Source organism: Ictidomys tridecemlineatus, unplaced genomic scaffold, assembly GCF_052094955.1.
Source record: "Ictidomys tridecemlineatus isolate mIctTri1 unplaced genomic scaffold, mIctTri1.hap1 Scaffold_154, whole genome shotgun sequence".
NCBI lineage: Eukaryota > Metazoa > Chordata > Mammalia > Rodentia > Sciuridae > Ictidomys > Ictidomys tridecemlineatus.
In genome coordinates this window covers 480,476-620,177 of record NW_027521353.1, presented here as the reverse complement: position 1 = coordinate 620,177, position 139,702 = coordinate 480,476, and the positions used below count along the sequence as shown (strand labels likewise).

At 39.7% G+C, this 139,702-nt stretch overlaps 1 long non-coding RNA gene across 2 annotated transcripts; it reads right to left on the bottom strand.

Annotated features, from left to right (window-relative positions):
- Positions 1–18,615: 18,615 nt before the first annotated feature.
- LOC144372733 (uncharacterized) lies at positions 18,616–82,045 on the bottom strand. Of its 2 annotated transcripts, none has more exons than XR_013432638.1 (3): positions 81,916–82,045; positions 68,269–68,368; positions 18,616–24,385 (listed from the first exon to the last, which is right to left on the bottom strand). It is a non-coding gene; the product is annotated as an uncharacterized LOC144372733 (long non-coding RNA). The 2 variants fall into 2 exon arrangements; XR_013432637.1 differs by having other exon boundaries at positions 68,274–68,368.
- Positions 82,046–139,702: the final 57,657 nt, after the last annotated feature.

Below are 139,702 nucleotides of genomic sequence, written 5' to 3'. Positions count from 1 at the left end.
ATATAAACATACATATTACACACTCATATTAGTTGTAGATGGACACTATACCTTTATTTTATGGGTTTATTTTTATGTGGTGCTGGGGATAAAACCCATTGCCTCATATATGCTAGACAAGTGCTTTTCCACTGAGCCACAACCTGGCAGAGGACCCTCTCTTTTTGTCTGTGGGTATGGAGTCCATTCCTCTTTACCTATCAAATGCATCTATTATGCTGCCATTACCCAGGATTAGGTATTTTCCTTTCTGTGTTCCTATTATTTCCACATCATGTACTGCATGCACTACTGTGCCCCTCTCTCACAGAAATATGGTCTGAATCAGATCTGCATGAGCTAAAATCCTTTAGAGTCCACAGGCCAACTTGTACGGTTCCTCCTCTTTCCCATAGGCCCTGACAGGAAGAATTTCTCAGAACTCAGGGCTGAGCATTGCCAAGCTATTGCTACCAGTGAGAGGAGGGAGGCCTGATTCTTCCTTCTCATCTCAGAATAAAAAGGACCAGTCAGAGTGCAGACTGGGACCTTGGGAGTTCACTTTCCTGTCCTCCTTGCTCACACAGCTGCCCCATGTCTCTCTGTCCATTCTGCCCACAGCACCTGTCAGGAAGGTCTAGAGGCCTAGGTGGATGAAGCAGGTGAGGATCCAGAGCAGGACCCAGTGAATAAGGGTGCTGGCTGCAGACTCCTGGAAGACTCTGTCTATGATGGCACTTGAAGGTCCTGAAGTGGAAACACAAGAGATTTAGCCCTAGTTCAGAGCAAAATCTGTGGAGATGCCTGCTCAGCTCCTGCTGCCCCATGTCACTCAGGCAGGCACATAGTTCCTAGACTTCTGCTATGTGGCAGCTGCTGTGACAGGTCATGAGGAGGAGGGAGACAGGAGAAGGGCCATGTGCTTAAGGAGCTCATATAGCTAATGGGAGAATCCTCGATGACCACCCAACTCATCCTTCCTGGTGGCAGAATATGAGGTGACCCATGAGGGTTATGGTGGAGAAGGGTCTCAGGAAATGTCATGTGAAGTGATTCACAAGAATTTCCAAAAAGAGACGAGCAAATGCCAGATGCATGTGCATTGAGGAAGAGGCATTAGGAGGTGAGAAGGGAAAAGATGGGAAGACTATACCTTTGGCTGTTAACCTAGGTGTGACTTTCTCTCTCTCTCTCTCTCTCTCTCTCTCTCTCTCTCTCTCTCTCTCTCTCTCACACACACACACACACACACACACACACACACACACACACACACACGTAGCAGCATCTCATGTGAAGGCAGCTCCCACTCCCCCCCCCCTCCTGACAGTTACCTGTTGGCTCCGGCTCCCATTGCACCAAGAACTTCTGAAGCCAGGTTCTACAGTCACCTATTGAGTACCTGTGTAAGAACTCTGTCACCTCCTTGTCATTTTCCCACATTTCTTTCATCCAGTTGGACCCAGAATGCATCTCTCTCCACCTTCTGTTGTCTGAGTCAAAGTGGAGCCACATTTGTCCATTGAAGCCAAAATGCCAGGAGCTGTTGGATTTATGCTGACAACACATCCTGCCCTCCAGGGTGTGCAGACCTGCTCCCATCAGAGAGAAATCAGCCTCTTTTCTTAACAAATATTTTGTCCCACAAAATACTACCTTCCCCGGTTTCCTAATCTGGCTGTGTTCTGTCTGCCAGTCCAGCCCTATCTGGGCTTTCTGGAGGGACCAATATCTAATTTTTTAAAAAACATGCACACAATCAATTTCCCTCAACCCACTATCAGCTCTCCTGCCCCTGGGTCATCCTTACTTACTCCTGGCCATGCCATTTTCTGTTTTAATGTCAGCCAGTTGCTGTTTTAGCATATCCCCCATTTCTCTCAGCATGGTGTTTTGCTCTTCCCAGGTGACTGTGGCACTCACTTTCCCTCCCAGGGCACTCAAGGATTTGACCTTGTCCAGCCCACAGTCATAGGAGAGAAAATTCTGGTCCACCTGGGCGTGGACTGTACACCATTGCTGTCCAGGTGCTGCCTTAGAATTGACGGTGAAGTCATAGCAAAGGGAGTGAGTGCCTGTGAGGGAAAGGGGAAAGTAAGGGTTGGGCTGGTGAGAAAGGACCTTTAGGCACCCCCTCCTCATCCTTCTGAAGGGCTGAGCTTGCAGAGCAAGAATGGCCCTTCCCAAGCTGTCTGCTCCACCTGTTTAAGGTGGGCATGTTCCCCTTCTTTGAGGAGGAGGGGACAGCAACCTCATGTCCCAGGACATGGCCCACTTTCCCTCTGCCCTTTGAACAATGCCTACACCCAGCAGCACATCACCTTGCAATGGCCCTGCCAGGCTGTGAGGGGAAGGCCTGCCTGGCAGAGGATGATCAGAAGCAGGAGAAGGGAGTGCACATGCTGGGTTATGGTGGGGCAGTGAGGATGGGATCACAGCTACATGAAGGAGAGTTCATAATTATGGTTCATAGCTTTTAGCTTGAGTGTTAGATGGCACTAGTGCCTCAGGGGATTGCGTTCTTTTGGGTTGGAAAGTGATATCCTACACTGAGTGAAATGGAAAATCTGTAAGTTCAAAGAAAAGTAGTAGAGGAAGGAATCAAAAGTATCCACTTTGAGAATCATAAAAAGGTATATGCCATGTTGCATGTTATACTATAGCCAGAAAAATGCCTAGTCCACTGGGCTTTGTAAGAAAGCCTGGCAGATTCTTGTTATCAATTGTATTTGAAAGTGTCTGGTACCTGAGTCAGACATGGTGGTGCACACCCATAATCCCAGTGGCTTAGGAGGCTAATACAGGAGAATTGCAAGATCAAAGCCAGCCTTAGCAACTGTGAGGAGCTAAGCAACTCAGTGAGACCCTGTCTCTAAATAAAATTCAAAATAGAGCTGGGTATGTGGCTCATTGGTCAAGTGCCCCTGAATTCAATCCCTGGTACCAAATAAAAAGAAAATATCTGTTACGCTAAACCAGAACCAAAATTAGTAGAAAGGAAGAAATAATAAGATCAGAGCAGAGAACAAATAAATGAATTAGACATGAAAAGGCAGCACAAACGATTAATGAAAAAAGGAGCTGCTTCTTCTGAGAACTAAACAGAAATGATAAACCTTATCTGGACTAACTAGGCAAAGGAGAGAGAAGACTCAAATTCAGACAAGAAAAGGGAGACATTGACTCCATAGAAATACAAAGGGTCATTCGAGATTATTAGGAACAAAGATATTCATGTTTGTTATTATTTGCAAAAATTTGGAAGCTAGAATAAATAAACAAATTCCAGATCACTTACACACATATACCTTAACCAAGTTGAATCATGAAGAAATAAATAAAAAAAAACCTGAGCACACCAATAAGACATAACAAGATTGAATCAGTAGTAATAGCCTTCCAGCAAAGAAAATCCCAATAAAGAGAGCTTTATTGCTAAGTTCTGCCAAATATTTAAAGAAGAACAGTTTTCAGTTTTCCTTAATTTATTTCCAAAAATATAAGAGAAAAAAATTATTCTAACTACATTTGATAAGATCAGCATTGCCATGATATCAAAACCTAACAACACACAGAGAAACTAATCAAGTAAGTAGGATGCCATCAATTAAAAAGTATCTACACAGCAAGGGACACAGGAGCATAAAGAAAAAGTCTGCACAATGAAAAAATTCTTTGCCACAGTTCCTTTGACAGAAGATTAACATCCAGAATATATAAATATCTCAAAAAACTTATCACCCCAAACTCAAATAACTCAATCTGTAAATGGGCAAAAGAACGAAATAGATATTTCTCTCTCTCTCTCACACACACACACACAAAAAAAAACCCCACAAATGGCCAAAAAAATATTTAAATAAAATTTTCAATATTTCTAGTATCAGAGAATTATATGGGAGAAATGCAAAATTACACCAAGATTTCATCTCATTCCACTCAGAAGGACAATTATCAAGAATACAGATAATAATAACAAATACTAGTGAGGATGTGGAGAGAAAGGTACACTCACACACTGTTGTTGGGACTGCAGAGTAGTACAACCACTCCAAAGAGCAGTACAGAGATTCCTCCAAAAACTTGAAATAGAACCTCCATACAACTCAGCTATCCCACTCCTTGATCTTTATTTAAAAGAACTAAAATCAGCTTACTGTAGTGTCACAACCACTTTAATGTTTATAGCAGCACAATTCAAAATAGCCAAATTATGAAATCAGTCCAGATACCCATCAAGAGAAGAATGAATCAAGAAAATGTGGTATATAGACACAATGAAGTTTTACCAGCCATAAAGAATAACAAAATTATGGTATTTTTCAGTAAATGCATGAAAGTGGAAAACATCCTGCTAAGTGAAATAAGCCAGACTCACGGGTCAAATATTTGTTTTCCATTATATTTGTAAGCTACAGAGAAATAAGGGAAAGAAGGTTTTTGGGACAATCAGATATCATAACGATACAGGGAAGATCAGTGGAGTAGGAGATAGGGAGGGGGAAAGACAGACAAGGTAGGAAATGCAGAATGAATTTAACAAAATGATGTTATGTGCATATGTAAATATACCATAGAGAACTTCCCCTTTATGTGCGTGTGGACAGCTTCAATCAAGGATGGCTAAATAATGAGTGAGGGGAAGTTCAATGGAGGGGGAAGAAGAACAGGTACTGGAATGGAGTGGGTCAGATTACACGCATGTGTGGTTGTGTTGGGATGATCCAGCTACCATGAATAACTATAATGCTCCAATAAAAATAAAAAAGAGAGGATTTTGAAATTTGCAGAGATATATGTTTAAACTGCTTTGAATAGTATATAATGTACACATGTATCAAAACTTCACATGGCACCCCTTAATATGTGTAATTGTGATGTTTTTTATGTATCAGTTAATAACATAAAACAAGTCTGCTCACAAGGGCACCAGCATTGTCTAGAAGGACACTGATGATGATTGTTAAAGGCTGGGGTCTGTGGTGGAAGTTAGAGTTCAGAACTGGGATTCTAAAAGTAAAGGAGAAGAAAAATACTGATAGACCCCAAATGGAGGCCATGAAAAGGTAGAAGGAAAATGTGTGCCATGATGCATACAGTCAGAAAGGAGGAAGCCAAGCAGGGGCCTGATCCTCAGGGAGCTAACCTGGGGTTGGGCAGGCAACTCAGATTCTGCTGGAATTCAAGAAGTAAAGCAAAATCCAAGGATGGATGTTTAGAAGGCTGAAAGCTGACACCCACCAAAAGTCTGGTTGTTTGCCCAGTTTCCAGACCTGGGTCATGTCTCAGAGCCTGAACTCATTCCTAGGAGGAGAGACCAGGATCCTATCAGGAGAGACCCTTCAATCCCAGAGTCAGTTCAGTGTCCCCTTTCAGATTATCCCACGGAGCCATCCCCCATTCACGTGGGTCTCTGTGCACAGAGAAACAGAAAACATGCAGACATTCATCCTGGAGGCAGTGTGCGATGACCTCATATCTAGGCATCTGAAGCATCACCAGGGCCCTGTGGTGTTGATAAAGGTACATATGGGGCCAGGAATGAATTGACCTATCCCACTTCCTGCTGAAATAGGAGTCATTTCAAATTCCCTGAATTTGTAATAGAAATGAACAATCATGGGCTTAGTGAGTCACTGGTTGGCGATGGAGCCACCCTAGTAGGGAAAGCGAAGTACAATCTTCTGACACTGTCTCCCCTATTCCCCAGACACTGCTTTTAAAGTAAGATCTCATCCTAGAGAAAATATGGAGATTTGTGCCAAGGATGCACATAGGTCAACTTTGTCCTTTCCTGTTATTCCTAGCCTAGGCCCTGGAATTTTCTGTAAAGGGTTTACTATTATATATTTTAGTCTTTGTTACAATCACTCAATTTTGTTCTTGTAGCACATAAGCAGCAATATTGACCTACATTTCTTTCTTTTTTATTTTTATTATTTTTTTAAAATTTAGTTGTTGATGTACCTTTATTTCATTAATTTATATGTGGTGTTGAGACTCAAACCCAGTGCCTCACACATGCTAGGCCTTGACCATTGAGCCACACCTCAACACTTGACCTACATTTCTACAAATTTTGCATGTTTTCCCCTCTCCTGTCCCTGCAAATCCTTACTGGCTTTAATTGTAAAGCCTTGATACTTGCCATTGTAGTTGGAGATTAAATTTTAGTGTAGTTTTTCATGTATTTGTTGCCTATCTGTACTTCTTTAGAGAAATATGTTTAGTTTATTTTCCCTCTTATCGATTGGGTTATTTGTACAATTACTTTTAAAAATAAGATATTTGGGAAATTAGGAATGAAACTACCATATGATCCAGCTGTCCTACTATTTGGTATTTATCCAAAACAATTGAAGTCAGCATACTATATAGATAAAGGTATAGCCATGTTTATAGCTGCACAATTGACCATAACCAAGCTATAGACCCAGCCTAGTTGTCTGTTGACAAATAGGTAAAGTAAATGTATATTCACACAATGGAGTTTTATTCAGCCCTAAAGAAGAATAAAATTATATTGTTTGCAGAAAAATGGATGAAGCTGGAAAGGATCATGTTAAGTGAAGTAAACCAGACTCAGAAAGTTAAGGGTCATATATTTTTTTCTCATATGTGGAGGCCAAGGCGGGGCGGGGATATGAAAATAGAAGGGAGACCACTTGTAGAGTAGATAAATAGGATCAAGGGGTAGGAGGGAGGGAGGAAAGGAGAGGTTCTAGTAAATGAAATTGTGCAAATTATGTTATACATATGCACGTTGAATAAACATGTCATAATGAATTTCACTATTATTTTAAAATTTTATTTAATTTTTTTAGCCATGCTGGGGCTCAAACCCAGGGCTTTGAAAATGCTGGGCATGCACTCTACCACCCATTTTGCTCCCAGCCTACTATGTATAATTATAAGGCAGAAATTTAAAAAGAGAAAATAAACAAATATTTATGAAGTATTTGCAATTCATTATAATTTTACATAGTAGTGAGATGTACATCATATTCAACCATACACATAGTACAATTTGGTAGACTTTGTTGCCCAGTACTCACCAATACTCTCCCTTCATTCCTCCCTCTCCAGCCCCTTTCTTTATTGTTTTCTCTTTCCCTCTGTTTTCATGAGATCTTTCCTTTATTTTTAAATTCTATTTCTTTTTTAGCTATTTTCTAGGCAGAAAATAATCAACCTTTAACTTTCTCAGTCTGTCTTATTTCACTTAGCATAATGTTCTCCAGTTCCATCTATTTAGCAGCAAATGATGTAATTTCATTCTTCTTTATGCCCGAATTAAACTCCATTGTGTAAATAGAGCACATTTTCTTTATCCATTCAATGTTGATGAGCACCTAGACTGGTTCCACAACTTAATTATTGTGAATTGCACTGCTATAAACACCAGTATGCACATATCATCATAGTACCTTGTTTTTGGTTCTTTTGGATAAATACCAAGTAGTGGAATAGCTGGGTCAGTTCCATTCCTAGTTTTTTGAGGAATCTTCACACTGCTTTCCAAAGTGGTTATACAAATTTGCAGAACAATGGATGAAAGTACCTTCTCCTACATTCTCATCAGAAATTGTTGATATTTGTAATTTTGGTGATTGTTATTCTAACTAAGGTGAGAGAAAGTCTCAATGCACTTTTATTTTGCACTTTCTTGATTGCTAACAATGTTAAACATTTTTCATATATTTGTTGGCCATTTGTGTTTCCTTTGAGAAATGTCTGTTCTTTGGTCCATTTGTTGATTGGGTTATTTATTTATTTATTTTTGGTGATAATTTCTTTTGAGTTCTTTATATATTGTGGATAATAGGCTCTTGTCAGAGAAACAGCTAGCAAAGGTTTGCTCCCATCACATAGGCTCTCTCTTCATGTTCTTAATTGTTGTCCTTGTTGTGCAGAAGCTTTTAATTTGATGCATCACACTTATTCATTCTTGGTCTTATTTCTTGTACATTGGGTGTCTTATGAAGGAAGTTGGTGCCTGCACCTATGTGCTGGAGTGTTGACCCTCTGTTTTCCTTTAGCAGTTTCAAGATTTCTGATTGTTTTGGCTATTCTGGTTCTTTTATACTTCCAGATGAATTTTATGACTGCTTTCTACTCCTGTAGTTTTGTGAAAGTTGTCAACCACATGTCAATGGGGATTGCATCAAATCTGTAGATCACTTTTGATTAAATGGCCATTTTAACAATATTAATTCTGTCAAACATTCCTTGAACACAGGGTCAATACTACCTAATGTTAAATCTGGTGTTTGGGGCACTGTGTTTTGGCAAGATTCCCACTCTTTGGCCAGTTTTGCAGTATTCTACTGTGTATTTTGAATTCTTTATAGGAGCCTTTAGCATTATTGTAGAACAATGCAAACAGTTTCCCAAAATATGGCACTACTTTTGAAAGGTTTGTGGACATTGAATGACATAATGAGAAAAGAACCTGGCATGGTGTGGTTGTGTGATTCTGAAAAGACACAAATTTCATTGTGAGGTCACAAATGGCGTTCTTACTTTAATATCCTTCCATTTGTTCTTTAGCATACTTCAACTCATCCTCCAATACCTACTTTAATGTGAAGAATTCATACTCTCAGCCAATACCTATACCCAGCCAACCAGAACCCTTCTCTGAAGACTAAGAATCTGAGCGGCACCAAAGCAACAGCAGAAAGGCTTCCAGTGTGCTCATATATCTGTGGGGTCCAGGAAATACTATAAAGGGGTTTTGGGCACTGAGATCCCCTGGCAAAACCCAGCTCCTGGTTTTATTGAATTTTGCCATCAGGTTCTCTTGACCTCCCCAGTGTCATCTAGAGTATTTTTTTAAAAGCACCCAGTTCAGTTTCTGCACCTTGAAACCCAAGTCCCCAAATGCTGCCCTATCTCTACAGCATTGAGTCAGGCTGTCAGAATAATCAATAGTTATACATAAGTCATTATAAAGAGGCTTTTCTTCTGAGACTCAACCTTGAGAAAGATGGCCATGGTCAGACACTTATGCTCTCTCAATCTGAAATGCCCCAGCTGGCTGGAGAAGAGATCACAGATGACTCTTGTTTGCCAAGTAGCTGTGCTGAAAGGGTAAGAGAAGGTGCTTAAGGCCATAGAGCTAAAGAGAAGCAGAAGGCCATATCCTTTGCAAACATGCTTTTTAAATTCTGGCCGGCTCTTTCACATATAGGGTATGGACCTTGCTAGTTGTTTGCCAGTGCCTTTTCTCTATCCATAATACACAGAGAGTGTTGAAAACATGCTCACATTTATGCAAATAAAGTATTATCATCAGCTGAATTTTGTAAATGGAGATACTCTGACTTAGGTTAGCAGAGTTGTTCAAGGTCAAACATTAAAGATGTGGGGTTCAAAGGTGACCAGAGCCCAAAGGTAATTGTCCCTTAGACTCAGTGATGTCACAACCATGGGCATCTCTGCAAGATCCCGTTTTTTCGTTTCATATAGAGTTTTCAAGGAGCAGTAGAGAGGCCAGGTGACACAGGGAGGCTGGCGTAGGAGTGAACTTGATGGAAAAGTATGGCTAATGAAGAAGAGCAGAGCCATTTTTTTATGTTAGTGGATGTTGCTGGAATTGGGCCAAGCCAGACTGCAAATATTCTAGAGCTGGAAGGAAAAACCTGCAATCCAAGAGTGTTAAATATGTCACTGGAGGCTGAGCCACCCACGTGAGGATGGAATGAAGAGGATCAAGTGGATGGAGTGGGTGTGGCTCTACATAAGAGAGCAGGTAAGAGGCAAGATTTTGGGTGGAGCCCATTTAAATAAAGTGGAGAGGACCTAGTGGGGCTTGAATGTTGGGCAGAGCTGGTGAGGCAGAGTCAGGCTGAGTGAGTGGAGCCCACCCAACAGTGGGTGGGGAGGAGACAGGGGAAGCTTGTGGGAGGTAACACCCCATCCAGCACTCCTTAGGTTAGCGCAGCCTAGGAACCAGGAGGCACAGTGGTGCAGGAGCAGAGGGCATGGTAGGTGTGTCCATAGGAGGCAATTGGAGTCAGGTGAGGCATCTGGAAATTCTGTCAGGAGACACTGTGGAGCCAGTGTGGAAGCAGGATCTTTGGGCTCTGAGATAGAAATGTGACCTCAGGGTCTGCTCCATTGGGGGTCTCAGTTTTCCCTCTTACACACTGAGGCAATAGAGGGAGACTGAAGAAGCCACAGCACAGCCTTTCTTGGTTCCTCCCTCTCATGGCATGCTGTGCACTTTCCATATTTCAGGTTGATTGGGTTCCATGGGGTTTCTGGAAGAGGTCCTGTGGATATCACCTGAGAAACTTTGTTTTTTGGGGAACAAAAATTTTACTGGCATGTTCACAGAGACTTCTCTTAGTGCCTGCTGTGTACATACTGAGACCTGGAGGTCCAGAGAGGGTAAGCCTGTGATGCAGTCATAACTTGATGGAGCCTAGTTTTGATAGCACGGCCCACTTCACTCACTCACTCAGGCATAGGAAGTGTTTTCTAGCACCTAGGCAGTGAAAAAAACATAGATGGGAGAGGAGGCCTTAACCCTTTCCTGGGGCGACTTTGGGGAACTCCCTAAATCTATAAAGTAGAACACGATGTGATGCCTGCCTCTCAGGCTGGTCCAGCTTCATGATTCTTTGAAAGGCAGTTTGGCATGGATGGGGCAGGGCATCTATTTTGACAGTATTATCATTTAGGTTTTTTTTCTTTTAAACATTTATTTGTTAGTTGTAGGTGGACACAATACATTTATTTTATTTTTATGTGATGGTGAGGCTTGAACCCAATGCCTCATATGTAATAGGGGAACACTCTACATCTATGAAAAACCACAGCCTTCATTTAGTTTTATATATGGAAACATAACCCCTTGCATTTTAAAATAAAACTAAAGTACCAGGCTCTGTTCAAGGCAAAGAGAACACAGAAATGTGCAAAACAGCAAGGAATCTCTGCTCTCATTCTTGTAGGGGCTACTATTACCCTGGTCTGAAGCAAGAATTCAGGCACTAAAGGGACATGAAGTACTGACACCCTTTAGGCATCTGATCTAATGTTACCATCAATGGAAATGTTTTACCTTCTCAATTATTCTAATACACACACCTCACCATGTCACTTAGCTGCCCCAATTCTTTTCTACCTGTGAGATAAAGGCTTCCTTAAGGATCCCTCCCTTGCTGGCTTCTTCAGTTGCATCTCCCCACCCGTCTCTGAGGTTTCAAGAATTTCTGTCTCATCCCTACTTGTACTTACTGTTTTTCTTAATGTGGGTATTTTCCCATTGTTAGAAGTGCTAACTCCTAATTAGACACTAGATGGCGTCAGAATTCTACTTTTGACTTTTTTTCTAGCGTCCACCAAAGTATCTGCCTACTTATTGGCTGGCTTGGTTAAGAAATATTTTAGAAAGCCCTTCAGTATTTGTTTTATAAGCATCTTTTAAATTTTTTTCATATGAATATTTATTAATTGTATGTATGAAATTAATCATCCAGCTATGAAAGGGAGTAGTACACTAACTATCCAGTGTATGTATGTATGAGAATGTGTGTGTGTATGAGTGTGTGTGTGTGTGTGTGTGTGTGTGTGTGTGCATGTGTGTGTGTGTATAAACATATATTTTTTTTCAAAATTTACTCAGAAGTGGAATAACGATCTCAATTCAGTCATGGCCTCTTTCTACACCTGTTGTTCCTGGGATGTTTCAGGAGTCCTTAGTAATATTGCAGGTATTTTTTTCTCTTTTCTATGCTGTGGATATTATAGGCCATTAAATAGAATAAATATATCTCAGAGATGCCAAATGTTATCTCACTTGTAGTTGTCCATTGGGCATCTCTAGGCCTAAGTAAATATTCAGTGCTTTTTGCCAAAAGCAGCTTTTAAGTCCCTCAATATGAAGAGGATTTGTGGCTATTTAGCAGAACTTGTCCCCATGGATATGATTATCAATAGAATATGTATTATATGACATGATGGCGTGACTTGGTAACAGGAATAAAAGTGGCTTAAACTGATTTATTTATTTATAATTATATATATTTAAAAACATTTAATGTACATATAATTATATACTTATAAAGCAATAATTTGGAATACATGTATCTCTCTTTCACACATATATGTTTATAATATTGTCTTTAGGATAAGCAGGTTTGGGGATGGATTGGTGTGAGTGTAATGGTGAAAAGATCAAGGACAATTGCTAAATTTTTGACTTGAGCACTCTAAGTTAGTTGCTGATACCCTATCATGTATGGAGCAGAAAAAGCACATGAGGCTAGTCTCAAAAAAGACTTTTGTGTTGATGTTTGTGATTTCTCCTTGATTTCCACATGAACATGTCTGAACATGAGAGGAGAGGACTGGAAAGAAAATAAATATTTAAAAGGTGGGGGAATGTGCAAAATACTGCAATGAGGTTGAGCATGACCCTAGGTGTGGGTGAAGATATAGAAGTAGAGGGAGCATTTATCTGAGCTGGGGACACTCCTATATTTAACATTGGTGAAGAAAATTATATGAAGGAGACAAAGAGTGAAGGCATCCAGTTAAGGAGAGAGAAAACCAGGGAAATGTAATGACATGGATTTCTGGAAGAGATGATTTTAAAAATAAAGGCAGAACCTTTTGTTCTAAAAGCCAATAAAAAGTGAACTACAGGGTGAAAAAGGAGGGACCTTGAGATTTTTGTGCCATAGTGGTTTCTGATGATCTCAGTGGAGCCCCTGTCCTCAGGTGGTGGGAACTGAAGCCAAATGGAAGATTTTTGGAAAAATTAAGGTCAGCAGAGTGAAGGCAATAGCTGGAGATCTTCACTATTTGTTGCAATCAAGTCACTGAATCTGCCCACCCATTAAATGACAAGAATACTAAACTCCACATGCAGGAGGGGATGCTATTCTCCTGCACTGTTTTGAACTCTTCTATATGAAATATTTGTCTGTTCCCATCACTTATTATCAATGAAGTCAATTACGTTTTATAAGTAAATATATATCCATTTGTTGCTTTCACTTATAATTTACTGATAATTGTTTTTATTTTATTGCTCATATTTTTCCAGCTTTCACTCTTTCAGGATCTTTTACTTTAGTTCTCATGTCATTTGTCAGGAGTCCACATGGGATATCTTGGGAGACTCTCCTCTTACTCTTCCTCCTTTTTCTCCTACTATATTTAGGTTTATTTTTTAATTTATCTTACCAGATCCTAGAATCATCATTTTCTCCAGGGAAATATACACATTTTTTACTGGTATTTTTAGGGAAACTTGTGTAATTTGTCAGGTCCAATGCAAAATGAAAACTTTGACTCCCTGTATAAAAGCAGGTGACTTCAACAATTGTCATCATGCCACAGAAATCTATTTCTTTCTTCTGTGATCTCTTCACATGTCATGGTAAATTTTGTCTTTCTTTTAATTGTATTTATTACAGAATTTTAATTTATATCAAGACTTATAACATTCATCTTTATGTATGCCATATCAATTCTAAATGCAAACTTATGAGCAAGTCACATTGGAGAGCTTACATATCCATGTTGTGTTCATTAATACCAAAGAAGTGAATGTTACACAGAACCAGTACAATTGTTTTTACTATACCTTGATAACTGTGAACAATTTCTCCAGCTGGTTTGTTAATGAGTTTGAAATAACTACAAGAAAAATGACTGTGGATCACCCTACTTTTTTTTTCCCTTCATATTCTCAGCTGGAGAGGTGGGTTAACACAGTGAAGTACCTTGAGTGTCAAAGCTGTCTTCTTTCTGTATTTGAATCTAATTCTGGTTGAACATTAAGGTATGGCCTCCCCGGGTTTCATCATGCTCCCTGTTGTTTTGCTCTTCTTTTTCTAGGCTTTTAAGTTGAAGTGTGAGATAATTTATTTGTTGTTGTTTTTTTTTCTTTTTTAAGGAATGAACTCCAAGCAATGAATTTTCCTCTTAGAACTGCATTCATTGTGTTTCATAGATTCTGATAGTTTGTGTCTGTGTTTTCATTTATCTCTAAGAATTTTTTAATTTCCTCCTTGATGTCTTCTGTTACCCATTGATTATTCAGTAACCTATTGGTCATTCTCCAAGTTATGCATTATTTTTCCTTTCTTCTTTTATCATTGATTTCCAGTTTCATTCCATTATGATCAGATTGGATGCATGGTATTATCTTTACTCCTTTATAATTTCTAAGAGTTGCCCTGTGACACAATATATGATCTATTTTTGAGAAAGATCCATGTGCTGCTGAGAAAAGAGTGTAACTGCTTGATGTTGGGTGGTATATTCTATATATGTCAATTAAGTTTAGGTTATTAATTGTGTTATTGAGTTCTATAGTTTCTTTATTCAACTTTTGTTTGGAAGATCTGACCAGTGGTGAGAGAGGTGTGTTGAAGTCTCCCATAATTATTGTATGGTGGTCTATTAGACTCTTGAACTTGACAAGAGTTTGTTTGATGGACATAGCTGCACCTTTGTTTGGGGCATATATATATTTATGATTGTTATGTCTTGTTGGTGTATGGTTCCCTTGAGCAGTATGTAGTGTCCTTCTTTATCCCTTTTGATTAACTTTGGCTTAAAGTCTATTTTATTTGATATGAGTATGGACACTCCTGCTTGTTTCTGAGGTCCATATGAGTGATATGATTGTTCCCAATCTTTCACCTTCAGTCTATGTATGTCTTTTTCTATCAAATCCATCTCCTGTAGGCAGCATATTGTTGGGTCTTTTTTTTTTTTGATCCATTCTACTAGCCTTTGTCTCTTGATTGGTGAGTTTAAGCCATTAATATTAAGGGTTATTATTGAGATATGGATTGCACTTTCAGCTATATTTGTTTATTTGTGTTACTTAACATGATTTGTTTTTCCTCTTTGATTATTTTTTCCTTTACTGTACTACCTCCAACTATTGGTTTTCATTGTTATTTTCCATTTCCTCTTCCTGTAATGTTTTGCTGAGGATGTTTTGAAGAGCTGGTTTTCTAGCTGTAAGTTCTTTTAACTTTTATCATGGAAGGTTTTAATTTCATATTCCATCCTGAAGCTTAATTTCGCTGGATACACAATTCTTTGTTGGAACCCATTTTCTTTCAGCATTTGAAATATGTTGTTGCAGGATCTTCTAGCTTTCAGAGTCTGTGTTGAAAGATCAGCTGTTATCCTGATTGGTTTACCCCTAAATATAGTCTGCTTCCTTTCTCTTGTAGCTTTTAAAATTCTCTCTTTATTCTGTATGTTAGGCATCTTCATTATAATGTGTCTGGGTGTGGACCTCTTATGATTTCACACATTTGGCATCCTGTAGGCTTCTAGGATTTGGGATTCTGTTTCTTTCTTCAAGTCTGGGAAGTTTTCTCATATTATTTCATTAAAGAGATTTTTCATTCCTTTGGTTTGGACCTCTATACCTTCCTGTATCCCAATAACTCTTAAGTTTGGTCTCTTTATGTTATCCCATATTTCTTGGATGTTCTTCTCATGGTTTCTTAATAGTCTTGCTGAGCTGTCTTTGTTCTTTTCAAGTTGAAATACTTTGTCTTCATTGTCTGATGTTCTATCTACGTGTTCTACTCTGCTGGTAGTACTCTCATTTGTGTTTTTAATTTGGTTCATTGCTTCCTGCATTTCTAGAATTTCTGTTTGTTTGTTTTTTATAACCTGAACTTCCCTGTATAGTTGATCTTTTGCTTCTTGGATTTGTTTATGTAACTCATTGTCAAAGTGATCTTTCATTGTCTGATTTTGCTGTCTAATGTCTTCCTTGAATCTCCATATCATCTGAAGCATGTATATCCTGAATTCTCAATCTGTCATTCCATCTGCTGCAGATATTACCTCTTCTAAAGTTGAGTTGACCTGCATTGCTTGTGGTCCTTTCTTTCCTTGTCTTTTCATACTGGTCACGTTTCTTTCTGATTTGTGAAAATGTTGTGTTATTGAATACCCCCTCTATATATTTATATTGCCTTTGTATTGTTGCAAACTCTCCCTTTTGTGGAGAAAGACAATGTTAACTGTTCTCAATATCAATAGTACATCATGTAAGCACACGTTTTCCTTATTACTACATTTATAGCTAGACTCTATGTCTACAAATGTTGTTTTAATTATAGTTTACAAATATAGTCATTAGTTTCATGAAAGGCATACCGTTTCTGGTAGCTTGAAGAAAACTGAATTTCAGGTGTAGGATGTTATGTTTAGGGGGAAAGGAGTGAAGGTATGGGGTTAATCTAACTTAGTAATTTTGGAAAGCTCTGACCAATAGATGGGTAATTTATGGAAGAATGTATAAATTCAAATTCCTATCTGTATTTATAAGATTACCCTACTTATGAATAGTCAAATTTAGGGGGCAAGTGGGATAGAGGGAGTAAGAGGGAGGAAAACAAATAACAAGGAAAAGAAAAGAAAAAAGAGAGTGGGAAAAAGAAAATAAGAAAAAAAAGAAAAGAAATAAAAAGGGGGGAGGGAGGTGGGGCATATGTAATTCTTCTATAGTATATTATTCTGGTGATTTAGTTGTTAAAAACCTTTTTCATGCACAATTTTTGGTTTCACATATGCTGAGGTTGTGAGGACCAGAGGGGGAAGGGTAGAGAAGACTGGATGAATGGATGAAAAGAGAGAGAGAAGAGAAAAAAAGAAAGAAAAAAATGTCTCTCAGAACTCTGTTTTCATTTCTTCCAGTTGGTGGCATTGTCTATTCCTAACTTGAGTCTCTGGGTTCAGGATGGTGGTGGTAGTCAGTGTGAGAGGACTTGAGCTTCCACCTGTGGCCTCTCTACTCTTATTCTCTGAGATTTAAATCAGGTGCCTGATCCACTGCAGAACAGCGCTGGTAGCCACACAAACTGGTTGGTGGGTTTTAAGGGTTGTGGGATTTTCCAAGATGAGTTTCATCAGTTTTTCTCATAAGGTGTTTGATGAGGTGAGGGTGTTGGGGAAACCTTATGTTTGTCAAGAGCTTGGTCAGGTGACCGCACGGGTGGGCGACAGGGCCCTTCCTCCAGTTGGGGTGGTCTGTCTATCGCACAGGTGAGAGGCTGGGCTCCTCCAACTGGAGAGGTCTGTCTACCATGCAGGTGGGCCACTGAGCCCCTTCTCTGGGTCACGTTGTCTGCCTACCGTGCAGGCAGGAGGTGGGAGGCTGGGCTCCTCCTCCAGTTGGGGTGGTGTCTACCTTGCAGGTGGGCTGCTGGGCCCCTTCTCTGGGTCATGTGGTCTGCCTACCACGCAGGAAGTGGCTGGACTCTTCCTCCACTTGGGGTGGTCTGTCTACCATGCTAGTGGGCCCCTTCTCCAGGTCGCATGGTTTTGCTATTTTCTATTTCATAAAATGATTTTAGAAGAATTGGTGTTCATTCTTTTTTCAATTTCCTGTAGAACTGGGCTGAGAATTCTTCTGATAATGGTTTTTTTCTTAGTTGTTAGGCTTGTGATAAACCCTTCCTTGGAAGAATTAATGTAGTATACTCAAGATTTCATGTTTTACAGGAGAAATGCCTACCTTAACATTAGCCTGCTTTGACAAATTTTAGTCCTCAAATGACAATATTTTTGAACATTTTTTGTTTTCCCCAGGAGAAGACTGACACCTCCAAGATTCCTTTCTTTAAACACTGAGATTTTTTTAAAGTCCACCTCACTTCCAATATGCTACCTATAAAATGAGATTACTTTTTTTTTTCTTACCCAACAAATCTTTGGTTGAAATAAATGAAGACAGTCCAAATAAAGAGGTGTGCTGATACACATTAAGGGGCAGATAAGTTGTGGGTGATATTATTTAGAAACACAGTCCTATTGATCAGATAAATGTATATGGCTCCCATAGAGCATTATTTTCCAAACGACTAGTTTGTGAGAAGTAAATATGATGAGTAAACTGAGACATCTTCTCTTAGAAAGAAATCAAAGAAGGGATGGAGAGTGAGAGATAAGAAGGAAATAACCAATAAAATGAGAAAGGAAGAAAGTAGAGAAGAGAGAAAGGAAGGAACACATTTGACTAATGGTTATTCTCATTTGGGAATGAAGACAGGTTAAAGCACCTTATTTCTGAGGGAGCCAGTTTTTCTTCCAATTACCCCTTCCCATTATAGTCCATCTTCTGATTCTCTCGACCTCATCAAATTGAATATTTAGCAGATATACATTGTCATTATGAACCAATCTGTGCTTGAAGATATTCTCTTCAGCTACTGTGCAGTTCAGCTTAGCCATGAGCAGGTAGCTTAAGAACTGTAAAAAAAATGAACTTTAGATGCCAGTCATGCAGGATTTTCTCTTTCCCATTCTAGGAACCAAAATGAGAAACTCTTTTCTGTTAACTTTGGCTGAGAAATGAAAAAGAAGGTCCTGAATGGCCCTGGTCATGTCCAACTCTACTAAATATTGTCGTGAGCATAATGCAACTTAATCTGGACAGAAATGACTCATGGATCCTGTTATCTGTTTCTGGTAGGATAGTGTTAGGAACTACCATAGCTCAGAAATGAAAGATCGACATGGAAGGATTAAGTTATAAAGAAAATATGAATAAAAAATATGCAATTTTCAGTCTCATCTAATGCCTGGAATTATACAAATATGATATTTCAGAAAATATATTATTTCTTGCAGTATATATTTATGATGTCTCCATGTTTGATAGTAAATTTTATTTTTTGAAAAATTTTGAATAACCCACCAATGTATACATTTATCACAGTGTTTACATTAATAACAGGTAAATAGCTACTGAAGTCTCTCTTAGCTGCTTCCTGTTCTTGACAATCATGAATGAAGGAGCTGTGGATATTTGTATGTGGGTTTTGTGTGGACATAACTTTCAATTCTGTTGAATTAACACTGAGAAATACAATTAGTGGGCCATATTAAGTGTACACTGAACTGTCTTCCAGAGTGGCTGTCCAATTTTGTTTTCCAAACAGCAATGTATGAGAGTTCTTCTTATTCCCCATCTTTTCCAGCTCTTGATATTGTCCAGTTTGAAATTTTGTAAACTTTTATAGGTGTGTTTAATTTGTAATTACTTAATAACATATAATATTCAGCATCTTTTTCTATGCTTTCTAAATATATACTTGGTATTTTAGAGGAATATATTTTTTTCTTTCACTCAAATTTAAAACAATTTTATTAGGATAATACTAAAAGACAATAAACTATACATACATAAGTCATAATTTGTCATGTTGGATATACCTTTTTACACTGTAACAATGACCACAATCAAGTTTTTAATATCGATAGTTTATGCAGATGGTTCTTGGTGCCCTGTTGTAATATCTACCTCTTGCTTCCTCCTCCCACCAGGGAAAAAATACAAACAAAAAAAAAAACAAAACAACAACAACAACACTGACTGACTTTGTATTGTGATACATGATACAGTAATTGAAAATCACACAAATTAATTTTCAGAGCCTTAGTCTGCATAGATGGTGACCTTGGAACAATCAGTCATGCCTCAAACATGCTGTACTCATCTGTTAGATAAGAGATCTTCTAATCAGGACCCAAGATAGTGTAAAGATAAGAACAAAGTAAATAATAAATCAAGAATACTACAGGACACAGAGAAGGCTCTTGATTTCTGGTATCCAGTGTTACTATCAATGCTTTTGTTTGGTGATGCAGAGTACATGTTGGAGACTATAACTCCATAGTTTCTTTCTTTTTATTTTATTTTATTTGTGTTTTTTAAGATATGCATGATGAAAGGAAATATTTGGGCATATTATAAATACATGGAGTATAACTCATTGATTGTATTTAGGATTCTATTTTTGTGGTTATAATGCAGTCACTTTGGTCATGTGTTCAAATACAAAGATAAGGAAGTTATGTCCAATTCCATAGTTCATTTCTGTCACTTCTACCTATAATTGCATAGACTTTAGTGTTTTCAATTTTTTTTCTTATTGGTTTTATTGAGGTTGAATTCTATAAAAGTGCCTATCAAAAAATAATTTAAGTAGTGACATTTACAATGTTGTGGTATAATTACCACAATTACCTTGTTTTAAGCATTTTAATCACTAAAAATAAACCATGTAATCTGTTCATCAACCACTCACTTACATACCTTCCAAGCCCTGGCAATCAACTCTCTTCTTTCTAACTCTATGATTTCCAATTTTTGGATATTTAATATAAATGTAGTAATAGCACAGGTGAAATTTCATGTTTGATTTTGTTTACTTTTCTTAATATTTTTGAGATTTGTCTACATGGTCACCTGTATCAGTACTTCATTTTTATGGCAGAGTAATATTGAAACATATATATCAGTATATCTATATGTCAATCAATATACACATATAGATATATGTATATATTTATATCAATATATATATATATGTATATGTGCTTACTCAGACATGGATACATATAAATACATAGACTCATTTGTTTATCATTGTTTATGGAAATTTGGATTTTCATATATTTCCTAGTGGACATGATGATGCCATTGATATTCATGCTCAAGTGTTTGAATATCTGTTTTCAGTTTACACCAGTTTCCACGCTTCTCTCGACTTCAAATCCAAGTTCAGTAAAGACCAACTTCCAGTGGTGGTAGCCTTCCCTTTGACTGAGGCCATCGGTCAGGACTCTGCTGCAACTCTGATGGACATGAGTGACTCCTTGGCTCATCTCTATTGTTTCATCATAAAGTCTGCAAATGAGGTGACACAGATGAGCAGTGTTGCAGTTCCTTCTCATTTGCATTTTATTAGCTTTATGACAGTTTCCTTCTTGCATGATATTACCTAATTACATCTTTCAAAGAAGCACTCACATATCCCTCTCCACTTTCAAATATTCACTCCAACGAAGGGAATCATGAAATATCCACCCCTTACCGAAGCCCACCCAGCAGCGGGGTGGCTGTGGGTGGGCGCTGGTGTGAAGTGGGACCACCATTCCTAGCAGGAGGCCCTAAGGAGAAGCCTAGCTTTGGCCTCCTCCCCCCGAGCCTCTGTCTAGCTACAGAATGGCCCACGTCTCAGATCCAATATGCCACATGACCTCACCCAACTTTATTGCCCAGGGGCTTCACTGAAGGGGTCACAAAGCCAACTTATTCCAGATAACTTTGGGATATTTACAAAAACCATTCATTTATTTAAAAAAAACCATATTTTCCCAATATTTCTGCAAAACATTGTAGTCTCTGAAAACCTCCAAAAGAAGAAATTCAGACTGATTTTGAGCACTGTTGCACTTGTTATGTAACTTCCTAAGGTGTCTGCTGCATCTTTCAAATACGGATGGTCGGCTCCAAGTAACACTGCAAAATGGGCCCTTTGGTGCCCCATTTTCATTCTTTGACCCTTCATCTTGATGGCACCTGACCTTTATTCTCAGCATCTGGCTTGGGAGCCTGATGATCCTGGAATTTCTTTTTGTTCTATTTCATTTATACCTATTCAGTTAGTGTAGCTTGGTTTTTGCAAGAAAGCATTTGTGGTTGAACTCTTCATCAAGCTGTCTGCTCCATTTAATTCTGTCTGCCTCCACTTCCTTTAAATATTGCTTGGTTTGGGGTTACAAGAGTACAGTTGTCTACACTAAGTCCAGAGGTTGAGCAGAAGATGTGGCTCTGTTATTTGATGCTCGTAACACCCATTAATTTAACTTCTTTATACAGCAGTTTCCTTATTTGTAAATTGTGACAAATAATGCCTAGTCTGTCTTCTTTACAGGGGTTCTGCAGGCCACCAATCTTAGATGAATTTATAATTGCCTTATCCACACATTCCCTTCATGATTCAGTAGCTTTAGTCATGTCTCTTTCTTAGTCTTTTGAATAGTTTCAGTTGTCTATTTGACTCTCCCTGGTCATCTTTCTTTTTCTTTGTTTATTCCATTTCCTATGATGGTGATGAATTAGAGCTTCAAACATTGCTCCAGGTGCTGCTGTCTCTAAGAGTACTGTATTTCATTTCCAATTTCCTTTTTACTGATGACAATATTTGTTTACATTGTACATGGAATGAAACTTTAGAGAAGAACTGCCAATTCCTTTTAGAAACTTTTCTCAGACTACACCTGATATTAGAGACCTGTTTATACAGAGTAATATGCTGCTGACTTACTTACACACTGTCAAGAACCTGTGAATGTTCCTAGAGTCTATCTTAATATCTTGGCTATTTATTTTTTTGGGGGGACAGGGGGAACTGGGGATCAAACTCAAGGAACTCAACCACTGAGCTCCATACCCAGCCCTATTTTGTATTTTATTCAGCAATAGGGTCTCATTGAGTTGCTTAAAACCATGCTTTTGCTGAGGCTGGCTTTGAACTTGTGATCGTCCAGCCTCAGCCTCCCGAGCTTCTGGGATTACAGGCATGCACCACTATGCCCAGATATTTATTGATTAATTGATAGAGTTTCATGCCAATGTCAGACTTAGAGTTTTAACTGTGCACCATTTATTGTATTGCAAAATAAATCTAAAGATGCTGCATTAGCTCAAGCACAGGTCCTTGACACATCCGCAGTCAAGGTTTCTCCACTCAGAAATGTACATAATTACATATTCCTTGGCAATATAAAGTCACAAAGTATTTCAAATTTTAATAATCTTTTCCTAAACAAAAATCTGTTAAGGCTTGTATTCTCCTAGGTACATCCATCCAACGGTGTCCGTAACTCTGTACAGGGAGTGAGAACTCAGAGCAAGTGACATGTTCTAGATGGGTCTGACTAATACAGCTGACACTTTAAGTCAGAGGGTCTCTTGAAGTAAACATCTTCGGAAGGTATCTGCTCTCTAAGCCAGGAAGGTCTGCTATGGACAGGGCATACAGATTCCGTGGGGCAGGGTGGCTGACATTAGCATGACTTTGGCACTGGACTCCAACTCAGATGTCCAACTCCTGAACAAGCCCTCACTCCACAAAACACAACAGAAAATTCATTTTCTAAAAGTTTTTTTTTTTCTCTTCTCAGAGTGTTTGTGGGGAGGGGGGTTGTCTGGTTGATTGAGGTGTTTCTTGTTTTGGTTTTGGTTTTCTTCACCCATTTAACAGAAAAAAAATAGACACACAATGAAATTTACAGTCCTCCAGATGCCACTTTAAAGCCCAGAGTGATTGGTACAAAGACTTAAGATGACATCAGGATTCTCAGGGGGTAAAGGAGGAAATTAAAAATGACCTGCCAACAACTGAGAACACCTGGACACTGACCCAGACCTAGAACCCCTCCTAATCCTCAGCAGAAGATGAGACAGCTTCTGGGTAGGCAAGGCTCCCCAAGGACACAAATGTGGTCACCACATTAGAAAACTGAAGATTTTCTCCCTCCATCCAGAGGAACTCCAAGTGCACAGATCAGCACAGAAAACAGCAAAAATGGTGAGCAATCGAAGAGGGCAGTCATCAACTTTTAATTTCAGTGCTGGGAGAGTTAACAGGCCATGTGCTCTTACATTTGCTATAACACGGTACAGAGGGGAGAGGTAAAGTCTCTTGTGGAAATATAAATGACTGGATATAAGAACAAGAACACAATTTATGCCAGAATTTTTTTTAAAAAAAAGTCTTTGGATGCATCAGTGTTTTTTTTGATGTTTTCAAGTATATTTATACTATGTATTAGGTCAGTCTGACTGAAGCTGACAAAAAGTACTTTGCTGTTAGTGAGTTCCACATATGACAACACATAGAGGAAATACCAATGAGTGCAGACCCATCTGGCAGAAATGAACTACAAACAAGGTACAGACTCCACAACCCGACCCACGCAGGATGACACACTGAGCGCAGCCGGAAACAGCACCCAGCGCACAGTGCTGACTCTGCTGTCAGAGTGACTGCTGACCACACAGAAACTGGCCTGTCCTTGCTTGTTCCCACTGTGCGGTCCCTTGAGCACCTCCTCCTCCTGCTGTTTCTCAGAGTGAGAAAAGTCTTCCAAGACCGAGGTGGTGAGCTGCAGGAAGTGACCGTTCTCCTCCCTTGTCTGACTTTTTCTAGGGGCCTGTGTGTCTCAGGAGTTTGTGACCAGTTTGTGCTGCTTCTCATCTGATGTGTGGGAGCTGGTTATTGGGCACGTCCTTGGCAAAAATCCACTTCACATCAAACTTGGCCTTCCATCTGTCCTGAGACCAGACGGCAGCACTCCACAAGGGACTTCATCTGGGTCACCCGCAGATATGCCCTGTTGGCGCTGAAGAGCAGGAAGATGGGCCTGGGCTGCTCTTGTGTGGAAGGCACTGCCGGGCACTTGTGGCCATATTTGGTGCTGTACCAGGTGGGGGACTTGATGGAGCCATGGCTGTTGTCCTCAGAATAGCTCTTCCTGATGACCACAGTCAGCCCTTAAGGGCTGACTCTTAGGGTTGTAGCTGTGGGTGGCTCAGCTCAGTGTCCATCTACAACTAAAATAAATATAGACATTATTATCACTGTGTGTGTATATGTGAATGCATGACCAATGTGATTCTGCAACCTGTACACTCAGAAAAATGAGATATCCCATCTGATCCAAGTGTATGATACGTCAAGATCTTTGTCATATGTGACTAATTAAAACAAATTTTTAAAAGTATGCAAAGATTTTCTAACACTTTAAAAAAATTACAAACACATTCAATAAAAATTATCAATAAAATAAAAAAATAAAAATAAAAATAAAATAAAATAAATACATACATAAAGACTTTGACCAGAGACACTGAGGAACATGGCTTGAGGGCATCTCAGGGTTAGGAAGACCACACTTGTCTCAGGCCCAAGGGTAAAAGTAAAGATTCCTTTGAGGAGAGACCAGAGGGGCCCTTGAAGTCGTCTCACCTGCCAGTCACTCAGGCTCTCAGAGGCCGCTGTAGCCATGGTCTCTGGGTGGCAGCAGACCTCAGCAGCAACCATGTGGTGCTGGTTTTGCAGGAATGCAGGATGCTGGAGCCAGAGGGTCATGAAGGCTTCCACCAAAATGTCCAAGAAAGCCCCGGGAGGCCAGGGAAATGGCAGCAGGGTCAGGTTCCTGCAGCTGCCCCTGAAAGGACTCCTCGTGGAGGTGTGAGGAGGAAGCCTCAGTCCCCCAGGATGAAGAAGTGCCAGTGTGGGCACCATGCTGAGAAAGGCTGCAGGGACCAAGCCCAGGCCAGCCAACAGGGGGCAACTGCAAAGCCCTGGGCAGAGCTGCACAAGCCCCCGTGTGTCCAGCTGCTGGACATGCAGCTACAGCACTTATCTGTCCAGCTGGATTCAGTCTTGCTATGGTCCCATCCCTTCTTTCCATGCCCCTCTCTCTTCACATGGAAATATCTACTCTGTGCTTTTGTATATTGGCTGTGTGGAACTTGCTTTTGAATTTTACAGGAGCTCACCCTGGGGGTTTGTCTCGGTTTTCAAAGGCCATCTTATGCTTGGACTTTTGGGCAATGCTAAAATTGTTAAGACCCTGAGAATTCTTGAAAATGGACTAAATGTGTCTTGACTGAGTGATCGGCATGAGCTTTGGGGGGCCAGAGATGAAATGTTATGGTTTGGATATGTGTCCTCCAAAAGGTCGTGTGTAACACAACGCAAGAAAGCTTAGAGGAGAAATGGCTGGGTCATGACAACCTTGACCAATCAGCAAATTAGTCCTCGGTAGGAATTAAGTGAGTAGTAACTGTTGGCAGGTGGGGTGTGGCTGGAAGAGGCAGACCCCTGGGGGCAGGCGAACCTGTGGGATGTACACTTTGTCCTGCTGAGCAGACTCTCCTCTGCTCCTGGGAGCCCTGGCTTAAGCTGCTTCCCACTAGGACACCAGGATGTTCTGCCTCACTCGACCCCAAAGATGGAGTCTGATATCTACAGACCAAGTCCTCTGAAATCATGAGCCCCAAATAATTTTCCTCCTCTAAGATTGTTCTTGTCAGGTCTTTTGGTCATAGCATCGAAAATAAGCAGACTAACACATTATGAAAGCGGTTCTAAGAGGAAAGTGTATAAGTGCCTACATTAAAACAAAACAAAACAAACAAACCAAAAACCCACAAAATTTCTACATAAATAATCTAATGTTACAACTCAAAGCCCTAGAAAAGCAAGAACAAACTAATTCAAAAACCAGTAGAAGACAGGAAATAATTAATACTGAGCAAAAATTCAGGAAATTGAGAATAAATGATACAAAGAAAATACAAAGAATCAATGCAACAAAGAATAGTCTCTTTGAAGAGGTAAACAAGATTGATAAACCCTTAAAGGGAAGACCCAATCAACAAAATTACAGATGAAAAAGAAGATATTACCACAGACATTTCTGAAATCCAAAGGATCATTAGGAATTATTTTGAAAACTTACATTTCAATATATTTGAAAATCATGAAGATCATGACAAATTTCCGGAAATGTATGACTATGTCCAGCCAAAACTGAACTAAGAGGTTATAGAAAAACCTAAGCAAACTATTTTCAATCAACAATATTGAAGCAATAATTAAAAGTTTTCCAACAAAGGACAAGATGAATTTTTAGCTGAGTTCTACCAGAAATTTAAAGAAAAATTGATGCCAATTCTCCTCAAGTTATTCCATGAAATAGAAAGGGAGTATTCTACGATGCTTTCATCACTCTGATACCAAAACTAGATAAACACATCAAGGGAAAAATAACTACAGATCGATATTCCTTATGAAAATAAATGTGAAGATTCTTAATAAAATATTAACAATCTTATTTGCAAACACATTAAAAAGATTGTACAACATGATCAAATTTGCTTCATCCCAGGGATGCAAGATCTGTTCGACATTAACAAATCAATAAATGTGACAGCACATCAATAGAATTAAGGACAAAAATCATATGATCATTTCAATAGATTCAGAGAAAGTGCCAATTTATGATAAAAACACAGAAGAAACCATGGGTAAAAGGCACTCACCTTTACCTCATAAACACAATATGACAAACCCAAATCCAACACATTATTAAGTGGAGAAAAACTGAAGCTTTTCCTCTCAAATCAGGGATGAGACGAGGATGTCCCCACCACTCCTATTCCATAGATTCTTGAAAATCTCACCAGGACAATCAGACGGAGAAGAAAGGGATATGAATAGGAACAGGAATCAAATTATCTATGCTTGCCAATGGCATTATCCTATACTTAGAAGACCCCAAAACTCCACCAGAAGGCTAATAGAACTGATAAATGGAATTCAGCCAAGTAACAGGATAAAAGATCAACATGCAAAAATCTATAGCTTCCCTGAATTCCAACAATAAACATTCTATGAAAGGAAAAAAATATATTCACAATAGTCTAAAAAATAAAATATGTAGGACTCAGCCTACAAGGAGGTGAAAGGCCTCTACAATGAAGTTACTGAACTCTGGAGAAAGAAGCTGAAGAAGTGCTCAGAAGATGGAATGGTCTGCCATGCTCTTGGACAGATAGAATTAACATTTATCAATTTGGCCTTATTACCAAACTTTACAGATTCAATGTGCTCCCCATCCAAATACCAATGGTGTTCTCCACAGGACCAGAAAAAACAGTTATGGAAGAAAAAAATGCCCAGAATATCCAAAACAATACTGAGCAATGAGTGAGGCTGGTGGCCTCAGACACCTGATCTCAGGTTATGCTACAGAACTGTAGAGACCTACATGGTATTAACATAGAGATACACACCAAGGCCAGGGGGTCAAAATGAAGACAACAGACAAATGCACACACGAACAGTCATCTGACCCTTGACAGAGTGCCAAAAATATCCTGGAGAAAATAGCCTTTTAAATAAATGTAGCTGGGAAAACTGGGTATCCTCAGGTACAAACAGATTCCTGTGTCTAATGCTGTACAAAAGTCAGATCAAAGTGGATGGAAGATGCTGGAATTGGACTAGAAACCATGAAACTGTGAGCAGAAAACACAGGGTCAGCACTCCAACATACTGGTACAGGCATCAATCTCCTTAAGGGCTTCTGAAGCACAAGCAAGAAACCAAGAAGAAAGAAGTAGGAGGACTTCAAATTAAAGAGCTTCTGCACACAAAGTGAGCAATGTAGGGCCTGCAGAGCCTTCAGAGTGGAACAGCTACTCTTCCCATAGGAAGTTAATCCAGATTACATAAGAGCTCAGAGGACACCAACACCACACACACACACACACACACACACACACACAGAGAGAGAGAGAGAGAGAGAGAGAGAGAGAGAGAGAGAGACATCAAAAATCAAAGAGCTTCTGCACACAAAGGGAGCAATGTAGGGCCTGCAGAGAGAGCCTACAGAGTGGAACAGAGTCTCTGCCAGCTACTCTTCCCATAGGAAGTTAATCCAGATTACATAAGAGCTCAAAGGACACCAACACACACACACACACACACACACACACACACACACACACCAATAAATGGGCAAAGGAGCTAAATAAACATTTCTCAAAAGAAGAAATTCAAATGGCCAACAAAAATATGAAAAAGGTTCAAAATCCTTAGCAATCAGGAAAATGCAAATCAAAATTGCACTGTGGCACAGTGGTGGGGCGCTTGCCTTGAATGTGTGAGGCCCTGGGTTCTATCCTCAGCACCACCTAAACACAATGTGTCCATCTACAGCTAAAAAAATTTTTTTAAAACTACACTGAGATTTCATCTGACTCCAGTTAGAACCACAATCATCAAGAATACAAATAACAATAAAGACTGGCAAGTATGTGGGGAAAATTACACTTATGCATTGTTTTTTAATGTTTATTTTTTAGTTTTTTAGGTGGACACAATATATTTATTTTATTTTTATGTGATGCTGAGGATCGAACCCAGTGCCTCATGCATGCCAGGCGAGCATGCTACCACTTGAGCCACATCCCGAGCCCTATGCATTGTTTTTGAGACTGAAGATCAGTACAACTACTTTGGAAAGTAGTACAGAGATTCCCTCAAAATACTAGGAATGAACTCAACATATTACCTGGCTATCCCTCTCCCTGGAACTTATCCAAAAGAAGTGAACTCAGTGTACTATAGTGAAATGTGCATACTACTGTTTATGGCAGTGCGATTCACAGTGATCAAGCTGTGGAATGAGCCTAGGTGCCCATCAGTAGATAAATCAACAAAGATGGTATATATATATATATATATATATATATATATATATATATATATATATATATATATATATATATACACACACACACACACACACACACACACACACACACACACAATGAAGTTAAACTCATATAACCTTAAAGAAGAATGAAATCATGTCACTTGATGGTAAATAGATGGAACTGGAGAAAATCACACTAAGTGAAATAAGCCCAACTCAGAAAGTTAAGGTTCAAATGTTTTCTCTCATTTGCAAAACTGACAGAGAAAAAGAAATTTTTTAAAAGGGGGATCTCATGAAAATTCAAGAGAGAACGGTGCAGTAAGGAGATCCAGACTGAGGGAGGAACGGCAGCTGGAGATGAACCAGATCACCATGTGCACCATGTATGTACCACAATGAATCCCACTTTTATGTGTAACTATAAAGCACAAATTTAAAAGATAAATTGACACATGGAAGACCAACAGAGAGGAGGAAGAGGATGGGGGAAGAAGGAGGGAAGAGGGTAGGTCTGTGGGTTCAAAGGAAGCAGATTATGATCATCACAATCATCATATCTATAAATCTGTGACAGTGGTCCCCATGGCCATGTAGAACTGTAAGGCACTGATTATAAAAGGAAAAATATCTTACTCCTTCCTGAGTGAAGCCTTTGTTTGGTGGTACTGGGAATTGAATCCAGGGCCTCAGTCATGCTAGGCAGGCATTCTTTCACTGGGCTTTTTGTTTTATTTTCGGACAGGGTCTTACCAACTTTCCCAGTTGGCCTCAGCCTGTTGAACACCTAGGACATGGGCATGCACCTCCATGCTTGGCTCAGCATTAGTTAGAATATTTTTTGCTTTTCTAGAGATTTGACTACTTTGTCTAAGTTGTTTAATTTGTTGGCATAAAGTTTATATTATTTCCTTATCCTTCTTATAACTTTAATTTTGTGTGTGTGTGTGTGTGTGTGTGTGTGTGTGTGTGTGTGTGTGTGTTGGTGCTGTTGCTGCTGCTGCAGATCAAACCCAGGACTGAGCACAAAATAAACAGGCACACTTCCAATTTAGGCACTAAAGCCATGAACTTTTCCTATTACTGTTGCTTTAGATGTATTCCATATGTTTTGATGTGTGATGTTTCATATTAATTCACTTAAAGTATTTTCTAATTTATTTTGTGATTTTTCTTTGATCTGAAGTATTCATAAATACATTGCTTAATTTCCAAATATTTGCAGAGTTTTCAGATTTCATTCTACTGTTGTTTTTAAATTTAATTCCATGTGGTCCAGTAACATACTTCGTATCATTCAAGCCCTTTAAAATAGATTATTGGTTTTATTGTCTAGAATGTGGTCTATCCTAGAGAACATTTCATGTGTCTCTGAAAGGAATGTGTCTTCTGACGTTGTTGGGGCATTTTCTGGATGTCTGTTAAGTCGCGTTGGTTCCTACTGTTGGTAAACTCTTCTGTATCTTTGCTGGCTTTCTGTCTGGGTGTTCCAGACATGCTGGTAGTGGAGTGTTGAAGTTTCTAACTATCATCATATTGTCTATTTCTCCTTTCAATTTTGCTGATTTTTTGTTTCACATATTTTGGATCTTTGTTCTTTTTTAATATTTTATTTTTTAGTTATAGGTGGACACAATATATTCATTTTATTTTTATGTGGTGTTGAGGATCAAACCCAGTGCCCCATGCATGCTAGGTGAGTGCTCCACCTCTGAGCCACAACCCAGGATCTCTGTTTTTAAATACATATATATTTATAATCATTAAAGATTCCTTCTGAATTAATTAATTTGTATCATTATAGGATATTATTCTTTGTTTCAAATAAGCTCTTTTTAAACTGTGGTATAAATACACAATGGAATATTCCTCAGCATTAAAAGAGAATAAAAATTATGGCATCTGCAGGTAAATGGATGGAGTTGGAGAATATCATGCTAAGCAAAGTAAGCCAATCCCCCAAACCAAAGGCCGAATATTCTCTCTGATAAGTGGATGTGATCCATAATGGGTGGGGAGACATGGGGAAAATGAAGGAAATTCAACTGGACAAAGGGGAGGGAGGGTGGGGAGGAGGCATGGGGAGAGGAGAGATGGTGGAATGAGATGGACATCATTACCCAAGGTACATGAATGACTGCACGTAAGGTGCAAGGCCACATGGTGTACCACCAGAGAAATGAAAAGTCGTGCTGCAACTGTGTGCAATGAATAAAGTTCATTCTGCTGTCATATAGACCTAATTAGAATAGATACATAAAGTAAAAAGTAAGCCTTTTGTCCTAAAGTCCATTTTCCTGATATTAATGAGTCATTTGGTCTCTTTTTCTGCTTGCACGGTGTATATCTTCCCCATGTTTTTGCTGTTAACCTATTTGCACTATTGAATCTAAAGTGTGTCTCTTATGTACATTTTGTACATAATTAGATCTTGCTTTTAAACCCAATCACAATCCCAGTCTTTTGTACGTCATTCACTCTTATTTAATGTAACTATTGAAATGGTATCATATCTGTTCTTTTGAGTTTTGTTTTCTATATTTTATTTACTTTTGTTCTTCCCTTACGACCATCTTTTGGGTTAAATAAATATTTTTAAAAGTATCATTTAAGTTTCTTTTGTCTTTTGGTGACTTACTTTTTTAATAGGTTATTTTAGTGTAGTTTTAAGTTCACAGAATCGAGCAGAAAATACAGTTTGTTATATATTCTTTTTACTTTATATTTTTAAGTTATTTCCTTAGTGTTTGCTATGAGCATCACAATCTGTATCTCAATTTAAACTAAACAAATTCATATTAATAGGAACCTAATTCCAATAGTGGACAGAAGCTTGGTGCATTAAATTTCCTTCTCTTCTGATTATAAGCTAATTGACATATTTGTACAATAGTCTTTTGAGTCAGAAGAAAAGGTAACAAAATGTGTTTTTATAAAGTCTTTTATATATACCTACTTAATCACTGTCTAATTATTTTACAGTTTTTTCTTCAAACAAGTACCTTTGAGTTACTCTCTAGTGTCCTTTCTCCTAAGCCTCAGTGTTTCCCAGGGGGGAGGACTGCAGGATTGCCTTGTCTGATAATGCCTTTCTTTCTCCTTCATTGAGTTTTTAAACATGAGATGGGGGCCTCTTGGGAGGGGGAAGGAGATACCTACCTGAGGGAGGCCTGGACCTGTGACCATGACCAGCTGAGCCTGTCTGCAGTGGGATGAACAAACCCCAGTGTGTGCTAGTACAGACCAGTTACAACAAAGCACAATTGATTTACAGATCATCAGATCCAAAGAACTGCACAGTGCACCCACATCTGACTCAGGCTAGGTTGCTTCATTAGAAGGAAACATTCTGAACCCCAAACATCAGTTGATTGGCATGGATCTGATTTTCATAAAGGTTTGCTTGGGAACCACTGTGGTCAGACAGCTCAACCCCGTCTTATTTATTTATTTATTTATTTTAGTCGTACAGAGACACAATACTTTTATTTATTTGTTTGCTTGTTTAGGTGGTGCTGAGAATCCAACCCGGGGCCTCCCACATGCCAGGTGAGTGCTCGACTGCTCATCCCCGCCCAGGCCTGGGGGTGTCTCTCATCTTTTCTCCTCTGAGAGTCAAAGGCAATCTGCATCTGCCTTTGGGAGATGTGGACCCTTGCTTTGCTGTTTTTTATCTTTACTTTATTTATTTATTTTATGCGGTGCTGAGGACGGAACCCAGCGCCTCTCCATGCCAGGAGAGCGCTGGACCACTGAGCCGCAGCCCCAGCTGCTTGGCTCTCCTTTAACAAATCTTTGCTTTGATGGTTTTTTCTTTTACAAATCAGGTTTTTATCTGGAAAGTCTTCACCAGTTCATAGATCCCAAAGCTGTTCTCCAATGCTTTCTAAACTTTTTATCGTTTTATGTTTGAAATTTAAATATACGGCGCATTTCGTTAATTTTTTAATAAGGTATAAGGTTTAGGTCAAGGTTCAATTTTTCTTTTCCCTTTGAGTAGCTAAAAGTTTCTATTCACAAGACTGTCCTTCTCTCACTAAACTACTTTTGCAGTTTTGTCATAGATCAGTTACTTGTATTAGTGTGAGTATATTTCTGGGTTCATTATTCTATTCCATTGATGTATGTGTCCATCCTTATACCAATACTACAATAGTCTTCTTATAGGACACTTATATTTTCTTTAACCTTTCTCATTTTATCCCAGTTTATTTAAAATAAAAACTATTTCAGATATTCTTTTACCTGTCTATTTAAATTTTAGAATAATATTTTCTATATCTACAAAAAACTTATGCTGACATTTTCTATCTTTGATAGAAAATGCACAAAACCTATACATATCAATTTGGGGAGAATTAATATTTTCACAATGCTGAATCATCTCATCCATTAATGTAACATGTACTTCTATTTCTTTAGCTTTTAAAAATTTATTTCATGAGCATTTTTTAGTTTTCAGCATAGAAGTACTATACATATTTCATTAGATTTAAACCTAAGCAATTTTTAAAACAATTGTAAAAGGTATCATATTTTGAATTTTGGTTTTCACATGCTCATTAATATTATACAAATATACAGTTGGCTTTTTGGTGTGTTCATCTGAGACCTGCTGATCTTGTATATTAGTTCTAGGGTTTTTTTAATTTATTTATATTTTTTTAGACTTAGGATTTTTGACATCAACTATAATATCATTGTAAAAAGAAACCCTTATTTCTTCATTCTTGACTTGTATTTCCTTTTTTTACCTTATTCCATTCCTTTCAGCATTATATTGAATAAGAGTAGTGAGAGTACACATCCTTATTGTGTTTCTGGTATTGAGAAAATTTTTCTTTCTTTCTTTCTTTCTTTCTTTCTTTCTTTCTTTCTTTCTTTCTTTCTTTCTTTCTCTCTCTCTCTCTCTCTCTCTCTCTCTCTCTCTCTCTCTCTCTCTTTCTTTCTTTCTTTCTTTCTTTCTTTCTTTGTAGTTGTACACAATTACTTTATTCTATTTATTTATTTATTTATTTTTATGTGGTGCTGAGGATCAAACCCAGGGCCTTGCAAGTGTGAGGTGAGCTCTACTGCTGAGCCATAACCCCAGCCCTGAAAAATTTTTTCTACCTTTTACTACTAAATATGCTAGATGTAACTTTTCTGTAGATTCTTTTTATGAAGTTAAGGGAATCTCCCTCTTTTTACATTTTTTTTTCCTGAGAGTCTTTACCATGAATATATGTTAGGTTTTGCCAAATTCTTTTTCTGCATGGATCATGTGAGTTTTCTTCTTTGGCTTGTAAATATGGTGGATCACATTGCTTAATTTTTAATAGTGAACTAGCTTTGCATCCCTGGAATAAAACCTACTTGGTAGTATTGCATAATTCATTTTATGTAATGCTGAATATATAATAGTAAGTTGGTGTTAAGAATCATTGCACTTATATTTATTACAAATGCTTATAGTTTTCTTTCCTTTGGATGTCTCTAACATTGGTATCAGGGTAATACATTATAAAATTAATTGGAAATGTTTCTTCCTCTTGTGTTTTCTGAAAACTATTTTGTAAAATTAGCCTTAATTTTACAAGTTGGTTTGTAAAATTAAAATTTAGTAGAATTCTCCAGCAGACCCATTTGAGCATGGAAGTTTCTTATATTGAATTTTTTAAATCAAACATTTAATTTTCTTAATATTTCTGACCAGGTTATTCAAATTATATATTTAATATCAGGTAAGTTGTGAAACTGTGCTTTCATTTAAGCTATTAAATTTATATATGGAATTATCTGCCATATCTCCTTGTTATCCAGTTGATATCTGTAGTCTGTCTTCTTTCTTTATTAGTCTTAGAATTAAAATAAAATTTATCATTTTTTTATTTTTTCAAAAAAGCAGATTCTAAAAATAGATTTTCTCAACCTCACTGATTTTTGCTCTTAAGTAGACCATCCCTTCTTCTTGCTTGGGGGGTTTTAAGTAGCTGCATGTGCCTGTGGGTGCCCTTTCTGTTTGGATTCTCATTCTCCATCGGGTTTGGAGTGCTCCACAGTCTTTAGGCTTATTCATTTTCCTCACTCCTCATTCTTCCTGTCCCTCTGGCTGCATCGTCTCTGTTGGCCCATCTTCAAGTTTCCCGGTTCTTTCTTCCACTTACTAAAATTGCTTTCTAACTTAGGTAGTAAAATTTTTATCTCAGCTATTTATTTCTCAACAGATCTCCCAAAATTCTACTTAGTGCTTCTACAATTTGTATTCTTATATTCTTTATTTAATGAGACATGGTTTTCATGCTTTCTTTTAACTATTTAGTTTTCTCTAGTTCTTTGAACCTACTTGCAAAAGCTATTTTAAAGTATTTGTCTGCTAAATCTAAATCTTTAGTTATTAAAATGGGGGCATCTATTTGCAGTTATTCCAACAAGACTGGAACATAAGAAACCAGTTTTTCAAATTCACAAATAAAATGTCATTGTAGGTTTCAATGACAGGGAAGAAAAAAAGAATTAGGAATTTGTTGATATTTAAATTAAAGAAGAATTTAACTCTCAATCCAAATATAATGTTCAGAAGCTAAAATGTTAGGAGATGATTTATAATTTATTTTCTCTGTATATTACAATTATAAGATGCATGATTTCATAAGTAGTTTTAGTAACCAATGACAAAATTGTTTTTCTAGAGTTGTTTTCCCAATGGTCACAACTCCTAAGTTAAAGCAACACTTTTCCCTAAGAATATGTGATGCAAGAAAAGGGGGCACCAGATGTCATTTAAAATGCAGTTTAATATTTCTTAGGGGTCAATCATTACTCTTTTAATATAATAGTGGATAATATTAAGACATAACAATATGTTCATTCATTGGTGGTGGATTTTTTTAATACATGATTACTGCAGGGAGATATCTCTGCTCAAAGAAAAGTGGGGAACATCCACATCACTTTGCCTCATTCCACTGTCTCAACACCTGACATCTCTCACTGTTAGTGAATGGTCTCTGAAAGTTTCTCTCACATGCTCATGATGTTATTCTCAGAATTGATATGTTTAGGCCTAAATGGTGTCTCCTATTAGGGAATGAGCACATGGTGGTTATTATCATGATGAAATGAAACAGCATTTGTGAGTGCCTGCATGACAAGTGGCACAGTGATGGCAGAGGAGTGTATTTGAATCGGGAAGTTGAATGCATTTTTAAGAGAGGAGACTTGTGAGAGCAACCCTTTAACTGGCATTTAAACATCAAGGGCTGTGGACATCATAAAGATCTGCAGTTGAGGGCAATCAGGGCATCAGCTATAAACGTGATGGATCTTTCAGAAGTAAAGTTACTGCCACAGAGCTTTCCAGCAAGGTGTTAATTTTATGGAAAATACATTGGGCCCATTGGTGAAAAGGGCATTCAAAATTCATTCTCAACCATACCAAAAAAAAAAAAACTTTTCCATGGTGACACACCTAATTCTGTCCCCACATATTGGGATGTTAGTTCTGCCGAATCTCCATGCTACTGTTTATATAAACATGGATGAGAATACCTCAGAGGACCCCTCACAGAGATGACGAGTTTGATATGAATTTCCTCAGTATCACAATGCAGTCTGGAGTGTTGACCCTGGGAAAATAATGTCAACTTTTATTTGACTTGAAGCCTGGCACTGCAATTGGGTATTTAATTCTCCAGTCTTTCCCAAGGTATCTTATGCCCCTCACTATCAGATTACCTTGAGGCAATTAAATATCTCATTAAAGGCTTCTGAGGTTCTGTCTCATAGATATTATATTATCAACCACTGACTCTATTAAATTCAATGACCAGTGCTGAAAATATTAAATATATATTAGTTACAAAATACATAATACAAAGTATATGCAAATAGAATGTGCTTTTATAAAAATATCCAGAATATGCTTAACCTCAGCAAGAATAGTTAGTAAAAACTATTTTCTCATTTGGTTCTCCTGGAGATCATACAAAATCATATCTATTATAATCCCTTATCATGATGTAAAAATTGAGTTTCAGAAGTTACCCCTTCTGGGCACACAATTCTTGGGTGCAAGGGCCATTACAAAATTTACTTTACAATGAAGATACATTATAAATTGTAGCCCCATGAGTTCATTTAAAGATTTTGGGCCAGTGAGCTTTGTAAACACAAGGATCTAAAGAGTAGTTTAAGCAGGGGAGTAATATGATTAGATTTGTGCTCTTAAAACATTACTCTAGTGATAATATGAGCCACTCAACATTTTTTTAGAGAATTAGGCTTGCTTCAAAACTTCTTATGAGGGAGGGGTGAGACTCTTATTCCAAAGATAGGCTAACAGATTTCAAAATACAAGTACTAACAAATTAGAAAATGAAAGGGAAATTTTATTATATGCAGTAAAAATAATAGTTTTATTTGGTGCAGGAGTAACCTATCACACAATAAAACTTTATGACACATGGGATTCTCTGAGACACCCAACTCCATTCTGTCACTTAGGGGTCTTTCACATATGATTTTTCATTTATTGAAATAACAAAGGTTTCTTGTTACAGGTACTTCTTTATGTACATTAGATTCAAAGAAGAAAAAATGGACAAAAGTTTTCTGCTGTCTGAAAACTTACATTTATATGAGATACAGATTTTTTTTTCAATATAATAAGTTACATAAAATGTTTGGAAATAAGTGTTATTGAAGTAAAACAATAAAGTAAGAGAAATTTGGAATATCCACTCATAGCAGAAATCAAATGATGCTAACAAATCAAGAAAAAATAATTTCAACAAGAAATGAAAAAAACTGAAATGTCCTCTGCAGTGCAAAATTTATGAGAAACTTTATGGTGAGTACAAAGTTCCATTGTAACACACTGTTTTCAACTGACATAAATGTTACTCAAAAAATCTGTGTTTATATTTATACATTCTTACAAATGTGTGTGTATTTGTATATTTGTATATTTTAGAGCTTTATGTTATTGTTGTTGTTGTTGGTGATGGTATGTGTCTAATTTCAGCAACATCCCCTGCTTGTAACAAAGTGGGCTTGAGTCATGGTCTTCCAGTACCTGTTCTAAAAACACCCCAATCTCCTAAATGTTGAAGTCTGCTGGAGCAGTGGTTTCCTAAGTGTGGTCCCAATGCCTGCAGCTTCAGACTTATATGATGGCTATAAATTCCCATGCACAAAATTATCTAGAATTGTGATGGTAGTGGTTTTCTGGTTTGCCAGATTCCTCATTAGCCTAGAAGTTAAGACAGACTCTGACAAATGACACCATAGAAGTCACTGGCCTTTACCAGAATGGGAGGGGTCCTTCCAGGGAGGTGCTTAAAATCCTGTGATTGGAAAAGTCCAGGTAAAACCTGGTGGATGTTCTAGAACAGAATTCATAAAAGTAGCACCTGATAGCTGTATCCACACCATTCTATTTTTATTTATTTATTTAACGAAAATTTATATTAGAACACAGTTACCACAATGTATTTGTGGCAAGGTGCTAGATTTCAACTCCAAATAGTTCATATTATCCATAATATTTGCCCCTGGTGATTTATAGAACATCACTCTTCAATATTGCTTGCTATTAGGTAAATGTCCTGTGTCTATCCTGTCTAATCCAGTAGATTCAAGCACATGATATTTTGTAATATAGATACTGTGACATAAAAACTGAGTTTGTCAATTTCATGGATTATATGGCCAATGGCAACAACATTGGAACGCATCATTCTAGGACACCATGGCAGAAAATAGAAGCATTTTCTCTAAAAACTGGAGAAAGACAGGGATGCCCTCTTTCATTACTTCTATTTAACATAATTCTTGCAACACTGGCCAGAGCAATTAGACAGATGAAAGAAATTAAAGGGATATGGATAGGTAAAGAAGAACTCAAATTAGCATTTTTTCTCTGACAATATAATTCTATACCTAGAAGACTCAACACATTCCACCAGAAAACTGCTAGAACTAGTAAATGAAGTCAGTAAAGTAGCAGGATACAAAATCAATACCCATATATCAAAGGCATTTCTGTATATCAATGAAAAATCCTCTGCAAAGGAAATGAGAAAAACTATTCATTTAGAATAGTATCAAAATTATAAAATCCTTGGGAATCAACCTAACAAGTGCTGAAAGATCTCTACAATGAAACCTACAGAACCCTGAGAAAAATAATCAAAGAAGACACTAGAATATGGAAAGATCTAATTTTTTTCTTGAATAGGCACAATTAATATTGTCTAAATGACCACACTACCGAAAGCACTATACAGATTCAATGCAATTTCAATCAAAATCCCAATGACAGTCCTCATAGAAATAGAAAAAGCAGTCATGAAATTTATCTGGCAAAATAAAATACCCAGGATATCTAAAGCAATTTTTAGCAAGAAGAGTGAAGTAGGTGGCATCACTATACTAGACCTTAAACTATGCTACAGATTAATAATAACAAAAAAAACCAGTATGGTATTGGCAACAAAATAGACTTGTAGACTAATGAGTATACAATAGATAACATAGAGCTATCTTATATTTGACAAAAGACCTCAAAAATGTACATTGGAGAAAAGATATCCTCTTCAAAAAATAATGAAGGAAAAATTGGGAATTTATATACAATAAAATAAATTTAAACTCCTATCTCTCACCATGCAAAAAACTCAACTCAAATTGAATCAAGGATATAAAACTTAAACCAGAGACACTGTGTCTATTAAAAGAAAAAGTAGGCCCAAATCTATCCCGTTGGTGCCTGAGTTTCTTAATAAACTTCAGAGCACCATGATTTAAATTAAGCAACAATAAATAGTATGGATTTCAATTAAAATGGTTCTTTTTAGCAAAAGAAATAATCAGTGAAGTAAGTAGAGAGCATACTAATTGGGAACAAATTCTTACCACATGCTCTTCAGATATAGAACTAATTTATAGAATATATAAAGAACTCAAAAATCTGAAAACCAAAAGAAAAAAATAACCCAATCAATGAATGAGCCAAAGATCTGAACAGACACATCTCAGAAGTAGATATACAATCAATTGACACACATATAAAAAATTGATCAATATTTCTAGCAATTAGATAAATGCAAATCACAACTACTCTATGATTTCATCTTACTCCAGTAATTTGAGAACAAAAACAACAATAATTGTTGGTGAGAATGTGGGTAAAAGGCATATTTATACAATGCTGGTGGGACTTCAAATTGGTGCAGCCAATCTGGAAAGCAGTATGGAGATTCCTTGGAAAACGTGGAATAAAACCATTCTTGACCCAACTATACCACTCTTCATTCTGTACCCAAAGGACTTAAAAACATCATACTACAGGGACACAGTCACATCAATATTTATAGCAGCACAGTTCACAATAGCTAAACTGTGGAACCAACATAAATGCCCTTCAGTAGATTAATGTAAAAAGAATATGTGGTATATATACACAATGGAATATTATTCAGCATTAAAAGTAAGTAAAATCATGACTTTTGCAGAAAAAATTAATGGAGCTAAAGAATATAATGCTATGTAAAATTTGAAAATCCCCCCAAAACTAATGCCAAATGATTTCTCTGATTTAAGGATGCTAATTCATAACACTATTTGGGAAGGTACAGAATGGGAGAATTACATAAACTTCAGAAAGGAAAAGGAGAAAAGGGGAGAGAAGGGAAGGAAGGGGGTATAAAGGTAAAAAAGACAGTGGAGTATAATTGTTATTATTACCCTATGTACATGTATGAAGCCACAAAAGATATGATTCTACTTTGTGTACAACCAGAGATGTAAAAAATTGTGCTCAATACATGTAATAAATGAGGAAACTTGAGGTGATATTCTATTTTTCTAAAATTTAGAAGATGCAGAACATGAAGGGGATAATGAGAGGTGCTTGGTTCCATGTTGACTGGGTGGTGGATGAGGTCATTAGTTAAGTCTAATGTGAATTGCTTTGCAACATGAGAAAATGTTAAAAGGGTAACTGTTACATTAATTCAAATTTCTGAGCATTTTTTATTTATAGATTTGCAATGCTTATCTTTTAGAACATGGTTTATTATTTAACTTTCATTAGCATTTGAATCATTTCCAATCAGTGTCTGTAACTGCAACCTGCTCTGTAATTTACAATTAGCACTGCATGGAATAATGATCTAATATTTCAGTTATAAAATGTTTGGGAAACACTTTAGTCTTATTTTATGTATTCATTTAAATTTTAAAATATATGTTCAGTTGTTTTACTTTAAAATGCTCCAAGATGTAATTCATGAACTCTTTACCCTGGTCTGATAGCTATGTTGATATCTAAGTCTTGTTTGCTGTTGTAAATCTTGACATGTTCTCCTGATAATGTTCTAGATCTATATTGAAAGTGATGTCTGGGTGAAGTGACCATCATCCAGTGTGTGTTAATTAATTCTGCTGTAAAAAATTGCCTGTGGGAAATTCAACTGAAATTGTCAATTGGGTTATTTTTTTACATTTTAAGGCTTATCTAAAAAAAAAAACCACAAAAACAAACAAGCAAACAAACAAACAGAACTCTTGCAACCATAGTTGCTTATGCTTAAAATGTTAAAATGTGAATGAAATAATGTATTTTAACTTGATAAATGAATTAACATTTTGAAACAATAAAATTAATTATTATAATTAATTATTAATAAAATTAATTATTAATTATTATGCTCTAGGGCTAAGGATGTGGCTCAAGTGGTAATGTGCTCACCTGGCAGGCACGGGGTGCTGGGTTTGATCCTCAGCACCACATAAAAATAAAATAAAGATGTTGTGTCCACCAAAAATATTAAAAAAATATTTTAAAAAATATTTTCTCTCTCTCTAAAAAAATTTATGCTCTAATAATAATATTAGAGCATATCAAATTTTAATTCTTAATAAAAGTTAAGAATAATTTTTAATTTTATAAATTTGTTTAAAAAGTGATTATTAGTTTTGAATGCTGAGTCCCCTACATTAAAACAATTATAATTTCTACAGTAAAAATTCTCAAGTCAAAGATCTGAATGGTGATATCATTGTATTGTTTTTTTCTCTTTGTTTACAATTTATTGTTTATTAGTGACATTATTCTTACTGACGTTTTACCAGTGTGATAGTTTTATATATTAAACTGACTTGAATCATGAGATGTCCAGATAGCTGATTAAATGTTATTTACTGGTATATCCATGAGAGTATTTCTGGAGGGGATAAACATTTGAATCAGTAGCTTGAATGAAGCAGATTGCCTTCCTCTATGTGAGTGGGTATCATCTAAACTGTTAAGGGCCTGAATGGAACAAAAATGTGGAGGAGGGAGGATTCACTGTCTCTATGCTTGACTGCATGAGATAGATCTTTCTTCCATCCACAGCACTCCTGAATCTTTGGCCTTCAGATTCAGATTGAAATCTGTAACATTTGCTCTTCAACCTTCCAACATGCCACTTTTTTTCCAAATTATTGTACAGTTTTGAAATGAGTGATGAATTTATCACTCTTTGTGACTTGATGGCTGTCTCATGTCATTATGTGGTTAAAAGTCTAACAAAAAGAGAAAAAAAAATTGAGACATGTTTAGATGATTGATTAGAAGTGAGAAAACTTAGTACCTAAAAAAATGTCTTCAGTGAATCATTTGGATGTCTGAATTCCATTACACTTCTGATCCTTCTGTTCAGAGAGTGGTAACCCTTATTTTTAGCAGGTAAATCTTGTTCCTTAGAGGACCAAATATAGCTCACACATGGCATATGAATATAAAGTCTTTCTTCCATTCAATTTAAATTGTCACTAACATGTTATAATTTATGAAGTGTCAAAAAAAGAGGTATATAATATCAAGACATATATGTGTTCATATCTATGAGGCTTGCAGGGAGGATATCCCTGTTCATTTTACAATTTTTTTGCAGTTTTGATTTCTTTATCTAGGAAAAGTTCAGATAAGAAACATCGAAGTGATAGCACAAGCAGCTCAATAGAAAGTGTCTAGTCTGCTGAGAAGAATTGATCTAGTTTTGACAGACATTTTCAAGTGTCGTAATTTTAATATAAAACCTGTTTTTATATATCTGGTTGCTTGTGTGTGGCATCTGAAAATGAAATGTATGTATTGACAAAATGATTTTTAAAAATATAAATACATTTTGTTGTTGTCATTTGCATGATAGTTTACCATTTGAAGAATTTACGGATTGAACTCAAGGACAATTTACAACTGGGTCACATCCCCCAAATTTTATTTATTTATTTATTTTAATTTTCAGAAAGGGTATCACAAAGTTGTGTGGGGTTTTGCTAAGTTTCTAATCCTGTTTTTTTTATTATCCTCTCCCTTTTACCTCTCAATCCGGTGGTATGACAGGCATGCTCCTGCGGTTTTAGCAATTTTGGGGGGCGGTAGGTAGTAGAGATTAAACTCAGAGGCACTAAACAACGGAGGTACATTTCCATCCCTATTTTGTATTTTATTTATGACAGTTTCAATGAGTTGCATAGTGTCCTGCCATCGCTGATGCTTGCTTTGAATGTGTGATCCTCCTGTTTCAACCTCCAAATCCACTGAGATTGCAGGCATGCACCACCATGACTACCCAGTTTACCATATTTTTAAAACAAAAATTACCTTAGAATTTTTTTCCAATATAAAATTCATTTTTATGAATTGATCTATGCACAACCACCAAAAAGTCATGAATCTTAAGAATAGTATATAATTACATAGTAAATTGTTATTTTTAAGCTAATAAAAGAATATACCCTGAACCAAGTATATCCTCTACTTTTGTAAGACAAAGAATCATAATTCTGTCAGAAGAACCCTGGAATTTTTGGTGCTGGTATAAGTGTAAATCAAACCTCTCCTGAGAAGTCAGTGTTATTAAATATTTGCTAATAAATAAATAGTCTCATTTTCTTTAGATTTGTGTCATGAAGTTTTTTTAAATAGAACTTTATTTATTTATATATAGTGCAAAAAATCAAACCCATTTCCTCATACATGTTACATGAGTGATATTCCTCTGAGCCACAACCCCCGCTCCTTCATGTAATTGTTTATAAAAAGATGTAAATCTAAAATATTATTGTCTGAGTAAAGATCAGTGAGTTATTTTTAACATTAACTATTAAGTTGTAGGTGGACACAAAACATATATTATTTATTTATTTATTTATTTATTTATTTATTTTTGTATAGAACTGAACATTGAACTGAGTTCCTCGTACATACTAGGTGAGTGCTCTTCCTCTGAGCCACAACCCCCAACTCCAAGTATAGTTAAAGTTACCTTTAGCCCTTTGATTTTTGGTATAAAGAATATAAGAAATGACATAATCCAAATTTTGACATTTTGTAGTCATAAAAAGATGAACTCAGAGAAATAACTGAATCATTTTGAGTTGCATATCACATTAGTGGAAGATTAAGTTCAAATAAAAATAAATAATAGGACCAAAAATAAAACAGCATTATTTCTACAATTTAAATATGTTCTCTTCCATATGATTCTAGCTGGAAGATGGGACTTTAATCAGCATTTGACCCTTTTTGTACATCTGAAAAAAGTAATATCTAATCACTATGCACACAAATAATCATTTACATTAGGATTCAATGAAAAAAAATTATATTTTATAAGCACTTTTACAGCGGAGTATTCGTCATTCTTCTTTGATTCATTCTCATGCTTCATAGGTATCACTTTCAAAGATTTCCTTACCATGAGGTAGTTTAGATACTTGTGAGGCATCAATTTAATGGGTGTCTCTGACCCCTATAAAATTATGTGCCAGATTTAGTTGGAAAGTTCTCAAAAATCAATTCCTCGAGGTAAAAATGTATTTTTATTCTACTGTTTCCTCTCATTATTTTTTTCTTATCTTTCTTGGAAGATGCTTAATTTTCTCCATAAGATAGTGCTGGTGCTACCTTCATTCACAATTTATTATTTATCCAAATAAAATGTCAGATTGTTTTAACTTTTTTATAGATTTTTTCTTCACATTTTATACCATTTATAACTATCTGTTGAACATTTTTCAAGTTCTTCATGAACTTGAACACCAAGAAATCAAAATGAGAAACTGTGTATTAAAGACTATCTAATTTAAGATCTTGGATCTGCTGACTATGGTGTCAAAATGTGAAAAGAAGAACATCTAAAACCGCTGAGTACAGCAATGAGCACTTGATGTCAAACAAAAAAGCAGGTAAGAATCTTGTGAAACTAACAAGGTAGGAGAGGCAGAAGGGTCAAAATTTGAAAGTCAGCCTCAGTAAAAGTGAGGCGCTAAGCAACTCACTGAAAGCCTGTATCTAAATAAAATGCAAATGAAGGCTTGTGATGTTGTTCGGGGATTCAGTGCCCATGAGTTCAATACCTGATACCAAAATAATAATAATAATAACAACAACAACAATAATATAATATTCAAAATAAACTAATCTCCAGTAATGGTCATTAATGTGTCAGTGGTGTCAAATTTTTGATCTTTGATAGACAAATAAAATTGCATGCATGCTTTGGTAAATCTGAGATAAAACAGTCATACAAAAATTATATCAGTTCTTGTAATGTACAGTATGTGTATAAAAAAATACCTCATTAAATGTCAGGCATACACTCTAAGAAATGCACTTAAAGTGACTTTGTTGTTTTTGCAAATATCATACTGTGTACTGACATTTAGATTGTATACTACTACAATCCTAGGCTATATTTTGTAGCTGTTGTTGTATACAAATTCCATCACTGACTAAAAGATCACTATGCAACACATTATTGTATGTTACAAATTTTTAGAGATCAGTGTACCAAAAAGAGAATTTTCATTTTTTTTAGTTGGCAGAGGACACAATATCTTTTTATTATTATTATTATTATTATTATTATTATTATTATTATTTTATTTTAATATGGTGCTGAGTATCAAACCTAATGCCTCTCATGTACTAAGTGAGCACCCTACATTGAGCCATAATCCCATCCCTAAAAACAGAATCTTTAAAATATTCTTTATAATTAGACAATAAAAAATGAAAGTTTCCACTGCTGAGGAGTAGAAAATTGCTATCCTTTCTAAAGAAAGTTCCTCTATTTATGAGATATCTATGTCACACACACATACAAACACACACACACAAAGTGATTATAATCTTGCTTAATACAGCATAATAAGTCTTTCAAAGATAGTCAATATGTAACTACAAAACATTCAATAGTTACTATTTGAAAAAAAAAGTTGTATTGTGAATGTGTCAGTACATGCTCATATTATCAACTGCTTGAAAAGTTATGACAAAACCAATCCCCCCCAAAACAAATGCTGAATATTTTCTTTAATACAAGGAGATTGATTCATAGTGGTGTGGGGAAGGGCATGAGAGGGATAGACAAACTTTAGATTGGGTAGAGGGGTGGGAGAGAAGAGAGGTGGCAGAGGGTTTGCAATTATGTATGTATAAATGTATCTAAAGTACATTTATGAATACACAAATTGGTGTAAATATACTTTGTATACAGCAAGAGATATAAAAATGTGCCCTACATGTGTAATAAAAATTATAATGCATTCCACTCTCTCATATAAATAATAACAATAATAATAAAAGAAATTTCACAGAGATGATGAACAACTTACTGAGACTCTGAATCATATAATATTAAGACTAGAGTCTAGTTTTGAATGGAAAGGCACCCTTGATTTCAGTCATAAGAACCACACAGCAATGGGAAACATTTCTTTTCAAAGTTGCACAAAACAAAATGTTACAAAATTCATAAATTGGGCATTAAAACAATGAATAAATGAAGTCATACCATTAAAGGGTACAAAGTAACAGGTAAGATAAATTACCTGATGCATGAATAAATTTATTCAGTAAGAAAAAGACAAGGACACTAATAGAAGAACAAGCAAGTGACTTGAATATTCTTTTTGTACAGGTGATATCTAAGAATTCAGTACTCATAAAAATTTTAGCATCTTAAAAAATTTTAAAACGAGAAAATAAAATATAACCAAATACATAAAATTAAACAGTATTCATGAAGATGTGGAGTGAAAAGTTCTCATGAAGTACAGATGAATCATAAGTGGCTATATTTTTGTAAAAAATGTGTGCCTATTGAAGGACATGATACTTCCCCACAAGTAGCATTAACTTATAAATATGACTGCTATTAAAAACCATAATAATATATAAAAGAAGAGCTGCATGCTCCATACAGTTGAAATCTGTAAGGTGAAAGAAAATATAATGTGCACATAGGAAATATAAAAATAATAAAGTGTGAGTAAAGTGGTTTCTACTGTCAAGATATATTTTTTGCCACACTACATTCAGCCTAAAAAACAGTGAAAAACACCACATCAGTATTATATAAAGGTCACATTTGGATACTACTTCACACATTAATATACACTCTAAAGGGAAATATGTAGAATTTACTGGTAAATAAAAACTTGAATTATGACATAAAAGACCCAATTATACACATGTGTTTAGATATTACACATCATTACAAAGAAAACATTTTTCCTTGAATGTAATCTGTAACATTTTCATCAATATTTTAGCATGTAGGACTGGGGTTATGGTAGAGTGCTTACCTAGCACATGTGAGGCACTGGGTTCAATCATCAGGACCATGTAAAAATAAATAAATAAAATAAAGGTATTACAATTACAACTAAGAAAAAAATCATTAACAAAGAAATTTCAGCATGCTTCTCTATTAAAAGAAAGAGACTAAAGAAAAAAAATTACATGGAATGAAAAGTATATAAAAAATACCTCCAAAACCTATGCTTCAGAGAACCAAATGAACTATTAGTATTATTAAGAGACACTGATGTATATAATAAATGCATAATACAATATTAAAGTCCAAGGAGTCATAGTATGAACCAAACACAAAGATGAATCCATGTGCATGTAATTTTTTGTATTGTTAAGAGCAATAGAATGGTCTAAGCCTATTCATATTAAAAATAACACTAGAAATAAATGGATAATACAATACAATCTAAAGTTAGATGGGGTCACAGTTTCCTGAGAGTTGGTGTGCAGAATATGTAAGGTACTGGGTTCAAACTCATCACAAAGAGCAGACATAATGAGAGATCAAGTTAAAAGTTGTTTCAGTTGCCTTTTTCAGCAATGTGACTAACAAATTGACCATAGAAATTGTAGAGGAATAAAAGTTTATTTACAGGCTTAGGGTTTCAAAAGCCTTAGTCTATAGAAGATTGCTCCATTTCTCAGGGCTCAAGTTGAGGCAGAACATTATGGCAAAAGGGTGTGGTAGAGGGAATCAACTGATACAGTGATCACAGTAAAGAGACAGATTAATTTTTGGGTGAATATACAAATTTAGATTTCAAAGCCCCAATTCTCACTTTCTTCAGCCACACACTATCAATTCAGGTACCACACAGTTAATTAATTTATTCAAAGATTAATTCACTGATGATGTTAAGGCTATGACCCAATCATTTGTCCTCCAAACCTTCCTGCATTGTCTCACATATGAGTTTTGGGTAACACCTCAAAGCTGGACCATAACAGAAATATAGCAAAATAGAAAGCTTCTAACCAACCTTTATCTACTGATATATTAACACACATCTACTCATGTTATGTGTGTTACTTTGACAAAGTCATAAATGAGTTCTGAGATTTAGATACATTGGACAAGTGAAAAACTACCTACAATCAAATGAGTATAAAAACCTAGGGTACATGTGGGTATTTGTGTTGTTTACCAAAGTGTCACATATTTGAGAAATATTCCTAAAAATGTGAGGGCACCTTAAATAAGGGGAGATTGGGGTTAATATATAAACTGACTTTAAAATTTTCTGTGAATATTATCTTAATTTATTCATTGGTTAAAGAAGGAGTGAAATATAAGTATGAAAATGACAAAGTGGTTTTCTTCTATGACCAAGTAAGTCTTTTGATTTTTTTTCACAACCTGAAGTCAGGACAGAAAAATTACATCTCAAAGGTGTCAGTTATACAAAAAAAAAGGGATTTTTCCAGGGTTTTGCTAACTTCTCTTGCTGGAAGAATTACTTCTCTCTTGATTCAATTAAGGTACAAAGGGGGAAAATAAATCAATCTCCTGATAGACTCAGTAAGATTTGAGCACTTTCTGATCCCTGACCTAACCTTGTTCACCCCAGTAATAATTCCAGGCCTACCAATAGGTTTACAGAAGAAGTTTCTCCATGCACTGAATGTCTAACATTAGAAACTTCTGTTCAAGAGAGTGTATCCTAAACTTTCAATTTCTATGAGCAACAGAGATTGAGCATGGGTAAATCTTTATATATTTCAAACCATTGGATTTGCATTGTTTATAACTATTTCCAAATCAAAAATTTTCAGCAGTAGTTTTAACAAAGTTTAAGAAATCACAGATTACTGTTTCATCACAGAAAATATTTACAGGATACTATTCCTTTGGCTACTTGAAATCCTGGAATCTAACATCAGTAATTTAATGTATCAGTCAAATTAAAAATATCCTGCACCTTGTGCAGTGTTGTCAGAATGCCTGTGCTAAAAATCTCAAAGATTGGGGCTGGAGTTCTGGCGTAGTTGTAGAGTTCTTGCTCAGCATATTGGAGGCACTGTATTTAAGCCTCAGTACCACATAAAAATGAATAAATAAAATAAAAGTTATTTGTCTATGGCTAATAAAAAATAAATAAAATATTTAGAAGTAAAAAATAAAAAATCTGAAAGATAGTAGGTACTCCAGTGCATAAAAGCATTATATAAAAAGACTCAGTTGAAAAAATATATTGGTGAGAATATTAATTGAACAAAGCTATTTTTGAAAATGGTATTAAGGTTCTTCAGAAAGTTAAAATAAAAAAGTCATATGTTCAACTAGTAGTAATTCTGGGTATGTATCTAAAAAAATACTTGAGTCATTACATCATAGAGAACACTGCATGTCCATTTTCATTGTAGTATTATTTACAGAACCTGGTAAAAAAAACTGAAGTACTTTTTAAATAAATGGTAGGTTGGTAATGGTGCCACATGCCTGTATTTTAGAAGCTTGGAAAGGTGAGGCAGGAGAATTATGAACTTAGAGTCAGTCTTAGTAACTTATCCAAGAGACACTAAAAAATAAGTGAGACCCTGTCTCTAAATAAAATATAAAAATAGGGCTGTTGATGTAGCTCAGTGGTAGACTAGCTCTGGTTTCAACACACAGTACTATAAACAAACAAACAAATAAACCATAAATAAATAAATAAATAGGACCAATATATAGTCCCCATGCTTTATTTTCTAAGAAGCAATTTACTTGCATCCTTTCTGGCTTAGCTGGACAGGATATGTCACATTCCTTAACAATCTGTTATCTGAAAGAGAAAGGCAGTTTCAAAATAATATTCATAGGAGCAACCTAAGTTACCCTGAACAGGAGAATTCTGTGGCTGTGTTTAAGACCAGATTCTGAAAAATCAAAGAAAAAAGGGTAATTCCTATTAACCACAAAATCTGTAAGAATTTATGCTTATGAGTTAATTTAGAAAAGGTGAGCATGAGTCTAATTAAGCTAAAGTTTTTATGTCAGTGGATACTTGAGAGTTTGATGTCATCCTAACTGTCAGTACAAAGTCAAAAACTTTACCGGGGCAGGATCCATTGGAATCTCTATTTTTATTTCCAAGAAAACTGAAATGCAAGAGAGCCATGCAAGAGAGACAACGTAAACTAGCACTATTTGCTGATGATATGATTCTATACCTAGAAGACCCAAAAAACTTTACCAAGAAACTTCTAGAACTAGAAAATGAATTCAGAAAAGTGGCAAGATATAAAATCAACACCCATAAATCAAAGGCATTCCTGTATATCAGTGACAAATCCTCTGAAAAGGAAATGAGGAAAACTACCCAATTCATAATACCATAAAAAAATAAATACTTGGGAATCAACCTAACAAAAGCAGAGAAAATACAAGGAAAACTATAGAACCCTAAAGACAGAAATAAAAGAAGCCTTAGAAGATGGAAAGATCTACCTTGCTTATGGATAGGCAGAATTAATATTATTAAAATGAACATATTACAAAAAGTACTATACAGATACAATGCAATTCCAATCAAAATCCCAATGGCATTCCTCATAGAAATAGAAAAAGCAATCATGAAATTCATCTGGAAAAATAAGAGACCCAGAATAGCTAAAGCAATACTAAGTAGGAAGAGTGAAAAAGGTGGTATCACTATACCAGATCTCAAACTATACTACAGAGCAATAGTAACAGAAACAACATGGCACTGGCAACAAAACAGGCTGGAGGACCAATGGTACAGGATAGAGGACACAGAGACTAACCCACAAAACTACAACTACCTTACATTAGACAAAGGTGCTAAAAGCATACACTAGAGAAAGAATAGCATCTTCAACAAATAGTGCTGGGAAAATTGGAAATCCATATGCAACAAATGAAATTTAATCCCTATCTCTCACCATGCACAAAAGTTAACTCAATGGATCAAGGATCTAGGAATTAAACCAGAGACTCTGCATCTAATAAAAGAAAATATAGGCCCTAATCTCCATCATGTGGGGCTAGGCCCCAATTTCCTTAATAAGAAACCTATAACACAAGAATTAAAACCAAGAATCAACCAATGGTTTGAATTTAAACTAAAAGTTTTTTTTTCTCAGTAAGGGAAATAATATGTGAGGTGAATAGGGAGCCTACATCCTGGGAACAAATTTTCACTGCTCACACATCAGATAGAGCTCTAATCTCTAGAGTATACAAAGAAATCAAAAAGCTAAACACCAAAAAACAAATAACCCAATCAACAAATGAGCCAAGGAGGGGATATACAATCAATCAACAAATATAGGAAAAAATGTTCATTATTTCTAGTAGTCAGAGAAATTCAAATTAAAACTACTCTAAGATATTATCTCACTACAGTAAGAATGATAGCCATGATGAAGACAAACAACAATAAGTACTGGCAAGGATGTGGGGAAAAAAGGTACACTAATACACTGCTGGTGGGACTGCAAATTTGTGTAGCCAATTTGGAAAGCAGTATGGAGATTTCTTGGAAAGCTGGGAATAAAACTACCATTTGACCCAGCTGTTCCTCTTCTCGGACTATACCCAAAAGAATTAAAAACAGCATACTGCAGGGACATAGCCACATCAATGTTTATAGAAGCACAATTCACAATAGCTAGACTGTGGAGACAACCTAGATGCCCTTGAATGGATAAATGGATTAAAAAATGTGAGATATATGTGTGTGTGTGTGTGTGTGTGTGTATATATATATATATATATATAATGGAATATTACTCAGCACTAAAAACTAACAAGATCATGGCATTTGCAGGGAAATGGATGACATTAGAGCAGATTATCTTAAGTAAGGTTAGCCAACCGCCCCCCCCCGAAAAAAATGCTGAATGTCTTCTCTGATATAAGGTGGATAATTCAAAATCGGGAAGAGGGGAAGAGCATGGGAAGAAGATTACCTCTACATAGGGAAGAGGGCTGGGATGGAAAGAGAGGGAGAAAGGGAATTGCATGAATGGTGGAAAGAGAACCTCATTGTTATACAAAATACATGTATAAAGATGTGAGAGAAAAAAAAAGAATAGCATTACCCTAGATTAGATAGAGAGAAATAATAGGAGGGGAGGGGAGGGGTTAGAGAGATAGGAAGGATACTAGTATGAATGAATGACCAATGTGATTCTGCAACCTGTATACTCAGAAAAATGAGAAATTATATCTCATGTGATTCAAATGTATGATATGTCAAGGTCATTGTACTTTCAAGCATAACTAATTAAAACAAATCAAAAAATAGTAATATATACATATAAAATGTTTTCTAAGGACAGAAAATACAGATAAGAACTGAGAACTCAACTTAAAAGACCATGGAAACTATAGTCAAATGTGCTTTTTATTGCCATAGTATTTTCTTTTGATATTTTGCTGTTCAGATAGTAATGCCATGAAATTATATTACTTACAATACAGTTTAATTGGAAGCATCTAATATTAGAAATTAGAAATTTTAGAAAATTAAAACTAATAGGTACCATTCATTGAAAAGTCAATACATGTCAAGTCCTTGCCTAAAATTTTAGAAATATGAGCTCATTTAATCCTTAAAATAATCCCCTGGAATAGGTATTGTTATTATCTTCTTTTTATTAATAATAGTGATAACAAGCAAAAGAAGATGAATATAATCTCTTCTAATATCAATTCTAATAGTACAATGCTACTAAAATGATTAGGTCAGGGGCTGGGGATGTGGCTCAGTGGTAGAGTACTCACCTCGCACGTGCGAGACCCTGGGTTCAATATGCAGCACCACGCAAAAATAAATAAGTGAAATAAAGATGTTGTGTTCAACTACAAATGAAAAATACATACTTAAAAAATGAAATGATAAGGTTAGGATTTGAATCTCAGTATAGTTTGATTCCAACTCCAAAGCCCCCATTAATATAAGACAAAGATTAACTATGCTATATTAATGCATGGCTTCCTTTTCTGGTATTAAGAGTTCTTTTTTTTATGAGAGAGAGAGAGAGAGAGAGAGAGAGAGAGAGAGAGAGAGATAATTTTGATATTTATTTTTTAGTTTTCAGCAGACACAACATCTTTGTTTGTATGTGGTGCTGAGGATCAAACCCAGGCCGGACGCATGCCAGACGAGTGCACTACCACTTGAGCCATACTCCCCATATTTTATTTCATGTGTAAAAATGATTGTTGTCGATTAATAGTTCTAATCAACAACAATTTTACACATGAAATAATATCTTTTTCAAGCACATATTTTATTTCTATTATCTTTTTTTCCTTACAGATTCTGTTAGCCTGTCAAAACCCCAGAAAGCAGTACTATCACTTCAAAAATAATAAAATGCAAAAAAGTCAATGCACACAGTGTTCACTACATGTTAAAAATGCACAATTGGAAAATGAGCTCAAAAAGAGGGTATCAGAGTTTAAGCAAGAAAATACAGAATTGAATCAACAACTCCACGATTTGAAGTATTATATCCTAGATTGAAAGAAGGGGTGGAATTCTTTCCTTTATTCCAGTAGAAATAAGAAGATTTTTTTTAACTGTTGACTCATCTGTTAGCACTTTTCAAGGGAGAAAACATGAATCAATCATAAAATTCTTACAAATATGATAGCATATTATTAAATGTAATTACTCCTAAAAAACTAAGTGCATATTTTTCCCCATCATAATTTTAATGGCTCTATGGAACCCCATCTGCTAGGAATCTATTTATTTAACAAACAGAATTTGAGATTTTTATCTGTTTATATTTTTAACTTTTTATTACAATTAATGTTTCAAAAATATCATTTAAATAAAGAATCCTTTACTACTCAGATACCATGGCAAATTCTTATAATTCCATTAGCTGGGGAGGCAGATACAGGAGGATCAAAAGTTTAAAGCAAACCTCATCAATTTAGCAAGGTCCTATGAATATTATGAGATCTTGTCTCCAAATAAAAAAATAAAAAAGGCTTTGAGATGTGGATAAGTGATTTAGCTTCTGTGGGTTCACTACCTGGTACCAAAGATGGGGGTGAGAACAAAAGAAAAAAATAATTTCTATATTTCTGTTTACTTTTGAAAAAAATTCAATATAGAATTATTTTTTTAAAGTTGGGAAACTTTAAAAAAATTTCAGAATTTTTAAATTACTCTCAAGAAAGTTTGTATTCCACCAATGAGGCATTTTTCACTGCCATGAAGCATGTTTTTATACATTTATAGTTTTTATTCTGATGCTTAGGATCAAACCCAGTGTTTTTTTGTGACTAGTGTGATATGCTAGTGCTGAGCTAGGCCCTCAGCTACACATTTAACATTAATATTCATTTAAAAATGAAATGAAAACTGATTATAAATTATTTTATTCAAATTCACTCTCATTCATAAATTAAATTTGTTCAGATTTTTACATTGAAATAACATACTTTTAAATGTTTTTTAGGTATACATGACAGTAGACTATATGTTGACATAAAGTTATTTTTGTTATGGATAATATTCCATTGTGTGTGTGTGTGTGTGTGTGTGTGTACATATATACATATATATACACACACAATATATATAAAATTATATATATATATATAATTTTATTTATCCATTCACCTGTTGAAAGACATTACTCTTCATTATTGGATTAAATATTAGGTCCTTTCTTGTTCAAAAGTTGATTTTAAGTTGTTTGTAAAATACATAATGATCAACAAGGTGAGTTGAAATTGTAACCATAAAAGAGACATAAAAAGTGTAATAACAGGTATTACATTTCTAATTCCAGTTTTGGATTATAGTAATAAAAATAATACATATTTTCAATATCTTTTTTTTATTTATATGTGGTGCTAAGGATCAAAACTAGCACCTCACTCATGCTAGGCAAGTGCTCTACCACTTAGCTACAGCCCAAGCCACAAAAGATACATATTGAAAGAAAAATTTCTGAATATGCTGTTATACTGTAAGCCAATTGTAGGTATACCTGACATACTTTATGAAGATACCTCATATTATTACTGAATTCATAAGTTTGTATATAAACAATAAGTCTTTAAAACTTATTTTACTTGAAATTATCTTTTGAACTGGGGAGGATCTGTAATAGTTCAAAAAAATCAACTTAAACTTGTCAATTTACCAAATCATTTCAAAATTTCTTTTCTGTAGTATCTAAAAGATTTGCTAGTAACAGAAACTTATCAAATAACAACTTAGACTTTTATTAGTGACTTTAAATTATGTATGTTCAGACAAGATTAAAGGAGAAATTAAAAATATTAAACTAGAAAATCTTCAGAGAGCATATAATTTTTATTAGTATATTAAATCAGCGTACAAAGAGCCAGAACATAAAAAAGACTTTTTTGTTTCCTGGAAAAATTCACTAAAAGGTAATTATATTTAACTTCAGATATATCTTAAAAGAAGATGAGACAAAGAGAAAAAAATTATGACATGTTACATGAAAAAAATAAGAACCCTTTAAAAGAAAAAGAAACAGAATTAACAAAGAGGATCAAGTGAGAAAGCAAGCTGGAATCTCTGTTTGTACTATAGATACAGAATTGGAGACTACAAGAATTCATTTTAATCAGGTAAATGAACCTTCAGTAAGTTTCAAATTTTTACTTTATTTCATCTGCATTATTTATAAAATCCTTTTAACTTACTTTATGTGGCCATGTTTCACTTAATGATGGCAATGTGGTCTGAAGAATGTGATTTTTTGGAATTTCACCAACATGCAATCATCATGTGTGTATACTTCCACACACTTCAGACATCTCCCAGAATGCCGGGAAATACAGACTTACAGGACCTCTATTTATATGCAGTCTACTGTTTCCCAATGCTTTGGTATGTGGGGTGTGAACTACTATTTTCATTTTAAACACAATGTTATCTGATTCTAAAATTAAATTATGACATTTATGACAAAACTATTTACAGTAAATCTTAGCTTCTGTTAGATGTTCAGCAGTTGTTTCCTGAATGAAGAAGTTTAATTTAATCACTGTCATAAATATCAATTTAGAAGTTTTTAAGACGCAGAATAAATAGCTATGCAACTAGTTAAAACATTTTTTGTAAAGTGTTTCACAGTTACATTTCTGCCTGTATTAAAGAAATGTTTTCACTCACCCAAATTTATCTGACATATGTGCAGTTGAAATGTAAGACATGTACTCATAAAGAATAGATCTACCTTTTAGAATTATTTTTTAATGTTGAATTTCCAACTCTTAAATTAAGCTTTTAGACTGCTATCACCTGCTGATATACAGTCAAAACCTTGCTGAAATTAATTTGTAGATTTTAGCAGAGAAAAATGAAACCTACAGACAATATCCATGAGACCAGAATGCCAGAATGTACAATATGAAATTTCAGTAATATATCTTTTAAACAAAAATAGATAGACATGTGCGAAAGAAAATGTTTCCTGAATTATTTTTTTCTGTTTTCAAATGAGTGAGAGAGAGAGTGTGTGTGTGTGTGTGTGTGTGTGTGTGTGTGTGTGTGTGTAACATAGTTAAACAGTAACTCTATTAATCATGGGAAAGTAAGGAGTTTTTTAAATCCATGTATTTATAACCATAATGTACATATTTTGGAGGTGAGGGTGGCATTTTTTTGTCCCATTGAATTAAGTAGTGTTATTAATTCAACTCTATTTCTCTGCAGCAGTCCCATGATGACTTTCAGAGAAGCCTTATGCCAGTGCCACCAGGGGTGCTGGAGGAACTGGGATGTTCGCCTTCGCAGCTGAGTCCATTCCCTTCCCACCGCCGCCCCCAGTGCACTGGGGCCACTGCTCCCAACCCAACGTGCCAAGCTTTGGCAAGAGCTTGCCACTTTCGCCTATCCACAAGGACATGCAGGAGCATATCAAGGCAGAGCTCAACTGCATGGCGGCCTCCAAGAGCTGCAAGCGCAAGCTGGAGTGCATCGCACCTGGAGGAGAAAGGGAAGAGCTCAACAGCCAGAACACGGAGCAGGCGACCACCGCAGAGCCTGCTGTGCGAGCAGGTGGCACAGCTCAAGCACAAAGCCCTCAGCCACGTCAACAGAAGTGGCCAGCTACTGCCCCAGCACCAGGTGCCCGTTTACTGAGCCCAAGCACAGGGCGCATGTTCCGGGGCGGGGGCGCCCAGCAGTTGGAGAGGGTGCGGTTCCCAGGGATATGCCAAGGTACCAAGAACTTGGAGAGGGCGCCCAGGACTTGACAAGGTGGATCCACTGCTCCTTGGGGGGAGGGGGACAGCACATTATCCATCTCCTCGCGTTGCCTTTGTGCCCCCTTGAGCTGCCCCTGTTCCCTGCGCTTTTGCCACATATTGCACAGACCCTTGCCCTGGCCTGTCCCTTGCCCCATCCACCCTTTTGTACACACCACTGGGGAAGCGGGCTCTGTAAAGAGCAGCCTCCAGCCTGCTTTTTTTTTACTTTTTTTTTTTTTTTTTTTGCCTTTGGAAGAGAGAAGAACACAGTGTTCCATTCGGCCCCATTTATGTCTCTATTCGGTAACACAGGGTTGTGTGCGCGCACGCGCGCGCGCGTGTGTGTGTGTGTGTGTGTGTGTGTGTGTGTGTGTGTGTTTTCTTGTGTTGGTTTTTTAAAGAAATGGGAAGAAGAACAACAACAACAAAAACTACTCAGCCTTTTTCTTGCTCTCACTACCCCTTCTGTCCTCCTGACACCCCTTTCCCCCTGCTCTTTTGTTTTGTTTTGGTTTTGATTTTGTTTTGCTACAAGTCCACATTCCTGTTTGTAATCCTCTGTTTGCCCGGTTTTGTTTTCAGTAAAGTCTCCATACTCCATAAAAGAAGAAGAATGTTTCTCTTGCATTTACCATACACAGCTTTTATAATGTTAAGGTATGTTTCTAGTATACATAGTTTTCTAGTGTTTTGAACATATATTTAGTCAAAAGCTTTTTCTGCATTTATTGAGATAATTTTTTGATTCTTTTCTTTACATTTATTTATGTAAAAAAATCTTTATTGATTTCCATGTGTTGAACCAACCCTGCATCCCTGGGACAAAGCCAACTGATCATGATGTACTATCTTTTTAATATGATTTTGAATGCTGTTTGCCATAATTTTATTGAGAATTATTACATCTCTGCTCACCAGGAATACTGCTTTGAAATGTTCTTTCCTTGATGTGTCTTTGTCTAGGTTTTGCATCAGGTTAATATTAGTTTCATAGAATGAGGTTAGAAGGTTTTGCTATTTTCTATTTCATAAAATAATTTTAGAAGAATTGGTGTTCATTATTTTTTCAACTTTATGTAGAACTGGGCTGAGAATTTCTCTGATAATGGGTTTATTTTTAGTTGTTAGGTTTGTGATAAACCCTTCCTTGGGAGAATTAATGTAGTACACTCAAGACTTCATACTTTAGAGGAGAAATACCTACCTTAACATTAGCCTGCTTTGACAAATGTTAGTCCTCAAATAACAATATTTTTTAAACATTTTTTGTTTTCTCCAGGAGAGGACTTACACCTCCAAGACTCCTTTCTTTAAATACGTGTGTATGTGTGTGTGTGTGTGGGGGGGGGGTTATCTAGTGTTTTATGGTCATTTGGGAAAACTGCATTAAATAACACAGCCATGAATTCAATTTGAGTATTTTACTCTAGCTTTTTAGCCCACATCTTAAATTTTTTATCCATACAACACTTAAAGTAGCTATAATTTCTATCAGAGTCTCTACATGGAAGTATGAAATGATGGATAAAATATTTTAACACTCTAACTCTCCAATATTATAAAACTAATTGCTATTGGAATGTAATGTCATTTATACTCTTGACATAATGCTCCTTAAATAAATGCAAAAATCTTTGAAATAAATAAAACACAAGAGGATCAGTCAAGGGAAGTGACAGAGCCCCCGTGAGAGCAGGATGAACATTATGAAATACTTCTGGATTAAAAGCTAAGTTCCATGAAAAGTTAAATCAGCATTTTTCATGTGTGTGTATTGGGATAATTACTACACTAAGATATTTAGGATTTTGTAGAGTAGGAGAATATAAGATACTATTACACTGTTAAGAAATAGGTAAATAAGAGGAGCTCTATCATAAACATCATGCTGAATTTAGCCGGAAACCCAAATGTGAAGCCTAGAGATGTTTTGTAGAAAGCAACTAAGTTAAGCAAATAGATCATCAGTTCTCTTTCTGCTGAGGACAGTGTAGAAGGTAATAATTTACACATATATTTTTAATAAATTTAATAAAATTCTTCATTTCAAGGGAAACTAATAAAACAGGCTTTGTTAGAAGCAACTGTCAAGTTCAACTTGTTAATCTGTCTTTGATTCAGTAATAACAAAAAGTCTTCTTAGGTAAATGGCTACACTTTGAATAACGCTGCAATATTCATTAACTCTGGCACCTCTACAGTACAGTCACTCAGAGCCTGAAAGACTCATGGGTACAAAGAAATAGATACCCCAAGCTTTAAGTCTTCTTCAAGAAAAATTTCCTTTTTTCCCAAGCTTTGGATATTCTGACATCAAAGTGTGGATTCATATATTCGTGGCAAAGCTGTACTCTGATGATCCAATTACCTTTCTCCTTTAAAATTACAAAAATTTCTGTAGAAAATGCTTACTTTACCAGAACACCCCCATTCTGTTGTCATTCATTGAATGAATTCAAATTGTCTTTGAAAAACATTTTTTTCTTTAAAGTTTTCATTAAGCAAAATCATCCTTTGATATTTGGGTAAAAAAATCAGTGAAAATTGCTTTGAAAATTTGAATACTTCTCAAGAAAAGATAAAATAACTTTCTCTAAATTATTATAAACTGCTCTTATTACAGAAAAGTCAGTAATGTAATGGAAAATAATTTGGTTTTTATTGCTTTTTTTTGGTTCTGTTTTTAGAAAAACAATGTTAGGCCTCTCACTAGACCACAGATATGTATGGCTTGTTGTATAAGAAAATAAATTTTTAAAAAACTTTAATGTTTTATGTGAGTATGTATGCTCTTAAAATATATTTTTCAGATTTTTCAATTGGAAACAATTCAGAGTAATGACAACCAATATATGTATATCCCTCCCATAGAGCTTTTTCTTCCAAATCAGTAGTTTGTGAGAAGTAAATATGGAGAGTGAACTGAGTGAGACATCTTCTCTTAGAAAGAAATCAAGGAAGGGATGGAGAGTGAGAGATAAGAAGGAAATAACATAAGAATGAGGAAGGAGGAAAGAAAAGAAGAGAGAAAGGAAGGAAAACATTTGAATAATGTTTTTTCTCATCTGGGAATGAAGACAGGTTAAAGCACCTTCTTCCTGAGGGAGACAGTTTTTCTCACAAGTACCTCTTTCCATTGTAGTACATCTTCTCATTCTCTCACCCTCATCATATTGAATATTTAGCAGATATACATTTTCATTATGAACCAATCTGTGCTTGAAGATAATTTCTTTAGCTACTATATAGTTCATCTTAGTGATGACCAGGTAGTTTAAGAACTGTAAAAAAAAAAGAAGTGTAGATACCAATCATGCAGAATTTTCTCTTTCCCATTCTAGGAACCAAAACGAGAACCTCTTTTCTGTTAACCTTGGCTGAGAAATGTAAAAAAGGTCCTGACTGGCCCTGGTCATGTCCAACTCTACTAAATATAGTTGTGAGCATAATGGAACTTAATCTGGACAGAAATGACTCACAGACCCTGTTATCTCTTTATGGTAGGTTAGTGTTAGTAAGTACCATAGCTAATAAATGCAAGATCTACTTGGGAAGGGTTAAGTTATAAAAAAAATAAGAATATAGAACTATCAGTATCACCAAATGCCTAGAATTTATCTGGTCAATAAAACTGTGTTTCTCAGTAATATCACCAACAATTTATCTGCCCCTTAATGTGTATAAACACACCTCTTTACTTAGACTATCTACATTTACTTCAACCAGAGATTAGTTGGGTAAGAAGAAGAAGTATGAAAATGGTAAAAATTAAAATTGTGAAAATGGATTTTCTTGACTTTTTTGTATGAAAACACCAGCAACACTTCACAGAAAAAATATACAAAAAAAGAAAGAAAAGAAAGGAAAACAAGGTTGTTGGAAATTATTTATTCTCAGTAACAATTTTATTCTTGAGGGCCAGTTCTAGGCCGAGCATGTATGAGGCTAGGAAAACCACCAAGCCTTCTTTGATTGTTTTAATTAACAGACTTCATTTTAAGAAGATTTGTAAATTTACAAGGAAATAAAGCACATAGTACCATGATCCCATATGCTTTCCCTTATTCAGAGTTTCTACTATTTTTTTCTTCATGTATTACTGAGAAACATTTTATGTAAGCACAAAATCAAAATGTTTTGCCAATAGTTATGGTATTAAATAATTATCAATATCAATAAATAGTTTAATTATTTATTAAAACACCAATTTTAGAGTTTTTTAAGCATTGACAAAGAATAATGTCAATTACCATGATGGCATCTTGCATAGTGGATTCACCATGCCAGAAGTCCCTGTTTTTTAGCTCTTTAATATCTCCTACTCCCTCTGATTTCTTGGCAATGTTTAACATTTTTAATGTTTTGACTTTTTCAGAATGTCATAAATTTGGAATTTTACAAATAAGACATTTCAGAGAATATATTATTTCTGGCAGTATATGTTTATGATGCCTCCATATTTTTTCATTTTTAATAGTAAATTTGATATTTTTTAAATTTTTGAATAACCCTCTACTGTATAGATATATCACAGTTTTACATTAATAAGAGGTAAATAGCTACTGAATTATCCCTTAGCTGTTTCCTGTTCTTGGCAATCATGAATGAAGAAGATGTGGACATTTGTATGTGGGTTCTGTGTGGACATAACTTTCAATTCCATTGAATTAACACTGAGAAATAAAATTAGTGGGCCATATTAAATGTACATCAAACTTTCTTCCAGAGTGGCTATCCAATTTTGTTATCCCAACAGCAATGTATGAGAGTTCTTCTTGTTCCCCATCTTTGCCAGCTCTTCATATTGTTAGATTGGAAATTGTGTAAATTTTTATAGGTGTGTTTAATTTGTAATTCCTTAATCACATATAATATTCAGCATCTTTTTCTATGCTTTCCAAATATATACTTTGTTTTCTTTTTTTGGAGGAACATTCATTACTTTCATTCAAATTTAAAACAATTTTATTAGGATAATACTAAAATACAATAAACTATACATATATAAGTCATTATTTGTCATGTTGGATATACCTTTTTACCAGTGTGACAGTGACCACAATCAAGTTTTTAAAATTGATAGTTTATGCAGATTGTTCTTGGTACCCTATTGTAATTTCTACCTCTTGCTTCCTCTTCCCACCAGGGGAAAAAAAAAACCCAAACCAAACCAAAACAAAACAACAAAAACACTGACTTTGTATTGTGATAGATGATACAGTAGATTGGAAATCACACAAATTAATTTTCAGAGCCTTAGTCTGCCTAGATATTGACCTTTGAATAATCAGTCATCCCTCAAACTTACAGTACTCATCTGTAAGATAAGAGATCTTCCAATCAGGCCTCAAGACAGTGTAAAGATAAGGACAAAGTAAATAATGAATCAAGAATACTGCCTGACCCAGAGAAGGCTTTTGATTTCTGGTATTCAGTGTTACCATCCATGCTTTGGTTTGGTGATTCAGAGTACATGTGAGAGACTATAGTCTCTTTCTTTTTATTTTATTTTATTTGTTTTTGTTAGATATGCATGATGATAGATTATATTTTGGCATAATATAAATACATGAAGTACAACTCATTCTATTTAGGATTCCATTTTTGTGGTTCTACATGATGCAGTTACTCTGGTCATGTGTTCAAATACAAAGATAAGGAAGTTCTGTCCAATTCCATAGTTCATTTCTGTCACCTCTACCTATAATTGTATAGACTTCAGGGTTTTCAAGTTTTTTTTTCTGATTGGTGTTATTGAGGTTGAATTCTCATAAAAGTGCCTATCAGAAAATAATTTTAGTGACATTTACAATGTTGTGGTATAATTACCACAATTACCTTGTTTTAAGCATTTTAACCACTGAAAATATACCATGTAATCTGTTAATCAACCACTCACTTATATACCTTTCAAGCCCTGGAAACCAACTCTCTCTAACTCTATGATTTCCAATTTTGGATATTTTATATAGATGTAGTTATAGCACAGGTGAAATTTTATGTTTGATTTTGTTTACTTTTCTAAATATTTTTGAGATTTGTCTACATGGTCACCTGTATCAGTACTTCATTTTTATGGCAGAGTAATATTGAAACATATATATATATATATATATATATATATATATATATATATATAATCAGTATATCTATATGTATATCAATATACACATATAGATATATGTATATAATTATATCAGTATATCTATATGTATATCAATATACACATATAGATATATGTATATATTTATATCAGTATATCTATATGTACATGTGCTTACTCAGACATGGATAATATAAATACATAGACTCATTTGTTTATCATTCTTGATGGAAAATTTAGATTTTCATATATTTCCTAGTGGACATGGTGATGTCATTGATATTCATGTTCAAGTGTTTGAATATCTGTTTTCAGTTCATTTCAAAATATAGCTAGATAGGTCATGGGGCAATTCTATGTTTAAAATTTTAGCAATCATCATTTATTCCTATACCTACTATACCATTTTATGTATCTAGCAGAAGTGTGGGTGACTTCCAATTGTTTCACATGGTGCCCAACACTTCTATTTTTAACATAATGAATGTTCATAAAGTTCTTTCATGTTATTTGTTGGATTTCTGTTGTTCATGTTGTTGTTGTAGTAGTTTTGGTATAGGGAAGTTAACCTTAAGGTGGTCCACCAATGAGATACATATCCTGTCAATTTTTTTCACAAAGTCTCACTAAGTTACCCAAAGTTCCCACAGACTTGCAGTACTCCTGCAGATTCCTGAGTAGTTTTGATATGAGCATGCACATATTAATAGACAAAAAAAGAAAAGCATCAATATTTCTCTAATAGAATTTCATTGAAAGAAATATCAGGAACTGTGATGCAGGAAGACAAAAAAAATCTACTTTTTATCAGAGGATATACTTTTGTCCAACCGTGAAAATCAGTAGCCTTAGTTTACTCCTTATTGTCTCTTTCTCAGAAATGTCATATTAATTAAATAAAAGAAGTACCCTTTGCATCCTATTCTAATGAGATCCCCTTCTACACAGAAAATCCTAATTAAGTTTCTCTACAAATCTTCACCATAATTGTCTTATAACTATGAGCAAAAGAAAATACAAAAGAGTTCAATGTAGTTAAGCTTCCTATTTCCTGTTTCTTTATCTTACTTTGCCATGAGCCTGAAAGAGATCAATGTATCAGATGCTGAACACGTCTTCACTAGTTTTTCACAAGATTTTTGAGCAATCTATTATTGCAATGATATAATATAGTTTGTGAATTTTTTTCAAGTGGGAAGTGTATTTGAAAAAAATGTGTTTCTATTGTAACAAAGTCTTTGTCTTTGGGCCAGAGATATTCACAGGGATATTTACACTTCAAAGACTAATTGGGCTCCATTGTAATGGTTCAAAAGGTTGGGGGAGGGAAGGGGGGTAAAAGAAGCTCTTTCTTTCTCAGATGCTGATCCTTGAGGAAAAAAAAGTATTTTTGTGGTGTTAATTTACCCAGAACAATGAAAAAGTTCTGTTGTGATGGGAACTTCGGTAGATATTGAATCTCTGAGTACCTCTCCCTATACACTGGGTTATAAGTAGTAAAACATTCTGAAAATGGATTTTAGGCCAATTGATTGAGTAGAGTGAAAAGTTTTCTCTCTGAACCTGGCTGCAGCCAAATAAATCTACTCTCTGATACTCTTCTGGTGTCTGACCTTGTCTCATTCTACTACACTGGCTTCTTTTACTTAGAAAATGCCTTTAAGTTTTATTTTTGTCATTGAGCCATTTAATAGGCTACTCTTTTCTTGTTGAGTGAATTTTTTAAAATACATATACTTCTCCATTAATTTGTTAAAGAATTTTTAGCATATTTGCTATATTTCCATATATTCCATATATTAATGCTATATTTAGCATTAATTTGCTATATTTCCTTCAATTTAAAATGTTATTGAATAAATCTGCTGTGAATATTTGCATATGTGAAATTGGCTTGCCCCCTGCTTTGAATATAATACTTGACACTCTGCCACTGAGACTTTTTAAAAAGAAAAAAAGGGGACATTTCTCTCTCTCTCTCTCTCTCTCTCTCTCTCTCTCTCTCTCTCTCTCTCTCTCTCTCTCTCTCTCTCCTGTTCCATAACTAGGAAATAGACTGCCTTTTCCCACCCATGCCATCCATGAATCAGACAGCGTTGAGAACACATCCACCAGAGGATCCAAAAAATTCTGACTTCAAAGATGGTCCCAGGAGACCTAAGGAATAGATATCTCCCAAATTAACAAGTAAACAGTTACTCTACTTTACAGGGAGTACCTGGCAGGCAGTCTTTTAATAGCTTATTTTGAAAATATTCTTTGTTCTGCCAGGAATGATGGCTCATGCCTGTAATTCCAGTGCTTCCAAAAGATGAGGCAGGAGGATTGATTTCAAAGCCAGCCTCAGCAAAAGCAAGGTGCTAAACAATTCAGTGAGATTCTCTATCTCAATAAAAATTTAAAATAAAACTGGGAATGTTGTTCAGTGGTTTAATGCCTCTGAGTTCAATCCCTACTTCACACACACACACACACACACACACACACACACAAAGTTTATATTTCCTCAGATGAGCAGAATCAAAGCCTCTGGAACTTGAGTCCCCTGTGATCCTCTTTTCTAGAAGAGCAATAATATACCTGCTTTGCCTTTTTCTCAAAACCATGTCCTCCTTATTAAATTGGCATCAGAGAGAAGGATAAAGGTTTGGTAGCATATACATCATTTCTGTAGGCATCAGTTTACAAATAATGCAGATAAAATGTGGAAGTGTGATCACTGTATAATATGGTAACTATATTAAGGATAAAAACTACAGTACTTCTTTCCCAGAAGACTGTATTGGCATCAAAGCAACAATCAAAAAGAATTCCTGTGCTCCACAACCAATCAGTATTTGTTACTATTGGATTTTGTGTGAGTGTGTGCCATTTATTAGTGGCTAGAGAAATCTACTATTAATTTTGAATTCATTTCCCATTTGACAGGTGCTATTTAGCGTCTTTCCAGATGTTTTCATGCTTTTTCTAGAGCTTATTTGTGAAGGGTCTTTTCATGTCTTCTTCTCTTTTATATTTGTCATTCACTGTAACTCTTGTGGCACAGCATCCCACCATTTCAACTAATTGAACATGATCATTGAGGAATTATTATTGTGTATTTTGATTATTTCATTTCCCACAGTACATCTTTTGATATTTTCAGTGACATAAAATACAGACATGTATTTATAAATGCAAATTTAATATTTTTTCTTATTAAAATAATACTACAAATCCATAATTTTTATGGCATGCATGAATTATTTATATATTTTTTAATATATATAATTTTTTATATATTTCTCTATCATTTGAATTTTACATTTTGATCTCTTATGAAACATAAACCCAGAAAATGAAGAAAGTCTTGGTACATAAGGCAATATACCCTTGAAAGAGTGAGAAGCGTAGACTGAGGTTTAATTGAATCCATAGCAAGCAGTCCTCCTACTTCTTTGAATACATTGCAATGTGGCACACACCTGTAATCTCAGCTACTTGGGAGATTGAGGCAGGAGAATCAAAAGTCTGAGCCCATTCTCTAACAACCTAGGAAAAGCCTAAGCAACTTGCAGAGACCCGTAGAAAGAAAGAAAGAAAGAAAGAAAGAAAGAAAGAAAGAAAGAAAGAAAGAAAGAAAGGAAGGAAGGAAGGAAGGAAGGAAGGAAGGAAGGAAGGAAGGAAGGAAGGAAGGAAGAAAGAAAGAAAGGATTGGGGGTGTTGCTCAATGCTTATTCACCACTGGGTGTAATTTGTGGGCAAAAGAAAAAAGATTTGAACCCAATCCACTGAAATGCTTTAAAATTTTCAGAAAGTATACAAATTATATGTTGAAATTTTTAGAAGCATGACATAAAATTCTATTTAGTTTAGAGAAGTTTTTCACAGTTGTTTATAAAGTTACTAGAAGATCTTTAATATATATTCATTTTATGGGGTACATTATGATAATTCAGTACATATATAAAGTAGTAGTAATTATAGTAATAAGTATTTTTGTCTCTTTAAATGTTAATTATCTTTATGTATTGCAAATTTATTTATTTATTTGTTTGTTTATTTATTTATTGGTGCTGGGGTTAGAACTCAGTTTTACTTAGCCACTGAGTCACAGACTCCAGCCCTCTTTGTTATTGTACTTAGAGACAGGGTTACTGAGGCTGATTTTGAACTCAACATCTTCCTGCTTCAGTCTGTGAATTCAGTGGGATTACAGGCATATTCCACCAGACACGTGAAAATTATATTTTAAACATATTTTAGGTTATTCTCAACAATAGTTACCCAACTGTGCCATAGAAGTGTCAGGAGTGATTCTTCCATTTTGGTCTTTGTGCTGTGATAGTAGGAGCAAATGTGACTCCATTTGTTTTATGACTTCATCCTGTAAAACAACCATGCCAAGTAGAAGAGTCATGACTGGGGCAAGATGTTCTTTTCCATTTACTATAGAAACCTTTAAGAACACAAAACTACCTAATGGGGTATTGTTTCTGTAGCTAGGGTAACAGGGCTCTGTTTATGTAACTGGGGTGACTGGGATAACTGTGATTGGTTAAGCTTCCCTCTGCTTGACTGCACCCTCTGGCTTCTGTAACCTGGCTTGCACACAATGGCTAGACCCCCTGAACATCCTTTTTAAGGTTTTCAGTCTTATAAGGAGTGTCATTGCAATTCTTTGGAGCTGATCTAGGAAACAGCTTTATGTTCTGGTCAGCCACCACCAGTGTGCTTCAATAAAGACTTGATTCAATTATACATGAGTGGTCTGGAAGTCAGTTAATGAAACCCTGGAATGAAGCTTTAACTATAAACAAATATACTTTATGTACAACCAGAGATATGAAAAATTAAGTTCTAGGTCTGTAATATGAACTGTAATAATTTCTGCTGTCATATATAACAATTTAGACTAAAAAAATTAAAAGATAACATAAAGAGCTTAACAAACATTTTTGAGCAGAAAGCTAAGCTGGGGTCCATGATGACCTTTTTGGAACTGCTATGAGAGAAGAGATGTCTCTAGAGAAGGGTCCAAGTAGTTTGTGAAGAAAAGGGAGAACACAACTCAGGTTGGCAGGTTGGCATATGTAATGAAAAATAACTTCATCACTAGCCAAGCAAAGGCATAGAAGAGGTTTATTTAGGCAGAGAACTACATACTCAATGGAAAATAGGGCTGCCTTGAGACTGAGAAACAGACCTGATGTGGGCTGGGGGTCCAATATTTATAGGAGGGGTTGTAAGGGACAGACGAAACGTTGGAGGAAGAGACCACAAGAGACTGGCTTCATGCAATAAGCAGAAGGGGATTTTTATTTAGGATTCAATTCAGCGCGCTGAGACTCTAGGCCAGCTCAAGAAATGAGAGCAGCCCAGAGCCCAGAGCAGGGGTTGAACAATGCTTAAGTACACATTTTTGGGAGGACAAGGGGGGGTGCAGGGCGAGGGAGGGGGGCTTTGCATACATCACAATCTCCTTTAACAAATCACCTAATTTTTAGACTTGATTAGTACATTCATTGGCGGGAACAGGGCTGGCTGGAGTGATAGGTCTTTCCTAAGGAGGGGGTTACATTTAAACTGATTGGTCCGGACCCTGAATATCTATGTGACAAGCTGCACAAGGTCTTGAATGCTTTCTGTGCACAGGACCCCAGGCCATAATTCAACTAAATGGCCAGTAGGGCCTTGTCCTAACTGCCTCAGGAATTTAACCCATGCTTTGCAGTTTAGAAGCAGGTTTACAATGCCTGGTCTTTTACATTTTAACTCAGGCTTTGCAGCTTAGAAACTTTACCCTTTCAGGCTATATCAGCAGCTGGACTGGAGGTAGATTCAAGGTAGAGCTTCAAAATTCAGGCCAGTTTTTCTTCAATGTGATTTTCCTTCAAGAAAGGCCAAGGCTTGCAACTACATTTTCTACATCTCAATGGCTTAATTCTACATTTTAATGACCTGAGGGTGTTTTCTTTAAAAATGTGTATTTCTCTCTTTTTATACTAAATCCCTATATCTGAACCTTGAGCTGCCCTGTCAACATCTTAAGTTAGCATGGTGTCTTCTCACACTCAGACAGCTGCAAGTTAAGCCAGAGGGAAGCCCCATACAGTGAAACCCTTAAAATTAGGGCCAGAAAGAACTTCTATTAACCCTAAATTGCTGAAACTGTTCTTCCCCTTTCCCTTCACCACCAATAAGGGGAATAAAGTGAGCTCAAGTTCACCTGCCCTGGGAAGTACAGCAACCTCTGCTCAGCTTCTGTGACACAGATAAGGATAGTTTTTTCTAGCTCACTTGTCTCAGACAGAGGCAACAAAGGATCACCTCTTGCCCCAAATAAAGAAAGGAGGGTTCAATATACTCCTGGACACTGAAATTAACGTGAGGGACACAACACAGGAGGGAAGACTAGGGAGAGTCCCTGGGATCCAGATTGCTGAGTGGAGATCCCAAAAGCAGTCAGAGGGAAGCTACCTCCATATCCAGCAGCATAGAGACCAGTAGAAAATTGCCTGAAGCTATTCAGAAACAAGACACTTGACACCAGCCACAAGAGTTGCAAACCCTGAATTATGATTCTAACTGGAAAATGACAGAGAATTTTTTGGATAACTGAGGGGGCTTTGTATGGGGGAATCAACACATGCTATTCACAACCTGAGGTAGTAGAAACTGGAGTCCAATTAAACTACTGGAGACCCTTCACTGCCCTAACAAAATCCACAGAATTTCTGTGCCCATAGACAAGTACTAGGACATTTATTACTATGAAAATGATCCAATAGAGAGGAATAGTTACACACTGACAGAAATCACAGGTCCATCCTAGAACGTACATCCAAAATTACTCTACACAATACAAACACTGCACCATCTGGGCAGTCAGCAGAAGGCCCTTGATTGGAAAAAAGCAGAAGCTATTGTTAGAATAATCAAGAAAACTAGAAAATTGCTCTCTATCACCCAGCAAGTCAGAAGAAACCTATGTCCTAAGGTTGAAGAATATTGACTAAATATCCAAACTCCAATAAAATCTAAAGAGTCATGAAGAATTTTCTTAACCTAAATATGTTATAATATAAACAACTCTAACATCAACTTTGATCATTCAAATTACTCATTCCCTGGAATAATAATTGTAAAACCAGTTGCTAAATTTGTATCTTCAATCAATTTTATTTTATTTTATCTAATAGTTTAAAGCATTAACTGGAATCAATCTCCTTGCCTTTGTTTTCCTAGTTTTAGTTTTTACTTACTTCTGTTACCTCCTACTCACCCTCTGGCACTATCTTATACAAACTTAAATAACACCCATTCATCTTTTTGACTTTTTTTACCTTTGTGAAAATTGCTCTTTTACAGCTTCTTCTTCTCTCTCTCTCCCTCTCTCTTCTTTTCTTTGTTTCTTTTTTCTTTTCTATTTGTCCAATCTTATTTTTTTCTCCTTTATCCCTCATTTAATGATATAGTAAGTTAACTAAACTTAACAACAGATTTTTTGACCTGTTCTAGAATTTTATTATTAGTATATGTTTGAATTTGAGCAACAACATATAACAACTGTAAAAACTTTTGTTCTGATAAGATTGAATGGAACAAGGTCTGGCTCACAAATTATTATAGCAGATAGAGTTAATGACAATGTTTTAAGTGAGGCCTGTTTTGGGATAAGCATATGTCACACAATGAATTAAAATATTATTATTTGAATATTCACCCAATACAGGGCTCTTAAGAAGGTCACAAAGTAGTTATTCACTTAAAAGAATAAGACTGGACCATGTTGATAGATGGGTAGATATAAAAACTGTATTAAAAAATAAAAAAAATTAGAAAACAAACTATCTCAAAAAATCCAAAATTGTATTTTTGTAGTTTCCTGTTGACCTTAATAATAGGACCATGTAATATCAAAAGATGCACTAAGGGATCTACTGCAATTTTGGAGAATGCTTTCTTACATCCATTGTGGAGTAAAACTGTCCAATTCCCCCTTGGAAGCTGGATCAGTCACACCTTAACTTCCTTTTTGCCAATTGACTCAGAGACATGAGGAGCCCAAAGTAGCCAGGAGGAAGTGATAACTTTCAGTTTAATGAAATCATTGCTTTACTTCCAGGCAGAAACATTCATTTTTCTGGAACTAAGACCTCCAGGGCTGTAGAGCATTAGGTTGCTGGAACAGAAAGCAAAAACTTTCCTACTGTGTTACTAGGAGTAATGATTAGGAATACCATTCCTGTCTCCACACCTTGATTTCTAGACACGTAAATTCCAGCAATAGAAGAGACAGGACCATATAGTGGATGCTGATTCAGAGACCATAAAAAGCCTTCTGTAGAACCTTGCCCCAGCCCTGCAATGTACTGCCACCTAGCTGGTGCTGTAACTGCATCTTCAACAATCTACTAAATTGTTCTCTCAAGCCACCTGCTTCTTGATGGTGGGGAATTTGGTAAGACCAGTGAATTTCTTAATTATGAGTTCACTACCTCATTTTTTGGCCATGAAGTTAGTTCTTTGGTCTAAAGCAATGTTGTTTGGAATATCATGACAATGGATAAGGCATTCTATACATCCACAGATGGTGGTTTTGGCTGAAACACAATGTGCAGGGAAGACAAATCCATACCCAGAATAACCGTCTGTTCCAAAAAAGACAAATTGCTGCCCCTTTTATCATGGGAGTGTTCCAATAGTCAGCCTGCCAAAAAGTTGCTGTCAGTTTTCCTTGGTGAATGATGTCATATCAGGGGCTTAGTGCTGGTCTCTAATGCTGGAAAATTGGGCACTCAGAAGTGGCAGTATCCAAATCAGCCTTGGTGAGTAGAATTCCATGCTACTGTGCCCATGCATAACCACCATCATTGACACATGACTACTTTTTTCATGAACCCATTCGGCAATGAAAGGGGTGGCTGGGAAAAGAGGTGGACTACTATCCATAAATTTGGTTATCCCATCTACCAGATTATTAAAATCCTTCTCTGCTGAGGTCAAATTTTGGTGGGAATTTTCAAGAAACACAAGTATCTTCACATCCTTTGCCCATTCAGAGTAGTCTATAAACATACCTCTTCCCCAAGTGTCCTTTTTGCCAATTCTCAAATTATGTTCTTCTCAGTTCCCTGATCAGCTAGACAACCCATAACCATGACCCAAGGATAGGTGTACAGTCACACATCTGACCAATTTTCTTTCACAGAAATGCACAACCAGATGCACTGCTTGAAGTTTTGGCCCTTGTGAAGATTTTACTTTAACACTGTCCTTCATGGTCATTCCAGAAAGGGCCAAAAGGGCCTTATCTGTCCACTTCCAGGTGGTACCTGTTTAATATGTAGAACCATCTTTGAATCAAGCCTTAATATTCTCTTTCTCTGTTAACTGATAATAAGGTACACTCCATTAAGTCATAGGTTCATACTTAGAAACAGAAGGTACTGCAGCAAGAGTAGGAGCCATGGGCAATTTGACCACATCTTTATGCAATCCTCTTGTTCCTTTAGATCCCACCCATTCCTGATCATGTATATACCACCTCCACTCAATGATAGAGTGATCATGCACATGAACAACTAAATGGCTTTGAGGGTCAGATAACACCCAGTTTATAATGGGCAGCTCAGGTTGAATAGTGTCCTGGTGGCCCATGGACAAGCATTCAGTTTACACTAAGGTCTAGTAGCAGGCCAAGGGCTATTTTTCTAAGAAAGAGAATTTGTCTACAGATTATGGCAGGGCCTTGCTCCAAAAACTCAATGGCCCTATCTGTAATTCACCAATTGCAACCTGGCAAAGGCTCCAGACAGTGTCTCTATCTGCCACTGACACTTTAAAAACAATTGAATCTGCTGGATCATATCACCTGAATGGCAGAGCAGCCTGCACAGCAGCCTGGACCTGTGGCAGTGCCTTCTCCTGTTTTAAACACCACTCAAAAGAAGAAGCTTTCCTAGTCACTACATAGATCACCTGAAGTAACACACCCAAGGGAGTGATGTGCTGTCTCCAAAGTTCAAATAGACCCATCAGGCATTGAGTTTCTCTCTAATTTTTAGGAAGAGAGAGATGCAACAACTAATTCTTTACTCTGGAAGAAATATCTCAGAAGGCCCCACAACAGTGGACTGCTAGAAATTTTACTGAAGTTGAAAGGCCCTTGAATTTTTATAGTATTTATTTCTCATCCTCTGATACACAAATGCTTCACTGGCAAGTTCTAAGTGCTTGCTATCTCCTACTCAGTTGGTCCAACCAACATAATGTCATTGATATAATGGATCAATGTAATACCTTGTGGAAGAGAAAAATGAGCAAGGTCTCTATGAGCAAATACGTGACACAATGCTACAGTGTTGACATACCTCTGAGAAGAGACAGTGAAAGTATATTGCTGGCCTTGCCAGTTTAAAGCAAATTTATTCTTTTGGTTGTTTTATACTAGGATGGAGGGGGAAAAAAGTCAAATCAATAGCCACATACCAGGTGCCAGGAAATGTATTAATGTACTCAAACAAGTAAACTACATCTTGTACAGCAGCTGCAATTAAAGTCACAACCTGATTAAGCTTACAATTATCAACTGTCATTCTCCAAGACCCATCTGTCTTCTGCACAATCCAGATAGGAGAGTTAAATGGGAATTTTGTAGAAATCAATATTTCTTCATCTTTAAAGTTTTTGATTGTGGCATTAATCTTTGCAATTGCTCCAGGGATGTGGCATTGCTTTAGATTCAATATTTTCCAAGTTATAGACAACATAAGATACTTCCATTTATTGATTTCAACCATAATAACCCTCACTCCATAGGTCAGAGAACGAGGATGGGAGTTTTGACAAGTGTTAAGTATATCTGTCTTGATTATACATTCCTGGACTCAGAAAACAACCACAGGATAAGTTTAGGAACCCACTGAAAAAATTGTAAGTCAGACCTTGCATAAAACTCCATTGATCTCCTGACTTCCATACATCTGGAGGGCAAGAATGACATTCTTGTTCTCCTGGAATCAAGGTCAATTCAGAAGGTATGTCTAGTGGCCACTGAAAAATATGATCAATGCCTTTTCCCCAATGTAGTTACTCTGCTAAAAGGCTCTAGGTTCTTTTGGGGAAAGATGGGAGAAAGATTAACAGAAAGATTTTTGATAGTGTACCAGTGTCCTTCTTTAATGGGACATCATCTCCCTTTCATTTAAGGGGTTCAGGATTTGTAAATTGACTTAAATCTGGAAAGTAATTGAAAAATTATTATTCTCTGTTATTATGATCTGGAGAAGATATTTGTACATTTGCTCTGATTTTTTTTTCTGTTTACATAAGTCAAGTAAGAATTTAGTGGATTTCCCATCTATTTCGCTTTTATAAACACTATGAATAATTAGCCAATGCCAGGAGTCAGCAGAAGTCAGAACATTGTGTTCATTTCTTCCCCTTTACTTTCCATTATGTTAACTACAAGCATCCTGCTTTTGGTAATTAAGGGGAGCCACTTGGCCTTTTCATCCTCTTGATATCATGCCCATCACATTGAAATCTTCTAATTGACTGACTGACTACAGCTCTTACAGTAGATCTTGCCTGCAAAAAAAAGAGCAACCATAGAGATCTTCAAGGATCCTCATGCTTCCCTCACAAATTTGTTTCTTATAGTTTTGGTGAAGCACACATCTTCTGAACCCCCAGAGTGTGGAGGAGAAGGTCACATATGACAGATCCATTCCCACATTTTAATCTCTCTGAGCCTCTGAATTCTGGTCAATCAGTACAAAATGTTTGCTATCTACACTTTGGTTAAACTCTTTTCTTCAGAGATCTAAACTCTGCTCTCTCTTGTCCTGAGCCATTATACAATCCCTCTTAAGCTAGGTAGCCCCAGGGCAAAACAGTCTCTAAACTTTGAGTTGATTATATCACTCTTTCATTTAACAAAAGAGATAACCCCTTTTCTGTCTATCATAAAGTATATAGGCTGACATACCCGTAAGAAAAGTCTGGTTTATAAAAGAAAATAACAAAGTTCTCTGATGTAACATTTACTTGGCATGGTAACCTTCAGATCTATTTTGAAAATCCCAGGGTGAACAATTTTTTTTGATGAAGCATGAACAAGCATGTAGAAGTGTAATTGTAGAAAGAAAAAGAATGAGCTGATATAAGAAAACTGAAGGAGTAATCCAGCGACACCTATCCAGGCTCTTGACTCTCTGCGTGGCATCCTTCCTGCATGGCATGGGGCATGACCACTTCTAGAAAGAGTGTGCTAAAATCTTTTGTCAGTTGATGTAACTCAGAGAATTTCTCTATGGCCAGCTTTTACCCATATGGGAGTGGAAAGCAGGAGTGATATTTTGTTGTGGTTGTTATTGTTGTTGTTCTTGTTTTGTGTTGCTTTTATGACTATGTTTAACAGATGAAGCCTAGTATACATTACTCACCTCTGAAAAAAGAAATTCTTTTCTACAGCCTGCCCTTGTGGAGAAGAAGAGCAGGAGGAGGAAGGACTAAAGACATCAAAAAGACTGCTTCTGAGGTCCTTTAGAAGTTCTTCAGTTCAAAGCACTGAAGCCAAGGCACCATAATTTAGAAAATCATGTTCAGGGCCCCAGTAATAGACTGCAGAGGAGGTTTGTCAGTAAACCTGGTGAGTTTATATACATGTTTTCTGGTTTTCTCTTTGAGAGAGCTTTGGGTAGAAGCAATGAGAATACCTTGTACCCAGCCAGACTTAAGTTTCTAAGTAACACTTTCTAGTAGACGTGCTGCATTCTAGAAACAAGGCAGAGAGAATAAAAGTTGAGCCTAGGACATGTAGACATGAAAAAACAGAAAAATTAAAAAGGGGTTGGATGTATTAAAATTATATGGGAGACAAATGAAAGAACTCTCAATGCCCAAATATTATTAGCTGTATTAACAAAATAAATCATGATTGCATTTGATTATAGCCCAATTAATGAAATATCTTTTCATCTACAATAACATAAACTTATGATTGGATAATTAAGTCTTCCTCATATAAAATAATTATAATTAATAAACAAAGAAGGAATAAGAGAAATAGTCTTCATCAGAACATTATAATCAGAAATAAGCTATTAAAAACCAAACTTGGTCTGAAAACTTCAAGGAGAAATTGAATACTTGTGCAGCCTCAAAATACCCTCCCCAAAATATTCTAGTTGTTGTGATGGTATGACATCATGTACATGGATACCCACCCTGTAAAAAGTGAATCATAATATAAATTCTCCTTACTGTAGGCTGGAACTAGAGATGTTTTCCAGAAAACAGAGAACAGGAGAGGAAAGAGGCAATTTGGGAGAAACCTAGTTGAGGTTAACATCACTAAAAGTCCAACAAGGTGTTGGGCTTAGCTGAAAATTAAACTGATGTAAGACAGAAATAAAAAAAAAAATAGTGAAGTTACATTTGCATATAGAGAAGTCCTACACAGAAAGAAGCCTCCGAGTACAACAGGGCAAGCCTGGAAAAATTCTGTAATTTCTTCTACTCTTTGTTACTTGCTTATGGCTCAAATTTTGGAAGTCATCCAGCTGAGCAGTGTACACCAATAGTTTTCTGAAACATCTAACAATAGGATCACAATAGTACTGGTCACTCTTTATGTTTCCAAGGAATGTGAAGGAAACATCATCTTTTGACCCTTCACTGGACCTTCACAACTGTCTGATAGTACCCTTCTGACACTAGCGTGTCAAAGTTCCACCCTTAGTGCATGCTGAGCCCACCATTATCTGAATGTTTGACATATAAAAATCTGAGTTTGATGCAGCAGGTGCAATCCCCAGTTATTTCACTTTTCCTACTCCAATTTGTTCCCATGCCTCAGGCTATTGGCTTCCTTATCCTACAAATGGCCCTCAATCATATGCTCAGAAAGGAGGGTTTGACTAGGAGTTCCCACCACTCCGCGACTGGTGAATAATCCCTTTTTATTCTACAGAACGCATTGGTTCAATGATTGGCATCTTGCTCAGTTCAAAAATAAATTCAGCTTTTGATTCTTTCTTTTGAAAATATAAAAATTCTAAATTAAAATAATATTTTAATTGCCAAAAGTTTTTGTTAATTATTCAAATAGAAAGTTACTTCCATGAGTATTAAAGCTAGAGTAGCTAAAGCCAATGAATAAGCCCACTCTAGACTATACAATGTGAATAGATGACAACCCACTACAGCTTCTGGGGTAGAAAGGAAAACTTGAAATTCATGGTTATGAGTGTGTTCCTTGAAAGAAGAATTTTTTGCCTTTATCCCATGCAGTAATTTTGTTGAAAAAAACATCCAAGTAGATTTCACTTACCTAAAAGGGCCTAGGATTTTCCAATTCCATATATACATATATATATTTTTTCTTTTTTCTTTATTACTAAAGTCGAATAGTATACATTGGACATTGAAAGAATTCTTCATGTAATGGCAAGTGTGCTGGATGTGAGAGTGCCAGAGAATGGGAGAAAGCAGATTCTAAAATAACATAAAGTTTTTAAAATGTGGTGATTGGAGATCTTCAAGGCATCTTTAAAGAGGTATTCTGGAGAACTTTTTACCAGGACTGAAAGAAGATGGATTATGCATTGTGAAAAAACAACAGAGATGCTTGCAGAGCAGCTACAAGCTTTACAGCTCCACACTTTCCAGGGTCATTTATGACCAAACGTGTTAAATGGAATATGTCTATCTTGTTCTGACAAAAATGATAATTGGAATCATCTGGAAAATGGAGACACAGGTTGTTCCTCGCCCTAGTGGAACAATAATGTGAACCTGGAAAATTATGAGGAGACTGTATCACTGAGTACAGTAAGTACTGTTAGGAAATAGTTGTTAATGGGCAATAAAATGCATAGCAAGGATACAGGTTACTTGAAATTACTCTTAAACTTCTTCAAGTTACTGACAAAACACTTTAAAGAAGAAGATGTATTACAGGGTGTCTCTCTCTCTCTCTCTCTCTCTCTCTCTCTATATATATATATATATATATAATGTATTATATATTATATATTATAATATATTATATATCATAATTATCATATATTATAATATATATTATATAATGTAAATTAGTATATATAAATATATATTATTTATTATTATTATCTTTAGCACTTAGAGAATGCAAATTAAAACCACACTAAGAATCCAATCCACTTCAATCAGAAGAGTAATTATCAATAAATACAATCAATAAATATCAATAAAATCAATAAAAAGAGAAGGAAATTTTAAAAAAATGATCATTGGCTAGGCATGGTGGTACAAACCAGTAATTCCAGTGGTTCTGCGGGCTCAGGCAGAAGTATTATGTGTTCAATGTCAACCTCAGCAACTTAGAAAAGACCTAGGCAACTCAGTGAAACCATGTCTGTAATATGATATAAAAAAGGACTGGGGATATGGCTCAGTGGCTAAGTGTTCCTAGATTTCATCACCAAAAGATAAAAAAAAAAAAGATGTCCACTGAAACTTCAAGGAAGAACATGCTAGCTTCTCCAAGCAGATGCATACTTAGGCCTGTTAAGGTTAAGGGAAGGAAATGTGTATACAACAAATAAAATAGTGAATAATTTTATTTTATTTAGTAGTTTCTATTATCTCTCTCTCTCTCTCCATATATATATATATATAATATATATATGTATATATATATTATTAATATTATTATCTTTAGCCATTAGAGAATGCAAATTAAAACTACACTAATTATCCAATCCACTTCAATTAGAACAGTAATTATCAAGTATACAAATAAAAAAGGGCTGGTGTGTGGCTCAGCAGTAGAGCACCTGCCTAGCACTGGGTTTTATCCTCAGCAACATATAAAAAATAAGTAAATAAAATAAAGATATTGTGTCCAACCACAAGTAAAAACTAAATGAATTTTTTTAAAAAAAGAATACAAATAAAAAAAAATCAATGTGAGTGAGGATGTGAAGGAAAAATAAAAATCATACATTGCTGGTGGGACTGCAATTTGGTGAAATCCCTATGGAAAGCCAGATGGAGATTCTTCAAACAATTTGGAATGGAAGCCTAATTTGACCCACTTATCTCACTCTTCAACATAAATCCAGTGGACTTAAAATCAGCATACTGTTAGTTATACAGCCACATCAATATTTATAGTAGTTCAATTCACAATATATATGCTATGGAATCAACCTAGGTTCCCTCAACAGATAAATAAATAAAGAAAATATGGTATGTGATAGACAATGAAATATTACTAAGCTGTAAAAAAGAATGACTTTGCCAGTAAATGTATGGATCTGGAGACTATAATGCTAAGAGAAATAAGCCAATTCCCCAAAGCAAAGTTTTAATATTCTCTCTGATATGCCAATTCTAACAGACAAGAAAAAGGGAGGGGAAGAATAGAAGTTTATTGGATAAGACAAAGGGCAATGAAAGGAATAGATGAGTAGATAGGAATATGACACAGTTAAATGAATCAGACATTACATTTCTATGTTCATGGGTGAACATAGCACAGTGAATCACCACATCTAATACAATCAGAAAAATTGATGTTAATTAAGATAAGTTATACTGAATGAATATATAATATGCCAAAATACCTGTAATATGTTGGGAATATCTAAAAAGTTTAAAAAGCTCTTAATAAAATAGGAATAGAAATAAACTAAGTATATAATGTTTGAATAATTGCCAGAAAATATTGTCACTGCCAAGGCAGATGAGTAAATAACCTGCAGCAGATATCCTGTAGAAATGCACTAGTAACAGTAGAAATAGTGGTTCACATCTATAATTCTAGAGGCTCAGGAGACTGAAGAAAAAGGACTTTATATTTGACACCAGAATCAGCAATGTTTCTAGGCTTTAAGCAACAGTAAGACTGTCTAAAAAATAAAAAATAATAAAAATTAAAATATCTTTTTAAAGTTCTGGGATGTGGCTTGGTGGTTAAGTGCCCCAGGATACAATCTCTAGTACACACACACACACACACACACACACACACACACACACACACACACATATCCCTTGCACATAAACCTTGAGATAAAAAAGTCAAATGATCTAATTAGGAAAAGTACTTGAAGAATGAAGATTTATGAATTTTTTTCTTTTTCTGCTTATTTATTTATTTATTTATTTGGTATTAGAGAATAAACCCAGGCATGTTAAATCAGTAATACACATCTCCAGCACTATCTATATATATTTTTTCAATTTGACAGAGGGACTCACTAAGTTGGCAAGGGTCTCAGTAAATAGATTAGGTCCTTGCTAATTATCTGATGTTTACTTTGATATTTGCTGTCCTCCTTCCTATGTCTCCTCAGTCATTGGAATTATAGGCTTGAACTACCATGTCCAGGTTATATTTATTATTGCTTATTATTATTATTATTATTTAAATTTCACAGAAATGAAGTCAAAAGAAGCAAATTTACTTATTTTATTTACAAATTGTTTCTGGTTTCTCATACAAAACCTGGTTAATTGCTTGATTGATTGATTGATTGTAGTTTTGTGTGGACAGAATGCTTTTATGTGGTTTATTTTTATGTGATTATAAAGACTGTGCCCAGTTCCTCACACATGATAGGCAAGTGGTCTGCCACTGAGCTACAGCCCCAGCACCACAAACCCCCATAGAACATCTTAATGGCCACTATCTGTGCAGTATCTTTATATTTACATTTCATTACAATAGGAAACTTCCTTTCCCACTTTTCCAGAGGGTTTCATACTCTTCTATTTTCAAGACTTGCCTCTATATCTGTATAGAAATAAAGAAAGAAAATGGAATATGTGGAACCTTTATACTTAATTTGTTCTACTTTGATTATGTAGGGCCAAAAAACCCCTGCATTCAAATATGGAAAAATAAAAGTAGGAAGCCTTTTCCTGAAGCCTGCTCACCTTGGGAAACTCTGCCACATGGGCAGACAGGCATCTTTTGAGTAGTTCTCATTCTCACCAGAACGAGGTGTCCTCCTGTTGTCTAAGTCAGTCCCATCTCCCATCACCACTGATATACAAAATGAGGAATCTGGCATGGAAGACAACAAAAACAAAAAAAACAAAATGAAAAAAGTAAAAAAAAAAAATAACTAGAGAGTGAAGGTAAGAATGCAAGATATATAAAATGAGGGAGTGAAGACAGTACTAAGAAAGGGGGGCATCCAGACTTCCAATGAATTGAAGTTGGTTGAATTTGGATGATAATGTTGGGATATATCAATTTGTTGATTAATGTGTCTAACAAATTTTAAGTGTGTGAGTTTTGACTATACAGGTGAGGAAAAAAATTTTGAAACTACTATTTATGATATTTATGTATCTTATTTAGATTACAAGATGGCTTTTTTGTTTAGCTAGAGGCACTGAATGGACTTAGTATGTTGGGGCTAATCATCTTGCCTTTCTTGAACTGTGATGCAGTGTCAAGAGTATAGGAGGAACAACTAAAGTGATCTTCCTACTATATCACTGAATGCAACATAATCACTCAGCACAGAATTATTTACCTGTAATCACCTAAATGTGTGTGTGGGGGGGGCGGGAAATTTTCTCATTTAGTAGAAAAGCTCTCTCTCATATGCCCACTCAGCATTCTGTAATTTCATTCAGATATGGCAGTCACTACCTGGAGAAAAAATTCACAATACATTCACAGATTAATCAGGATTCAGAAGCTGCCTGATGGTTCTGTAACTGCCACTCAGGACACTCAGCAAGGCTTCAGTCATGTTTTCCAGCAGGTTCATTCACTGCTTTGACAGCTATCACTTACTGTTAATCACATTTTTATGATTTAAATTTGATGACATAGCCAAGTACAGTGGTGCACTTCTATAATCTCAGAAACATGGAAACTGAGGGAGGAGGATCACAAGTTAAAATCCAGCCTCAGAAATTTAGCAAAGCTCTGAGAAACTCAGTGAATCCCTGTGTCTAAATAAAATATATAATAGAATAGATTGGAAATGTGGTTCAGTTTTTAAGCATCACTGGGTTTTGTTTCAATAATCTCCCCGCAAAAAGTCAAATTTGAAAATATAGAATATGTAAGCTGCAAGAAATTCTGATTTGCTAGGTTTCAGTTGTGGTTCAGTAGTAGAGTGTTTGACTGGTGTGTATAAAGCATTGATTTCATTCTCAGCATTACATAAAAATGAATAAGATAAAATAATTTGTTCAGCTACAACTAAAGATACTTTTTGAAAGTCTGGTTTTATGTTGTTGTGTGTGTGTGTGTGTGTGTGTGTGTGTGTGTGTGTGTGTGTGTGTGAGAGAGAGAGAGAGAGAGAGAGAGAGAGAGAGAGATTTCTTTTGCAATTTGTGGTGTTGTAAGTCCAATTTCTTAAGTGTGAGTGTGTGAAAATAGTCTAGTGTCAAAGTAGTGTCAAGGCCATACTACCTCTAAAGGCTCTAAGAGAGCATCATTCTTTGTAACTCTGCAAATATGATGGCTTTAGGTTTTCTTTAGTTTGTGGCCACAAAAGCTAAAAAAAAAAAGAGCACTGACACTCTATCTTTTAGTCACAGGCAACAACATTCTCAATAGGACCCATAAAGCTCAATAATAATGCCAAGGCTTAATACATGAGACTACATAAAATTAAAGAGCTTCTGCACAGGAAAGCAAACAATTAGGAATGTGACAATAGAACTCACAGCATTGGTAAAAAAATATTTGCTAGCTAATCTTTTGCCTCTATATCTAGAGTATTTAAAGACCCAACAAACTTTACACAAAACATTAAGTAACCCATTAAAAATGAGCAAATTAACTAAACTAACACTTCTCATAAGAATAAAGACAAATGGTTAGGGGCTGGAATTGTGGCTCAGTGGTAGAGTGCACACCTAGCATAGGTGAGGCACTGGGTTTCATTATTAGCAGCACATAATAAATAAATAAAGATATTTGTAAATAAGTAAAAAAACAAAAAGTTCAAAATTATCATCATCGAACTGAGTTTACAACATATTCTGAGTACACACAATCTGACTATTTCAATAACTTAAGAAAATTGTGAAAAAAGCACAAAATATAAAAGAATCTTTTCAAAATATGCCGATGTCACAGTGATCTTAGGGGTCCATGGAAAAAAATGAGCCACTGAAAATTTTTATTCTTATACAGGGGAAAAACAAGGGGAGATTCCATGAAACATTTTATCCAAAAACGGTCAGAAGTAGTACTACAAAGGAACAAGAAGGCAGCTCCACCAGTTTAGCAACACTCACTCCCAGAGCTGTACCTTTCTATCAAAAAAAGGGCAAGTGCACTTGCATTGCAATAGGTGCAATATCAGTACAGTAAATTTTTACTCAGGTCTTAAAAGTGTGTGCCTGGCTCCTTTCTAGAGTGGCCCCTGACACAGCATCATTAGCAATAAGGACAATTCAAATAAAATCTGTAGTATGATTTCATCTTATACCAGTCAGAATGGCAGTCATAAATAATAATACTAAAGAGGATGTGGAGAAAAAGAGACACTTCTGCATTTTTAGAGATACTGTAAATTTGAACAACCACTATGAAATCATTACGAAGGTTCCTCAAGAAGACTAGTCATGGAATGATTATATGACTCAGCTATACTTCTCATCAGTATTTATTCTAAAAATGTTATTTTACTATACATATCCATGTTTAAGATACATACATATCAGCACAATTCACAATACTCAGACTATGGAATCAGCCTTTATGTCCATCTATGGATGAAAAAAAATAAGAAAATTGTGCTATATATATACACTATGAAATTTTATTTAACCCTAAAGAAAAAAGAAATTATGACATTTTCAGGAAAATCAATGGTACTAGAGACCATCATGTTAAGCAAAGTAAGGGTCATTTGTTTTCTTTCATATATGGAAGCTAGGGAGCAAAAAAAAATAATGAAATAAAAGGTGAGAGTGGATTGCCAAAAAATCAAAAGAATATCAGTGAAGAAAAGGGACCAAGGAGTGGGATGTGGGGGGTGCTAGGGAGTCAAATTGAAAAAATTCATTTGTGTGTAAGTGTGAATATTTTACTACAAATCTCAATATTATGTACAACTATAATACATTAATAAAATATAGACAAAATAAAGTACTGAAATAATGATTATGAAATATTCTTCAATAAGTTATTTCTTCCAAACAATGATTTAGTTAAGTCAGATCTTTTCCCAGAATAAGTGAGATGATTTCTTAAGTCTGCAGACTGAAAAAGATGGCAAATCTGCCACAAATGTGAGATGAGATATGATGTTAGAGGACATTACCTTTGATATCCTGAACAGAGAAAATTCAGAAATCACCAAACCCAAAATCAATTTTAGGTAGAGTAAAGAGGCACATTCAGAGAGTTTATGCAATTTACTATACCCCTGTTATCATCTCCCAGAATTGTAGAACCATGCATCAACCTCACTAATTTATTACTTCCATGTTATCATTTTATTTTCACCAACAATTCTTCTGAGCCACTTACTTTACCCTCACATTTGTGCAAATATATATATTTTTCTTTCTTTGTGCATGTGCTGGTATTCTTCCCACATTTCTATGATTTGTTCTGAAAATTTTTGTAATATCATTTCTCTTAAATTCACTTTTGTCACTTGAAGTCAGTGTCTAAATGCTCTGTTTCACGTGGTTAAAAATGATGAGAAAATTGCAAGGCCCACCTGATTTGATTAATTATACATTAAAAATTAAAATGAATCTCAGTGCTACTAGAGGACTTATTTTTCACTCACCTTCTCATATATGGTGTTTCAGAGATTCTCAAATATATAGATTTGTGGTGCTGAATCATCTGAATAACACTCCAGGTTGAAAAGTTGTATGTCTGATTTGATTTAATGTTCTATAATGGTCCTGAATATTGTAATGTTCCTCCCTGCAAAGAGCTTGGAAATGTGGATATTATATAGAATGCTTAGAATCATCATTTTCATCACAATTCACAAGACTAATTTTTAAAGACTTATTCTCATTTTGAAAACAAAGGAAATTTACCAGCCCTATGCAGTTTAGGAAATAATTCCCTATTAGAAAAATGTAGCCATTAATTAAATTGGTTTTTAAAAGATATTGAGCAGTAATACATTAGTGCGTTAGAAAAAAAAAAGAGTGAGGTGAACTAAACTTCAACTACAAGAGTTGACTGATTATTTTAAAGAAGGTATAAAACAAAACAGAATATAACCGGAAACCCAATAGTGTTAAAGAAGTAGACAATTTTAAATACTATGTGCATTGGTCAATGGGAAACTCATCTGGATTAATTAACTACTACTTTGGTAACTTAGACTCCTGCTCTCTACTAAATGGAAGAGAGACATGTGTCCTATCTTATAGTATTCATGGGGAAAAACACAGAAATTTCTACACAGTCTTCAGTTTACTCAAATATTCACTTTAATAGGTGTTTGAGTCAAACCTACATGACAGAGTTGTATGAACAATATAAGGTATTTTTTCTTTTTTGGTTTTTATTTTTTAAATTAAATATTTATAGGCCACAGCTAAAACCAATTACAAATCAGGCTTAGAGGAGCCAGGCTATGATTGAAAAAAAAAGAGAAAATTTCTAAATCACAGGATACATGACACATATACAATTGAACATGCAAAGTCTTACATTCATCATAAATTGGCAATGTTTTTAATGTGGCTCCCCTAAATTTGGAATCAAAAAGCGAGATATATTGACACGTATTTTTTTACTCTTTCCTTCTCATCTTGAAGGCAAAGCATCTACTATTTCTGCTGAATGGAAGTTCACCTCTTTCCAAACCAACAAACTTTCGGGTCACATTATGAGAAAGAGTAGTAGGAACAAAAAAGTTGGGGGTCAAGCATATGTAAAAAAGCCCAAGAACCCCAAAATAATAGGGAGATCCAGAAAATAACATAAATATCTTCTGCAAGTTTCTGGGACTATTTTATATTTCTTGCAGTCCATAGAGTCTCATGTAATCACATATTTGTAAGGGATCCAGGGAGAAAGGTGGAAGTGATTAGTTTCTAAGACAGGCTTTATGAGAATAGTGGTGAAGATGTGTGGGGAAAAATACATTTGGAAAAAAGTTATCACAAAGATCATGCTATGAAGGGAGTGAACATTTTCTGTTAGACATTTGGTTTTACCCTACTTTCCACTTAATTATCAGGTACCTGAGTCTTCTCAACCCATCATCTCATTGTTGACTTTATATCTGGTGGTAATATGAGCCCCAATAATTTGAATTGAATAATATATAAAGGAACCTTTATGTTGAGATCTTTATTCCAGGCCTGGTGTCATGAAGCAGTGGATAACTGCAGTACAACACACACACACACACACACACACACACACACACACACACAAACCTAATACATAAAGGCACAAAAATTTAATTGTTCTTAAAATCAATATTTTATTTTCTAATAGGAATGGTGTATAATACATAAATTATAAATAAGAGGCAACTTATTGAAAACTTTCCACAGGTAAAATAAGTAAGAATAATGTGAGATTTTTAAATACTTATGGAATTTATCCAATAGTAAGAAACTCATTTTTGTTATATTTAACTAACATCCAACACATAAAAAATTTTAAAAAATTAAATTTATTTTTACAATGTGTGATGTTGTTTGATGTATTATTTCAAACTCTATTTCAATTAATTATAAGTAAATTCACCAAGTTTATTGAATTTACTCTCCCTAGAATGTTAAAAAATTTACATAGAAGACAACTTAACAAAATTTTCAGACACTGCCTTTTCCATTTCCCCGTCGCACAGAATGTGATGCTGAGATCCTTAAGCTATCCCAACTTCTCCTGTGGAATATATAGGGAATAGCACTGTGAAAGTTTCTTCTCAAAAACATTCCCATTTGGATATCATACCTTTTATTTTCAAAATAGATTGTTTAAATCCTGTGGAAGACTTTCATGATGCTGCCCTGTAAGTGACTCACATTTTCCAGTAAATTTACATTTGATTCATATGAGAACCAAATTCTAAAGCCAATCGTATTTTGGAGTTCTCCCACTATAAGAAGTTATCTGTTCTACTTTAGGTTTTTATCTATCAACATTATATTAACATGTTTGCTGAATATTTTTTCTCAGCATTTATTTGCTCTTTGTGTAACATTTCCTCAGGAAATGAAAATCTTTACATTTGAATCAAAAACCCCACAGGAAGAATCTGTGAATGTCATTTACTGAGTCTACAGACTCCTTGTTTGTTTTGTATTGTTGTATTGTTTTTTGTATTGTTGTATTTTTTATTGTTGTTTCTGTTTTTGTTTTTGATACTGGTAATTGAACTCAGGGGCACTCAGCAATATTTTGCATTTTATTTGGAGACAGGGTCTCATGGAGTTGCTTAGGGCCTCATCATTGTTGAGGCTGGCTTTGAATTTGTAATCCTCCTGTTTCAGCCTTCCCAGCCACTGAGAAAACAGGTTTGCACCACTTTACCTGGAAACACACTCATTTGATAAGTAATTATTATTGGTAGAAAACATGCTAAGCTCTAAGAATGTCATTTTTCATTTCTAAATTAAAATAAGTACTCATACTTTACTAAACTTGCAAAAGTACAATGAGGTGTGTATATACAAATCCTAATAGAAATGTAATGTAAAAGGTAGTTTTTGCTGTTTTACATCTATACAAATATTTAGATAAATGTCTTTAATATATATATATATATATATATATATATATATATATATATATATTCCACCATAAGTAACTGTACCCTCAGTTAATTTCAGTGATTTAGGAGGCTTGAGCCAGAAGGATTACAAGTTCAAAACCAGACTTAGTTACTTAGTGAGGCCCTAAGAAACTTAGTAACACCCTATCTGTAAATAAAAAATAAAAAGAGTTGGGGATTTATCTCAGTGGTAAAGAATATCTGAATTTAATCTCTTGTGCCAAAACAATAAAAATAAAATAAAATAAACAAACAAAACATATAATCTCTATAATCTCATCTTTTACAGAAAATCAATAGATTCAAATTCAAAAAATTAATTTTGCAGAAAAAAATTATTGTTACAGGAAAAATTTTACATTGATTATGAAAATTAAATAAAAGATAAAAACAAATACTATGAACTCATGTTGAACTTTATCAGAATTAGAATAATGTAGACCAAATAATGTAATTAAGATTATATGAAAGTAAGAGATAGAAATGGAGACAATGTTTGTATCACCCATTTCTTGTAAAAGTCTTGTAATGACGAATACTGGAGATAGTACAGATGGCTAAGAGAAAAATCTCAAGAAAGAAATACAACAGTCAAAATATTTTTCAATAGCCAAGTGTTCTGATGCACACCTCTAATCCCAGCAGCTGGGGAGGTTGAGACAGAAGCATCATGAGTTCAATGACAGCCTCAACAATGGTGAGAAAATAAAAAACTCAGTGAGACGCTGCCTCTCAATAAATATACCAAAAAAAAAAAAAATAGACATGGAAATGTTGCTCAGTGGTTGAGTGCCCCTGAGATCAATCCCAGGTACCTCAGTCCCACAAAAAGAGGTTTTAAAAAGCACTTAACAGAAAGAAAACATTGCAAATATTGAGTAAATATATGTACATACATGTATGTCAATATGATGAGAGATAAGTTAACATTCAGAATGCAGAGAGTATTGTATACTCAGCAAAATGTTAAAATCAATGACAATAAAGGCATTCACATATTAATAAAGACCTAACTATTACAAAATATTAAATGACTGGAATTTTCAAACACTGCTTGTGGCCACAGCACTTTATAAAGCTACTTTGTAAAATGGTTTGGCACTATGTAATCAGGCATGCCCTATGAACCATCAATTCTACTTCTGGGAAAAACAGATATGCAACAATAAGATTCTACACAATTTTTTTACTAGGCCCCTTACCTTCATCTAAAGCTGAGCTTAAAAAGAAAACATAAAAACTCGATTAGATTTCTAAAGGTATCTAAACTTCATTAGCTAATTGTGAGAATCTCTATAGTTTAGAAAAGACAAATTTTACAAAAAAAAAAAAAAAAACAGAAAGAAAGAAAGAGAGAATATAGCAAATTCTATGTAAAATGACAAAATTAAAACATTCAAGATAAACTAATGCCCAGCCTGTCAGTAATGTCAGATGTTTGTGCTTTAATATGACAAATAAAATTGAAAGAGCTCTGGTAAATATGAAATATAATAATCATATACTAATTATTTCTCTACTTGTAATATATAGTATGTGTACAAAGGTGTCTCCTTAAGTGATAGGCATACATTCTGAGAAATGCATTCAAAAGTGATTTTGTTATTTTTGCAATCATACTGTGTACTGACATGTAGATTTTATATTACTACAAACTTAGGCTATTGGTTGTAGCTATCATTTTACACAGTTTCCATCACTGACCAAAAGACCACTATTCCACACATTACCGTATATTATGAAGTTAGAGAATTAGTGTACACCTTAAAATATTATGAATAAATATACCTGTGAAATTGAAGTGAGAATCTTTAAAAAGACACCAACTACACAATGATAAATGAGAGTTTCCACTCCCGATAATACAATATCCTTTCTACAGGAAGCTGCTGGAACAATGGAATGCCTGTGTGATTATAAACCCCCCAGTCTCAAAAGAACAATAATACTGGGGTCTAATTTTGAATAGAACGACACAATTGTTATCAAACCTAAGAATAACAAAGAAAAACCAAATTTTTTTCAAAGTTACACAAAACTAAATGTTAAAAAAAATCATAAATTAAAGATGGGTCTGTGTTTCAATGGTGGAGCAATTGCCACAAACATGTGAGACACTTGATTTGTCCTCAGCACCACATAAAAATTAATGAACAAAATTGAGAACATTGTGTCAATCTACAAATAAAAATTATTTAAAAAACAATAAATACATTGTGCATTAAAATAATCAATTCATGAAATGGCACCATTAAAGATACAAAGTGACAGATGAGATGAAATAATTACCTCACCTATAACCAAATACTTAATAAAAAATATGACACCAAGAGGAGAATAGCAAGCATCTTTTTTTTAATATTTATTTTTTAGTTCTTGGCAGACACAACATCTTTGTTGGTATGTGGTGTTGAGGATTGAACCCGGGCCGCACGCATGCCAGGCTAGCGCGCTACCGCTTGAGCCACATCCCCAGCCCCAGCAAGCATCTTGAATAGCCTCCTTATATAGGCAATATCTAAGTGTTCAATACTCATAAAATGGTCAACACCTTAGGAAATCAGAGAATTATAGAATAAAATAACAAATACATAAAATTAAACACTATTGATGATGATGTAAAATTTTATCATGAACTACCAATGGAGTATAAGTTGGTAACTCTTTGTAAAAATTATGTGACTATTGAATGTACATCATCATTTCCCACCAGTAGCATTGACTTATTGAAATATATGTCTCTGTAAAACATAGTAACATATAAAAATACATTAGTATTGTTTTATACAGCTAAAATCTGGTAGGTAGTTTTTTAAAAAAAGTACATGTAAAAACGGACAAATAGAAAGTCCAAGGAAGAATTTTGCTAAAGCTCAGACATTTATTTGTTTTCCACAGTACATCTAGTATAACAATACAAAACACCACATCAGTATCTATAAATGTCACATTTGCATACTACTTCACACATTACATAGAAGTTTTAATGAAAAATATGTACACTTTACAGAGAAATAAAAACTTACAGAAGCACACAAAATAATCAATTATGCACATAATGTGTTTAGATAAAACTCAGCATTACAAAAACAAGAATTTTCTTTCAATATAATCTATAATATTTTCCATCAAATTTGAACATTCTTGCCTTTGAACAAAAGAATAAACTTAAAGCAAAATGAATAAATAAATAAATAAAATTCATCTTTGAAGAAAAGTATGTATAAAATACCCCAAAATTTATGCTGTAGAGAAACAAATGAAGTAGCAGTATCATCAAGTGACACTGATGTATATTCTAAAACTCTAATACAATAACAAAGATAAAAAAGTCATAATATGAACCAAACACAAAGATGATTTCATAAACATGTAATTTTTTGTATTATGAAGAGCAATAAAGTGGTCTACATCTAGCCTTATGAAACATCTAGCCCTATGAAAAGTAACTCGAAATCTAAATGGATAATAAATGCAATCTAAAATCAGTAGTTAGGGCTTGAAAAACAGTTCCTTGAGAGTTTGTGTACAGAGTATGTTGAAATACTGTGTTCCAACTCAAAAAAAAAGTAGATTTTTCAGGTTAGGACTTGTAAGGATAGAAGATGGAATTTGTTTTAAATAGGATTTTCACCACTGTGACTAAAAGACCCAGCACTAAATTGTAGAGAGGAAAAGTTAGATCTTCCCCCTGGTTCAAGGGGTCTCACCCCTAGAGGGGGGAGGACTCTGGGTATGGCCATACCTTATCTCACCGTGACAGCCAGGTTCGAGGGGTTTTGCCCCTAGAGCGGGGTGTCCCCTGGACTCTAGGTGCTGCCATATCTATTGTTCCTCTGGCACCCGGTTCTGGGGGTCTCTCTCCTAGATGATGGAGTCCCCTATACCCTGGATGCAGCCATACCTGATCTCCCCTCAGCACCGGGTTCGAGCTGTCTTGCCCCTAGTATGGGAAGTCCCCCCGACACTGATTGTGGCGGGAGCTCATGCTGACACCCGGGTTCAGAGGATCTCCCCCCTTGAGGGGGGAGTCCCCTGAACCCTGGATGTGGGGTTAATTGATCTTTCCCTGGCATCCAGGTTCGAGAGGTCTTGCCCCTAGTGGCTGGAGTCCCTCAACCCTGTGTGCGGTGGTACCTGATCTCCCCTCCGGTTCGAGGGATCTCTCCTCTAGAGAGGGGAGTTTTCTGGACACTGGGTGCAGCCATACTTGATCTGTCCCCGGCACCCAGGTTTGAGGGGTCTCGTCCCAAGAAGGGAGAGTCCCCTGGAGCCTGGATGCGACTGTACCTTATCTCCCTCTGGCATCCGCTTACATAGGTCTCGCCCCTAGAGCGGGGAGTCCCCTCGACTCTGTGTGCGGCAGTACTTGATCTTCACCTGGGTTTGAGGGTTCTCGCCCCAGTGGGGAATGTATCCTGGACCCTGGGTCGGGCCATACCTGATCTCACCATGGCTCGTGGTTCGAGGTGTCTCGGCCATAGAGGGCGAAGTCTCCCAGATCCTGGGTGCAGCCTTACCTGATATCCCTCCAGCATCAGGTTCGAGGGGTCTCTCCCTTAGAGGGGGGGAGTCCACTGGACCCTGGGTGCGTCCATACCTGATCTCTTTCAGTACCCAGGATCCAGGTGTCTCATCCCTAGATGGGGAAGTCCTCTGTGCACTTGGTGCCACTGTACCTAATCTCCCCCCACACCCATGTTCGAGGCCTCTCGACCCTTGGATTCCCCCTGGACCCTGAGTGTGGCCATCCCTGATCTCATCATGACAACTGGTTTGAGCTATCTTGCCCCTTGAGGGGGGAGTCCCCTGGAACTTGGGTGCAGCTATACCTGATCTCCCCGCAGCATCCTTTTTCAAGGGTCTCTCCAGGTTAATGGGGGACCCCTGGACCCTGGTTGCTGCCATACCTGATCTTCCCCCAGCATCATGTTCAAGGGGTCTCTCCCCTCGTGGGGGGATTACACTGGACCCTGGGTGTGGCTGTACCTGCTCTCCCCCACACCCTCATTCCAGGGTTCTCATCCCTAAGGGGCGAGTCCCCTGGACCATGGGTGCAACTGCATCTAATCTCCCCCTGGCACCCCCATTTGAGTGTTCTCACCCCTAAAAGGGAGCGTTTCCTAGTACCTAGGTGCGACGGTACCTGATCTCACTCTGGCACTAGGTTCAAGATGTCTGGCCCATAGATGGGGGAGTCTCCTGGACCCTGGGTACAGTCCTAACTGATCTCCCCCAAGCATCCATGTTGGAGGGGTCACTCCTTTAAGGGGAGGATGGCTGGACCCTGGTTGCTGCCATACCTGATCTCCCCCCAGCAACAGGTTCGAGGGGTCTCTCCCCTAGAGGCGGAGTCCTCGGGACCCTGGCTGCCACCATACCTAATCTCCCTCTGGCACGTGGTTTCTAGGGTTCCCGGTTGTAGAGGGGGGCGTCCCCTGGTTTCTTGATGCAGTGGTACGTGATCTCCCCCCCGGGCACCAGATTCAAGAGGTCTCGCTCCTAGAGCGGGAGAGTCCCCTCGATCTTGTGTGCAGTGGTACTTGATCTCCCACCAGGTATGAGATGTCTCGCCCTTAGTGGGAGAAGTCTCCTGGATCCTGGGTGCGGCAGTACCTGATCTTCCCCAGCACCCGGGTTCCAAGGGTCTTGCCTCCAGAGGAGGGTGTCCCCTGGTCCCTGGATGTGGCTGTACCTAATGTCCCACTGGCACCCAGGTTCCCACCCACTAGAGTGGGGCGTCCCCTTGACCCTGGCTGCAGCAGGAGCTTCCCCGCCACCAGGGTTCGAGGGGTCTCTCCTCTGAGGAGGGAGTCCCCTGGACCCTGGGTGCAGCCATATCTAATCTACCCCCGGCATCCATGTTAGAGGAGATTCGCCCATAGCGGGGGGCATACCTGGGTGCTGCGTGCTGTACCTGATCTCCGCCTGGCATCTGTTTCGAGTGGTCTCTAACCAAGACGGGGGAGTCCCCGGGAACCCGCTTGTGGCCGTAACTGATTTCTCCTGGCTCCGGGGTTCGAGTGGTCTCGCCCATAAATTGGTTAGTCTCCTTGACCCTTCCCGTAGGAAAGTATGGCTGGAGCTCCCCCAGACATGCGTGTTCGAGGGGTCTCTGCCATGGAGATCAGGTACAGCCACACCCAGGTTTCAGGGGACTCCCTCCTCTAGGTGAGAGACCACTCAGACTCGTGTTTCGGGAGGAACTCTTGCCGCAGCCAGTGTTGAGGGGACTCCCCACCCAAGGGGCAAGACCCCTGGAAATCGGAGCCGGGGAATTTCAGTTAGGGATACACACAGAGTCCAGGGGACTCCACCTTCTAGGTTAGAAACCCCTGAAATAGCTACTGTGGGGAGATCAGGTACGGCAGAACCCAGGGTCCCGGGATGCCCCCCTCTATGGGTGAGCCTCCTCAATCTCAGATTCTAGGGGTAGATAAGATACAGCCACATCCAGGGTACAGGGCTCTCCCCATTTTAGGGGCAAAACCTTTCGAACCAGGTGCCAGGGGGAAATCAGGTATGGCCGCATCCAGGGTCCAGGGGAAGCCCCTCACCAGGGACGAGACCCCTTGAACCTGGGTGCTGGGGGAGACCAGGTAGGGCCGCACCCAGAGTCCACGGAACGTCCCGCTGAGGGGCTAGACCTCTCAATACTGGGTGCTAGGGGGACATCAGGTGTGATTGCAAACAGAGACCAGGGGATGCCCACTCAAAGGGTGAGACCCCTCGAATCTGGGTGTCAGGGGAGATCAGGTACAGCCTCACCCAGTTTCCAGGTTTCCCCTTCTTTATGGGCAAAACCCCTCGGACATGGGGCTGGTGAGAAAACAGGTACGGTTGCACCCAGGTTCCAGGGGACTCCCCCCTCTAGGGGCGAGACCTCTTGTACCCAAGTTGAGATCAGGTACCACTGCACACAAGGTCGAGGGAACTTCCCCTTCCAAGGGAGAGACCCCTCAATCCTGGTTGGTGGGGCAAAATCAGGTTCGGCAGGATCCCGGAGACTCGCTCATCTAGGGATGAGACCCCTTGAACCCAATTGTAGGGGGAGATAAGGTATGGACACACCTAGGGTTAGAGAATCTCCCCCATCTATGGGCTCCATGGGGAAGATCAAACCAGGTGCCATGGGGAGATCAGGTATGGCCGCATCCAGGCTCCAGGGGACTACCCCCGCTAGGGGTGAGAACCCTCAGACCAGGGGCTGGAGGAAAGTGAGGTACGGCCACACCCAGGGTCAGGGGCACCCACCTCTAAGGGCGAGACAACTTGAATGTGGTTGTGCAAGGTGATAAGGTACAGCCGATCACAGTGTACAGGGAATTCCCCCCCCCTAGGGGAGAGACCCCTGGAACCCCATGCCTAGGGGAGATAAGGTATAACTGCACCCAGTATCCAGAGGACTCTCCTCTCCAGGGACGAGACCACTGGAAACTGGGTGTCTGTGGGACATAAGTTTTGGCCCCACCCATGTTCGAGGGGATACCCATCTAGGGATGTGACCCTTCAAACCCGGTTGTTGGTGGGAGAAAAGGTTTGATCGCACCCAGGGTCCAGGGGACACCCTCCCTCTAGGGGCCTCACCCCTGGAATTTGGGTGCCGGGGATGATCAGGTGCAAGCACACCCAGGGTCCAGGGTTCCCCCTATTTAGGGGCGAGACACTTCGTACCCATTTGAAGGGGGGAGATCAGGTACAGCCGCACCCTGGGTCTAGGGAACTCCCCCCTCTAGGGGTGAGACCCCTGAAACACGGTTCCTGGGGGAGATCTGGTATGGGTGCACCCAGGGTCCGGGGGAAGCCTCCCTCTAGGGACGAGGCTCCTCGAAACCAGGTGCCTGGGGAAGATCAATTAAGGCCGCACCCAGGTCCAGGGGGCTCCCCCATTTAGTGGCGAGAACCCTCGAACCCGTGGGGAGATCAGGTACCACTAGACACAAGATCGAGGGGACACACCCCTCTAGAGGAGAGACCCCTCCAACACAGATGGGGGGGGATCAGGTACCACCGCACCCAGGGTCCAGTAGACTCTCCCCTCTAAGGGTGACACACCTCGAATCGGGTGCGTGGGGAGATCAGGTACGGCTGCACCCAGGTACGAGGGGGAACTCCCCTCTACAGATGAGATCCCTGGAACCCGGGTGTTTGGGGAAGATGAGGTATGGCCGCACCCGTGGTCCAGGGCACGCCCCCTTCTAGGGGTGAGACCTTTTTAACACGGGTGCCAGTGGGAGATAAGGTTCGGCTGCACACAGGGTCCAGGGTTCCTCCTCTTTAGGGTCGACACCCCATGAACCCAGGTGCTGGGCAGATCAGGTACACCTGAACCCTGGGTCCAAGGGATTCCCCCTTCTAGGGATGAATACCCTCCAACCCCGGGGAGGGGGGGAATCAAATTTCACCAAACACAGAGTCAAGGAGCCTCCCCTTCTAGGGGTGAGACCCTCGATTCTGGATGCCAGAGAGAGATAAGGTATGGGCACACCCAGGGTCTAAGTGACTACCCCCTCTAGGGGAGAGACCCCTCTAACTCGGGTGCCGGGAGGAGCTCCCACCTCAGCCAGTTTCAAGGGGACTCCCCGCTATAGGAGCAAGACTCATAAAACCCGGGACATGGGAAATCAGGTACGAGCGCACCCAAGAACCCGGGGACTCACCCCTCTAGAGTAGAGACTCCTCGAACCAGATGCCGGGGGACATCAGGTATGGCAGCATCCAGGGTCCAGGATGCCTCCCTCTAGGCGCGAGACTACTCGAACCCAGAAGGCAGAAGGAGATCAAGTACGGCCATACCCAGTGTCTAAAGGACTCCCAGTCTAGGGGAGAGACCCCTCGAACCCCGGTGCTGGGGGAAGATCATGTACGGCCGCACACAGAGACCAGGGGACGCCTCCCTCTAGGGGCAAGACCCCTCGATCCTGGTGCTGGTGGGAAATCTGGTACAGCCACACCCAGGGACCAAGGGATGCCCCCCTTTAGGGGAGAGACCCATGGAACCTGGTTGTCTAGGAAGATAAAGTACTGCCACCCAGGATCCAGGGAAATCCCCTCTCAGGGGGCCAAAGCACTCAAACCTGGGTTCCTGGGGCAAATCAGGTAAAGCGGTACCCAGGGTCCAGGGGAAAACCTCCTCTAGGGATGAAACCCCTGGAACCCAGTTGATGGGGGGAGATAAGGTACTACCGCACCCAGGAACAAAGGGACATCCACTTGGAGATGCGAGACATCTGGAACCCGGGTGGTGGAGAAGTTCAGTTACTACTGCAACCAGGGTCCAGGGAATTGCCCCTTCTAGGGGTGAAACCCCTCAAAACTGGGTGTCAGGGAGGAGATCAGGTACAGAACAGCCGAGACCATGGTCCAGGGGACTCTGTCCCCTAGGGAGGAGACCCCACCAACCCAGGTGAAGGGGGTATATCAGGAACTGCCACACCCATGGTCCAGGGAACTCCCCCATCTAGGGGCGACACCGTCAAACACGGTGCCGGGGGGAGATCAGGTCCGGCCACAACCCGGCGAGACCCCTGGAACCCGGGTAAAGATCAAGTACTGCCGCACACATGGTCGAGAGGACTCCCCCCTCTAGGGGGAGACCCCACGAACCTGAGGGAAAATCATGTACCACCACACACAGTGTCGAAGTGACTCCCCCCTCTAGGTGCAAGACCTTCGAACTTGGATGCCACACCCAAGGTCCAGGGGACTCCCCCTTCAAGGGGAGAGACCCCTCACACCTGGGTGTGGGAGGAAGGTCGCTCCACAGCCATTGTCGAGGGGTCTCTCTAATCTAGGGGAGAGACCCCTCAAAACTTGGTCCTGGGGTGAGATCAGGTATGGCCACACCCAGTGTACAGGGGACACCCACCTCTAGGATAGAGACCACTCGAACCAGATTCAGGGGAGAGATCTGGTCCAGAAGCACCCAGGCACCAGGGGACACACCATCTGGGGAGGAGACATTTGGTAACCTTGTGCTGGGGAAGATCATGTACTGCCGCACCCAGGGTTCAGGGGACGCCTCCATCTAGGTTTGACACCACGGAACCTGGGAGGAAACTAGGTTCCACAGCACACAAGGACGACTGGAATCACCCCTCTAGTGGTGTGACCCCTGGGACCCGGGTGCCAGGGCAGATCAGGTACAGCTTCACCCAGGGACCAGGGGACCACCCCCTTCTAGGGGCCAGATGCCTCTAACTGGATGCCAGGGGAATTTCAGGTATGGAAGCACCCAGGGTCCACAGACGCACCCCCTAGGGGTGATACTCTTCAAAACGGATGCCGTGGATAATCAGGTATGGCTGCACCCAGTTTCTAGGGAACTCTCCCCTCTCGAGATGAGACCGGTCAAACATGGTGCCCGGGGAAGATCAGGTACGGCCAAACCTATGATCCAGGGTACTCTGCCCTCTAGGGGAGAGAACACTCGAACCCGAGTGTAGGGGGAGCTCCGGCCACATCCAGGGTCGGGTGAACTCTCCACTCTTGGGGCGAGACCCCTCAAACCCTGAAGCCAGGGGAGAATAGTTACGGCTGCACCCAGGGTAACGGGGACTCCACCCTGTAGGGTAGAGACCTCTCAAAACAGATGCCGGGAAGAGATCATATATGGCAGCACCCAGGGACCAGGGACTCTCCCCTCTATGAGCGAGTCTCCTCTAACAAGGATGGCAGGGTAGATCAGATACGTCCGCACCCAGGGTGCAGGTGACTCCCCACTTTAGGGCGAAACAACTCAAACCAGGTGCCCGGAGAGAGATCAGGTAGGATGCACCCAGGGTCCAGGGAACTCCCCCCCAGGGGCGAAACCCTGTGAACCTGGCTGCCAGAGGGAGATCAGATATGGTAGGACACCCCCCACTACGGGTGAGACCCCCCAAACCCTTGCAGGGGGGGATCAGGTTTACAACCACGCCCAGGTACCACGGGATGCCCCCCTCTACGGAGGAGACACCTGGAACCCAGGAGATGGAGAATATCAGGTACTGCCGCACCCAGGGTCCAGGGGACTCCTCCATCTAGGAGTGAGACCCCACGAACCCAGGTGGAGATTAGGTTCCACTGCACACAAGGAAGAGGGGAACGGCCCCTCGAACCCGGGTTCTGGGGGGAGATCAGCTACCACCGCACCCAGGGTCCAGTGGACTCTCCCCTCTAGAGGTGATACCCCCCAAACCTGGTGCATGGGGAGATCTAGTAGGGCGGAACCTAGGGCCAGGGGATGCCCCCCTCTAGGATCGAGAGTCCTCAAAACTCGGTGTCAGGGGGACATCAGGAATCGCCTAACACAGGTACGCGCAGATGCCACCTCAAGGGGTGAGACCCTTTGAACCCAGGTGCCAGAGGAGATAGGTGCAGCTGCACCCAGACACCAAGGGACACCCCCCACTAGGGGCAAGACACCTATAACCAGATGCCTGGGGAATTTCAGGTATGGAAGCACCCAGTGTCCAGGTTTCCCCCTATTTAGTGTAGAGATCCCTCGAACCCGGGATCCAGGGGCAGATCAGGTACACCTAGACCCAGGGTCAGGGGATTTCCCCCATCTAAGTGCGAGATCCCTCGAACCCAGAGGGAGATCAAGTACCTCCGCCCACAGAGTCAAGGAGACTTCCCCTTCTAGGGCAGAGACTCCTCAAACCCAGATGCCTGAGGAAGATCATGTATGTGGCTGCACCAGGATCCCGGGGACTCCTCCCTATAGGGAAGAGACCACTCTAATCCGAGGGTTGGTGTGAGATTAGGTACGGCCGCACCCAGTGTCCAGGGGTCCCCCTATTTAGGAGTCAGACACCTCGTACCCAGTTGAAGGGGGGAGATGAGGTGCCCGCACTCAGTGACGAGGGAAATCCTCCCTCTATGGGAGAGACCCCTCGAACACGGTTGCTGGGGGAGAGATCAGGTAGGGCCCCACCCAGGGTCCAAGGTACTCCCCCCCTCTAGGGATGAGACCCCTCAAAACCGGATGCCAGAAGTACATCAGGTACGACTGCACACAGGGAACAGGGAGTGCCCCATCTAGGGGTGAGAAACCTGGAACCCGGGACTCGGGGGAGATCAGTTACGGCCACACCCGGGTTCCTGGGGCCTCCCCGCTCTTGGTTAGAGACCCCTTGAAACAGATGCCAGGAGGAGATCAGGTACGGCAGGCAGCACCCAGGGTCCTAGTATGCCCCCCGCTATGGGAGAATCTCCTCTAACATGGATGCTGGGGGTAGATTAGATACGGCTGCACCCAGGGTCCAGGGGACTCCCCACTTTAGGGGAAAAACCTCTCAAACCAGGTGCTGGGGGGAGATCAGGTACGGCCGCACCCATGGTCCAGGGAACTCCCACATTTAGGGGCTAGACCATCAAACATGGTGTGGGGGAGATCAGGTTCAGCAGCAACCTTTGTCCAGGGAACACCCCCCTCGAGGGGCGAGACCCCTGGAACCCAGGTAAAGATCAAGTACTGCTGTACACAGGGTCGAGGGGATTACCCCCTCTACGGAGGAGACCTTCGAACCTGGATGCAGGGGGGAGATCATGTACAGCCACACCCAGGGTCCAGAGGACTCCACACAGGTACCAGGGGACTCCCCTCTTGGGTGGAGACTGCTCAAACACGTTGCCCGGGGAAAATCAGGTATGGCCGCACCCATGATCCAGGGGACTCCCTCCTCTAGGGGAGAGACTCCTTGAACTCAGGTGCTCAAGGAGCTCCCGCCACAGCCAGTGTCGACGGGTCTCCCCACACTACAAGCGAGACCCCTGGAACTTGGGTGCCAGGGGAGATCAGGTATGGCAGCGCCCAGGGGACTCCCCCCTTTAGGTTAGAGACCCCTCAAACCACATGCCATGGGAGATAAGGTATGGCAGCATCCAGGGTCCAGGATGCCCCGCTCTAGGGGCAAGACTCCTGGCACCCGGATGCTGGACAGAGATCAGGTACAGCTGCACCCAGGGTCCAAGGGACTCCTCTGTCTAGGGAAGAAACCCCTCAAACCCAGGTGCCGGGGTGGGGATCAGGTACCAGTGGACTCACCCCACTTGGGGCGAGACCCCTCGAACCTGGTCCTGGGTGGACATCAGGTACGGTCGCACACACAGAGCAGGGGACTCCCCCCTCTAGGAACGAGACCTCTGGAACTTGGGTGTCGGGGTAAGATCAGGTACGGCCGCACCCAGGGACAGGGGACACCCTCTTCTAGGGGTGAGACTCATGGAAGCTGGGTGCCAAGGAAGATCAGGTACTGCCACACCCAGGATCTAGGAAACTGCCCCCTCAAGTTGTGAAATCACTGGAACCTGGGTGTGGGGGAAGATCATGTACAGGGGCACCCAAATTCCAGGGGACAAGCTCCTCTAGGGATGAGACCCCTGGAAGCAGGTGATGGGGGAGATAAGGTACAGCCGCACCCAGGGTCCAGGTGACACCTCCCTCTAGGGGAGACACAACTCGGACCCGGGTCCCGGGGGGAGAACATGTATGGCCACACCCAGGGTCCAAGGGAATCCCCACCTAGGCTAGAAACCCCTCAAACGCGATGCGGGGAGAGATCAGGTACATAGCACCCAGCGTCTAGGGATGCCCCCCTCTAGGGGTGAGACCCCTCAAACCCGGTGTGGGGGCGAGATCAGGTACCATAGCACCCAGGGTCTAGGGACGCCCCCCTCTAGGGGTGACACCCCTCAAACCCAGTGTGGGGGCAAGATCAGGTACAGATGCACCAAGGGACCAAGGGACTCTCCTTTCTAGATGCGAGACACCTGGAACCCGGTTGCTGGGTAAGATCAGGTACTGACGTACCCAGGGTTCAGGGAACTCCCCCCTCTAGGGAAAAGCCCCTCGAACCTGGGAGCTGGTGGGGGAGGTCAGGTATGGTACGACTGGAACCATGGTCCAGGAGACTCCGTCCTCTAGGGAGGAGACCCCTCGAACCCAGGTGAAAGGGAGATATCAGGTACTGCCGCAACTATGGTCCAGGGGTCTCCCCCAATAGGGGCAAGACGGGCAAACAGGGTGCCAGGGGGAGATCAGGTACGGCAGCAACCAGGGTCCAGGGTAATCCTCCTTTTAGGGGAGAGACCCCCGAACCCAGCCGCACACAGGGTCGAGGGGACTCCTCCCTCTATGGCCGACACCTTCGAACCTGGATGCTGAGGGAGGATCATGGATGGCCACTCCCAGAGTTGAAGGAACTCCCCCCTCTAAGGGAGACACCCCTCAAACCCGGGTGTCAGGGGAGTTCCGGGTACAACCATTGACGAGGGGACTCTCTACCCTAGGGGAGAGACCCAACAAAACCAGATCGCAGCAGGAGATTAGCACCCAGGGTCCAGGGACACCCCATTCTAGGGGTGAGTCCCCTCAAACACAATGCAGGGGATAGATCAGGTACGGCCGCACCCAGGGACCAGGGGACGTCCTCTTCTACGGAGGAGACCCCTGGGACACGGGTGTGCAACACCCAGGGTCCAGGGTACTTCCCCGTCTAGGGGTGAGACCCCTCCAACCTGGGTGCCTGGGGAATCAGGTACTGCTGCACCCATGGTCCAGGGGCCTCTCCACTTTAGGGGAGAGACTCCTCGAACCCACGGGTCGGGTGGAGCTCCCACTGCAGCCAGGGTCAAGGGGACTGCCCACCCTAGGGGTGAGACCCCTAGAACCCAGGAGCCGGGGGAGATCTGCTTCAGCAGCACCCATGGTCCAGGGGAATCCCCCCCCTTCTATGGTGGAAACACCTTGAAACAGATGCCTGGAGGAAATCAGGTCCAGCAGCACCCATGGTCCAGGAAAGCCCCCTTCTATGGGCGAGTCTCCTCGAACCCGGGTGCCAGGGGTAGATCCGATATGGCTGCACCCAGGGTCCAGGGCACTCCCCACTTTAGGGGCGAAACCTCTCAAACCAGCTGCTGGGGGGAGATCAGCTACAGCCGCACGCAGGGTACAGGGGACACGGCCTCTCTAGGGATGAGACCCCTTGAACATGGGTGCTGGGGGAGATCAGGCATGGCTGAACCCAGGCCCAAGGGACACCCTCCTCTAGAGGAGAGATCCCTGGAACCCAGGTTACTGGGGTATATCATGTATGGTACATCTGCACACAGGATCCAGGGGACTCCCCCCTCTAGGGGCAAAACCCCTCCAACCTGGGTGCCGGGGGGAGATCAGGTATGATATGGCTGCACCCAGGATTCAGGGGACTCCCCTCTGTAGGGACAAGTCCCCTCAAATCCAGGGATTGGTGTAAGATTAGGAATGGCCGCCCCCAGCGTCCTGGGGTCCCACTCTTAAGGGGTGACACCCCTTTTACCTGAGTGAAGTGGGAAGATCAGGTACGGTCACACCCAGGGTCCAGGGAATCCCTCCATCTAGGGGCCAGACGATCAAACCAGGTGATGGGAGGAGATCAGGAATGGCTGCAACCAGGGACTAGGAGATGAACCACTCTAGGGGTGAGACCACTGTAAACCATGTGCAGGGAGAATCAGGTACGGCCTCACCCAGGGTACAGGGAATTCCCCAATCTAGGGGTGAAACCCCTTGAACCTTGGTGCTGGGGGGAGATCAGATAAGGTACGGCTGCAGCCAGGATCAAGAGCACTCCACTCTGTATGGTCGAGACCCTTGGAACCCGGGTGTTGGTGTGAGATTTGGTATGGCTGCATCCAGGGTTCAGGGAACGCCCTTCTCTAGGGGCATTAGCCCTTGAATTCAGGTTACAGGGAAGATCAGGTATGGCCATACCCAGGGTCCAGTGGTCCCCCTCTTTAGGGGCGAGACCCCTAGAACCCGGGTGAAGGGGGAAGATCAGGTATGGCCAGACCTAGGGTCTAGGGGATGCCCACATCTAGGGGTGAGACCCCTCCAACCCAGGGGGAGATCAGGTACCACTGTATACAAGGTCGAGGGGACCCCCCCTTCTAGGGGTGAAAACCCTTGAACGTAGGTGCTGGGGAGAGATCAGGTACGGCTGCACCCAGGATCCAGGGGACTCCCCCCCTCTATAGGCGAGAACACTCGAACCCTTGTTTCGGGAGAGCTCCCGTCACAGCCAGGGTCGAGGGAATTCCCAATCCTAGGGGCAAGACCCTTGAACCGGGGAGCCGAGGGAGTTCACTGACAGCCGCACCCAGGGTCCAGGGGACTCTATCCTCTAGGGTAGAGACACCTCGAACAATATTCCAGGGGGAGATCATGTACGACAGCACCCAGGGCCAAGAGACCCCTCCCCTCTAGGGCGCAGACACCTCATAACCGGATGTGGGGGTTTTATCAGGTAAGGCTGCACCCAGGGTCCAGGGGACTCGCTACTTTAGGGGTGAAACCCCTTGAACCAGGTGCCGAAGGGAGATCAGCTACCAAAGGTCCAGGTGATGCCCCTCTCCAGGAACAAGATGCCTTGAAACCGAGTGCTGGGGGAGATCAGGCCCGGCTGTACCCAAGGCCCAAGGGACTCCATCCTCTAGGGGAGAGACCCCTCGAACCCGGGTACCGGGGAAAAATCAGGTATCACTACATCCACTGTCCAGTGGACTCCCCTTTCTAGGAGCAAGACCCTTCAAACCCGGTGCAAGGGGGATGAGGAACTGCTGCACCCAGGGACCAGGGGACTCCCTCCACTAGGGGCGAGATGCCTTGAACCTGGTGCCAGGGGGACATCAGGTACAGCCGCAAGCGGGGACCAGGGGACGTCCCCCTGTAGGGGCAAGACCCCTGGAACCCAGATACTGGGGAAGATCAGATACTGCCGCAACCAAGTTCCAGGGAACTGTACACTCAAGGGGCGAATGCCCTCGAACCTTGGTACGGGGATGGGGGGAGATCAGGTACGGCAGCACCCAGGGTCCAGGGTCTTCCCATCTAGGGAGGAGACCCCTCGAACCCGGGTGTCGGGGGGAGATAAGGTAGGCTGCACCCATGGTCCAGGGGACTCACCCCTCTAGGGTAGAGACCCCTCAAACAAAATGCCAAGGGGAGATCAGGTACAGCCGCACCCAGGCACCATGGGACACGCCCGTGTAACCTGGTGCCAGGGGGACATCTAGTATGGCCGCACTCAGGGAATGCCCCTATCTAGAGGTGAGACCACTGGGACTAGCATGCCAGGGAATGTCAGGTATGCTTCACCCAGGGACCAGGAATATTTTCCCTAAAAAAAAGGAGTACCCTCCACGTTGTGTGCGGTGGTACCTGATGCCCCCCCCGTGTTGGAGGGGTTTCTCCCCTAGAGGAGGGAGTCCCCTGGACCCTGGGCGCCGCCGTACATGATCTCCCCCCAGCACCCGGGTTCAAAGCTCTAGCCCCTGGAGGAAGGAGTCCCCTCAGCCCTGTGTGTTGCAGTACTTGATCTTTCCCTGGGTTTGAAGGGTCTCTGCCCTAGAGGGGGGAGTCCCATGAACCCTGTTTGCGGCAGTACTGATATCCCCATGGCACCTGGCTTGAGGGGTCCCGACCCTAGAGGTGGGAGTCACCTGGACCCTGGGTGCGGCTGTACCTGATCTGCCCTGGGATCCGAGTTTGAGGGGTCTCTACCCTAGAGGGGGGAGTCCCTTGGATCCTGCGTGTGGCCATACTTTATCTCTTTCCTGCATCCGGGATTAGGGTCTCGCCCCTACAAGCTGGAGTCTCCTCAACAATGTGTGCGGTGGCACTTGATCTCCCATGGGGTTTGAGGCATCTAGCACCTACAGGGAGGAATCCCCTAGACCCTGGATTCAGGCATACCTGATCTTCCTCTGGCACCCGGGTTTGAGGTGTCTCGACCCTAAAGAGGGGGACCCCTAGACCCTGGGTGTGGCCATACCTGATCTCCCAATGACACTGGATTAGAGGGGTCTCACCCCTAGAGGGGGGCATCTCCTAGACATTGGGTGCGGTCGTACCTCATCTCCCCTCGGCACCGGGTTCCAGGGGTCTCACGCCTAGAGCGGGGAGTTCTCTGGACACTGGGAGCAGCAGTACCTGATCTACCCATGCCACCCAGGTTCGAGGGGTCTCGTCGTAGTGAAGGGCATCCCCTGGATCCTGGGTGCAGATGTATCTTACTTGATCTCCACCCCGGCATCCAGGTTCGTGGGGTCTCTCCCCTAAAGTGAGGAGCCCTTGGACCCTAGGTGCGGCCATACCTGATCTCCCCCTGCACCCAGGTTCAAGGGATCTGGTCCCTACAAAGGGGCTTACCCTGGATCCTGGGTGTGGCTGTACCTGATCTCGCCCAGGCACCTGGTTCAAGAGGATTTGCCCCTAAAGTGGGGAGTCCTCTGGACTCTGGGTGCTGCTGTATCTGATCTACCCCCGGTATCTGCGTTCCAGGAGACTCGCCCATAGATGGGGGCATCCCTGGACTCTGGGAGGTGCCATACCTGATCTCCTCCCAGCATCTGTTTCGAGGGGTCTCTCCCCTAGAGGGGGAGTCCCTGGGCCCTGGTGCTGCAATACCTGATCTCTGCCCGCCACCGTTTCGAGGGCTTTCGCCTCTTAGGGCACCTGATTTTTCTCCGAATACAGTTTCCATGGGTCTCACCCCTAGAGGGGGACGTCCCTTGTTCCCTGGGTGCGGCAGTACCTAATATCCCCCTGACACTCAGGTTCGAGGGGTCTCGCCCCTAGAGTGGGTCATTCCCTAGTCTCAGGGTGCAGCCATATCTGATCTCCCCCCGCACCAGGTTTGAGAAGTCTCGCACCCAGTGGGGGGAGTCCACTGGACCCTGGGTGCAGTGGTACCTGATCTCATCCTGGCACCCGGGTTCGAGCGATGTCTTCCCCAGAGGGAAGAGTCTCTCGGATCCTGGCTGTGGCTGTACCTGATCTCCCTCAGGCATCCAGGTTCCAGGAGTCTCGCCTCTATAGGGGGGCATGCCTGGACCCTGGGTGGTGCCGTACCTCATCTACCCCTGGTATCCGGTTCGAGGTGCCTCTAGCCTAGAGAGAGGAGGCCCCTGGACCCTAGGTGCAGCCGTACATGATCTACCTCTGCACCCGGGTTTAATGGGTCTTGTCCCTAGAGCGGGGCTTTCCCTGGATTCTGGGTGCGGCTGTACCTGATCTCCCACCAGCTCCTGGTTTGAGAGGTTTTGCCCCTAAAGTAGGGAGTCCCCTGGACATTGGGTGTGGCCATATTTGATCTATCCCCAGCATCCAGGTTCGAGGAAACTCGCCCATAGAGTGGGGCATCCCTGTACCCTGGGTACTGCTGTACCTGATCTCCTTCCGGCATCTGTTTCGAGATGTCTCTAGCCTAGAAGGGGGTGTCCCCTGGACCCTGAGTGCGAGCGTACTTGATCTCCCCCGGCACCCAGGTTCGAGGGGTTTCTCCCCTAGAGGGGGGAGTTCCTTGGACCCTGGTGCGGCATTACCTGATCTCCCCCTGGCATCCGTGTTGGAGGTGTCTCGCCCCTTATGGGGCACCCCTGGACCCTGGTTGCTGCCATACCTTATCTCCCCATGCCATCACATTCGAGGGGTCTCTCCCATAGAGGGGGAAGGCCTCTGGACCCTGGGTGCGGCAGTACCTTATCTCACCCAGCACCCGAGTTCCAGGTGACTCATCTCTAAAGGGGGAGTCCCTTGGACCCTGGGTGCCATGGTACCTAATCCACCAGCAACCAATTTCCAGGGGTCTGACCTCTATAGGGGGATTCCCCTGGACCTTGTGTGCAGCTGTACCTGATCTCCCCAAGACACCTGATTCGAAGGGTCTTGCCCCTTGTGGGGGAAGCCCCCTGGACTTGGGTGCGGCCGTATATAATCTACCCAAAGTTCCGTGTTCGAGAGTGGCTTCCATACCTGATCTCCCCCTGGCATCAGGTTTCAGGGTCCCCCCCCCTGAGGGGGGATTCCCCTGGACCTAAGTGAGGCCATACCTCATCTACCCTGGCACCCATGTTCCAAATGTCTCATCCCTAAGGGGCGAGTCCCCTGGAACCTGGGTGCCACTGCACCTAATCTCCCCCAGCAACGGGTTTGCTGGGTCTCTCCCCTAGTGGGGTTTTCCCCTAGCCCCTGGGTGTGGCCGTACATGATCTCCCCTTGGCCCTGGGTTTGAGGAGTCTTGCCCCTAGAAGGGGAAGTCCCCTAAACCGTGGGTGTGGCCCTACCTGGTCTCCCCGAGCATCCGTGTTCGAGGGGTCTCACCCCTTAAAGGGGAGACGGCCAGACCCGGGTTGCTGCCATACCTGATCTTCCCCCAGCATATCTGATTTAAGAATTCTCGTTCCTAGAGGAGGGGCATCCCCTGGCCCTTGGGTGCGGCCATACCTTATCTCCTACCAACACCCGAGTGTGAGGGGTCTCATCCCTAGAAGGCAGAGTCCCCTGGACCATGGGTGCGATTGTACCATACCTGATCTCCCCCAGGCACCAAGATTCCAGGGGTTTTGCCCCTAGAGGGGGGAGTTCCCTGGACCCTGGATGCGGCCATACCTGATCTTCCCTCGGCACCGGGATCGAGGTGTCTCGTCCTTAGAGGTGGGTGCCCCTGGACCCTTAGTGCGGTTGTACCTCCTTTCCCCCCAGCACCTGGTCAGAGTGGTCTGGTCCCTAGAGGGGGAAGTCTCCTGGATCCTGGGTGCGGCAGTACCTGATCTCCTCCCGACATCCTGGTTTCAGGAGTCTCGCCCCTTAGTGAAGGGACAACTGGACTCTGGTTTCTGCCATACCTGATCTCAACCCAGCATCAGCTTCGAGGGGTCTCTCTTCTAGTTGGGTTGTCCCCTGAACCCTTGGTGCAGCAGTAACTGATCTCTCCCGGCACACGGTTTCCAGGGGTCTCATCCTTAGAGTTGGGCATCCCCTGGACCATGGGTGCGGCCTTCCCTGATCTCCCGGCACGTGGTTCGAGAGGTTTCCCTCCTAGTGGCGGGAGTCCTCTGGACCCTGGGTGTGGCCGTACCTGATCTCCCCATGGCACCTGGTTTCAGGGCGACACCCTGGTTCAAGGGGTCTTGTCCCTATAGGGGGCAGTCACCTGGATCCTGGGTGCGTCGGAACCTTATCTCGCCCTGTCACCTGGGTGTGGTATCGCCCCTAAATGGGGAAGTCCCCTCGACCTTGTGTACAGTGATACCTGATCTCTCCACAAGTTCAAGGAATCACCCCACTATAGGGGGATCCCCTGGATCCTAGGTGCTGCCATACCATACCTTGTCTCCTCCCTGCACCCAGGTCGAGGGGTTTTGCTCCTAGAAAAGGGAGTGCCCTCGACCTTGTGTGTGGTGGTACCTGATCTCCCCTGGGTTCCAGGGGTCACGCCCCTAAAGGGAGACATCCCCTGGACCCTGGATGCCACTGAACCTCCTCTCCCTCGGGCACCATGTTCGAGGGGTCTCGCCACTAAAGGGGAGAGTTCCCTGGACCCTGGGTGCAGCCTTACCTGATTTCCCCACCTTCATCTGGGTAGGAGGGTTCTCGCCCATACAGTGGGGGACCCCTGGAACCTGGGTGGGGCCCTACCTGATCTTTCTCGGCACCCAAATTCCAGGGGTCACACCCCTCGAGTGGGGCATCTCTTAGACCTTGGGTGTGGCCGTACTTAATCTCACACAGACACCCGAGTTGGAGGGGGTCTGGTCCATAGAGGGGGAAGTCCCCTGTGTCCTGGGTGCAGCCATGCCATACCTGATCTCCCTTAGGGACCCAGGTTTAAGGGGTTTCCCCCCTGGAGGGGTGAGTTCCCTGGACTCTGGGTGCGGCCATCTCTGATCTTCCCCAGAACCTGGGTTCCAGGGATCTCGCCACCAGAGGGGGGTTCCCCTGGTCCCTGGATGCAGCCGTTCGTGATCTTCCACAGTACCTGATTTGAGGCGTCTCTCCCCTGGGGGGGGGGACTCTTGTACCCTGGGTGTGGCCGTAACTTATCTCCCCCTGACACCTGGGTTCAATGGGTCTCCTCCTTAGTTCGGGGGGTCCCCTGGATCCTGGGTGCAGCCAAACGGGATCTCGCCCGTTTGAGGTGTCTCGCCCCTATTTGTGGAAGTTCCCTCGACTTTGTGTGTAGTGGTACCTGATCTCCCCATGGTTTCGAGGGGTGTCACAACTACAGGGGGGAGTTCCCTGGACCCTGGGTGCAGCCGTATCTGATCTCCCCCCTTCACCTGGGTATGAAGGGTCTTGCCCCTAAAGAGGAAGCCCCCTGGAACCTTGGTTGGGCTGTACCTTACCTGGTCTCCCCCAGGCACCCATACACGAGGGTTTTCTCCCCTAGAGCGGGGAGTCCCCTTGACCTTGTGTGTGGTCGTATCTGATTTCCCCTGGGTTTGAGGGGTCTCGCCCCTAGAGTGGGTTGTCCCCTGGACCCTGGGTGCAGCCATACCTGCTCTCCCCTGCACCGTGTTCAAGGGGTCTTGCCCCTATAGAAAGGAGTTCCCTGGACCCTGGGTGCAGCCGTACCTGATCTTCCGCCTTCACCTTTGTACGAGGTTTCTCACCCCTAAAGAGGGGGAACCCAGGACCCTGGTTGGGGCTCTACCTGATCTTCCCCAGCACCCAATTTCCAGGGGACACGCTCCTAGATTGGGGCATTCCCTGGACCCTGGGTGCGGCCATATCTTATCGCCCACCAATACCCAGGTTCGAGGGGTCTTGTCCCTAGAGGGGAAAGTCCCCTTGACCCTGGGTGTGGCAATATCATAACTGATATCCCCCATGACCCAGGTTCAAGGGGTTTAGCCAATAGAGGGGAGAGTTCCCTGGACACTGTCCGCAAGAGTACCTGATCTTCCCTGGCACCCAGGTTCCAGGGGTCTCTCTCCTAGAGGGGGGCATCACCTTGTCCCTGAGTGCAGCCATACTTGATGAGCCCCGGCACCCAGTTTTGAGGGGTCTTGTCCCTAGAGGGGGCATCCCCTGGTCCCTGGGTATGGCCATACCTGATCTACCCCTGGCATCTGGTTTGAGGGGTCTCTACTCGAGAATGGGGAGTCCCCTGGATCCTGGGGGTGGCTATACCTGATCTCCCCTGGCATCTGGTTTGAGGGGTCTCTACCCTAGAGGGGGGAGTACCCTGAACCCTGGATGCAGCCGTACATTATCTCCTCCCAACACCCGGGTTCAAGGGGTCTCAGAGGGGGGAGTCCCCTGAACCCTGGGTGCTGGTGTACCTGATCTACCTCCAGCACCAGGTTCGAATGCATTTGCCCCCTAGAGGGGGGAATTCCCTGGAACCTGAGTGTGGCAGTACCTGATCTTCCTCGGCACCCAGGTTCTAGAGGTCTCACCCCTAGAAGGGCCATCCCCTGGTCCTTGGGTGTGGCCATTCTTGATCTCCCTCTCGCACTGGGTTTGAGGGGACTCATCCCTAGAAGGGGGAGTCCACTGAACAATGGGTGTGGTGATACATGAATTCCCCCACAGTACCCGATTTGAGGAGTCTCTCTCCTAGAGGTGGGAGTCCCTTGGACCATGGATGTAGCCATACATGATCTCCCATGGCACCCGGTTCAAGGGGTCTTGTCCCTAGAGAGGGGCATCCCCTGGACCCTGGGTGCAGCCGTATATGGTCTACACCTAGTACCTGGTTCAAGAGATTTCAACCATAATGTGGGGAGTCCCCTGGAGCCTGGGTGTGGCCTTACCTGAATTTTTTTCTCTTTTCATGGAAAGACAACAGATTGTTTAAAGTAAAATTGATAAAATTGTATTGTGGGCCTGTTATGGTTTAGATGTCCCCCTCCAAAGCTCATGTATGAGCCAATGCAAGAACATTTAGTAGTGAAATGTTTAGAGTATTAAAGTTGTAACCTAATCAGGGGATTGATCCACTGATATGGATTAACTGGGAGGTAATAGGCAAGTGGGGTGTGGCTGGCAGAGGTAGGTCACTGGGGCATGGCTTTGGGGTTTATATTTTGTTCTTGGTGAGCAAAGCCCTCTCTATGTGCTTCCAGATTAAAATGTCTTGAGCTGATTTCCTCTGCCATGCCCTTTGTCCATGATGTTCTGCATCACCTTGGGCCAGAGCTATGGAGTTGGCCATCTATGGTCTGAGACATCTGAAACTGTGACCCATCACCAAATAAACTTTCCATTCTTTATGCTATTCCTGTTAGGTATTTTGGTCTCAGCATCAAAAAAGCTATCTAAAACAGGATCTTATAATGTATATACACATAAAGTATATTCAAATATTAGCCTACAGGTGAGAGAGAAAATGGAATTGAACTGTTGCAAACTTATATTTTAGGTTAAGTAGTACAATATTAACACTAATTATCCCGTAGTAATTTAAAGATGCATATTGTAATCATTAGAACAAAAACCCAATAGAAGAATGATATTAAATACTAAAAAATATTCAATTAATAAGAGAGGATGGGAGAGATGGAGGAATGAGAAACAGAATAACGGAAAACTGACTCATAAAAGGCAACATGGAATGAAGAAAACCTATGCTAAGCCAAACACCAAAGAGTTCTATGTACAAAAATATTCGAGATCAGTCAAAACTAATCTATGGTGACAGACATCAGAACAGTGGTTTCTTATGAGGAGTGGGGACCGACTGCCTGCCTAAAGACGCAGGAAAGAATTTTCTGGAGTGATGGAAACTGATATCTTAATTGAGGCAGTGTATTATACAAGAGTATAAAATTTATAAAAATGAGCATACATTTATAAAAACGCACAGAATTACGCATTTAAAATTTTTGCATTTCACTGCGTGTACATTTTTAAAGCTTCAAATCATTTGTGGAGCCTCCAGTTATAGACTTTTATCAACAGAGGGCGCTCCGAACCCATAAAACACAATCTGGACCCCAGATACTTTGGGATGCAAATCTGATAAGCTCCGGGCTCATCAGTCTCCATGGTGGATCGTACAGCTCCCCAGTTGCTCCCCCTCGACATCTCACCTTCCCACCCGCGTCTTCACTGGCTCGTCCATTTCACCTGGCCACACGCTGCTTTCTGGCTGATAAGCAGCCCTTAGCTAATGGCAACAATATATTCCGCTGCACCTATATGGAATACAGATTCAGCTGGAGCTGACCTGTGCTGCCTGGAGGTGTACCTATCCCCCTAAGGTCCTCTACTGATATGATCGCTTTTAAATTGGAAGTAGGAACGTAATGGAAACTTCCACACTGTTCTCAACATCTTTATTTTGCCCTTCTTACCTCGCCTTGGTAGCTGTGACATATTCCCAGGCAAAGGCTGCAGCCCAGGGGATGTAGGGGGGATAGCAGCACCAGAGAGGACAAGAAAGATTTTTTCCCCCAGGAAAATGGGGTGGGGGGAGTTGCCCAGAGTTCCACTACCCCCAATTATTCTCTTCCTGCCCCCTCCTGCCTCACCCATATCTCAGAACCAAGCCCCCGACTGGAAAGCCCTAGAAGTTCTTTGCTCCCTCGCCTACCTCCAGACCCAGTCTCTCCTGGGAGCTTGGAGATGCCATTACACCTCACGTGATCCCAGCGCTGGGCTGGTCCTTCAGGAGGTGTCTTGCGGGGTGTTAATTAAAGGTCACAACAAAATAGACCTCCCGGCTCACCAGAAGAAATGTCCTTCTGAGAAATGAAAAATGACACCCCGAGCAGCCTCGTGTGGAGCCTGAAGTATGCCGGCTTCCTGCGCCTCTGGGCGCTGTGCGAGGGGCAGGTGAGGAGGAGCGGTTATAGGGGAGGGGGCGTTGACTGGGTGCTCTGGAAACCTCACAGATCCCAGATGTGGGAAGAAAAGCGTGGAAGTGGGGTGAGGGGACTGACCCCGGGCAAGGAGAGGCCAAGGCCACTTTAGGCCACGCCCCCTCTTCAGGCCCGCGCAGTATGGGTGCTCCTGAGCAGCACAGCGAATCCCTCAGTTTCCCTGGCTCTCCAGCGCCCCGCTAGGTCCTCGGCTCACCTGGGCCCGTTTAGTACTTCACAGATTAGGGTGCAGCCGGCGGGCGGGGCCGAAGGTCCCCAGTCCTCTGGCTGTGGTTCTGGAAGGAGGCTCCCTGGCTTGCCCTGGGGTGTTAGGGCAATTCTAGGAAAGGTTTGCTGGGCAGGTCTTGGAGAACAAAGGGCGGGGAGAGGACCCGGCATGTTTGCGGACTGTTTGTGACTCAATCCGTTTTACACAACATTTCAAAGGCAGACCTGCAAGCCTTGCCAGGAAGAGAAAGAACTTGGGCGGGGAGAGGCTCAGGCGCAGCATTTCCGTCCAACCACACTCGCTCAGTGCTTCTCCTCAGCTCCAGGCTCCGCAGCGTTGTTTCTTTAGAGCCCGGGACACAGGCCACTCGCCAGAAACTTCCTGGCCAGGAGCAGGATTTAGGACCCCACCCCCCGCTGGGCCCTCAGCCTCGCAAAGTCAGGCAGGAGCGCCGCACCATAAAATGGATCCCGGCCTGCGCTGCGGTCTCCAAACGGGGCAAGAAATACCGGTAAGTTGTGATGGGTTCAGACGCCTTACCAGACTCACCTCAGCCGGGGTCCTTTCCTTCTCTGGAAAGGGTGGCTTCGGCAGAGCTACCCCCAGGAGCCGACAGCCAGGGGATGAGAGCTCTCCTCCCGCTGCAGGGACATCTCTGCTGTGTGCTGTGCGCGGAGGCGGGTCTGTTGCGAGGACACCCGCACACTCGCTTCGCTCTCAGATTTTTTTCAGTCGGTTTAATCCTTTCTTTTCCCTGGACCCAAAACTTTTGCGTTATTCCTGGACTTCTAGGCAGATTTAAGCTGTAAAAAAATGTTTCCCATGAATTCTCTGCCTTTGGTAGCACGGATCGTTTCCCGGAATCTGGGAGATCCCTTCATTTTACCGGCAGGATCTGGTGGGCTGTTCCCCAATGAATAAAAACCCATAAGTCACAGGACCCTCAGAATAGAGTCTTCTAGCATCTTGTAACTGGGTTCTTTCTGAGTGGTGGGTGCCAGGTCCAAAAAGCACGGGGCGCTGAATCTGTGGGTACCCCCTGCAGAAACCGTTGAAAAACCCTTCAAGTAAACCTTTCTCCTGACCTCAGGCACCCAGAAACCGGCACCCCAAAACCGGAGCAGAGGTCACTTGGGAGGCGGGGAATCACCTTAGGACAATTAAGGAGATAGATGGAGGGCAACTTAGCTGCAGGGCTTGCAGCAGCCGGGAACCGGAGCCCGTGGGCTTTCAGCCAGGCCTCAGTGGCATGCGGATGCCTTGGCGGGCGGGCAGAATGGCGCCCCCAGGCCGGCCCAGCCCCAGAGAGCGGGAGTCCGCCGCCTCGCTGCCCCTGACACCCGCGTGTCTCCCCCTGCAGGTGAATGAGGTCTGCTCGCCCACCAAGCCTGCGGCTCCCTTCTCCCCTGAGAGCTGGTACAGGAAAGCACAGGAGGAATCGCTCTGGGAGACGGCCTACGCCCAAGGGCGCAGGCTTGGAGCCGGGCTTGTTGGGACCCCGTTCCCCGGCTCAGGCACCTCGTCCCCGAGCTCCTTCACCGGATCCCCGGGTCCCGCCTCTCCGGGCATCAGCACTAGCTCACCGGGCTCCTTGAGCGGCTCGCCGGGCTTTGGCACCGGTTCCCCGGGCTCTGGCAGCGGCGGCGGCTCCTCCCCCGGCTCGGACCGCGGCGTCTGGTGTGAGAACTGCAACGCCCGCCTGGTGGAGCTGAAGAGGCAGGCTCTCAAGCTGCTCCTCCAGGGGGCCCTTCCCGGGCAAGGTGAGCGGCGCGACAGGACAGCCAGGAGGGCGACCCAGGACGGGGGATGTCCCGGGAGGGCAGTGGCCAGGACAACTACGGGGAGTAGTAGCTGCCGATCCCATCGCGAACGTGAGCAGCGCCGCCACCCAAGGGGCCTTGGCGGTTCTGGGAGCTGCTTTACACACTAGGGGGCGCAGATAGCGGCCCTGGGGAGGACCCTTACCTAGGCCCCATGGGGCAGGGGAACTAGCTCAGGAGTGCGTTGCCACACCCGCAGCTTCAGGCCTCATGGTCCACCTGGGATGCCCCAGGTGGATGCCCCAGGTGGTTTGTCTGGCTGTGCCGCCACTTGGGACTCCAGACTGCTTATGAAATCTTTCTCCCCACCCCCACATGGGATCCTTTATAAGAATGTCAATGGAAGCAGTAACAGCAAGCTGATATTTGGGTGTTGTCATTTCCCATCGCATATTTGTGGTTCTTCCTCCCCAGGATTACAGAAACAGAAACACATTCAAAGGCCAGCCCCTTTTCTCTGTGTGAGTGTGTGTGTGTGTGTGTGTGTGTGTGTGTGTGTGTGTGTATGAGGAAGATTAAGAAGAGGTGGATAGCTCCTAAGAGCAGTACCACATCCTGGCCTGCTATTGCGCTAAGGCACATTAGTTCTTCCATAGCAACCCTGCTGCTTTGTGTGACCTGCAGGGGAGACCCCAGAGTGTAACACAATGCCACAATGCAATTGTATTTGCATTGTTGGGTCCAAGTACTATCAAATGATATTATTTACTTTTCCACTTCAAAGAGTTTTTATCAGTAGTTAGAGAGAAATATCAAGAAAACAGTGGGTTGCTGTGGAGGTTTCTGTCACCCTTCAATGACATTTTCTGGTTTATATTTCCATGAAATGAAATATTGTGATTTTGAGTAGTGGAGTTTAGGAATAACTGCATCTGTTTGCCTCATCTATTTACCCAAACACACACTTTGATGTTTTCATATACAAGGGTTAAATTAAACAAATCCCCACAGATGGTTATAAAATTCAAAATATGGAAAATTCACCACCAGAATTGGTCTTCTGAATCCATATCCTTTCTCAAGAATAATTAACTCATGGATTGATTTACGTTTGCCATTTTTATAGGTTGTTAATAAATCTTCCAGGACACTCTAAGAATAAATCCCAGGGAGTCTGAAAACTTATTTCACCTTTGCATTGCTAGACCCTCCAATATAACACCATTTCTTCACTCACAGATTTATTTGCTCTTCTGATCATTTGCCAGTATTCATTGATTTCATTTCCCATTAAAAGAAAAGTGTCAGGAACAGCAGAGAAAATGACAGAAACATACAGTCCTTATCTACATAGAGATTGTATTCTAATGGAGGATACAGACATTAACTACAAGTTACAGTTCATAATTCATTTATCCACTTGTGTTGAGTGCTAAGAAGGAGGGAGTGTGGGATTCTGTGAGGTTGTATAATGGGACTAGACCATCTGATAAAGAATTAAAGAACCTTGGTCTTAGTTCTTGAAGATATATAGCATCTGATATTTGACAATCTTAATAAGTTGCAGCCTACCAAATTATTTTAGAATATTCTAGAGAACCCATTCTTATGATAAATTCTTTGTGTTGTTGTTTCAGTGCTCTTCAGGTGCAAAAGTAAATCAAAACAGATTCTTTTCATAAAAATGGAAGAGGGGAAGGAAAACTTACAGGAATAAGAAACAAACGTTGAAACTTAAATGCATCCAATATGATGTGAGGTCATGTGACAAACTGGATTTTTGTTTTTGACGAAACTTCCTGGAAATGTCATTCAGTGTTAAAAGAGGTAGCTCAATATATTTGCCAACTTTATTGATGTTGGGAAACTGATAATATTGTCAGAGCAAGGTGATAGCTCCAGAAGCAGCATTGGATGGGCTGAACCTCAGTGCTCTACACTGACTCACAGTGATCCAGGCATGCATCTAGGGAAGAGCTGTCATCACAGGGATAGTCATCAGGATCACTCTGAGTGCACACATGACTATAACACAACCATAGTTATGTGAGTTTAGATGTGAAGTAGCTCAGTGAAGCATGACATTAGATACAAGGGATGTAGCCAGGAATGAGGGTGCTTTTGGTTAAGCTCATGATTAGTAATGAGAAATGGGGCCTCAATTTTAACTACCAATCTTTTGTATGTCTCTAGGAATAATAATTTTAGGGGTGTGTGTGTGTGTGTGTGTGTGTGTGTGTGTGTGTGTATGAGTGTGTGTGTTTAAGTATTTCTACTCTCTCATTAGGTCCAATTTCCATTATACCTTTTAATGTTCACACCTTTTTTTAGGACACTGGGGATTCAACTCCACCACTGAGCCACATCCCCAGTTCTATTTTGCAATTTATTTAGAGATAGGGTCTCACTGAGTTGCTTAGCACCTCACTTTTGCTGAGGCTGGCTTTAAATTTGTGATCCTCCTGCCTCAGCCTCCCTAGCAGCTGGGATTACAGAAGTATGCCACCTCTTGTGGCTATTCATAACATTTTAATAAAACAATTGCCATGTTCTGGGAACCATGAATGGTGGGCAATAAATCCTCATGGGCAGGATTTATGAGCAAACTGAACTGTGGACCTCTGAAGCCCTCAGGCACCAAAGAAGTTAAGTTTCATTGGAACAAAGAGATATCATTGTACTCCAGCAAGTAATTCACCCTGGAGAGTTAGAGGCTTGAAGATAAAGATATGTTTTTGAGCGATAATTAGTAAAAATCATCTTTGTAATTTGCTTAAGATGCTTAACTGTATTTCGGGAATATATTCCTTAATAGAGTATTAAATTCTACTAGGTAGCATTACAAGTCTCATAGGTAAGCAGTTAAACATCAAAGGCAGAGTAGTATACCCAGGAACCCTATTATTTTAGGATGGATTTGGCTTTGGTTCTTTCTCCACCACTGGTTTATTTTGTGACATTGAGTAAATCAGTTTTCCTCTCTATTTTTTAACTTTCCCATTAAATTTCTAATAAAAAAGATTCAAACTGTTAGAATGTCATAAGAATTATCCAAGGTAAAGCTTAAAAAGCACTTCCATTCTTCAGTGAGAACTGTGTGGGTTGATATTTATTAATTATAAATGATTTTGTTAGATTCATGTTATAGAATTTATTTCCAAAAAAATTTAGTAACTTTCAGGTTCTAATTTCATTAGTATATTTCCCAAATATCACACTGCCATATTAATTCTCATACTATGTCAATTTGTAAGTAGCAAGCCCTGATCCCCTAGTTTTATCTTTGAGACAGTTGGGTAAGGAGAGGAGATGAGGTTATGGAAGGTCCCTGCAGGGTATCTGTTTGGTCCCTCAAATTATTAACTGGCTATGGTGATCTGAGAGTTACTGCTCTACTCTGAGCACTCTTAGGAATTATGTGGCCACATGGATGACAGGGTTTCATGATAAAAGGTGACATGACTTGGATGTTACTGGGTAGCGAGGTTGGTGGTGATGGTGCTGACTGAGACTGAAAATGGTGATGATAGGAGACCCAGATCTGGATAGAGCACAGAGAGGAGGATGATAATGGTATTGAGTTCCTATGGATGAAATTTGAGTTTTCTGGAAAGAAATGGAAAATGGAGGAAGATTTGATCTTAAGACAGTTTGTTGTTGGCTATTTCAAGATTCTGCAATGTTTAAATGACAAGTGTGAGCTCACATAATTGTTTAATGATTCTCTGAATTCATCTTTCCAATATCAACTTACCTGAGTAAGGAGAGATTTGTGCCTGTTGGCAGATTGTAAAACATTTGGACTGACTTTTATTACCTTAGTCAGTAAAAAGGGCATACTCGGTTTATATCATTTCTCTTCTAGTACTAGTAAGTGGTAGTGGTCAGATAAAACAAAAGAATGTGGATGTGTTAAGTGTTGGGTTTCTAAGTGAGAACAGTTCTTTTACCCACTACAGTGTTTCATTGTGTAAATATAAAATTATTTAATGTCCAGTGGTGAGAGTGTCTTTTCTGCTTTCTAGACGATGGTTAAGACACCAAGCCAGAAGAGGCCAAAGAATGAGTCTCTTATTTTTGAGTTAGCTCATATCATTCTATTATTGGGTGATAGGACTTTTGAAATGACTGTGTAAGTTCTGCAAAACATCAGTCCAAAGAAATTCCATGAAGTACAAAGAAATGTTTCAGGTTCGCCAAAGGTTATCAGGCATCTGTTCATTTCTATATCAATAAAAGAAAATCTTCTTTTATATAGAGAAGATCCAGAACTATGTTCCTTTTGCAGTCAAATATTCTGAGCCCATTTATGCCCCAGAAATATGAGCAAGATTAGCCAGACACCCTGAGAAGGGAAGCCAGGAATCACAGAGATGAAAGAAAGGAATGTTTCCTAGGGGTTAAAAACAACAAACGTGGACTCTAAATAGCCAGGGCCCAGGGAAGTCTAGACTTGGGGAGATATAAATACATATTTCTGTATTTTACTGGCTCCAAAAGAGGGGTATGGAAAATAACCCTATGTAAAAGGTCCCCCCAAACCATCATAAACACTTTATAAATAGAAAAAGTAGAGATTGCATTTTAAGTATTTATTAATCATGGAGGAATTATAGTTGAAATCTCCTTCTAAGAAAACATGGTTATTTTCTAAAAGCTTCCTTAGAATTTCTCATTTTGGAAGTATTGTAGACAGAGGAATAGTTACTTGATAACATCAATAATGAAAACGACCTGCAGCATGTATTGTGAAATAATTTCTGAAACGTAGGAGTTTATAACAACATTCCCAGTACAGCCATGAAAGTTGTAATTTCTTCTTTAAGGCTTAGCAAGCTATGGTATAATGACATTTCATTCTCCTAGACTTTTAATTGTGGAAACAACATGGTCAGTTTTTGTAGTAACTTAATTCACTTTGCAAAAATCCCTGGCCTATAATCAATTCTTCCACACTCATTGTAGATAGGATTATTGCCTTAGATATGGGACTTTTAAGGGGCTGAGACTGGTAGTTTGTTAGCATTTGGAAGGATTTAGTCAATTAAAACTTAGTCCACCCCTCAGTTGCTGTTTGGCATCATATCACAGTTTGTGCTATTAATCAGCTAATAACATGATGGTAATAATGATGGTTACGAATGGCTAACAGTTATTGTCATTATGTGCTGGGTGCTGTACCAAGACACACAATCTCACATAACAAGGAGATGAGCATGATTTCTTTTCTTCACCCTGGAATTTCAGAGGCTTGAGATAATTATTTAGGTCACAAAAAGAAGGAAAAAGTTAGACAAGGAACATAAATCCAAGCATGCTTTGTCTCCCAAAGCTTTTGGGGGGTCACTGTTAATGCAGTATAAGTGAATTCCAAGACCCCTGCCTGAAAAGGTTATAATTATCTGGGCTCACAGATGGTAATTTCACTTTTGGGGGGCAGAGAGGTTGGGGAAAATATGCAAGACTGTCAAGACTGAATTGACTAGATTTTCTTGGCTTGTGGTGGGGGTGGGAAGGGAACTCTCTTGTTTCTGAATGCATTCAGCTGATATGCTGTTGTCAGTCCTTTTCTAACAGAAAACCCTGCCTGAGGGCCCTGTCCTGACCTTCTGAGAGGAAGAGCCCTGCAGCTAAACATTCAGTGGTACATCAGCAGGACTGCTGGACTTCTAGGCTGTTCTGTCTTTGAAAAGATTGTAAATTGGTCAGTGTGTGTGAGGGTCCCCTGTCTCTTTTCAGGAATACAAAACTAAGCCACTTTCAAGTCGCAAGCATCATAAGCATCTTTTCTTTCCTTTTTCTCTATTTTCTTACTATGACAAAGGAACATTGTTTAGACTGGTTTCTCAATTGATCTTTCATACTTATATGCACCAATCTGAAATATTTTTAAGTTTACTTGTATAGGAACAAAAAGATTCCTAAATTACTCTTGGGATAATTAGCAGAATACCAGATTAGTTTGTATGTATCATCCTATTTTGCCATTGGACCTGATCTGGAACTCATCTGAGAAAATTGGATTTTGAATCATGGTTAAAAGTGGGTCTGTTCACCATTTCTAGGTATGATAGGAATTTACCATGCTTGCTTTCTTATATGGAGTGACCTTTTTAGTATTTAGATTTCTGATCCATTGGGAGATTATTTGGAGGTATCACAAAGGTAGAGATCAATTTTATCTTTTTCTAAATATGTATCCATTTCCCCTAAACCCTTTATTAATACATCCATCTTTCCCCCATTGAGATTTAAGATTCCACCATTATCATAAAACAAAATTCCAGTTATATTTGGATCTTTTACTGGATTTTCTATTCTGTTTATTTGTTGGTCTCCTTGTGCACCAATTCCATACCATTTTAGAAACTTTATAGCACCTTTTAATGTTTGGTAGGACTAGCTCTCTCTGACCCAAACAATCCCCTACTTCTCTAGGAATTTTTAGTTATTCTTCCTGATTATTTTCCCTTATGAACTTTAGAATAAACTTGCCTAACTCCAGAAAAAAATTTCATTGGGACCATGTTACACTTGCATGTTAATCTGGGGAGATAGTTGGCATTTTTATAATGCTGAGACTTTCCCAAGAACCTGAAATGGCTTTCTTTTCAACAATTTAACTTTTCAACAATTTCTAAGAGTGTCCTCATGTAGGTTTTGCACATTTCTCCTCAAATTTCTTAGGTGTTATCTTTTGTTACTATTATGAATGAAGTCTTTACTTCCATTATCTCTTCTAAGTGATAGTTATATTCATGAGGAATATTGATTTACATATTAGTATAATCCTAGTGCTTTATTAAATTCTACTAACATGTTCATTTAAAAAAATTAATACTCATGAGTTTAAAAAATGATGTTCAAATATAGATGTCATTACTCTCTTTGCTGGATGTATGTCTGTTTTATCTTGATTATTATATTGGTTAATATTTCTAACATGATATTAAATGGCAGTGTCTATAGTTTTTTCCTGACTTAATGTAAGATTTTGGCTTTTGGTCTGAGATGTACCTACAGTTTTACAAGTCAAGGCAGTATCTATCAATTACTGTTTTATTTAGGATAGCTGTTGTTTTCTAAGTATCTTTTCAGTATTTAGAGTGATAATCATGTGAATTTTCTCTTTACATCTATTAATATTGAAAATTATTATTATTATTATTATTATTATTATTATTATTATTTGTGGTGCTGGGGATTGAACCCAGGGCCTTGAGCATGTAAGGCAAGCACTCCACTGACTGAATTATATCCCCAGACCAATACTGCAAATTATTATCTTTTATTTCCTAACAACAAACCATCGTTGAATTCCCATAATAAATCCTATTTGGTCTCAGTGCATTAAAAAATCTGCTAGATTCAGTTGGTTAATATTTTATTTGCTGTTTTGCTTGATATTCATATGCCACTGATTATTTCAAATTCTCATTTAGGTATCAATTGCCACTGTAACTGTGCCACATTATAACCAAAATATGAAAAAGACTAAAATCCCTGCTTTGGAGCCACTCAGTCTAGTATTAGACAGATATGGAATATAAGAGTTGGAACAGTGTTTCAAGTGCTACAACAGGGCTGCAAAAGAATGCAGACAAGGGAGTCTGGAACTGGCTTTGGAAGTCTGGGTAGGATATGAATATGGAGAAGCCTAGATATTCCAGTCAGAGGAAATGGCAGGTGGAAGCACAAGAGGGCTATGTATGCTCAGTACACTAGGGGAACTGACATAGTGCATTGAATGAATGATAGGGTGGGAAGGTGGCAGGGAAAGGTTGAAAGGTCTTGTGGGCAAGAATCTGGACTTATCTGTAGGCAATGGGCAGCTATTAGAGGATGTACACGAAGGGACTGAAATGAGCTGCTCATTGTGAGAGAGATTGGACTGGAAGGGTGGTCCTTACTGTGGCTTGAGTGAAATTGTGTCAACTGACTGCAAAAATTAAGTGGCAGCTTGATCTGAATGAGTGAGTAGAAAACCCATGTTGGGTAGCTCCTGAGATGAGGGGTAGGAAGGAGAGGAGGCATTCTCACAGATTTCTGGTTAGGACAAGTATGAAGACAGTGTTGCCAGCTATTCAGACAGGAAATAAAGGCAGGAGAGAGTTTTTGTTATTAGAGGTCTGGTTTTCAAGGATGGTTGTAGATAATGAAACTGGTTTGGGCTTCTAGAGCTTGAGGCTGAGTGATACAGTGAGATCCACTTGGGGTCTTAGGGTGAGTTCAGAGGTGGAGACGTGGATCTGGGAGATGCCTATATGAACAAGGTGATAGAATAACCTCACAGATGGTGTGAGTTCCATGTGGGTGTGGGTGTGTAGGGATAATAACCAGCGGAGCATGGAGCTGTGGGGCTCGTTGACATTGAAGAGAGTCAAGAAGGCAGACCAAGAAGAATAGGCCAAAAAAAGAAGTAGAAAAATATATAAGAGAGTGGTGATATACAAACTGAGGCAATCTTGAGCTTCAGGGGCTTGGTGTGAGAAGTCTGATACTTTGGTGAGATCAAAGAAGCAGTGACTGAGACTACCACTGAATTGGCAAATAAAAAGGTCTTTGTGGATCTTTGAAGAGGTTCTAGCATCCTGAAGAAAGACAGACGATGACAGTTAAGTTCAGGAGTGGATGGAGAGGAGGACATGTGAGTCAGTACTGGAGTTGTCAGAACACTAAAATTTATGAGAGATCCGTTTTTTGATGTTCTTATGACTATGAAGACCTGGGGTGCACAGACTTCAGTGCAAAACCAGGCTCCATCACTTCATGGTGACCTTGGGCAAGTCCCTTAATCCATCTGTCCAGTGGAATAATGAAAGGACCCCACCAGGGTGGTTGTGAAGATTCGTTGAAATTGTGAGATAATATTTAACCGTCACTTTCTATTATTATTATTCCAATGACTTTCCACAAGAAGAAAACTGAATTTAATAAAAGCCCTCTTCCTTCCTTCCATCCTATACTTTCTCTTCTCTTTCATTTCCATCTTCTCCACTCCCCCCAATTGCTAGTGGCTTAACACAAAAATGGAGGGGGAAAATGGAGTCAGAGAACACTGGAGCCATTGAGCTCCTTATTTTGCTGTTTCTTCACCTCCAGATCAACAAAGCATCTCATACTTCTTCATTCATAGGTAGCACCATTGAAAGTCTTAAGAGAGCTCCACTGATGCAAATAGCCACTCCTTTTAGTTGGGTTACCATGAATGTGGATTGAGAGTCTTTGTCACAGATGCAAATCCCTTCTCGAAGCCCTGCTCCTCTCAGAGCCCCCCTCCCCCCAAAGGGAGTATTGCAGACTGCATTTGATATTTCAGGCTCTGGTGAAAGAAGGAGCGCAGATTTCCTCCAGTGACTGTGCATGTGATATGCAGATCTGAACAGCACTAGGAATTTGGGCTTATCTGCCTTCTAATCCAGTTTTATCTTTCTCAGACAGTTTTCTTTGCAGTTATAGTTTGCTGATCCTGTTGCATCAATTCCGACCAGACCCTATGGAGAAGTCTGGAAATAGAGAGGATACCCTCCCCCACCAAGCAGTATTTTCTGCACTTATCTCAGCTCTGAGAGCTGGAGTTGACATGGAAAGAGTGGGTTCTTGTAAACTGTAGTATAAAAAGAGGATGTATTCTGAATGATGCTATACAGGTGTGCAGATCTGAAGGCTCTGAGGCTAGAGCAAGTTATTTTGATAAGCAGAAGTATATATGAATGTATCTTAAGTGCCATAGACTAGGTGGCAGCTGAGGGGCTATTTTAATTCATTTTTTCTAGTTTTTAGAATTGTAGTTCAATACTGTTGGCAACCACAAAAGGTTCTCGGAAGAAGTTTTAGTTCTACACGTAGCATGCTTTTCCAGTCTTTGATAGTTTTTACATGTATGATAAATTTCTGTTTGATTTTTGTTTAAACATATGAATTGGAAATAATAAGTCAAAACATGCTTTTCCACCACAGGATAACAAAAATATAAATTTTAGTTTCATAATTCTTTTATCTCATCTGACTAGGACTCTCCCCCCCCAAGATAGCATAGGAGCTTAGAGAGCTTGAGATTTTATTGTGATATAATTTCACCTATTAATTAGCAGTGGTGAGCAGTTATGCTTTCCTATGAATCATTATCACCTTATTTATAGTGGTTGCTTTCTTTGGAGTTATAATCACTGCCTCTACTTCTATTCCATCTAACTGGTAGCTTCATGTAGCAATGGGAGACTTAGGTATTAACTAATTAGACACCAAAAATAACAACCACCAAAATCTGTTGAGCTATCTAATATAGAGGTTATGCAGAAAATAAAAGTCGAATTCAGGCAGACAACTAGCAATGACCTTTGTTTAAGAAAAGCAATCAGCTGGTGTTTCTCTGTAGAGGGAGGTTTATATCTTGAGCAGCTAAAGAGATGGCCTTGGATATCTTCCCCATGACACCATGGCTGGGAATTGGAGCATCATTTTTCTTCCACCAAGCCAGGAGACATGGCAATGGGAACTGAAAGACAGAGGGGTGAAGGATTAGAAGGAGAATAAAATGGGGGGGGAGAGGGGAAGAGAGGGAGGACAGATGAGAGAGAGGGTGAGAGAAATAGAAAACAAAGAAGTGGGGGGTATAGGCATCAGAGGTTGTCTACAATCCCAAATTTTTATTGAAGAAGAACTGTGCTTAGAGCTTGGGACAGAGGTACAGTCCAGCCTCCAGCATAATTAGCATTGTGATCTTGGGAAGTTACCCAGCTCACTGTGCTTTCTCTCACTTTGTGGTGCTGGGTGTGGAACCCAGGGCTTTATGGAGTCCATTCCTGGTTCCCATAGTCCAGAGGAATATGCTTGACAAAACCCTGCATGGATTTCTGGCTGAACCAAGAGCCTCAAGCTGTTCTGTGGGCTGCCATGAGGCAAGACTTTGGATCACACTAGTCAGCCAGTGAAGGTGCCAGTAGCCCTCTCATCAGTGAAGCTGCTGACTTTGGAATTTGGATCATAAATTGATTGACAAAGATATTCCTGTTTCTTTCTCTCCCTCCCTTCCTCTCTCCCTCTCTTTCTCTCTTTCTTCTGGGAATTGAACCTAGGCCATCATGCATGCAAAGCACACATTCTACCACTAAGTTACACCCCCAGACCCTCTTCCTGTTTTTTAGTAAAGCTATTTGCTTTATATTATTCATGTTTTAAAATAGAAATATACTTGAACAAAAAGGACAGTTGACTTTATGAGAGCAATTGGATTGAGGATTATTTGAGGCAAAGAATGACCTTAGGACTTAGAAAGGCCTACTTATAGTTAGTTTTACGTTGAACATATCTGCCATGTTGATTAGGATTTAGAAACAATTTGTGGAGAGTTTCCTATAGCAATATAGGAATACCAAGACTCCAAACACTGTATTCATCATTCTTAAAAACAGACTCTCTGTTGAAACTTTCCTCAAATCCTTTTTTCCCACTTTGATTTCTCTTTTCTTTTTTCTGCATTTACAAGTGTCTAGGGGGACCATAACTGTTTAGGCCAGCATTTATATATTATTGGCCCATGGCCTGGATGGTCCTGTAGTGTTTGAACTATAGGCTGAGAAAAAGATATGACAGGTAGCTGCCTGCTGAGCCAACAGAAAACATTCAGTTAATATTGATTTAGTTTTTCATCTTTATCCTTACCCCTGGTTGCCTCTTTAAACTACCTGCTTCCTGGGGAAGTTTTCTCCAACTTTTATTTCAAATCTAATACTTTATGTTTTTGTCTAACACATTTCGTGGAGTACAGATATTAAAAGCAGAGCTTCATTTGGCTTGTACTAGCCCAGAGCACATTAAGACTTTGGAGCAAATATAGTTGAGAACAGGCACAGAGCAGCAGGAGCTACAGAAGTACCTCGTGCTCCTCTTCATCATTCCTCTGTGTTCTCTGCACACCCACTATTACAACATTAACAAAGCCTCCTGTAGCTAAACCCACGCAACATAGGGTTTTGGCCTATTCACAGCCAACCTTCCACATAAGTTTTCACTGATTATTATCTCACTGATTATGATAGTGTACCCTGTATTACTTTTTTTATTCTTTACCCTTAAATTTACCATAAAAATTAGGTTCTGAAAATTAAAAAAAATTTGTTTTAGATGAATACAATACCTTTATTTATTTATTAATTTTTATGTGGTGCTGAGGATGGAACCCAGTGCCTCACACGTGCTAGGCAAGCATACTACCACTGAGCTCTAACCCCAGCTGCAATGTTCTGAAATTTCTAAAGGAGACTTTCTAATAGGCCAAATGTGGGATGTGTGTGTGTGTGTGTGTGTGTGTACACACTCTGTGGACCCTAAAGGAGGCATACAAGTTGGTAACATGGTAGATATCCTGTCTCAGGTTTCAGACATTGTTAGGCTGAAGCTTTTATTGGAGGTCAAGGGGATGTGCAATTAAAAGGGCATTCAGCAGAGAAGATGGTGAGTTATCGCAGCAGGCTGAGAATGGAGCAGAGGAGGAGGGTGGCCCTTCTTATGGGTTTGGGGCTGTATTTTAAATAGCAAGATCACATCCTCAAGACTTTGTGTAAGAGCTTTTTTTTACTCCTTTCCATGATTTTATTCTTGTGTTATTTCTTTAGTCAGCAGTCTCTTGGTGGTTTGTATTATATATTTTTTTCTTTTATAATTGTGTTAAATACAAAACATATAAAATTCACTGGCTGGACCATTCTTAAGTGTTCAGTTATGAGGCTAAGTACATTCACATTGTTGTGCAGCCAGCACCAGTCTTCATTTCCAGAACCTTCTCATCATCTCAAACTGAAACTTTGTACCCATCAAACAGTAACTTCCCATTCTCCTTAAAGGTGTTTTAAACCAATATAGGATTTGAAACACTCTGGAGAATGTGCTAAAGAGAAATGTCATGATCATGATCGAACCATTCATTCACTTACTCTGTTTGTCAGACATCTGTTAAGCTCCTAACATGTACCACCCTCTCTGTTATACTCTACAGATTTAAAAACAAACAAGGCCGAGACTTTGCTCTGGAAAGTACTAGGGAAACAAATGTGCAATCAAATAAGTACCAGTCTGTGGGACAAAGGGATCAGTGCAAGTGTGGGTGGATGTAATGGGGCACAGCGAGGTGTCAGAAAGTCCAGGCCCACCCTTTACCAGAACTGAAGAGGATAAGCAGGTGTTTGCTTGGTGACAGAGGGCCTGGGGCATCCAGAGAGTTTCAGCTGCAGGGTAGAGGCGGTGAGGCACAAGGCACCTGGAAGTAGCATGTGTAAGCCAAGGTGGCCAGGGCAAAGGTGGAGAGCTGGCAGAGAGTGTGGGGTCTTGTGGGCCTTGCCCTGTACCCAGAATGCCTCCTGGTAAAGAATTCTTAAGCAGGAGCTTGATTTGTGCTCAAGGATAAATTGCCGTCTGCATCAAGGAAAATTGGAAGGAAACAAGACCGTAGTTAGAGGCAAGCAAGAAGCTTTAAAAGAAATATCTTTATTTTTAAACTGTTTATTTCACTGGAACTTATGTTTTCCTAGGAAATATTTTTAAGAATGTCAGATCCTCCAATATATCTGTTTCTGAGTGTGTAAGTCAGCTTTCCATCACTGTCACAAAATACCTGAGAGAATCCATGTACAGGGAGGAAAAGTATTTTGGCTCATGATTTTATAGGTTTTAGTCCTTTGTTGGTTGGCTGCATTGCTTCAGGGCCTGTAGTAAGGCACAATACCATGGTGGAAATGTGTGGTAGAGCAGAGCTGCCTATCTCATGGTAGCTGGAAAGTAAAGAAAATAAACAGGAAGGAGTAAAGGTCTCGGCAACCTCTTCAAGTCCATGTCCCTAGTAACCTAAATTTCTACTGCTAGGCTCCATCTCCTAAAGATTCCACCATCACCCAGTAGTGCCCAGGCTAGTGACTAAGTCTTTAACACATGGGCCTTTGGAGCCTTTAGCACATGAGCATTCAGTGACCATTCAAGATCCAAACTACAGCACTGAGTGTGGCAGGGACCTATGTGTTTATCTCTCACCCTGGAGTGAATGTTCATCCTTAGATGTTTGAGGTGGTAGTGGAGGAGAGTGGCTAAGAGTATGGGCATTGGAGTCCAGATAATCTGGGCTCTAGCTTAAAATATTTAGCATAAGTATGTGGGTAATGTCTGGTAACTGTCATTGCCAAGCTTTATTTCCCAAACCGTAACCTCTGGGGAACATGACCCAGGGCTTCAAGAGGGAATTTGTAGCCACTTTTAAAAATGTTCGCATCTGCTCATGTGGTCTAGGTAACCGTGCTCACTCTGGAAGTGGTAAGAGAGGGAAAACAGAAAGAAACCAAATCTCAGAGAGATTCATGCACTTTTTCATGACCAGAGTAAGATTTAGGCTCCTCCTGGAGTCTTTGCTGCAGAATTCTTATTCCCATGGGCCTGATGGGGTAGGGGGTGGCCTGCTTCCTTGTTGCCCCCCATCTCAGCCTGTGACAGACCCTGTCAGACACAGAGAGGCCTGAGAGCCTCAACAATTATTGTGCCAGTGAGAAATCTGCCAAAAGCCTCAGAGATCTTTCTATATTAAAATTTCTTCTCTATCTCTTTCACATACAATTTTAAGTGCTCTTTTCCCCCTCTTTAAATCACTTTTGTGCTGTTTAACCTCTTTACCCTGATTTTTTTCTCCCTCTTTTCTTGCTCTTTTTATGGTAGTTCCCAGCTAATGGATCACTTGGATAAGATTGCCCCTGGCTTTGTTAGAGTAGCAATTAGTGCTCATCCTGAGAAGGTGGCTGCTCCATTGCTTGGCAGCCTAGGTAGAGAGGATGGATTGGGCCCATCTCTTTTCATTTGAAAGTTGGCTATTGATTAGCATGGATGCCAATTTACCACCCCGGCCCTTGACAGCCCCTCTTGATTATATTATGGTGTAAATTTTCAAGATTGTATTACATTGGCTCAGGAGAATTCAGGAGTGAAAAATGTGGTAAAGTTTAAAAAAAAACCTCACAAGAAAATGAGTATTTCTTCTATTATATTATATATATTCTACGTAATAATAAACATCATGGTTGCACCTAAGTATGTTCTGAAAGAAACTCTGTGTGTGTGTGTGTGTGTGTGTGTGTGTGTGTGTGTGTGTGTGTGAAGCTGGGTTAGTCATGCATGAGGCATGGGGAAACCTAGAAACAGGTTTTAAAGTATTTTCATCTTTGGTTTATTCCTTTTAGGATTGATTTTTTAAGGAGAAAGCTTGATTTTAGGGAAAGGTCAGACTGTTGGGTATATTGCTATGGCAGGGCCCTTATAGTCTCAGCTTTGTGAGGGATGAAGAAGGGAGGGATTTGAGGTGGCTGAGAAGGAGATGTTGCTCACCATGGGCTGGCTGATGCTAATTTTGTGGGACAGATGGTATACATGCAGACCATTAAGTGTTTAATAATATGAGGTCATTCTTTTTTCTTTTAAATACGTTTATTGAGGTACAATTTGTGTGCTATAAAATTTACCCCTTTAAATGTACAATTTGATGAGTTTTATTGTATTTTCAGTTTTTCAGCCACCACTATCATCTAAATTTTAAAACATTTCTATCACTTAAAAAATAAATGTGCCCATTACCAATCACTCTCCACTCCACTATACTCTGACCACTAATCTACTTGCTATACATAGATTTTGCTATTTTGATCATTTTATATAAATGGAATCATATAGTACACATTGTGACTGGCTTCTTTCACATAGTAAGGTGGTTTAAGATTCACCATGTTGGGGCATCTATCAGTACTTGTTTTTACTGCTAAATAACATTCCATTGTGTAGATATGCCCATGTTGTATATTCATTCATTAGTTGATGGATATGTGGGTTATTTCTAGCTCTTGATTAGCATGGATAATGCTGATATGGACATTTTTGTGTATAAATCTTTGTGTGGACATGTTTTCATTTCTCATGGGGTAGAAATGGAGAAATGGAATTACAAGTTGATATGATTCCTCTGTGTTTAACATTTGAGCAATATCCAAACTGTTTTCTAAAGTGGCTGCACCATTTTACAATCCCACCAGCAGTAAAGATTCCTTTTTCTACATCCTCTTCAGTGGTTATTATCTGTCTTTTGATTTAGTGGAGGTGTAGTGGCATCACATTGAGGTTTTGATTTGAATTTCTCATTTCCCTAATGGTTAATAAGGTTGAACATTTTTTTGTGTGCCTTTTGCCCATTCATATATTTCCTTTGAAAAATGTCTATTCAGAGCCTTTGTATTCTTTTTTATATTGGGTTATTTTGCAGTTGTCATTGTTACTGAGTAGGAAGAATTCTGTATATCTTATGGGTGTAAATCCTTTTTCAGACATGATTGGTCAGTAATTTCTCCTGGTCAGCAAGTTCTCTTTTCACTTTCTGAATAGTGTCATCTGAATCATGAAAATTTTATTTTTCAAGAGGTCTAATGTATCAATTTTCTTTTATAGCCATGCTTTTGATGTCATCTCTAACAAATCATTATCTAACCCAAGGTCATGAAGATTTACTCCTTTATATTATTCTAAGAGTTTTGTAGTTTTAATTTTGATTTTTCGGTATATGATCCATTACAAGTTAAGAATTCTTTAATTATCTGTAGAGGTCCATCCAAACTTTCTATCTCCTAGGAAGTGAGGCTGTCCAATATCCAATGTAGTCAGTCCTCTTTTCCATCGTAAACCTCATCAGTATAGCTTGTACTTTTTGCATTTCTATTAGCATTCTGGTCTCCTGAGCTTATGCTAGAATCACCCATTAAGTTTCACTTTCCTTTATGCTTTGAAAATGAATGAAAAATTATGTTTTAAGAACTCAGGTAAGTTTCACTTACACAAATGTCCAAACTTTAAAACTGAACTGCATGCATTTGCCTCTGTGTGTGTAAAACGGTGCTGCTGCTGTGGAAAATGGTATGGTGGTTCCTCCTCAAACAAATATTGTATTACTATCCAATCCTGCAATTCCATTTCTAGATGTAGACACCCCCTGCACCCCCTAAAAAGCAGAAACTGAAAGAGATTTTTTTAAAAATAGATATTTGTAACCTAGATTCATGGTAGCATGATTCACAGCAGTCAAAAGATAGACACATATCCATCAGTGGATGGATGGATAAACAAAATGTAGTGCATACTTACAGTGGAACATTATTCAGAAAAGGAATGAAAATCTAATACATGTTGCAACATGGATGAAATGTGAGGACATTATTCTAAGTAAAAGAAAGGACACATATTATATGATTCTACTTACATAAAAAACATAAAGTAACTAAGCAAGTAGAGTGGTGGTGCTTGGGGTTGTGGGAAAATGGGGACAGAATTTCAGTTTGGTGGGGATGAAAAAGTTCTAGAGATGGCTGTTGGTGAGGTCCCATAATGGGAAAATACTTCATGCAGCAAAACTGTACACTTAACATGGCTAATGTGGCAAATGTTATGCATATTTTACTACAATAGAAATTGTGAATTGTTTTATCTTACCTTGGTGATTTTATTCCCTTTTAGATTCAGGAAAGTAGGGTATAAAATATCATCTTATATTTTTCCAATTCTGGACAGTTAATCAGTGTTAATGTTTTCTTTCCTTTGTTTTTTTTCTTTCCAATGTTGCTTCTTCTAAGAAAACAACCCAAAATCATGTTCCCTTGGACAAACACACGTTTTCTATAACAAAACAGGAAACTCATTGAAAGTTTATCTACTCTCTTATTGTTAAGCCACAAAGAAGCTGTTTTGACAGGAGGTTTGCACTAGCAATTAGACTTTTTCTCAGAGTGTTTGGGGTATACTCAGGGCTTTGTGGCCCTTACACTCTGGAGATGTTCTCCTTCCTGATATCTGCCCAAGTTTTCTTTCTCAAGTAGCTGCCAATGAAAAGTCAACCTCAGAATGCCTGTGATGCCCAAAGTGAGAACTTTGCATCTTCTTTGTGGCATGGAAGAGTACCACCCTCTCCACCCTGGTGTTACTGAAACGCTGAAAGCAGGTAGCGCCAGGGAACAAAATGACAACCAGATTGCCAGGACTCACCTATCAAGATCCCCTTCTTCTTTTGAGCCAGGTATTATTAGAACCAAACCATTTAGCTTATAATCTTTTCATTTATACTGTGTCTATTTTCCTTTCATACATAGTATGTCTTTTCCTATGCTTGTCTATGAGTAATTCTCTTATATCTCTTCAGATATCTACTAAAAAAGCACACTTATAAAGAGTTCTTTGATTTGAAGGAAGTAGTTCTTTTTCCTTAGTCTTATAATGCCTCAATTCTTACAAACTTTAAGAACCAAATATGTATACATATGAATTTTTTTATTGTCATGTAGCTTTTCCTGTGATCACATGCCACCAGGATTTGGAGGAGAGTGAGCAAGAAGAAGTTAGCTTTCAACATGGAAAATAGAAAAGTCATTGCCTAATAGATGATACTTTTTATGTGTAGAAAACCTCTAATTAAATCTGTTCTAAGAGGTGATTTGCCAAGGATGAAGGATGAAATTTATACAGCCAAGGTGTATTTTCACTGGAAGATAAAGCTATCACTATATCATTTCTAGGAAGAGAAGTTTAGACTCAACTCAGCACATTGTTATATTGATCATGAACTGATGGTGCTATGGCTGACCAAAGAAAAGGAGAATTTAATAGTATTTGTCAGTGTGCCTTAAAAAATTGCAAGGGAAAGAGAACTCTAAACTGGTTATATGAATAAAAGGATCTCTAGAAGTAGGACAGAAGCTTAGCTGGTATATACCAGTATGGCCTTCCTGGTTGTTTATGGCCATTATCTTTGATCTCTTGGGCATCTTTTTTTTAGATGGTTTAGCATCTCTTCTAATTATAATTAGCCAGGGGTTAGGCACCACCTGGTGTTTAATACTTTGACAAACATTCCTACTGGAGGTATTCCTCAGTCATTTGAAACTACCTAACTTTATACCAAGATTAAATTAAAAACTATTTTTCCATCGTAGTAAAATATATGTAACAAAATTTTTCATTATTATTAGTCAGTTTTAAATTACTGTGACAAAATGTTTGAGAAAAACAACTTTAGAGAAGGATAAATTTATTTTGGCTTATAGTTACAGTGCTTTCAGTCATTGGTTGTTTGGCTTCATTACTTCAGCAGCACAGTACATCATGGCATTGTGTGCATAATGGAGTCCGACTGTTTACCTCATAGTGACCAGGAAGCAAAGAGAGAGAGGAAGGGTCTGGGGGTCCCAATGGCCCCTTTCAAGGACATGCCCCCAATGAGCTAATTCCCTCCCACTAAGCCCTATGTCTGAAATGTTTCATTACCTCCCAGTAGCACTACAGACTGGCTATCTTTAACATATGGGTCTCTGGGGGACATTTAAGAGCCAAACCATATCAACCAATTTAATTGGTTTTTTTAAGTGTTACAGTGAATATTGTTAAGTGCATCTACATTTGTGTAGCCATCACTACTGTCCATTTCTAGAACTTGTTTATTGTCCTAAACAGAGACTCTATATCCAATTATAGCTCCCTATCATTCTTTCCCCTTCATCCTTTCTCCCATCCTCTGGTAACTTTCATTTAATTTGCCTACTCTAGGTACCTAATATAACTGTAATAATGTAATACTTTTGAAAAACAGTGTTATTTTTTATAAACTACTTACTTAATCATCTTAATAATTATCTTAAGATTTCATTAAATTGTGAACTTATTATTATTAGCACCAAAATATAATTAAAATGTTGTATACAAAATAAATTTTAAATACATACAAGAATAAATGTAAGAAAAATTTAAGTGTGTAAGAAAATGTAAGTGATTATGTGATTAATGATTGGAGACATTTCTAAACTTCAATGAATGAAAGTAGTCACAAAAGAAAATAGAGACAGATTTAGCTACATAAAGATTAAATTGTGTAGCAGAAAACATCTGGAATTGATAGATAAAAGGTAAAAAATATAAAAATTACAACAAAAGATCCATATTTTTAACTCTTTAATGCAAATTCCTAAGGTAAACAATAAGACCAGTTTTTAAAAGGTGAAACAGAAATGGTTAGCAAATATATAAAAAAATAAAATTCACAAGTCAACTTTTCAAGTAATCAGAATAAAATTGAAGCATTGAGCTACCAATTTTCATCCATCTTAGCAAATATTTTTAAAAATGTGATAATCTTTCATATAATGGTGGGTGAATTAATAAAAATATTTTGGAAAGCAGTATGATGAACTTTGAAATTATTCTTACTTTTTGACCTAGTAATTCTTCTAAGAATCTGTCTTAAGGGAATAATTATAACTACATGAATTAATGCATAAAAATAATTCCTGAAGCATTATTTACAATTATTAAGAATCAGTAAGGGGCTACATGTTCAGCATTATGGAAATGTTTAATTAAATTGTGATCAGTTCATCTGATCAAATACTGTGTGGCCATTTAAAATGACATTTATTTATCAGGGACGTGCTCATGATGTAATCCATGCTAAGTGGGGGGACAAATGTAAATTACATATGGAGTAAGTCCTAAACAATTAAATTCACAGGAAAAAAGCAAATTAATATTTTCTAAAATATTAGAAGAGAATACATGGCTGCCAGTCTTCTCTAGTAAGCTGTGTTTCACAAATGGCATAAATAAGTTTAAGCAAACAGTTATTCTTTTGGTTCATTTTGTAAAAATTGGATTCTTACATATTGTTTTTAGGAATTTCTCTATTTTATAAAAAACATCTATGAGAAGTTGCAGTTTTAATATCCCGTATTCTGCTAAATGGTCATCAATACTGATGACTTTTAAAAACAATATAACAGACTAGAAGAGTGGGAAAGATTATGCTTATTGTAGGTGTGTATTAGTCAGCTTTTCATCACTATTATAAACTATCTAAGACAATCAACTTACAAAGATGAAAGGTTTATTTTGTGTCATATTGGAGGTTCTGCTCCATGGTCAGCTTGCTTTGGGCCTGTGGCAAGGCAGCATATCCTGGTGGGAACTTGTGGCAGAACAAAACTATCCACATCATAAGCCATGGAGCAAAGGGAAAGAAGAGGCAGGGGTCCTACAATCACTTCTGATGGCATGCTCCCAAGGATCTAACAGTCCCTGACCAGGCCTCACCTCCTATATGTTCTACTATCTCCCAATAGTACCACCCAGAGGATCAAATCTTTAACACAGAGGCTTTTGAAGGACATTCACCATCCAAACTACAGCAAGGTACCTGCAGAACTCACAGTACCTCCTTCCTTCTTAGGAAGAAGGGACAAAAGATAAGTCGCCAGGCAGGAGTAGAGCATGTGAACCACACCTTTAGTATAATTGACTTCTGAATATCACCATGTTTACTAAGCTCACAGTCAATTATTTTTGTAAATAAGAGAGCTTATGCTTTAGCTCTTAAATCCTTTTATTTCTAAATGCCATATTTCTTTTCTCATTTAAGGGATGCAGTAATGGCATATATTAAGAGCTTATTAAGAGCCAGGTCCTGCCCTAAGCACTCTGTGTATTATATCATTTACTATTTACATCAATCTACTGAGGAAGGTGATATTACTATCCTTAATTTTTAAATGAGGAAACTGAGGTATGGAGAAGTCAAGTGAGTGGAGAAGCACATGTTTGAACCCAGGTAATCTGAGTGCAGAGTTTCTCCACCACTGGGACAAGTTCATTGACCATTTATCTGTGGTTTATGAATGAATCATCTCAGGCACAGAGGGGCCCAGGTTGCCATCTGATGAAGCATCTGGAAAATCAATGGCAAAGAAAGACCTTGGAGTAGAGATACAGGGGTGCCCATTTATCTTGTGAGGAACTGGACTAGGTGGAGCTAGAAAATTATATCTTCGTTCCAAAGTTTCTTTTTTGCTTTCCAAATAGTGTTCATGAATTTTCCATGGACTTTCAAGAAGAATGTTCATTCAAATAATACAAAGGTAATTGTTAAAGCAGTCCATGTAGGATGCTGGGCATTTGAATTTCAAATGAAAATTAATTTATAGGAAGATGTATGAGGCATTTTATTCCAAATCAAGTCTCAATCCTCCCTTCTTGCCTCATTGCTGCTCCAATTTAGTGTTGGAGAAGTCCAGTTCCTCTTTGTTATAGCAAATGCATTTTTAAAATTCGTCCCTTGTTTGGAATGAACTTGATTTCATTTTATGTAGATGGCTTGATGCAGAAGGCAGTTATGGATAGCAGCCATCTTTGAGCAGGTTGCATGGGTTTAAAGTTGCATGGACTTTGATAAAATAGTGACTCTGCAAACTTAGTGCATGGAAACATAAGAATGCTTTGCTTTTCATTTTTGAATCTTTCAGCTTTATAGTATTAACACAGTTTAATTGACTCCAATTAAAACATTGGCCCTAGCTCCTGAATAAACAGAAAAATAAAGATGCTTGTAATTAAGCATTGGTGTTTTCTTGAAGAACCTATAATGGCTATAATAGAAATATCAGTAATTTTCTCTGTATGGTGTGTGCATTTGTTGGAAGAGCATTGTAGTTTGTAACAATTGTTTGACTGAGGTTACTGTATAGTCCAAATATAATATATAAGGCTCTGAGGCATTTAGCATATGGAGAAAAATTTAAAAGGGACTAGTTTGCAAAGGTAACTACTTGGGAGACCTTAATAATTGTTACTTTTTATGGGCTCTGCTAGGATTTCAATATGGGAGCCAACAGGACCTTGGGAGGATTCTTTTACAGTCTTCCTTTAAAAAGCCACTATTGTTTTCCTGTACATTGGCATTTGGGATATTTCCTGCCCCCATAGGTCTCCTTTCTCCACCTGCAATCTCAAGGGATCATTCACTATTACCTATTAAAATGGTTGTGTGTTCAGGAGCATTGTTGCCTGTTATAAATGTGGGCTGGTGGTGTCTTCAGATTATGCTTGTAGGTAACGTTTGGCACTACCTCCAAGGTGGGAATAACATTTCTTTGCTGTGCCTTAGTCTCACCATCACTTAAGTGGGGAGTGTGTTGTGCCAGCAACTTTGCTCCCATCTGGCATTTCGAGATGTGCTGAGGGGTTGCAGATTGCATGTTGCTTGAGTTTCTTGGGGCACAAGATCCCATCAAAGTGAGCTTATGGCTTTTCAGGACTAGGGGGTGGGGCATCTGCAGTCACACCTTTTAGATCTTTGCCTTTAGTTTTCTCAGAATAGGACACTTCCACATCAGTCTGGATCTTCTTTGCCCTTCGAGGTCCTCTTCTGAGCTGGGGGAGGAGGCAGGGCTCTGTGGTGTCTTGGGGAATGTTCATTGTCTTACCATGCTACTTTGTTGGAATGGGGGGACGTCCCATTACTTATGACCCTTTCCTGGGACCTGAGTGCATTTATG